Source organism: Cibotium barometz, chromosome 17 (genome assembly GCF_041138505.1).
Source record: "Cibotium barometz isolate CiBa-2024 chromosome 17, ASM4113850v1, whole genome shotgun sequence".
NCBI lineage: Eukaryota > Viridiplantae > Streptophyta > Polypodiopsida > Cyatheales > Cibotiaceae > Cibotium > Cibotium barometz.
In genome coordinates, this window is record NC_141062.1 from 50,046,357 (window position 1) to 50,190,535 (window position 144,179).

Genomic DNA, 144,179 nt, shown 5'->3' on the forward strand with positions numbered 1-144,179 from the left:
GAACTATTTATAATTCTATTGTGACTAGAAAATAATATTTTAAGATATTTTTATGCGAATAAATCAATAAAATAATGTATGCATATTCACAAATGGATTATTGGAAGGAGAGTTATCTTTATAAAATTCCATTATTCTCGAAGAGAACTATTTATAATTCTATTGTGACTAGAAAAGAATAATTTTTCATAATTTTGGATTTTTTCCTTATGATTGGAAATCACCGTTAATTTATCAGATAAATAGAAGAAAAATCCTTAGGAATGAAATCCGAGTAATTTATGGTTAGACCACCACGTGAGATGGTGGGCCAGTAAGATGCTTGCCCATCTCTCGAACCAGAAATTAAGTAAAACCTTGTGACCATTCCCATTTCTTCAGTAAGAAGAATGGATTAATGCCGATTTAGAAAAGTTATCCTTAGATCCGAAATCATTGTCAGAAATTCATTGAAATTGATGGGTGGATTAGCCTGTTAAGAAATTCGTGATGTTTACACTAAGAAAGTCTGGACTTGAGAAAAAGGGTGTTGTGGAATCAAATTCAATGGGAAATTCTCACTTGCATAGAGACTTTGTTTTTTGAAAAGGATTGTCTTACACCAGAATGCTGGAGGAAGCATTTGGCCTATGGTTTAAATTAAGGAGAGTTTCGTTTTGCAACATCTGGCGGGGAGTCATCAAAGGATGTCGCTTATCTTGGCAAAGCTTACCAAGGTCTTGACCAGCCTCGGTATGGTTAAAATGGTGTGCTTTTGGTATGATGGGCGAGGACCGACGAAGCGGTCCCTATGAGTGAAAGTGCTAGGACACCTAAGGAGGATCATAGAGGGTTCTGACCAGGTGATGCACGAGCTCATGGGTTGCTAGGACACCCATGCGTATGTCGAGGAAGATATGGATGGACTGATAAGGAATTATCTATGTGAACTGGAACTTGAATTTGGATCTCGTTGGTTGACTAGTTAGTCTTCACACGGAGAGACCGGATGATATTTTGATTGTAAAACAATGGACTGGATATTTTGGAGGATTATGATTCAAAATACTATGGTTTCATTTTAAGTCTGCTAGACAGCAGAATCTGTAAAAGGCAATTTCATATTGGGTGCGTAAGTGGTGTGTCTAAATTGTATTTTGCACGAGTGCTAGCTAGGGGGCCTGGGAACTCTTTTCCCTGGTACCCGAGACAAAACTCAACCAAATTTTTATATAAAGGGATCCCACCAATACAGTGGTTGGGCGGTTGGCTAACCCATGAGCCGGTAGGCTGGATTGATGGATTCCTATGATACAGTTAGATACGTTCAAGTTGCATTGGTTAGAATAAGCCCCACGAAGATTCTTGTTCTATGGGAAAGAATCAGCGGCGGCTATGCCTCGCTTAAGGGGGAAAAAAGCGATGATTTCTATGAACCAAGTGCAAGTCTCTTCCTTGATTTGGCCATGTGACCTACGGGTTTGGTTGGATTAGAAAGGATAGTTAAGGCCTTGACCCGTTAGACAAATCTTCCCTTAGATGATTTTCCTAGTGGAATCACCCGTGCCTTCCGGGTGAGGAAAGTTTTTACAGTCTCGGTTTCGGAGGAACCCCTGGATTAATCTCTTGTTCGGACATTCGTGGGGGTGAGGCCCCGAGTGGGAATCCTTGCCCCCTGCGCGAGAGGCTACTACTTTCGCTCTGCTAGCGCCCCCTAAGGAGGCCGCACGGAGGGGGTAGGGGTCTCACAGATCCCCCGTTGATTCCCAAACTCATGCACAAGCAAAACTCGCTTCTCTTACCTCTCGAGATGGCACCCAATTTGACAACCACAATTGTGTCCACACGGTACATGAAACCTGCTATGATAAAAATGCTCCCCAAGGCCAAACCACCATCGACCACAGCCTCTGTCTTGCCCAATGACTACTTTTACAGGTGGATTCCTAAGCCTCTGCTCCAAGCTCAGAACTTCTATGAAGGCAATCAACAAATTTGGGTTCCCCAAAAATCGAGGTACACCATTCCGACCCTAGTCATCCCAAATTTACCCACACTTAAATGGAAGCCCAAGATAGCCTCCATCACCACCACCACCACCACCACTACTCTATGGGACAAAGGGAAAGAAAAGCTTCAAGAAGATCCCTTAACCATCCAACCACAATCCACTAGCCCCAATAGTGATATACCCTCGATGTCGGCTACTCTCCCACCACTTATCATCCGGCTCCCTCAGCATACTCCCACTCAACCACTTGCATCTCCAACCCCAACGTCTCCCTCCATGGAAACCTCCACACTTACAATGGAGCTACCAACCTCGCCAAAACCAAATTGGAGCCGCCTTTTCACTCTAGTGAATTGGAAAAGGAGTGAGTACAAAACCTGTAATGGGGTGCTGGCTACATAGCCTTAGGGTACAAAACCTCTTTATAGGGTGCAAAAAAAGACACGGCCGTACCATCATCAAAGACATGTCGTACCCTCCTCAACGACACGGCCGTTCCATTGTGAAGACACAGTCATCCCTTCTTAGTAGCTCAAGCCACACTCATACCCTTCTAAAGCCACTACCATACTCTTCTCCCCCACCAAGACATGGCTGTACTATTGTGAAAACACGGCTGTACCATTGTGAATACACGGTCGTACCGTCTGTGAACACACAGTCGTACCATCCTAAAGCCACGATCGTACCCTTCTTGGAAATCTATAAAAAGGGGGCCAACCACTTCCATTTCCCTCACTCTTTTCTCTCCCTAGCCAAACTCTTACCATTTTTTTCCTTGAGCTCTTACCTTTCCCACAACCAGCCTCCTATTCTTAGTAGTATGGCTGAGCACTCTGACTCCTCTTACAAGGTCCTCAACCATAACCCCCAGAAGAAGAAGCGCCTGACGACGAGGGGCCGCTTCGAGGAGTATGGAAAGCACCCCACCTAGGTATTGTACTTGGGCAAGACTCTTATGCATCAGGTCAGTGGCCACACAGCCCCATAGCCTTATGAAGAATAATCCTAAGGTGGAGCACAAGCTCCTTTATTATATAGGGCCATGCTCCAGAGTCATCACAGATCCAAAAATTGTGGCCCGCCTGGAGCAAATCGGGCTTGGTGGCCTACCCATATTTGAACCATGGGGTCCGAACACCTGATGAATTGACTCTACTTCACAGAGACATATGATGCCAATGCGGCTACAGACAGGTGCTGGACAATGAGGGTCACCCCCAATCCATCTCAGTTTGGACCTTGTCTGGGAGGCACTCTATCTCCCGCGCATGGCGCAACCTTACCAATGTATTGTGCCACATTTGTGGAAATTACCAGGGCTCCACCACCAAGGATGGGGTCAAGTGGCAGAACATCACCCAACAAGAGTTGGTCATGCCCGCATGTGCCCTCTCTTTCCTTCTCACCACTCGTTGGACCAACCGTTTTAGTTAGTGCCATCTCTCTACCCTCGCCCTGTCCAACAAGGAGTGCCCATGAATTGGGCCGAGTACCTTCACAAAGAGCTACACACCATTTGCGCGAACCCATGGGGGAAGCTCGATCGTGGTGGTGGGCAGCCTCACTCCTCACCAAATTCCTTTATCAGGTTGCAGGCTAGACCAGCCTCCCTCGAGCTGTCCAATCAGAGGGTCCTAATGCCATCCCCATCTCTCTCCCTCTGCCTCGCCCCTCTCCAACCTCTCCACCCCCCAAGTGCCATACCCCTGATACTCAGCCCACAAAAGCTAGCTCCCCACCATGCCTCGCCCCTCTCCAACCTCTCCAACCCCCAAGTGCCATACCCCTGATACTTAGCCCACAAAAGCTAGCTCCCCACCATGCCACAGTTAGGAACAGCCTCAACAGCACATAGGATGCTGAAGTCGCAAGGCCACTGAAGAGGAGGAGCAATGCTGCACATAATTTTTTGATCAGAATCTGTATGAGACACCCCCCACCTCATGGCTCCTCTATGCCCCCTCCTCACTTCTTGGAAGCCGGTACCTCCTCCCTTGCCTCCTCCTAGAGCAACACCCTGGACACCCTACGTTGGGCACATACAGGAAACTTCTGCTCACATGAAGCATATTCAGAGGGTATCTGTTCCACCCATGATGCGGTACTTGATTTTGCCCAAGGCTTCTCTTGCTTAGCTTGTGAGCTCATGACACAAATGACTGACTACATGCCCTTGTAGTAGGAGCAAGTCATAGTGGCGCACAGCAGTAGATGTTGCTCTTCGCAAAGGCCACCCCCAAAACCCTACCCAACTCCTAGATCTTGACTTCCAAGCCATCTGCCTTAACCTCCTCCAGCATAATGTCTTCCTCAAAGAACCCATCTCCCCCTCCACATTTTCATACATCCTCACCAAGCTCCCCTCCGCCTCCATCTGCTTTCTCGCCACTCTTTTATTTCAAGGCCAACTTTCCTTCACCCAACCCACCACCCTCTTTGATTTCCCCGTCCACCTCCTCCAAGCTAATCTCCTGAACTGGGCCCACCTACTCTGGTAGTACGGGCAACCCACTGCCCAACTGACGATGCCATCGACCTTGCCATCCCCGATGGGCTCTACCCGTATCCCTACTCCTCCCCCCACACTACCGAACCCCTCCGCTTCTGCCACCACATGGGATGGGAAATCATCTATACAGCATACAAGTCACTCCACCTTATGAACTCCCCCCTTAAACACCCAAAGGACCTCTCATCCTCTACCACTGCCATCTCCAACTCCAAGGAATCCAAGCCACCGAGATCATGCAATTCGATGATTCCCATGTGACCTTTCCCCTGGACTTCTCCCCCCAAGAGGCCAACGATGCGTGTCGATTCTTCCACTCCAAAGGACCTCTCATCCTCTACCACTACCATCTCCAACTCCAAGGAATCCAAGCCACGGGATCATGCAATTCGATGATTCCCATGTGGCCTTTCCCCTGGACTTCTCCCCCCAAGAGGCCAGTGATGCGTGTCGATTCTTCCACTCCAAGGGCCCCCCAACAATACCTCCTCTTTTGATGATGACAACAACGATGATCAAGACGGAGGAGCGACTCCCAACAACCCCCCACTGAGCCACCCCCACCCTCGTCTCCTCCACCACTAAGCCACCTCCTCCACATCAAGCTCCCTCACTCATCCCAACCTAGTACCAGCTCCTCGCCACCACCCCCAGGAACCACCCTTTCTCTCTTTCCCTCACAATCCTCTACACCCCCTCACCTACCTACTCCGCCTCCGCCTCCATCACCAACACCCCCCTCACCCCCCACCCTCCATCTCCACCAATTGGGCCTTCCCCTAAACCTCAAAGGAATTCCCTCGACATTGGCAAGGTTCCCCCCTCTCCTTACTGCAACCCTCACCACAATACCCTCTTCATCAAGCCCCTCCACCCTTGTCACAATCACTCCAAGGGCCCCAACAATACCTCCTCTTGTGACGATGACAACAACGATGATAAAGATGGAGCAGCGGCTCCCAAAACCCCCCCACTGAAGCCACCCCCACCCTCGTCTCCTCGACCATTGAGCCACCTCCTCCACACATCAAACTCCCTCACCCATCCCAACCTAGTACCAGCTCCCAACCGCCACCACTCCCAGGAACCACCCTTTCTCACAATCCTCTACACCCCCCCACCTACCTACTCTGCCTCCATCACCAACACCCCCCTCACCCTCCACCCTCCATCTCCAATTGGGCCTTCCCCTAAATCTCAAAGGCATTCCCTCGACATCGGCAAGGCACCCCCCTCTCCTTACTGCAACCCTCACCACGGTACCCTCTTCATCGACAAGCCCTCCACCCTTGTCACAATCACCACTGACTTTCCTTCCCCCACACCTCTAGGGGAAGGAAAAATTTCCCCACCCCCACCACAAGAGAGTGAAGAGGTGGACCCACCCCTTAACCCCCTCAAGTCGCGTGATCCGCTGGATCACACGGATTTTGAGCAGGCAATCAACATCCTGCTTGGTCGACAACTCCAAGAAGCCCCCATCAATAGGGTGACCGACCGTATGGACATCCATGTGTTGTGGCCCTACTTGGATGCCAAGCACAACACATGGAAGCGCTAGCACACCCCCATTGTCAATGAGGAGGTTACCAGCGACCCCCCTCAACTGCTCGCCCCATCACGTTCCAACTTATGGGTGAGCAGCATGTGGCCCTTTCTCTTCAAGCCTTTTATTTGGGAACAATATTGCAAGGCACCACATCACCTCCAGATTGATCCCGCCTATTTGCCTATTTGCCCATTTGTGGACGTTGGGCTTAGGACCTCGTCCTAAAAGAGCAAGCAACGCTAAACTTTGCTACAACTTTCCATGGTTCGCCCCATCGACATCCCAAAGCCCCTGCACCGAGACTACCATGTTCACAAAGATCCGTGCCTTCATCAGCAAATATGAGCAGGTGCCCGATCCCGCAATTGTGGCTACCATCTTCTTCTTCCACCTCATCATTACCCTTTTAGAATCTTTCCCAGATTGGAAACACTACCACAAGGGCAGCCAAGGCCTCACCTTTGACCTCAACAAAAGCCCCACTCTAAAGCAGTTATTCGGCTACTATAAGTGTATCCAATGGTGGATTCCCTATGGCGCTTGCAGACCTTTGAAGACATGATGGAGATGAGCTACAAGGTCTTCCATTGATCCCCCCTCTCCACATCCTAAGTTGCAGGATTGACTTCATCCACACCTACTCCATCTACTACTGCTGGCTAAGTACTCTTGCCACAGCTCCGAGGATGGATTTGAATTAGGGAGGGGGATATGTTAACCACACTGGTTAACATCATTTTTCAAGCGTGGTTATGCTTCTTGTTATCCATTATTATGTAACCACGCTAAGTACTTAATGAAAAAGATATATGGGATGACTGAGCTTACAACTTGTGTAATGCCAGTCAGAGGAATGAGCCTAGATTTACATAGAGCTAGGAAGTTAGTTTTGGGCCCCCAATTGTAAATGGGCGGTCGACCATTATAAAAAGAGAGCTCATGTATATAAGTGATTTATGAAATATGAAAAGGGACAATCCCATTATCACAATTGAGTCTTGCCTTCTCTTTCTTTGCCTCTCACTCTCTTGTGGCTATGGTGGTAGGCTTGTATTGGTTGATGCATGCTTTCTTGATTGTGGTGTGCGCATGTAGGAGATGATTATTACCTTGTCTTCTCTCCCCCTTCTTCTCTGCTCTTGCTCAAGATCCCTCTTACATACACAAAGGCATGGAGTAGAGGTAGAGCTTTCCATAGATCCCTTCCTCTTTGCTCTCTACCTAGCTTGTGGAAGCTCCATTTGAGTGACACAAGTGGAGGTGGAGTGAGCCCCTAGTAGCCTCACATCGGGGAGTTAACCCTCATTAGGATTGGCTAAGTGCTACTCTCCAAAAGGTAGCATCTTTCTCTTCTTCTCTCCCTCTCTTGTGCAAAAGGTAGCATGTTGATTTGGTTAACACAAACGTAGTAGTATTATAGGGATTGCTGGATGAACCCATGATAATTGAGTTTATTGCCCACTCTATTATTGTAATATAAAGATAAGGGAAGTGTTAAAACCCTAATGATCTCTCTAGCTAATAACCATGCATAAACATGCATGAACCAGGCGTATACTCATCCACCCAACCACCCCTGAGCCCAAGGGTGCACATATAAATACAATGAGATATCACATACCTTACCTTAGTGTCCCATACCACCAAGAGATATGACTTCACTCCAGCCTGAAATGGCAAGAGAGTAGACACAATGCTCTACACAAGAGAATATCCCTTGAGAATTTCCCATGCCCCTATTATATAGGAGGGCCCTCAAGTGACTCTTGACTCTCTATTTCCATGTTTGACCCTTGGTTGCATGACCCTAACCTTAATCTAAGGTTAGACCTAACCCTTGCCCCACTAGAGCATGTTCCCATGCTCCCATGTTCACATGCCTAGGGTGGGTTAGCCTCCTAGTATATGCACATATAATGTGCACATAACATACTTCCCCTCTCTCAAAAATTGCACTCTTGTAAATGAAAAGAAGGAAAACTGCGCTGAATGTTCTCAACTGACTCCCAAGTCGAATCCTCAATTTTCCTATCTTTCCACTTAATTTTAACCTTAGGGATTAGGCGACTATGAAGTTTCCTTTTCTTGAATTCAAGTACCTTTTCAGGTTCATGTGGAACATAAGACAAATCTTTGACTTCAATGAGTTCATGAGGAGTAAATCTGTTATCCTTATCTCCCAGCTTCTCTTTCAGCAGTCTACTGACATGAAAGACTGGATGAACTCTGATATGTGGAGGTAGTTTTAATTCATATGTAACCGTGCTAATTCGATGTATAACTTGGAATGGACCACAATATCTAGGAGATACTTTTGAGCACTTCCTCTTGACAAAGTCTGAGAATCTTTAGGAACTTTCAAACAAACCAATTCTCCTGGCTCAAAAGACCGAGGTGAGCGTCCCCTATCAGCATAAAACTGTGCTCTATCCTGAGCACTCTTGATAGAATCCTGGGCTTGGGTTAGCATTTCCTGCATATCTCACAAGAAATCCCTCGATGCATCAAGCTCAATGTCCTTAAGAGACTGACATCAATAGGTGCCCTGGGTTGATACCCATACATAAGCATGAACGAAATATAACTAGTAGTCGAATGCTTAGAACTATTATAGGCAAATTCCATCATGAGATATTTTTTCCAACCCGATAGTTTTCCAAAGACATATGCACGAAGCATATCCTCAACAATCTGATTCACATGCTCTGTTTTTCCATCAAACTGTGGGTGATTAGAGGAACTCATACTCAAAGTAGTTTCCAATTTCTTAAAAACTTCGTGCCAAAAATGAGCTGTGAACTTAGAGTCTCGATCGCTCTCACAATATTAGAAGGTTACAGTCTAAACAGTTGGTGCTTGACAAATTGGTAAGCCAATTCCAAAGCTTTAACTGTTATCTTTGTGGATAAAAACCTAGCCATCTTTGTCAATCTATCCATGACTACCCAAATGGCATTGTGACCCCCTGCTGGAACGTGGAAGTCCCGTAATGAAATCCATGGAAATACTTTCCCACTTTCGAGACGGAATATCCAAAGGATGTAATAATTGAGTAGATTTAAGGCGCTCTGCCTTATTAATTTGACACTGATGACATTTGACCACATAATTCTGAACAAAATTCTTCATTTTAGGCCAATAAAAAGTCATTCTAACCAAAGCCAAGGTACATTGTATGCCCGGATGTCCTGTCGATGGTGTATCATGACACTCAAATAGGATACTCAGTTTAATTTCTGGCACATCTGGTATGCAAACCGTATCATATTGGAATAAAAGACCATTTCGAATAAAAAAATTGTTGGCTTTTCCTTGATTCACCAGGTTTTGATCTACCTTAGAGTTGGGGACCCTGATTTTGCCAAATTCTAATATTTTTCAAAGAAAATATTTGTACTGCATTTTCCCTTGAGTGAATCGTACAAGTCAGAAGTAATTTCTATGAAGCTAAGTTCATTAACTTCACCAATTTAACTCAATGCATTAGCAATGCTATTCAAGCTACCTTTTCCATATTTAATCATGAAATTAAAGTCCTGCATCAGTTCAGCTCATCTGGCCTTTCTACCTTTCAAGTTTGGTTGATCACAAATGAATTATAAAGACTGATGATCTGTCAAGACCATAAATTGAGACCCGTAGAGATACTGTCTCCATACCTTTAAAGCATAAATAATTGCATACAACTCTTTCTCCTGAACTGGGTATTTAGTTTGTGCATCATTGAGTTTCTTACTCTCGAAGGCCATAGGCTTCCCATCCTAGAACAAAGCTGTGCCTACCGCAAAATCACTAGCATCAGTCTCTACAATATAAGGCCTACTAGGATCTGGTAAGGCTAACATAGGAGCATCTCAATGACTATGTACAAGGTTTATTAGTAAAAAACTATGAGTATTACTAAAAAATGAGATATTTTGGGTATAATGATTCCATTTTGACACGTGTAAGGAAAGGGGATCCCTTCAAGGAGGCGCCTACTTCACAAGGTTTATTACTAAAAAATGAGATATTTTGGGTATAATGATTCCATTTTGACACATGTGTAAGGAAAGGGGATCCCTTCAAGGAGGCGCCTACTTCACATGCTTGAATGAGTTTTAAACTCAAAAATAATGTGATATTTTTATCTCTCCTCTCTCTTGGTTCAAACCGAATAAAAAAGGAACCAAACTAGGTCCAAATCTGGTCCAAATTCAACCAAACTGAAATCTGGAAAATTCTAGAAATCAGTTGGTCTTGGGTAGAGCTTCCCTCTCCTATAAATAGAACCTGAGCCTTTGTAAAAAAATAGGAGAATTTTACTATACCAGAATTATGCTGAAATAATGATAATTTTTACTATTCTCTAAAATTCTCTCCAAATTGAAGAAATTGGAGCTTCCCTCTTTCTTCAATCTCCATTGGTGGCTCCATCAACATACCAAACCAATTGATTGGTTGGGAGCCTCTACCGTGATCAAAGAATCAAGCAATTTGTAAGGTAAAGTGTGAATTTTGATCTTTTTCCATAATTTCTCAACGTTTCTCTCTTCTCAACCCCTCTCAAGCTTGAGAAGCTTAATTGGAATGGCTTTTGAATGCTATTGAAGTTAATTGATGAATGGTAGTAAAGGAATACATAAATTTCTATTTATGCTTAATTTTAATGATTTTTATGTAATTTCTCTCTCTCACTCAAAGAATGGTCATTCCCATGACCGATTCTCAATCCAAATGAAGCTTTTCCCTAATCCAAGAATAAATTCTATGCTTGTTTAATTGGAAGCCAAATTAATGGCTTTTTTATGCTTTTAAGTTAGTTATTTCATGAGAATTTATGATTCAATCCATAATGGATTAATGATCCAATTAGGGATCATTCTAATCATATCTATAATGTTAAAGTTCATTCTTTTAAAATAAATTGAGATTTATCAGTAATAGCAGCGGAGCTATGGCGAAATTTTTGTAAAATTTACACATAAAACATTTTCATTCAAAGTATGAAAAGAGGACTTCCTACCATATTCTAGGAATTATCATCCTAGATTAATTGAAAGATTTCATAGTAATCATGGAGAAATTGATTTTTATGATTATGCATAACTATTGAATTAAGAAAAAGAGAAATTTCTAGTAATTAAATTTTATATTAAAAGAGTAATCCCCATGACCTTGGGAATCCATGTATTCCATTGATTTAGAGAAAAGAATTAGAAGGCTAAGATTATGTATAATTTATGTTTAAAAAAAATTTAAAAAAAGATTTTAGCTAAATTTATCTTTTTGTATAGATAAATTTTTAATGTTAAAAGAGGAATTCCCATTACAATTGGAATTCCATAATTAGATGAGAAAAGAGAATTTCTTATCGTTTTGGAATTATGAGATAATTCATTTAATTTCAATGACAAATTTTTTTAGATAAATTTATTTATCTATGAGAAATAATTAAATGTTAAAAGAGGAATTCCCATTACATTTGGAATTCCATGATTGGATGAGAAAAGAGAAATTCTTATCATATTGGAATTATGGTATAATTTATTTAATTTCAATGATAAAATTTTTAGATAAATTTATTTATCTATGAGAAATAATTAAATGTTAAAAGAGGAATTCCCATTACATTTGGAATTCCATGATTGGATGAGAAAAGAGAAATTCTTATCATATTGGAATTATGGGATAGACTATTTAATTTCAAAGATGAAATTTTTAGATAAATTTACTTACCTATGAGAAATATTTAAATGTCAAAAGAGAAATTCTTATAACAATTGGAATTTCCTCATTTAGTTGGGCAAAGAGAAATTTCTAACATATCAAAATAATGGATATTTTAATTTAGATGATTTTATTATATGAGAAATACTTGTTGGAAAAAGAGGAATTCCCAGAACATTGGAATGTAATTAATTAAATGCAAAAAGAGGAATTTCCTTGGTAATTGGAAACCTAGAAATTAAATGGGAAGAAGAGAAAATTTTAGTATAAATTCGATTTATGGTTATTTTTACCAAATGAAGAAATATGGGTAGAATTGATTTCTATAAATCCCATGAATTCCTTTATTCAAAAGAAGAATATGAAATAAAATTCAATTGAAGAATTGAGAAGCAATATGAAAATAATCGTCAGAAAAGAATCTTTAATTTAAACCAAGCAAGTGACTGAAGATTAGAAAAAAAAATCCTATTATCAGTATCAATCTAGAAAAAAGCTATTAAATAGTAATAACATGTAATAGTGATGTGATAAGATGTATATCGGATGTGATAAGATGTGTATCGGATGTGATAAGATGTGTAACGGATGTGATAAGATGTGTACGGGATGTGATTGGATGAGATGATGCGATAAGATGTGTATGAGATGTGATAGGATGTGATAAGATGCGTATGGGATGTGATAGGACGTGATAAGATGCGTATGGGATGTGATAAGATGTGATAGGATGTGATAAGATGCATATGGGATGTGATAGGATGTGATAAGATGTGATAGGATGTGATAAGATGCGTATGGGATGTGATAGGATGTGATAAGATGTGTATGGGATGAGGTAAAAAGTGTATATGATGTGATAAGATGTGTATGGGCTGTGATAGGATGAGAATGGTTGTGTTATAAAAGAATAGATGTGAAGGTGTATGTGAATGTATGAATGTAAATGTAGAAATGGATGTATGGAATGTGGATGCGGATATGGATGTATGGATGTGGATGTGAATGTGGATGTATGAATGTGAATGTGGATGTGAAAATGGATGTATGGATGTAGATATGGATGTGGATGTATGGATGTGGATGTGGATGTGGATGTGGATGTATGAACGTGGATGTGGATGTGGATGTATGGATGTATGGATGTGGATGTGGATGTATGGATGTATGAATGTGGATGTGGATGTACGAATGTGGATGTGAAAATGGATGTATGGATGTAGATATGGATGTGGATGTATGAATGTGGATGTGGATGTGGATGTATGGATATATGGATGTGGATGTGGATGTATGAATGTGGATGTGAAAATGGATGTATGGATGTAGATATGGATGTGGATGTGGATGTATGGATGTGGATGTGGATGTGGATGTGGATGTATGAATGTGGATGTGGATGTGGATGTATGGATGTATGGATGTGGATGTGGATGTGGATGTATGAATGTGGATGTGAAAATGGATGTATGGATGTAGATATGGATGTGGATGTATGAATGTGGATGTGAAAATGGATGTATGGATGTAGATATGGATGTGGATGTGGATGTGGATGTATGAATGTGGATGTGGATGTGGATGTATGAATGTGGATGTAAAAATGGATGTATGGATGTAGACGTGGATGTGGATGTGGATGTAGATGTATGAATGTGGATGTGAAAATGGATGTATGGATGTAGATATGGATGTAGATGTGATGTGATATGGATGTAGATGTTAATGTGGATGTGGATGTATGAATGTGAATGTGGATGTGGATGTATGAATGTGGATGTGAAAATGGATGTATGGATGTAGATGTGGATGTGGATGTACGAATGTGGAATAATGAATGTGAATATGTATGTGAATGGATATGACGTCGATATGAGCGAATGGATGAGATGTGATGTCATGTGAATCAGAATGTGAATGAATGATATAAGATGTCAATGAATGAGATGTAATGAGAAATGGATGTAATGAGACGTAATGAAATTTAAGAAAGATAGGAAATGATGTTATGTGAAGTGAATGAATCTGATGTGATGGGATGGAAAATGATATACCTGGTTAAGAATGGATACGCATATGAATTGGATTTGGGTTAAGTAATATGGATTGATGTGGAACAATCTGGAAAGAGGAGAGTTCATTATAGAAACTGTACTTGTGAACTGTTCGTAAACTGTTTGTAAATGATTGTTTTATGTCAAGAATGATGGGGAAGCATTTTGACTGTCTTGAGAATGTGGTCGTGGAGACCTACCTGATAGAGTTGCAACAGCTGACGGAGAGTCAACGGAGGACGTCTCACGTAGCAAGGTCTCGGCCGAGGTCTTGACCAGCCTCGGTTCGATTTAAATGGTGAGCTGCTGATACGGTGGATGAGGGACCAAGGAAGCGGCCTATGAGTGAAGCGCTAGATGACCTGGGAAGGATCCTAGAGGGTGCTGACCATACGGTGCTCGGGCTTTGGGTCGCCGAAGATACCCGCACGTGCGTCGTGGAAGATATTGGAACAAGGAGTAAGAGTTGTTTTTGAAATCGAGTATGGATATGGTTGATTGACCTTGCTGGTCCTCAACTGATGAGTCCATAGCTCTCTTATATGGATCTGTTGGTGGTTGATCTTGCAAATCTTCAACGAGGATTCCATCTTGATTTTTATAAGTGATTATATTGTCGGGTATTATTAGCTAGGAACTATTGAAAAGGCCCCTGATGAGTGAACAGGTGGTGAGCGTTCTGGTTGCCAATGATACCATAAGTACACCGATGAATGAATGATTGAAAATAAGGATTCAACCAGAGATTTTGAGGATTGTGATCAGTGATACAATGGTTTTATTAAAGGATTGTTTTAAAGATAGTTGATGCTGAGAAAAAGGCAATTTCATATTGGGTGTGTAAGTGTTGTGACTAGTTTTATGTTTGCATGAACATCTGGCTAGGGGGCCTGGGAACTCTTTTCCCTGGTACCCGGGATAAAACCTAACAAAATTTCTAATTGGATTCCATCACTACAGTGGTTGGGCAATTGGCTAACCCATGGGACTGGATGGGGTTAGGCTGGACTGATGGATTCGTAAAATGAGACTCCTTTCTGTTATTACGATAGATGAAGTAAATCACGGATAATAATTGTTCTATGGATAGGAATCAACAGCTGTGCCTCTTGATGGGGAAAAAAGCATTGATCTCTATGATCCAAGTGCAAGTTTCTTCCTTGATCTGGCCGAGTATCTTTATAGGTGCGGTCGGATCAGTTTGGTCAGTAATGATCTTGACTACGTTAGAGTAAAATTTTATCCTGGAGGAATCGCCTGTGCTTTCCGGGCAAGAGAAGTTTTTCCGAGTTCGGTTTTGGAAGAACCGAGGAATTAGTCACCTGTCCGGATATCCGTGGGAGCGAGGCCCCGAGTGTAAGACCCTGCCCCACGCTAGATGTACTACTTCTGCTGCTAGCACCCCGAATCCGTTGCGCGGTGGGGGACAGGGATCTTACAGCAGCCCTGTTGGGATTCAGTAACATTCATTAGTTCATTTAGTGAACAACAATAACAACATGTATTTGGTCTTGTCTAAAGAAAGACCATCGTACACATGTGGTGGACCTTCTAGACTTAGTTCTCAACTCCCAGGTTACAGTGACAAGGCTAGCAAATTCACTACTCCCAAGCTAATAGAGATATCTAGGGAACATATTCTAAATGGAGAGTAAGATCTCTAACTCTCTCAATACATTAAAATATTTTTTATCCATAGAAACATAACGTTGGTTCACAATGCAGGAATGACATGGCGGGTGGCGAGTTTGCTATGTGGGACACCTAGATTCTGCCATCCGACAGAGCGTTTTTTGTGTGGATATATCATCACATGTACTGGTTCTAATTGACCGAGTACACGACCGAGTACACGCTACAAAACTTTACGTGAAGTTGGAGGCGAGCTCACCCCCCATAGCCGGCATGCATAAGAGAGCCATAGTGGACTTTGGGGTAGATATCACGGATGCCCTCAAAGCTTTCAAGAAGACTCACTTTGAGGAGGTGTTCATAAGGTAGAAAGGGAAAATGCATGCCACCTTGGATCTTGACCAGCAACCACACTTGCCACGCATGACACGATGCCTCTTATATAGGTATGTAGTATCATGCCACAATACTATTATTGTTATTTTATTGCATTAGGTGGTGGAGAAATAGTGTGTATAATCGGGTATATATTCCCAAGCACCCTTTAGACGCATGGGTGCAGTGTGAGACAGAGGAAATGTGATTGTACCCCGAGGAGTGGATCGATGAGCTACAGGGCAAGGACACTTGGATATAGTGTGCCCATGGTGGATAAAGGAGGCTGAGCAATTTTAGAGTACGTTTCATTGTGTAGGGTACCACATTTGTATGAACTATGAAGTTTGTTTTTTTGGGAGTTTAAAGTTCTTATGTTGGCTGTATGAAGGAGCAAAGCAGGGCAGGAACCCTAGCACCAAGCAGCAAGAAGAAGGGGAAGAAATTAGCAAACGAGGAGCCTCCATCATCCACGACCGTGATCGCAACACCCAAGAAGAGGTCACGGGCCAAAGTGGGAAGGGGATGAAATTGATGAGGATGCTGAGGATAGCCACTCTAAGGATGTTGAGAGCATGAGTCCCACACATGGGGTGATGAATATGAGTTCCATGCTCAGGGTGTTGAGCAAGTGAGCCCTCATGGTGGTGAGAGCAAAGAGCAAGGGTCAGAGAGTTCAAAAGAAGACAACACAGCCCTATTGGGATTCAGTAACATTTAGTAGTTCATTTATTGAACAACAATAATAACATGTATTTGGTCTTGTCTAAATAAAGACCATCGTACATATGTGGTGGACCTTCTAGACTTAGTTCTCAACTTCCAGGTTAGGGTGACAAGGCTAGCAAATTCACTACTCCCAAGCTAGCAGAGATATCTAGGGAACATATTCTAAATGGAGAGTAATATCTCTAACTCTCTCAGTACATTAAAATATTTTTTATCCATAGGTAGAAACATAACGTTGGTTCACAATCCAGGAAATGTAGGCTCCTTGACATGGCAGTTTGCTATGTGGGACACCTAGATTTTGCCATCCGATAGAGCGTTTTTCGTGTGGATATATCGTCAAGTTTACTGGTTCTAATTGACCGAGTACACGCTACAAAACTTTACGTGAAGTTGGAGACGAGCTCACCCCCTGTAGTCGGCATGCACAAGAGAGCCATAGTGGACTCTGGGGTAGGTACTCAAAGCTTTCAAGAAGACTCACTTTGAGGAGGTGTTCATAAGGTGGAAAGGGAAAATGTGTGCCACCTTGGATCTTGACCAGCAACCACACTTGCCACGCACGACACGCCGCCTCTTGTACAGGTATGTAGTATCATGCTGCAATACTATTATTGTTATTTTATTGCATTAGGTGGTGGCGAAGTAGTGTGTATAATCGGGTATATATTCCCGAGCACCCTTTAGACGCATGGGTGCAGTACAAGACAGAGGAAATGTGATTGTACCCTGAGTAGTGGATCGATGAGCTACAGGGCAAGGACCCTTGGATAGTGTGTCCATGGTGGATAGACTACCCAAAGGGGGAGTTTCCTCCAAAGGAGGCTGAGCAGTTTTAGAGTACGTTTCATTATTTAGGGTAGAACATTTGTATGAACTATGAAGTTTGTTTTTTGGGAGTTTAAAGTTCTTATGTTGGTTGAATGAAGGAGCAAAGCAACGCAGGAACCCTAGCACCAAGCAGCAATCGGCTCTCAAGAAGATGAAGGGGAAGAAATTAGCAAACGAGGAGCCTCCATCATCCACGACCGTGATCGCAACACCCAAAAAGAGGTCACGGCTAGAGTGGGAAGGGGATGAAATTGATGAGGATGCTGAGGATACTTGTATGTCATGTCAGAAGATGGTCAAGAAGAGGTGAGTGAAGGAGTGGTTTTTATTAAAGTGAAGCTCAATGATTTCCCTAGCATACTTACAAGTGTGTGCATGTAGGTCACTATTTTGGTCATCGCCATCTTTATGCACCCCAGTGAGAGTACATCCAATCGTCCAAAGTATGATAGGCAGGGAGGTGAGTTAGCTATAGATTGTTTAGGTTTCGAGGTGGACGATATCTTCCTAGAGCCAAAATCACAAGAGGGAACCTCTCCATACCATTTGGATGTAGACGAGAATCCCATCCAAGATGTTGTTTAGCATAACGAGCCTTGCAAAGTAATTATAACACTTACTTCATTATAATTCATTTCAATTAGTGTAATCATTATATAGTCATTGTCTTTTATATTGTCATCCATTTGTATATGCCAATTATGAGCTTTTACTATGGCAGGTGGTTACTTGGGATGTTCACCGATCGAGGGGATGTAGTCATAGATTGCTTTGCGGGTATTGGGACCCTTGCTAAGAGCATGCAAGATACTACATGACATTACATCAGCATGGAGAGCGATGAGGTGTACCTTAGTTCGTGTCTATGACCACTTTTGTACATTCTTAATGATTTGAGTCAACAATTTTTCAAGGGTGACATCAGTGAGTATGGTCGACGAGAGCAACAAAGGGACGTGGGGGCATCGTCTCCACATGTTCCTTACCCATATCTTCCACCCACCTTAGTACCCATGAGCCCGACATAGTCAAGTGCCTCATCATGGCCACCTAGTGTTCCAAGGGAGTCCAATATCGACATGTCATGCCACAGATGTCCCCTGTGGGTTCTTTTACAATGCCCTCATCATGGGCACCACAACTCAAACTTGCGAGGCCGCTATACCCACCCTCACCTACACCGTTTGGTAGAGCTCCCTACATGCATCCACCTTTCTTCTTCCACCAACAGCCATGGCGTCCTTACTAAAGTATTTCACTCGCTTTGTAATGAAATAAATATATTGTTTTGGAGCGAATTGATTCGCTATATCATTTTGGTCAAAAGAGGGCAAGTGAAGTGAATTCAAGTGAATCATGACTTTTGAAGAATTTTATTATTACAATGGCTCATATTGACTTCTCAGTCAATATGAGCCATTGTTACAATATTATTACAATGTCATTATTGACTTCTCAGTCAACAATGACAATGTTGATGAGATGAGTGATCATCCCAACTTGGGTAGGAAAGATCTAAAATTTCAAGTTGAAGAAGAGGAGGTTGTTGGAAAGAGTGAATTTTTGGAAGTGACAGAGCGTCTTCAGGCAACTATTGCCAGATGTCATGATGAGATGGAGTCACTAAAGATGCTGATTTTGACTTTGCAAAAAGCTCTTTTGGCGGCACCTCCTACTCCAACCAAAGCGGTCTCTCCTTTGTTTACACCAAAAGTGTACGGCAGTGAGAAAAAGGAGAAGACTCGGGAATGTGTAGATGCCTAGCTCAATAGGTGGACTACACATTTTTCCTTTCATCCATTCACAGATGCATAAAAGCTACAAATGTCGTAGGGTTTATTCAAAGGAAAGGCATTAACTTGGTGGAAGGACCTCAAAGATGATTCCATTCCCACTACTTCGTAAAGTTTTGAGGAAGCTTTGAAGAAAGAGTTTGTCCAACCAGAGGATGAATTTGAAATAATTTCCAAGCTTGTTAAAAATAGCATGAAAAATCAATCTTTTGATAATTTTTACAGAAATTTAGACAATTGGCTGCCAAAGCCAAATCTGATGAGATCCTACCTTGTGTGGGATTTTAGTCAATGGTCTAGCTCATGATTATCAATACGAGGTAAAGAAATGCATGGTCAAAATGACTAAGGATGCTATTCAGGCAGCTCAAGTTTTTCATAAGACTATGGTCGACGCCAACCAACACTTCAAAACCATCGCCTAATGAAAAGAAATCCATGTTCACTTTTTCAAATAGTGGACAAAAAAGAAAGTTGGTTTTCACACCAAAACCAAAAATTCTGACAATGCCAACAAAGAAGCAAAAATTTGTGAGCAAGGATAATATCACATGTTTAAAATGCAAGGAAAAGGGACACACAAACAAATTATGTCCTTTGAATGGAGCTACAGCACCCTTGGCACACCTGGACAAAAGGTGGCATCGAAGAAGTTCATACCAAAGAAATCTGTACACATTAGAGAACTTCAAGGTAAATTTTTAGAAGTCAATATTATGCATCTTGAAGGAAGTCAAGATGTTCAGATTGTACTTTCAGTAAAGACGTTTTTGGTCCAAACGAATTATTTCATGTTTATGCATTAATGAATGGACATTAGATTCATATTTTATTTGATCCTGGTAGTACTCACAATTTTATTAACAACATTGTGGTATAGAGGATGAAACTGGAAACCACACAGAATGATCACATGTACAAGGTCAGGTTGGCTGGAGGACAAGTCCAATTCTGGGGACAAGAAGGTGTCAAAACTACCGTTAGACATCCAATTGTACTCAATTAGACTTGATTTTCATGTCATGAGCTTGGGTCATGTAGACATAATTCTAGGGATGGAATGGTTTCATAACGATTTTTCTGTTGATTGGGTCAAACATTTGATGTCTTTCCACCATCACAATGGAAACCTTGTTACTCTTAAGAGAAACATTGTTGTACCCAAGGAAATTAGATGTGTGAAAATTGGATGCATGTACTGGCCATAATAGATGTCATGGAAAATACTGGAACAAAGTTTATGGAACCAAATTGGGAGGATGAAATGACAGCCACCACCACGGTGCACATAACGAGGCCATATTTGATGGACAAATCAAAGAGCAAGAGTCCGAACCTGATTATGAGAGATTTGGATTTAACTGTAGAGTTACATTCTTAGAAGAATACCCATAGATGCTCAATGGCTAAGATATGTTGAGGCCACAAAGATTCATAAGGAATTCTTTAAGAATTGGGGAGAAGAGTTAAGTTGGATAATGCTACAAACACCTCAAGAACCAATGGTGATCCAAGAAACCCCTAAGCTCACAAGATCGAAAAGAAGGAAAAGAAACAAAGAATTGGATAAAGCCGAATGGGAAGCAAAAAATTCATTGGAAAAAAAGGAGGAGAATGAGGAGGAGCTAAACTTACAAAAGCTTCCCAATCATTTCAAAACCTTTGATGTTAATGAAAGGAAAGTAGTTCACCTTCAGGCACAATTCTCAAAGGGTGAAAAAATAGGAGTCTCATATGATGGACATGTAGAGGTGAAGGAGCTAGATATCACAAATAGCGTGGTGAGGATCCCATGGTCGTAACCCCATAGGAGGAAGACGAATTGGTTACTCTTGTGAAAGAGTTTAAGGATTGCTTCACTTGGAAACTATAAGGCAATGAAGGCATTCTACCTTCAAATTCTGCACCAATAAATAGAGAGCTCCAAAATTTTAAATTTTGCTTTGGTCAAATATGGATATAGAGGGAGTTTCCATCCCATAAATTTCTTCATCCTCGACTCTCCACCAATTTCTAAAATTTGGGACAAAAACAAGTGTTCGGGGCTTCCACTCACAATATTAAAGTTTGCCATCTTGAAGAACCGATTGAAGGGGCTTCTTTAACAAATTTTCCAAGATTCCTTCAAGTTTGAAAATCCACTTACAGATTTACTTGAAACTTGGAGATTGATTCTCACTCGCTTAAGAATTGGTTCGACACTCGACTTCCAACAAATTAAAGCAAGGCCATAAGTATTACTCCGCACATATATTGTTTGCTTTGCTTATCTTAAATACTATAAATTTTTGTAATTTTATTTTGTCTTCTCAATTTTGTAGCATGAATAACCCCCAACAATTATGGAGCAACTTCAATATATTCAAGCTTAACTCAACCAAGAAAGATCTAAAAGAATGGAATTGGAGCAAATAGTCAATAGCAAGAAACGTGAACAAAGTGTTGAGCCTCAACTTGACATCCGTCATACCATCCAAGAGATTTTTTGAGAGCAGGAAGACGAAAACACAAGAAGATTAGTTGAAAAGCATTCACTTTTCAAAATTTTGATAGGTAAGAAGGAACCAAAGATTGTATTGTCATGCCTTAGTCAACTTGATGACTATTTATCTGGGGAAGAATTTTCTGAGAAATACAAAGTCAAATATGCTACCAATCATTTGGTTAAAAGTGCATCTCTATGTTGGAACACCATCAAGAAAGGACGAGATAGACCAAGGACTTGGAAGGAATTTAAAAAACTCATCAAACAAAATTTTCTTCCACCACCTTAATGGAAATCTAGGGCACGTCAACAATGGGATATGCTATGCCAACTTGATAAAGAGACTATGTAGATGTAAGTGGATAAATTTTGGCAAACACTTATTCAACTTCAAGCCATCGAGAGAGTGTAATCAAAGGACCAAAAGCAAAAATTCATTGTTGGATTGAAGCCTACACTTAGGGCAGAGATCAACATGTTTCAACCACACTCTCTATCCACAACTATCTCTTTGGCCCACAATTGTGAGCGAAATAATGGAGCACCAAGGGAGAACAAACCACCACATGAGTCTCATACTAACAAATTTAAAAAATTTGTTCCTTTTCGTAAGTTTGACAAGAATACCAATGTAAATAGAAGCATAGCTTCTAATAATGACAAACAAGGTGCTAAATAACAATAATAAGAAGAGTGAAGATGTGAAGCCAAAGCAAGTTTCCATACCTAAAATTACAAGATGCTATCATTGCGGACAACAAGGACACATTGCAATCATTTGCAATAAAGAATAAGAAGCAATCCACAACTCTAGTCAACATGATCGACGATGGTGAAGACGATGAGGAGGACGATGAATTTTTTCTTGAGCAACAGGCTGATTTTGAACAAGAAGATGAATACGATGATCTAGGTATGCCTAAACTTAATGAAAAGAAAATCTCTCCTCATGCTTCTTAAAATGAAAGGTACAATTAAGGGCAAGGAAGTAAGTATATTGCATGATGATAGTAGTACATACAACTTTATTTCTGAAAAGCTTATGCATGATCTTAAATTAGACGTTGCTCCTTCTAAGTACAAGATTAAAACTACATTTCAAGTGTAGGATTCCTCCCTCCATCTTTTGAGGTGTACAGGTATAAGAACCTCCCCTTCTGATCTTATAATTATTCCCCTCTCTGAAATAAAAGAAAGATCTTGTTTTACTCTATTTTGGCCTGGAGAGAGAAAATGTCTAGAGAGAGGTAATTCAAAATTGAGATATTTTTGGATATAAAAATCCTCCTAGTGCCTAAAATGGTTTTCCCTTAAACAGAATTTCAAAAAGAACTTTCCAATGTGCAATTGGAATGAATTGAAAATAGGTATAAAGGACCTTAGCCTAAGGGTCCAGATTTTTAGAAATTTTTAGATTATGGTCCAATTAAGGTTCCTATGGACCAATAAGGTTAATCCAAATGTAGGGAGGAGATAAATTGAAGAATAAAAGAAACCCCCCCCCAAAAATGAGTAAAGACTCACATAAGATGAAGAAAGGACTAAGGACAAAAGAAAAGAATTAAAAAACTGAATTTTGACACCTCAGAGTGGGGATCTCCTCTCATGAAGTAGGTGCCTTTTTCTCATCATTACCCCCAATTTTTAATCAATAAAATGAGATATTTTCATCTCTCCTCTCTCCTTTTTCAAAACTAGATCCAAAAAGTAAGCTGAACAACTGACCCAAAAATGGTCAAAAATTGACCAAACTAATCTGGAAAATTCTAGAATCACTTTGCTTGGTTAGAGACTCACTTTTTCCTATAAATAGAAGCATCCCCCTTTGTAAAAGCTTAATGGTGTTTTATGCACTGTTACTCTACTCCTGTCCTGAGCCATCTACATTGAATTTTTTAATAATTCAATTGTTTTTGGCCTAATCCTCTCCAAAGTGAATTGGTGGCCACTATTGCTTCAAACAATAGTAGAACCCTCAATCCCTTAAGCCAAAGGAGAGTTTACAAGCTCCATGTAAGCTAATTTTCTTACTTTGTTTACAAATTTTAATAAAAAATCTATGGTTTTCTTGATTTTTATGAATTTTAGATGATTGAATTAAATTCAAATGCTATGCCTTTGATGAAAAGGCCACCCCCTTCTCTTCTTTACATTCCAACCCTTCTTAATCCTAGAAAGATTAACTAAGTGCTAAGATTAACTAAGTGCTTAATTAAACTCTTCTTATTGTTTACTCTCTTGAATTTAAAAAATTGTATAGATTAGAGTTCTATAATTTTAAATTAGATTAATTAAGTTAATTATAGAAAGATAAAAATGAGAAATGGTCAGCCATACAAAGGAGGTTATGGTAAAATTTTCTAGAATTTTGTGAAAAAGAAAGTTTATTTTTATGTTATTCCAAAAGAGTAATTCCCACCATTTTTGCATCTAAAAGAAATATTCTAATTACTCCATGTACATATTCACCTATGAATATGCATGGATATCATTGATATTAATTATTAAAATTGATTTCTATGCATAGAAAGATGCATAAAGGATTTTTTTCTTACAAAAGTGTTATTCTTATTAAATTTGATTTTTATGCATAGAAAGATGCATAAAGGAATTTTTTTTTATTATAAAAGTGTTCTTCTTATATTAAATTTGATTTCTATGCATAGAAAGATGCATAAAGGAAATTTTTTTATTATAAAAGTGTTATTCTTATTAAATTTTATTTCTATGCATAGAAAGATGCATAAATTAAATTTTTTATTACAAAAGTGTTATTCTTATTAAATTTTATTTCTATGCATAGAAAGATGCAGAAAAGATTTTTTTTAAATTACAAAAGTGTTATTCTTATTAAATTTGATTTTTATGCATAGAAAGATGCATAAAAGATTTTTTTATTACAAAAGTGTTATTCTTATTAAAATTGATTTTTATTCATAGAAAGATGCATAAAGGAAAATTTTTTATTACAAAAGTGTTATTCTTATTAAATTTGATTTTTATGCATAGAAAGATGCATAAAGGAATTTGTTTTAATTACAAAAGAGTTATTCTTATTAAAATTGATTTTTATGCATAGAAAGATGCATAAAGGAATTTTTTTACAAAAGTGTTATTCTTATTGAATTTGATTTCTATGCATAGAAAGATGCATAAAGGAATTTTTTATTATAAAAGCATTATTCTTATAATAATTGATTTTTATGCATAAATAGATGCATAAAGAAATTCTTTTTATTTTAGAAGTGTTATTCCTATCAAATTTGATTTTATGCATAAATAGATGCATAAAAGGATTTTTTTAATAAAAGTGTTATTCCCATTGAAGTTGAATTTTATTCATAAATAGATGCATAAAGAATTTTATTCATAAATAGATGCATAAAGAATTTTTATATCAAGATTAGAATTCTCTTAAATTCTATGTTTAAATTCTAGGAGTATTTGATAAATGAATAATTAAATACTCTAAGGGAGAAATTTCTATCGTTTTATATTCACACGGATTGTAAAAAGAAAATTCAGGAAATCTATCGAGATCAAAATATTCAGATAAATGATTAATTTATTCCTCAAGGGAGAAATTTCTATCGTTTTATATTCACACACATTGTAAAAAGAAAATTCAAGAAATCTATCGAGATCAAAATATTCAGATAAATGATTAATTTATTCCTCATTGGAATTCGTAACTAATTTAGAAATCAGTTAAGTGAATATTCAAAGAAAGAAATTCAGTAAAATAGTAACTGAATTATCAAACCTTTTCGAGAAAGATAGTTCAGGAAAAATCTTATCCGACTTTCGAACCTTGAATCAGACAGACTATGACCAAGACCAAACTCTTTCATCAGTTTCGAGGAAAGGTGTGACCAGTTTAGAAAAATACACTCAAAATTTTCACCAAATCTGAAACTAAGTTTGAGACCCTTCGAATTGATATGTGGATCAAGGTTATAGAATTCGAGGAATTATATTATGAAATTCAAAATTTCGATCAAGAAGTTTTGGGGATACTGATTCAAGAAATACTCTTGTACTCAAAAGAAAATCAAACTGAAAACTTGCATAGAAACCCTGTTTTCTTAAAGGACTGTCTTACGCCAGAATGTTGGAGGGAGCATAGATGTGAATGAATGGATGAGATGTAATGTGATGTGAATCGGGATGTGAATGTGTATGTGAAGAATGGATATGGATGTGTATGTGAAGAATGGATGTGAATGTGTATGTGTATGTGAAGAATGGATGTAGATGTGTATGTGAAGAATGGATGTGAATGTGTATGTGTATGTGAAGAATGGATGTGAATGTAGATGAGTATGTGAAAGAATGGATGTGAATGTGTATGTGAATGTGTATGTGAAGAATGGATATGGATGTGGATGTGTATGTGAAGAATGGATGTGAATGTGTATGTGAAGAATGGATATGGATGTGTATGTGAAGAATGGATGTGGACAAGTATGTGAAAGAATGGATGTGGATTTATGTGAAAGAATGGATGTGAATGTGTATGTGAAGAATGGATGTGGATGAGTATGTGAAAGAATGGATGTGGATGTATGTGAAAGAATGGATGTGGATGTGTATGTGAAAGAATGTGATGTGATGTAAAGAGATGTGATGTGACATGAATATATGTGGATGTGAAGTGATAGATATGACTGTATGGATAGATGTGGGTAGTCGTACATGTGAACGATTGGATGAATGTGGATGAATGAGATGAGATGTGTATGAATGAGATATGATGTGGATAGAATGTATGTGATGGGATGGTGATGATAATGAATGTGATGGATATGAATGATGTGATGTGATGGATATGAATGAATGTGATGTGATGGATGTAAATGGATGTGATGTAAATGAATGTGATGGACGTGAATAGATGTGATGTGATGTGAATGAATGTGATGTCATGTGAATCGGGATGTGAGTGAATGAGATGTGATGTAAATTGGGATAGATGTGAATGGATAATATGTGATGTGAATGAATATGATGTGATGAGATGTGGATATGGGTAGATGCGAGTGGATGAGATCTGATGCGGATAAATGAGAAAAGATGTGATGAGATGGAAAATGATGTGATGAGAATGGGAATACATATGAAATAAATGAGGATTGATGTGGAACAATGTGGAAAGACGAGAGTTCGTTATAGAAACTGTATTTATGACATGTTTTTAAATGAATGTTTTATGTCAAGAATGCTGGGGAAGCATTTTGACCATCTTGTGAATGAGGTCGTGGAGACTTAACTGATAAAGTTGCAACAGCTGACAGAGAGTCAACGGAGGACGTCTCGTGTAGCATGGTCGGCCGAGGTCTTGACTAGCCTTGGTTTGATTTAAATGGATGAGGGACCAAAGAAGCGGCCTATGAGTGAAGCACTAGGTGACCTGTGAAGGATCCTAGAGGGTGCTCACCATACGGTGCTCGGGCTCTGGGTCATCGAAGATACCCACACGTGCGTCGTGGAAAATATTTTGGAACAAGGAGTAAGAGTTGTTTTCTGAATTCGGGCATGGATTTGGTTGATTGACCTTGCTGGTCCTCAACGGATGAGTCCATGGCTCTTTTATATGGATCTGTTGGTTGATCTTGCTGATCTTCAATAGAGATTCCATTTTGATTTTTATAAGTGAATATATTGCCGGGTACTATGAGCTAGGAACTATCGAAAAGGCCCCTGAGTGGACAGGTGGTGAGCGTTCTGGTTGCCAATGATGCCATAGGTACACGGATGAAGGAAAATTTGGAAATTAGGATTCAACCAGATATTTTGGAGGATTATGATCAGTGATACTATAGTTTCATTAAAAGATTGTTTTAAAGACAGCTAAATCTATGAGAAAGGCAATTTCATATTGGGTGTGTAAGTGGTGTGACTAGTTTTAAGTTTGCATGAATATCCAGCTAGGGGGCCTGGGAACTCTTTTCCCTGGTACCCGAGACAAAACCTAACCAAATTTTTAAATGGCTCCTATCACTACAGTGGTTGGGTGGTTGGCTAACCCACGGGACTGGATGGGGTTAGGCTGGATTGATGGATCCCTACTAATATGAGACTCAATTCTGTTATGGAACGATAGATGAAGTAAATCCCGGATAAAAATTGTTCTATAGAAAAGAATCAACGACTGTGCCTCTCAATGAGGAAAAAAGCATTGGTCTCTATGATCTAAGTGCAAGTCATTTCCTTGATCTGACTATGGGAACTTACGGGTTTGGTCAGATCAATTTAGTTAGTTAAGACTCCTGACTACGTTAGAGTAAAAATATACTGGAGGAATCGCCCGTGCTTTCCCGATGAGGGAAGTTTTTCCGGGTTCGATTTTGGAAGAACCGAGGGATTAGTCTCTTGTCCGGATATACGTGGGCGAGGCCCCGAGTGAAGGACCTTGCCCCGCGCAAGAAGTGCTACTTCCGCTGCTGTTAGCACCCCAGGATTCATTGCGCGGAGGAGGGGACAGGGATCTTTCAGCTGGTATGAGAGCAAATTGGCTAAAGTGGATCAACCAAGAAACCAGAAATGTCAAAAATTTATGAAGTAGCAGTAAAAGGCTGTAATTGTGTGATGAAATTCATACAAATTGATATTCAGACTGAAATTCATAAATTAGTAATTGGGTCTTCAGATGGAAGTACCGCAATTGCATGGAATCCCTGACTTGCTTGAGGCCTAGACATGATGGTATTTACCTTAAAATTCCAAGGACCGTGACTACTTGTATATACCGAGGGTATAATTGCAGCTCTTTACTGGCAGTATATACGAGTAAATCAAGACCTTGAAATTATAAGCTCTCTAGCTATAATCCGTTTCAGGATGAGAACCATAGATTAGCTTAGATTGTATGGGTCTATGCCTAGGAACTTTAAAACTTTTAGGCAAGTTTACCCCTTATTTTTGCCCCTCCTTGAGTCATGGGATTGTGTCTATCCATGGCATGATGAGGAGAGATTATCGTAGGGCCATTTGGATGAGGGTTGAGGAGAGAATATCTCTCTAGCTATGATCCATTTCAGGATGAGAACCATAGATTAGGCTAGGTTGTATGGGTATATGCCTTTTAATTGATTAGCCAGAGCCTAAGTCTATAAAAGAAGTTCGAGGGTTTCTTGGATTGACAGGATTTTACTATATATTTATTCAGGGATATGCCAAGATTGCCTCCCCTCACACCACTACTCAAGAAGAATGCACCTTCAAATGGACTGTAATTTAACCCAGTGCTAAAATTGCCAAAGTTTTGCAAATCCTTTAAGGGTATTAATGATGCAAGTGGATTTGCAATTGGAGGAATTCTTATTTAGGATGGCCATGTGGCTTATGAAGATCAAAAGTTGAAGCCTCTCATGAGAGGAATTATGCAATTCATGACCTAGAACTTCTAGTCGTTACTCATGCATTGAAATTATGGAGACAATACTTGCTTGGTCAGAGATTCACTCTAGTGATAGACCATAAAAGTCTAAAACGGATATTTACCCAGAAGCCCCATGAGAGGAATTATGCCGTTCATGACCTAGAACTACTTAAGAACTACTTGCTTGGTCAGAGATTCACTCTAGTGATAGACCATAAAAGTTTAAAATGGATATTTACCTAGAAGGATCTCAACATGCATCAAAAGGAGATGGATGTAGACTCTGCAAGAATTTGACGTTCAGATAAAGTATATGTCTAGGAAGGAGAATGTAATTACTAAAACTCTTAGTCAAAAAGTTTTTTTTTGGAAATAACTATGATCTCCAACCCATTGCTTGCTGAGATGAAAGAGGAAATTGGGACAAATGTGCTTTTTGCCCCAATTATCGCTTTGTTGATGCAAGAGAGCAAGACTCCTCAAGAGTTAAGGAAAGTTCAGGGATACAAGGTTAAAGATGGTTGTTTATGTTTTGACAATCATGGGTGTGTCCCTCAAAGGGGTGATTTCAAAAGAAGAATCTAGGTCGAAGCTCATGACAACCCTATTGATGAACATGTTGGATATGTAAAGAGATTCATGGCAGTCAAGAGGAGCTATTTTTGGCCTAGATTGAAAAGGGATGTACTCAATCATGTATACAATAATCCCTTACATGTCATAAGATTAAAGCTAAAAGACTAAAAATGCTTGAAAAGTTTCATCCCCCCGACATTCTACATATGAAGTGGGAATGTATAAGTATGGACTTTATTACTAGACTACCATCAATAAGTGTAGGCTATGATTCTATATTTATAATGGTCAATAGGTTGACGAAAATTGTACATCAGTATACCATAAATAAGTGTGATTATATATTTATAATAGTCAATATGCTAACTAAAATTACACATCTCATTCAGATAAAGAAGACCTTTACAGCATTGGATATTGCCAAAGTACTTCTGCCCCATAGAATCATCAGTGATCGAGATGCCAAATTCACCTCTAGATTTGGACATCTTTCTTTGAGGCAATTGGAACTTCACTTGATCTAAGCATGGCCTATCACCCAAGTCAAACAAAGAGGGTCAATAGATTGTCGAAGTATCTTCATCTAGTGGAATTTGCCAATAATGCTTCTCACCATCGAAGTATTGGTATGATCTTGTTTAAGGCACTATATGGGAAAATATGACTAACAGCTTTAAATTGGTCAGACACATAAATCCGAATGGAGGTCTCAAGCCAAATGTTGGATGAGATGAATCATCAGATGTAGTCCATAAAGAAAGATATCAAGGCTACTTAAAACTGGCAAAAGCAGTATGAAAATCCGAAGAGATCTTCTAGAGAATTTGAAGAAGGGGGCATGGTGTTTCTTTGAGTATGACCCAAGAGAAGTTCCCTCTCCTTAGTAAATTATAAGAAGTTATGTCCAAGATATTGTGGATCATAAGTCATTACTCGGAGGATTGGAGAACAAGCTTATGAACTTCTTCTCCCTCCTCATCTTCAGATCCACAATTTATTCCATGTGAGTTTGTTACAGAAGTATATCCTAGACCCCAATCATGTTTTAGAGGATGATCAAATAACAATGCTAGTTCAAGGATAGATAGAATTGGAACCAGAACAAGTCCTTAACACTAGGGAAAAATTCTAAGAAATAGAATTTTGCGAGAGTATTTAATTAAATGGAAGCTCTTCCCAACATAGAGGATACTACATGGGAGAAAGAAGAAGACTTAGCAAAAGATTACGCTTAATTTGTGAGATGACATCTCAGATCTTCAAGTGGGGGAGATTATATTTTATTAATGCAAAAAAATCATAAAATCTATGTGATGTAGAAAGATAAAATGGGAGTAATGTTGTAATTGTCAGTAATTGAGGTAAAAATTATCTTAATGCTTTAAAAATAAATTATTTATTATATAAAAATAAATTGTAGTGGGTATATCAAGATTTATAAACTCGAAAAAAAGTAAATTGAGCCTTCAAGGGGGCCTATATGCACATGTGTATGCAACCTTGGTAGTAGTAGGTAATAATTATAATATGAGGGATTTTATAGAAATATACCAAAAAATGACTTCAACACATGCCAATTATCCTAGTGTAAATGGCATAAAACATTATGGTTATCTCCAAGAAAATCAATTAAAACCCACCTTAGGCAAGGAGTGTACACATTAATAAATTAAATCTACAAAGGTTAAATAGACTAAGGTTGTAAAACCATGGTACGATGAAAACCAAGGGTGGATTTGTAAGGTGAAAAGTGAAAAACCACATGTAGTAAATAGGAGTGGTAAGTGGTAAATAATTTTCACCACACAAACTTAGGTATCGTGCATATCTCTAATAGTAATTCACTTTAGAAAAAGGGGGCTCATGCATATCTCAAGCCTTAGTCTAGACCATAATTAACTCATGGCTAGCTCATAAGATCTTGACATAAACTCAACCGTGAGGATGAGCCCACAATTCACTCAAGTGCACACAATTAACTTACGTGGTGGGCTAGAGTACCCACTTATCTAGAGTAGTTATGCATGCATGTAGGCCTAGTCAGGGTTGTAAAATGGGGTCATCCCCCTTCATTTTTCCCATGCCTCCTTCACGAGGACCTAGATGCTAGTTTATCATCTTTATACAATAGTACTCCAAACCTTTACAATGTTATAGTACCTTGCAGTGTAGTCATTTTAGCTAGTAGACATCATAATTGGTCATATTTGGGCACTGAATTCAAGGCATAAAGACTTGTGGTTCTCTTAAGCAAGTGGGAGGTCTTCATCTACTCTACATCACTTGTACTATCAATTTCAAGCCTTTATACATGTAAGTTGGCATCCCTTGATTCAAATTTGAATTTTTGAAGGACAAGTTGTACTCTTTCAAGTTTGAATTTGAAAGTTCATTAATTAGTGAGAGAAATAAATTTTCCTTTATTATTTAAATTTATGTAAATAAGTAGAGAGAAGAGGAAATGATTAATTAATTATGATTTTTTATCACTAGACCTTGAGAAGCTCAATTGAATGGTCCGAGATGGATAAACTTTAGCTATCCTATTAAATTAACTTAAATTTGAAAATTTCTTAATGCTGTGAAGTTTTGGGGTATAATTCCCTTAAATTTATCTAGATTTAATAAAATAAAATTTATAAGGATAGAATTATTAACATAAAGTGTGCATGTGCATCCCCCTTTCATGTACACCTAGTGTGCATATGTATAGGGTTCCATTTCATATAAGGGAAAAAATTGTGTAATTCAAGTAGAGCTTTTATTTTACATAGTTATGTTAAATTGTTGGATTCAGACCTTAGAAAATGACCCTAGTAATAGTAAGGAAAAATAACATGAATTCTCGTCGTACTTTTGCGATGGTTTACCAAGACTGTGGACAATGAGTGATATTTGATTGTTTGATCGTGTTTACTTGTTTTCCTTTATATTCATTGTGAATTGGATGTCTATTAAGGTATCACACATGTGCGTAGTTTTTCGTGTAGATATTGCCCAAGTGGTGAGTCTTGTCATCATGAAGATGATTGCCCAAGACCTTGACCCATCTCGGTCGGACATGGGTGTGCTCCTAACACACAGTCGGCATAATGGACAACGGATGGCTCTTGTTATGTTGGGTAAGGCGTGTCTAGGGACTAGATGTGCACGTCAGCTTCATGTGGCTCCTATGGTCTAGTTGGCTAGAGTGTTCCTTCGTTGGGAGTGGTATGGCTAATCAGAAGCGGCTCCTTGGATTTGGCACGACTATTGGATTCAGATGTAAGACTTATAAGCTCCTCTAGTCAGCATAGTGTTCGAGCTTAGTAGTGCATACCTTCCTGGTATGAGGAACATGGTTGTGGTGTGTGGAGACGATGATAGATATTTTATAGAATGCTATAATATTTTAGGATGATGTATTGGACATATTTTTCAATTTTATGTTGAGTTTTTTGAGTAATTTTTATCTTGGAAAGAAATAATTACCGTGGAGTGCGTGCATAAACTCTATTTTTTGCTTGAGTGTGTGTGTGTAATGGAAAAGGAAATTTTGATTATGGGTGTGTGAGTTTACACCGGCTCCATAGGCCAAGTGGAGGGTGGCAGGCTAAACCATGGGATTGGATAAGGTTAGTCTAATTCTATAGAATTGGTCAAAGTTGATAAAGGACTTAAACACTGGAAAGCAAGTGGTTGGGTGGACCCGAATTGCGGGTGCTTTCCAAATCTAGAGACCAAACCTGATTGTAAACTTAGATACTTGGAAAAATATGGAATCAATTTTCAATTGTAGAATCTTTAGCAGATTTAAAGTAGATAATCAAGGAATAAGATGTCATGTTGAGCCCAGGGGAATCACCACTGATGCCTTATATTTGTGAGAATTATGAAGTGTTAATTCATATCGTAAGGTCTATTCTAGTCTAGCTATGTTAAAGAAGTTGTTGGATTGCCGAGTGATATGATATTGATGTATGGAGGGCCCGAATGAGTTTGATGTATGTTTAGTTTAGTCTTCTACTGTGGTTTCTCTTTTAGTAGAGGGTAGGGGTCTCATATAGTGTAAGTCTCTGTATACTTAATTAGTGTTCAAACATACCCTATGTTTGTGAAAGGCTATACTTATTTTTATATTCTTAGTTTGGATATAGGCATAGTCTCTATATACTTAATTAGTGTTCAAACATAGCCTATGTTTGTAAAAGGCTATACTTATTTTTATATTCTTAGTTTGGATATAAACATAGTATATATAGTTTGTGAAAGTTTATACTTATTTGTATATTCTTAGTTTGAATATAGAAATACTATATATAGTTTGTGAAAGTCTATACTTATTTTATTTTCTTAGTTTGGTTATAGACATAGTTTACTCATAATAAGTACTTGGGGATTAGTGTAAATATGTGTGAAGTATAGTTAATATAAGTTCATGTTTATATAAACAGATCTTAGATATGTCACTAAGGCTTTTGATTTTCCAAGTTTATGCATAAGCAGACTAGGATGATTAGGATAAGTCTTTGTATAATTAGTTTGTGAGAAAAAAGCATAGACTTAGTCATACACATTAGTAAACAAAAAATAATATAATATGTGTAAACATAGCTAATATAAGTTTGTGTTTATATAAACATTTATATAAACCGAGCTTATACATGTCACTAAGCCTTTTGAGATTCCAAATCTATGCATAAGCAGTCTAGGATTAAGATCAATATTAGGATAAATGTTTGTATAATGAGTTTGTGAAAAAAAGGCATAGACTTAGTTATACAAATGCTGAGTACAGTTAGTGTAAGACTAGGATTAGAATAAGTCTTTGTATAATGAGTTTGTGGAAAAAAGTATATACTTAATCATCTAATTGCTGAGTACAATTAGTGTAAGTCTATGCATAATTAGTTTACATAACTAACAAAAAAATCTATTTAAAATATTATATATACTTAGACTTAGTCATATAATTGCTAAGTATAGTTGCTGTAAGTCTATGCATACTTAGATTCATAACTAGCAAAAACAAATCTAATTAAAATATTATAGGTACAAATTTACATTTTCAAGGCTAAACATGGTTAATTGAGCTATAGTGTTCATTGTCTCCAAGGCCACGGAGGCCCCTCAAAAGTGAGGCCCCATGAAAGCAAGGGCAGATTGGTGCACCCATGCTTTCATGACTATAGAGCCTATCCTTCAAGCCTAGGCCTCAATGGACTTGGAGAAAATTAGCACAAAGCCCTGAGTACATCCTCTTCATCATCAACTTTGCAGTGGCTATGGAAAATAAACACTTCGCATTGCTTTATGGAAAAAATCAATATTTCTTGCATGCACATATTTGTGGCAAATCTTAAGGGTGGCAAGCATTATTTCATGCCTAGTTTCATGATTTTCTTTATAACCATATATCGATGCATCCAAAATATGCTTCCATGGCAAATCTAGTATAACAAGAAAAACATTTATTTAAACTTCTCAAATCTATTGTGTAATGTGCCTTGCTTATGATGCTACACTTCATCTGAGCTAGCAGAGGTGCTTGCGATGTGATCACGGGTGCTTGCGATGCCTTATGTTGCTTACGGTGCAATGGCAAATCAATGCTATTACAGGTGATGAGGACCAAGCAGTTGTTTGATAATCTAAATCATGTTTATGTGAACCGGGTTAGGATTTCATGCTCTTATTGCATGATGTGGCCAGGGACACAACTGTATTGATTGGTCTATTATTGTTTGCAATCACGAGGCTAATGCATTCTTAGCCATGCTTTCAAATCTTAGCTGTATGCATGCACCATTTTGCATCGATGAAGGCAATTGAGATGCATCTCTATCTTGCCAACCATGGAGAAACCTCTCAGAAAAGTTAATAGTAGCATAAAATTACTTCTTATATATTTTTTATATAGAGGTAAAAATTAATATAAAAACTTATCCTATTTAAGTTATAATTAAAGAATTAAAACTCTTATCATTTAAAATTTTCAGGTAGTATCTTGGATAAAAGATCTAATAGCGGATTTATGTTTTCCTTTGACAGTGGTGTTGTTACTTGGAGTAGCAAGAAGCAGCCAACAGTTGTCTTATCAAGTACAGAGGTAGAGTATAGGGGTGTTGTGATGGTAGTATGTAAGGTAGCATGGTTACACACGCTACTTGGAGATTTGGAACTACATGTGGATAGGAAGCTGTCACTTACTATGACAACCTTAATAGCATACACTTGTCATTTATTATGACAACCTTAGCATACAATTGGCCAAGAGCCCAGTGTTTCATATATGGACCAAACAAATAGAGGTCCAATATCACTTCATTAGAGAGAAGTTCTTTGCAGGAGATATAGATCTCATGTACGTCAACACAGAGGAGCAAGTTGCTGACATTTTCACCAAGGCCTTTGGAGCTGAGAAGCTTCATAGATCACAGCATGCTTGGAGTCTTAGAGATGGAGTTGAGCTTGAGGGGGAGTATTGAGATGTCAAGCTCAACGTGCCTAGTTGAGCATTCCACATTTACACATTGGCGTGTTTGGTAGCTGACACGATAGATCTTTGCCAGTGATTCTACAACTGGACTACACCTACATAGTCCACCTGTAGAGTTATGACATACTTATCTCTCCAGCTCACCTACTTAGCGTGTTCACATTATGGACTGATTGAATATAGTACTCTTGTACTTGTATTGGTTTTCACTTATCTTTTGTAGCCTTCTTTTGAGAGTAAGAAGAAGAAGAAGATTTCAGCCTTCCATCCTTGTGTGTGTGTTATCCATTGTTTTGTGACTCTGTGTGTGTGCTTGTAAGAGCTCAAGCTCTCTCTCTTCCCCCAATCTTTTCACACTCACAACTCAGCCAAATGTCTCCTCATAGTTAATGCCATATGTATATGTATAACCCTTGGTAACCAATCTTATCTTATACCTCCTCACACTAATCCATCTAAGTTATGCTTGACGTTATAAACACACTTACATCCAATTTCCTTCTTTTCCTTAGGTGAAGACACTAACTCCTATGTTGCATTTGCATCCAATGTTGCCTTCTCCTCATTTATGGCATCTTCCAATTTTTTATTTCCAAATGCCTGCTCAAAACAATTGGGCTCCAACTCTTGTACTGCTTTACCCATGTAAGCATAATGATGGGCTCCAACTCTTGTACTTGGGATTTGTTTTTTAAATCTTTCTTGTGCTTTTATGATAGAATTACATGCCTCAGACAAAATATGGCTAAAGTCTACAGTGAATTGGTCAACACTTTTGATTTTATAGAAAAATTTTGTAGGTGGAATTGGCAAGGCTTTATTGGCCAACAGATTTCCCTTAAGACCAAGTAGCAATAGATACGCCAAGATGTGTCATAAATTACGATTGATGCATTTCTTCTAAGATAAGTTTTCAAAAAGAATATGTGATGCATTATCTTCTTTGGAATAAAATGTAATTGTCATTATAGGAATGCTAGCCTTAAGGGATCCAAGCTAAATCTAAATTTAAAAAAATTATGAATCTTACTCGTAAGTGTGTGGATAGGTTCAATAGGATTTCTTTCAATGGAAAAAATATTGTTGATGATGGGTCTTTGACAAAGAATGAGCCACAAGATTTTCCTTTCCGAGTTGATATTGGATCATCATGGATTGAAAACTTTAAATATAGAGGAATCTTACTTAATATGTCAGTCAGTGATGCTTTGCTGATCAATCTTAATTAAGAATTCAAATCCATTAAACAATGGTTCCAAACCCTAAGGGCATGAACTATGGCACAAAGTTCCTTTTTATATGCACTATAGTGCAAAGGTCCTTGTCATATGTAATATAATTCTTTTTGGCTTGTTTGAACTTTCAACTTTCATAGCCATAGGATAGCCATCTTACATAAGTACGGTGCCACACTAATGCCTACTTGTATCAATAATGAAAAAAAATAGTTATTAAAATTTTGGAAGTCAAAGTATTGGTGCATTAGTCAAAGCATTTTTTAAAGCTTGAAAAGATTAATCACGTCATCCAATCCAATTGAAATGTCTAGCCTTTCATACAATATATAAAAATATTCTAAATTTTTTTCTATAATAGCTAGATAATGCAAGGAAGGACCTAAGTTCATGTATGTCAAACAGCTTTGGCCAAGTAACTATACATTTATTCTTTTTTGGGTCTACACAGATTCCCTCGATAGACACAATATGACGAAGGTATTCAATATGATCTTAAAAGATGTGACTCTTTTTAGGATAAAGTTGATTTTCTTTCAAGAGTTGCTCATGTTAAATACAAAGATATCATTGAAACCCACAACAACAAAATTTTGAAATTTAAGAAACATCATATTCACCATTCGATTAAAGGTTGTCGGCGCATTGGTTAAACCAAAGGGCATAACCAAGAACTCATAGAAGTGACCCATCTAAGTTTTGAGAACATTTTTATAGATATCTCCTTTGGCCATACAAACTTGATGGTAACATGATTTGATGTCAATTTTACCAAAACCCTAGCCCCTTTAAGTTTAACAAGTAAGCCATCTCTTCTAAGGATAGGGCATTGTTTTTTAATTGTGATCTTGTTACAAGAATGATAATCAATACACATTCAAAAAGTTTCGTTCTTCTTTTCTATGAGAAGGATTGGAGTTCCAAATGGCGAACTATTGGGTCTAATCAAAAACCCTCTAAACAACTCCTCAACTTGTTATTTCCTTTTATTTCACAATGTTAACTATAAGCTTTACAAGGTGGAGAGTTTCTAGGCATTATCTCAATTTTATGGTCCTCTGGTCTCGTTTTAGGAAGTTGTTGAGGTAGTTCATCCATGAAGCAATTGAAACATTTTGAAATAAATGGATGTTGAGATGGACTAGTTGGTGTATCAAAAGTAGCTGTCAATTGATTGACAAACACCAAAATAATTTTCTCTTTCTTCCTCAAAGCCCTCTTTGCTTGAGTATGGCTTAACAAAGGACTTAGTTCTCCTTTATGTTGACACTTAAGACGGATTTCTTGATCATCTTTCACCACCAACCAGATGGTGTGAGAGTTAGCGTTTGGGCTATGTTGATGCCACCATGGCATCCCCAAAATGATGTCTATCCCTTGAGTGGAGCTTCTAGAAAGTCTCATATGGTTTGATTTTTTAAATCTATGCCTTTCACCTCTTGTGTGCAATTATACTTGGTACTAGTAAATTCAGCTTTTACTTTATAACTAGAAGGTGTAGAACTTAGATTTAAGACCCTTAGTGCCTTTTGTGAAATGAAGTTGTGTGTGCTCCCATCGTCATGTAGTATTGTTACTTTTTTCAATTAATTGTTCCTTGCATCTCAAAGTATGATAATTTTTCTTGCCTCCAAAATAGTGGAGGGATCCAAGTCACCTTCTTGCTTGAAGGATTCGCCCTCTTCCTCATCTTTTGTCGATCATATGTACTCATGCCGCGAAATTTTTATGTCATCATTTGTGTCTCTCTTTGTGGCAATAATAGCGTTGGATTATACAGTGCTTTAGCTTTATGTTGGAGGTTTTTATAGCAGCTTCATTTCTCACATGTTAGTCATCCTAATCTCATCAAAGTTCTTCGGAGAAAGATGTGTCAGACACTCGTGCTTCTCTAGGAATATCAATTTTTCTTTCAGAGTTTAAAGCTAAAAAGATTGCCAAACTAAGAGAGCAAGGACAGAACGTGTTCACATTAGCTCTAATAGTAGGCTTGAATCCTTAGCTCTAATAGAAGTCTTGAGTCCAACAATAAACTTTCATTTTTGCTCTCTCTTGATAACTTTTCAACAACTTGGACTTGAAGCAATAATTGCCAAAACTTGCATACATAAGCAAACATGTTTTTTTTATGCAAGGTATCCCATTATTACCTTCCTTTGACCTTAAAATGAGAAGGCAATAAATTTTTCTTGACTAAACTTATTGTCTCCCTCTAACACGTTTGTAATACACTCTGGAAAATTAGGTTGTCAAATGTACAAGTGAGGCATAGCAAAATGCCCATCTAGCCTTCACCTTGGTGAATTGGATTGAACTTAGCCTTACAGTTCCCTAATTGTTTCAAATTAAGTCCGCTCTATATTTGGTTGATATCTAAAATATTAACATTAAAGTAATATACTTCATAATAGTTTTTCTTAGAAGCATACTAATGATAAACTTGAGGTTCATTCTCATAGAATGCAAACTCTTTCTCAATTGAATATAAAGTCAAAGATAACTTGAATTTTCCCTTAACCTTTATTTGGCTACAGGTTCCTAGCAACTCTCTACAAGTTATTTCCAAGCTAAATTCAAAGCTAAGGTCCATATGATCTTCCACTTACTTTTCAAGCCTTTCTTCTTTATCTACTTATTTATGTTATTTTTTCTCTTTATCTTCTTTTTCTCCTTGGTCTTGAGGCCCTTTTTGACTTTATTGTTTAGTTATTGCTAGATGTCTTCCTCTAATTAAACTTCTTCTTCTTCATTTTGCTAGCCTACTTCATATGGAAATCCTCAACCTACGCTTTAAAATGCATCCCTATGTGGTATGTATTTTCAACTCCAGTGGTCACTATAATTCTTCATCAGATCCTTGGCTACTACCTTCACTAGATCCTTAGTTTTCTATTTTATCTTCTAGGTATTATCATTTCTTCATCCGCCTCCTCTTTGTCTTCGTGTTCTTTTTTCTTCTCTTTGGGGGACACTTCCTCACCTTTATTTTCTATATGTTGCATTTTGAATACGCAATTCCTCTTTCTTCTTGTGGGAGGTTCCTTTTTCTCTTGTGCTTCAAAGAATTAGCATCACCCTCCTTGATAATATTCATCCTAATGGGTGCAAGTTGTCAATTATTTTTCTATTAACTACTATAAGATTTGAAAGGTATAGAATGTATGGCAATTCTTTGGTGTCCCTTAATCCTCAAGGTCAAAATTTCTTAGTCTTCCTACATTACTTCTTTTTCTTATTATCCTTTTTATAATGCCATGTGGATTTTTTTCCATCATCATTGCTTTAAGGTGGGTTTACTCTTCATCCTATCAAAAGGCCTTTATCATGGAAATATCTATTATAACCATCATGACATCGTTCTCTTCTAGGATTTTCTTTTATCAAAACTTTCGCCGCAAGTTGTGATTAGGGGTAATATTTGTGTCAAGGATGCCAAAGTAACAACAAAGAATATTTGACCAAAAAAAAAGAGGACCTTCTTTATGATGTAGGCACATTGCATACTTAACTTGCTATTCAGCAATAATTCCCAAAAAGAGTGTAAGACTATATTGCAAAAATATCTCACCCAAACTTGTAGACTCCATAATTTTGAGTATGTATGCATAGGCATTGTTTGATGACCCTAACTAGCTACCACTAGATCTCCTACATTTCTCTAGGCCTTCCACTTTATATTTGTTGGCTTCTTGTAAGAGATACTCTAATAAGAAACTTCACATTGGAAGAGGTAGAGATAATGATAAATTGCGAACAAAACTTTTTGCACCTTGATCTGACATTATACTGGGTAGACTTTTCATTGTAGCATGTCATAATTTCCTCAATTATGATTAGGGGCAATATTTGTGTCAAGGATGCCAAAGTAACAACAAAGAATATTTGACAAAAAAAAAAGAACCTTTTTTAGGATGTAGTCACATTGAATACTTAACTTGCTATTTAGGCCCTCCACTTGATATTTATTGGCTTATAATAAAAGGGATTAAAATAAGAAACTTCGCATGGGGAGAGAGAATGATAAATTGCGAACAAAACTTTTTGCACATTTATCTTACATTGTGTTGGGTAGACTTTTCAATGTAGTATGTCATAATTTCATCATACTTAATTTACAATTACATTATAATTTATTCATATCCTTATTACGGCAGGGTATCCCGTGGAGCTCAAAAATTACAAGTTGATCATCCTTGGTTACACTATCACCAAAAACTTTAATTTTGTTCTTGAATATTTCGTCAACAATTTTCCACAGGGAGGCATGCTAGTTGGAGACAATTATTTCATTTTGGATCATTTCACTTTAAAGGTTATTAAAAAGGAGGCACAAACAAGGTTTCAAAAGTTGTGTTGTGGATCTTATTGTCCCGTGAAAAAAGTATTGCAACAAAACTAAGTTCCCCTCTAGATCTTAGTTGGATAACAATGACTTTTTGTGAGCAAGCGACTAGAAAAGAAATAGAGATGCATGTCTATCTTGCCAACCATGGAGAAACCTCTCAAAGATGTTAAGATTAGCATAAAATTACTTCTTATATATTTTTTATATAGAAGTAAAAAATTAATATAAAAACTTATCCTATTTAAAAATAATTAAAACTCCTATCATTTAGAAATTTCAGGTAGCATCTTGGATACCAGATCTAATAGCAAATTTATGTTTTCCTTTGAGAGTGGTGTTGTTACTTGGAGCAGCAAGAAGCAGCCCACCACAATTGCCTTGTCAAGTACTACAGAGGTAGAGTATAGGGGTGTTATGATGGTAGCATGGTTACACACACTACTTGGAGATTTGGAACTACATGTGGATAGGAAGCTGTCATTTACTATGACAACCTTAGTAACATATAGTTGTCATTTATTGTGGCAATCTTAGTATACAATTGGCCAGGGACCGAGTGTTTCATATACAAACCAAACACATAGAGGTCCACTATCACTTCATCAGAGAGAAGGTCTTGGCAGGAGATATTGATCTCGTGTACATCATCACAGAGGAGCAAGTTGCTGACATTTTCACCAAGGCCTTGGGAGCTAAGAAGCTTCGTAGATTCCACAGCATGCTTGCAGTCTTGGAGATAGAGTTAAGTTTGAGGTGGAGTACTAAGATGTCAAACTCAACCATAGTTGATTTTCATGACGTGCCTAGTTGAGCATTCCACATTTACACATTGGCGCATTTGGTAGTTGACACGATAGATATTTGCCAGTGATTCTGCAACTGCACTACACCTACATAGTCCACCTGCAAAGTTATGACATACTTATCTTGTCAGCTCACCTACTTAGCATGTTCACATTATGGACCGCTTGAACATACTACTCTTATACTTAAGTTGGTTTTCACTTATATTTCGTAGCCTTCTTTTGAGAGTAAGTAGAAGAAGAAGATTTCAGCCTTCCATCCTTGTGTGTGTATTATCCATTAATGTGCGACTGTGTGTGTGTGTGTGTGTGTGCTTGTAAGAGCTTAAGCTCTTTCTCTTCCCCAATCTTCTCACACTCACAACTCGGCTAAATGTCTCCTCATATTTAATGCCATATGTTTATGCATAATCCTTGGCAACCAATCTTGTCTTATACCTACTCACTGGTTCATCTAAGTTATGCTTGACCTTATACACACACTTATATCCAATTTCCTTCTTTTTCTTAGGTAAAGACACTAACTCCTATGTTGCATTTGTATCCAATGTTTCCTTCTCCTCATTCATGGCATCTCCTAATTTTTTATTTCCAAATGCCTGCTCAAAACAATTGGGCTCCAACTCTTGTATTGCTTTACCCATTTAAGTATAATGAGGGGCTCCAACTCTTATACTTTCGATTTGTTTTTTAAATCTCTCTCGTGCTTTTAAGATATAACTACAGGCCTAAGACAAAATATGGCTAAAGTCCATAGTGAATTGGTCAACACTTTTGATTTTATAGAAAATTCTTGTAGGTGGAATTCTCATTGCTTTAGTGGCCAACTGATTTCCCTTAAGATCAAGTAGCATTAGATATGCCATGATGTGTCATAAATTGCGATTGATGCATTTCTTCTAATATAAGTTGTCAAAAAGAATATGTGATGCATTATCTTTTTTGGAAGAAAATGTAATTGTCATTATAGGAATACTGGCCTCCTTGAGGGATCCAGTTACTATTATGGAGCTAAATCTAAATTTAAACAAATTATGAATCTTACTTGTAAGTGTGTGGATAGGTTTGATAGGTTTGATAGGATTTCTTTCAATGGCAATAATATTGTTGATGATGGGTCTTTGACTCAAAGAATGAACCACAAGATTTTCCTTTCCGAGTTGATATTGGATCATCATGGACTGAAAACTTTGAATATAGAGGAATCTTACTTAATATGTCGGTCAATGATGCTTTGCTGATCAATCTTAATTAAGAATTCAAATCCATTAAACAATGGTTCCAAACCCTACGGGCATGAACTATACCACAAAGCTCCTTTTTATAAGCACTATAGCACAAAGGCCCTTTTCATATGTACTATAATTCTTTTCAGCTCATTTGAACTTTCGACTTTCATAGCTATATGATAGCCTTCTTACATAAGCACGGTGCCACACTCATGCCTACTTGTATCAATAACGACAAAAAAGAATGGTTATTAAATTTTGGAAGTCAAAGTATTGGTGCATTAGTCAAAGCATTTTTTAAAGCTTGAAAAGATTGATCATGTCATCCAATCCAATTGAAATGTCTAGCCTGTAATACAATATATAAAAATATTCTTAAAAAAAACTTTCTGTGAAGGACCTAAGTTCATGTATATCACACAGCTTTGGCCAAGTAATTATATATTTATTCTTTTTTGGGTCTACACAGATCCCTCGATAGACACAATATGACGAAGGTATTCAATATGATCTTAAAAGATGTCTCTTTTTAGGATAAAGTTGATTTTCTTTCAAGTGTTGCTTATGTTTTTGATGATTCTTACTAAATACAAAGATATCATTAAAAACCACAATAACAAAACTTTGAAATTTAAGAAATATCATATTCATCATTCGACTACAGGTTGCCGGAGCATTGGTTAGACCAAAGGGCATAACTAAGAACTCATAGAAGTGACCCGTCCAAGTTCTGAGCACATTTTTCCAGATATCTTCTTTGGCCATACAAACTTGATGGTAACATGACTTGAGGTCAATTTTACCAAAACCCTAGCCCCTTTAAGTTTAACGAGCAAGCCTTCTCCTCTAAGGATAGGCTATTGTTTTTTATTGTGATCTTGTTACAAGAACGATAGTCAATACACATTCAAAAAGTTTCATTCTTCTTTTCTATGAGAAGGATTGAAGTTCCAAATGGGGTCCAAATGGGGTCTAATCAAACCCCATTCAAACAACTCTCCGACTTATTATTTCCTTTTATTTCACAATGTTAACTATAAGCTTTACAAGGTGGAGAGTTTCCAGGCATTATCTCAATTTTATGGTCCTCTGGTCTGGTTTTAGGAAGTTGTTGAGGTAGTTCATTCATGAAGCAATTGAAACGTTTTAAAATAAATGGATGTTGAGATGGACTAGTTGGTGAAGCAAAAGTAGCTGTCGATTGATTGACAAACACCAAAGAATTTTTTCTTTCTTCCTCAAAGCCCTCTTTGCTTGAGTATGGCTCAACAAAGGACTTAGTTCTCCTTTATGTTGACACTTAAGACAGATTTCTTGGTGATCATCTTTTACCACCAACCAGATGGTGTGAGAGTCAACGTTTGGGCTATGTTGATGCTACCATGGCATCCCCAAAATGATGCCTATCCCTTGAGTGGAGCTACTAGAAAGTTTCAAATGGTTTGATTTTTTCAATCTACGCCTTTCACCTATTGTGTGCAATTATACCTGGTACTAGTAAATGTGGCCTTTACTTTATAACTAGAAGGTATAGAACTTAGATTTAAGACCCTTAGTCCTTTTCTGAAATGAAGTTGTATGTGCTCCCATCGTCATGTAGTATTGCTACTTTTTTCCATTCATAGCTTGCATCTCAAAGTATGATCATTTTTCTTACCTCCAAAATAGTCGAGGGATCCAAGTCACCTTCTTGCTTTAAGGATTCGTCCTCTTCCTCATCTTTGTCGATCATATGTACTACTGCCACGGAATTTTTATGTCATTGTATGTGTCTCTCTTTGTGGCAATAATAGTGTTGGATTATACAGTTCTTTAGCTTTATGTTGGAGGTTTTTAAATCATCTTCATTTCTCACATGTTAGTCATCCTAGTCTCATCAAAGTTCTTTGGAGAAAGATGTGTCGTCAGACACTTGTGCTTCTCTAGGAATATCAATTTTTCTTTCAGAGTTTAAAGCTAAAGAGATTGCCAAGCTAAGGGAGCAAGGACGGAACAATGTCGCATCAGCTCTAATAGTAAGCTTGAGTCCTTAGCTCTAATAGAAGGCTTGAGTCTAACAATAAACTTTCATTTTTGCTCTCTTGCTAACTTTTCAACAACTTGGACTTGAAGCAATAATTGCCAAAACTTGTAGACATAAGCAGACATCTTTTTTTATGCAAGGGATCCCATTGTTACCTTCCTTTGACCTTAAAATGACAAGGCAAGAAATTTTTCTTGAGTAAACTTATTGTCTCCCTCTAACACGTTTGTAATACACTCTAGAGAATTAGGTTATCAAATGTACAAGTGAGGCATAGCAAAACGCCCATCTAGCCTTCACCTTGGTGAATTTGCCTTACGCGAACTGAACTTAGCCTTACAATTCCCTAGTGTTTTGTTGCTTTGTTTCAAATTAATGGACCCTTTGATGCCTTTCTTCTGAGCCTTTTGACAAGTCAGCTCTATATTTGGTTGATATCTAAAATATTAATGTTAAAATAATATACTTCATAATAGTTGTTCTTAGAAGCATACTAATGATAAATTTGAGGTTCATTTTCAAAACTTTTAGTAAATGCATCTCTTTTTTCAAATGCTTGCTCAATTGAATATAAAGTCAAAGATAAGTTGAATTTTCCCTTAACCTTTATTTGGCTACAAGTTCCCAGCAACTCTCTACATGTTATTTCCAAACTAAATTCAAAGCTGAGGTCCATATGATCTTCCACGTACTTTTCAAAGCTTTCTTCCTTATCTACTTATTTATGCTATTTTTTCTCTTTATCTTCTTTTTTTCTCCTTAAACTTGAGGCCCTTTTTTACTTTAATGTCTGTGTCAATTATTGTTTTGTTATCGCTAGATGTCTTCCTCTAATTTAAACTTCTTCTTCTGCATTTTTCTAGCCTACTTCATATGGACGTCCTCAACCTACGCTTCCACTTGATATTTGTTGGCTTCTTATAAGAGACTCTAATAAGAAACTTCACATTGCAAGAGGTAGAGATAATGATAAATTGCGAAAAAAACTTTTTGCACATTGATCTGACATTATATTGGGTAGACTTTTCATTGTAGCATGTCAAAATTTCCTCAATTGTGATGAGGCAATATTTGTGTCCAGAATGCCAAAGTAACAACAAAGAATATTTGACAAAAAAAGACAACCTTTTTTAGGATGTAGTGACATTGCATACTTAACTTGCTATTTAGGCCCTCCACTTTTTGATATTTATTGGCTTATAATAAGATGGATTCAAATAAGAAACTTCGCATTGGGAGAGAATGATAAATTGCGAACAAAACTTTTTGCACGTTTTGCATTGTGTTGGGTGGACTTTTCAATGTAGTATGTCATAATTTCATCATACTTAATTTTACAATTCCATTACAATTTATTCATATCCTCACAATAGGGTATCCCATGGAGCTCAAAAACTACAAGTTGATCATCCTTGGTTACACTATCACCAAAAACTTTGATAATTTCCCACAGGGAGCCATGCTAGCTGGAGACAATTATTTCATTTTGGATCATTTCACTATAAAGGTTTATTAAAAAGGAGGCACAAACAAGGTTTCAAAAGTTTACTATTGTGTTGTGGATCTTATTGTCCAGTGCAAAAAGTATTGCAACAAAACTAGGTTTCCCTCTAGATCTTAGTTGGATAAGAATGAATTTTTGTGAGCAAGCGACTAGAAAAGAAATAGTGTAGGAGCAATGTTTGATGATGTGAGGAGGAACTTGAATAAGCGGGGTTGTCCACCTTCCCTTACGCTCCTTCAATTGCACATCAATAAGATGGTTGACATCATTAAAAGCTGGGATTGGTCAATGGCTCTATGCTAAAAGATAAAGGTTGTGGCTTTATGCTGATTAATATCATGTAGCTACATTGGCCTCAGAATTTAAATTAACCACCAATCATTTTACATATTACCTTACGTGGATTTATGTGTTTAAAGGCGGCCTACACCTCAGGTGGATATATTTGGAGGCCCAAGTACTTGCACATACATTTGCTACATGCTTTGCGGATTGTCATTGGCCAGATTATGGGTCTTGCCAAAGGTATGAAACGGAGATTTATGGGGGTCCACAACCATGGCAGGACTGTAATACCTGACATTCTGCAACACAAGGAAATTTGAGACAAAGTATGCTAATGTCTTCGTTGTATGTTGCATTAATGCAAAGAGAAGTGATCAAAAGATAGAAACTATAAGGATAGTCTTTTGAAAACAAAAGGAAATAATATAGGCTTACTACCTTCTTTTACCATGGTAACAGGACTGCAAAAAGGGAGGCACAAAGGCCTCTAGCATAGAAAGGCAGACTAGTCCTAAGATACCTTGGAGGCATGTCAAATGCATTTGTGGGAGACCCTTTTCAATGCAACTACATTCCTTCTTACACGGCCTGACTGATGTATCCACACAGACTAGGCATCCAATGCCTTGCACCATAAGATCTTCATCAGATAACTAGAGATAGATTATGTGCCACAGCCTCTCAATGACCTTAAAATTCATTAACGTATTTATACACGTGCATATATCACGCTTTACTTAATTAGTTGCCTTCTTAGCTAGGCCCCTTACAAAGTAACTTTCACTTAGTTTAACTAGTGTCTTATCTTTTCCCATTCTTTGTGATAGAGATAACTTTGACTTATCTCATTGGTCTCATAAACCCTAATTAAGCCAGAAAAATGGCTCAGTATGTGTTTTTTGTAAAGAATATTTTTATTGATAGCAAACAACTTTAAAACTACTCCAGGGTATGTAAATGGTTGCACCCCTCATGGATGATTTATCATTAATAAATCAACAAGTAAAGTCCTGTCAACATCCCTGAGCGACATCTAATCTGCAGTACTCAAGGGACCCATGGTAGCCTTCTTGATCAAGGACAATACACTTTGACACCATCTCCTATTCAAATGAGCAACTTGCAATAGGGTAGGACATCCAAAAACCTGGCAGATTTAAAAGCCAGGCAGCACTCATACCCTAGTGAACAATGAGACTCCAACTTCCAATGTCCTGTATTGAGACAACAAAAGATCACAAGGATAATTCATTGCCTGGTAGGGCACATTTGCACCCCATTACCTTTTATACAAAATTCAGCAGCTCTCAAAATGATGTGATATGGCCTCTCAAGTCAGTTAACACAAAAAGCTAGCAGGGAGCGATTGGGACTTGCCTCCATCAAACCTACCAAAAGGTAACACACTATCATGGAATGAAAGAGAGAATTTGTAGCCCAAAAGAAGAGGGCTTGCTATGGTGATTTCAGGACAGGAAAAGCGATAACATCTCTTATACTTGCACTGTCTGTGAGTAGCATCACTAGTCTGTCAATGCCTATACCCTGCCACAGAGAATGTGCATATTATGTAACCTTATCAACCACCACAGAAGAAATGAGCAGAGAGGTTTTCGAGCAAAAATGCACAATACCATTCCAGCCGTGGGAGGCATGCCATACTCCAAGGCAGTCAAGAAGTCCTCATCTAACTCAACTTGATATGCATCCTCGTCATCTTCAACATTTGCATTGTTGCCACGGGCACTGGCCTTCTCTGCAGCTAAAGCGACGTACTCATTGTGTGCTCTCACTTGCATTTCTAGCCGTTTTCTCTGATACCAAGAAAAACCCACTCGATCTTTAGCCCACATAACAAGATATAAGACCGAAGCAAGAGGGTCATAAAGCTTCCAATGTAGCATAGCTCCCAATGAAGCTACGGAAATAGAAGCTCATAGAGACATGAATGACAGTTCATAAAAGCTCAGAACATGCTGTATGCAAACCTGATCAACAGGATCAGTCAGTTCTGAAAAAGCGTTTGCAATTTCTCTTCCGTAAATATAAAGCTCAAATCTCTCTGTAAAACCTTGAAGGCTGCTTCTTGGACAGTTAAACACGGTTAGTATTCTACCAATTATATCACTGAAGCCAAATGTGTGCATATTTACCTTGGTCATTCATAAAATATGAAGTCATACGCGCACAACTAGATCTATCCCGTTGGCAGGCCATTGCCCATGTGCCTATCATACCACACTGCCCAGAAGACTGAATTTGAACCCCGACAACTTCATACATACATCCATACATTCATACATACTCACATTTATGCATGCATGCATGTGTACATACCTACATATATACATACACACATACATAAATACATGCAGGCCCTTGCACAGGTGCCTACACCACATTGCCCACAAGACTCTGAGTTCAAACTACATCCATACATACACACACATGTATGCATGCATGCATGTGTACATACCTACATATACATAAGTGCATGCATACATCCATTCATCCATGCATGCATACTAAATGTACATATGTATGTACCCGTGCATGTGTGTGTGTGTGTGTGTGTGTGTGTGTGAGAGAGAGAGAGAGAGAGAGAAAGAGAGAGAGAGAGAGAGAGAGAACTAGAGCTGTAGTTTAGAACAGGCATGTACATATGTATGTACCCGTGCATGTGTGTGTGTGTGTGTGTGTGAGAGAGAGAGAGAGAGAGACAGAGAGAGAGAGAGAGAACTAGAGCTGTAGTTTAGAACAGGCACACCTTTTGTGTGGTTTAGCAAGAGGAGAAACTTCAATGGGATAATCAATGACAAAAGTTGGTTGGGTCAATGTCCTCTCAACATGTGCCTCGAACACCTAGCTTGCATAGTGCGATCAGAAAACGGTTCTGTCTTGTAATGCATTGAAAATCCGATATGATTAGGGAGACAAAATTGTGCCAACCTCATTAAGGACTTGGCCAATAGAGCTGCACGAATGGACCTTGTTACTGAATTTTTGCAACTCATCATGCTCAGAAAGCGCTGACAGAGCAGCCGACTTTGCATCATCCAGATTACCACTCATTCTACTGAAATCTACACCCGTAGCCTCCAGCACTAGCTCAAGCATGCTGGCCCTTCTCCATGGTCTCTTCAAAGATATATCAGTTCCCTGAATGACAAAACATCATGCTCAAAGAGCATTAAAAGCAAGCTACAAAGCTCCAAGGGAACTTACAAGTTACTACCTCTATTCTCTAAAGATGAAGCTCAAGTCATCATCTTGAGCAAGTCTACAAAGACACAACCAGATGACAGCATCCATTAGTCCTTACCTGATAATTAATGTCTTCACTACCCTTGCAGTCTAGCGCACAAGAAGTGATAAGCTCCTCTGCCATGTCCATCATATCATTATAGTCTGCATATGCCTGGTAGATCTGGAATAGAGTAGCGAGAAAGAAGACTAGAATGCTTAAGAACTTGGTATCAGAACCCTTCTCTGCCGGAAAGCAGTTATAAGAGTGGGTACCTCTATACTCGTAAACTCGGGGTTGTGCCGGGTGGAGATCCCTTCATTGCGAAAGATGCGGCCTATTTCATACACTTTCTCGAAACCTCCAACCTTGTATAGCAACACATTTTAGTAAGACTGCTAATATGATGTGTATTGCAAGTCTTTTGAATCCAATGATAGTCTAGTGAGCTTACCACCATCCTCTTCAAGTGGAGCTCTGTTGCAATCCGCAAGTATAAATTTCTGTGCAAAGCATTATGATGTGTCACAAAAGGTCTTGCTTCTGCTCCTCCGGCTGCTCCCTAAATTCAAATAACAGATGAATTGACGAATTTAAAAAAAACCAAAAAAAAAAAAACTTTCAAAGTCTACTTATGTTTCTTCCTTTCATAACCCACATAGCAGCACCATGACTCAACCCAACCCTTCGCATTCCCTGCTCACCTGCTCCCCTCTCCCTTGTTGCATGCCCCTACATGCTTCTCCCCTCTCTGTTTGCTCTTTATCACGACACCCCCCCCTCTCCCCTTCACCAAGCCGCTCTTATCGAGTACAGACACACATTCTGATATCCAGTTCCTTGAAAATGGAAATATCCAGACAGAATTTGACAAGGCCACCTTGGTGGAGAGGGTCCTGCAATTCAGCCCCATCTTGACACCCAGCACACATGCGTTCTTCGCTTGATGGTGACATGGATTCTCACCAGTTCATTTCCCAGGCCTCCCCAGAGAACACCATGGGCTTCTCCCACTGATTGGGCACCCTTTGTGACATGTACTTGAGATCCCTTGGATGATGGCAGAACCTGAGCTGCTAGTCTCCCGTTCCTGTGCTTATCTCTTCTCCGGAGAATGTTCAGTAGCACCTCGACCCCCGTTTTGGATGGTTCACTCTGCATGCAAAACATCAAGTCCTTAGACCTCCTGGCCAACGTTTCGTCTGCCACTAGTTGCATAACTTAGCGTACACTTGTCCTCAGCCATGCCACCCCACTCAAAAAACACTCGGCGCAGGCCCATCGGTCACTGTGTGCCAGCATGTGAAACCCCTTGGCGCTCGCCAAAGACCACTGCCCCCACCATCCACACCCTCAACATGGGTGGTGTCTGTCGTAAGTGGCAGCAGCAGCAGCAGCAGCAGCAAGCTCCCCTCAAGCCAAGTGGAAGGAGACATCTGCGTCATAGTCACCAAAAATGGGAACGGAAATGTTTGAGGAATGAAAACGGGGAAACGAGTTTTTAGGGGTGAAAACAGCCATTTCCTGTGACAATATCACTTGGGAAACGAGAAACGGCCATGGAAACGGATGGGGTCTGGAAACAGAGAAACGTGTTTCTAGGGCTCGAAATGGTCATTTCCTGTGACTATGGTCCGCATCACACCCACAATGGAGGCGCACCCACCACAAGGGGTGTGCCTCCCCAAGAGCGAGACCTGAGGTGACCGTTCGTACCCCGATTGGTTAAGAGAATTTATCTCCAGATCAGCCCTGAAAGTATCCCAAGGATTTGGTAGGCCACCAGCCGCTCTTGCCAGCCCAAATGTGGCCCACAGCATCGTCTTTCCCTCGGCTCAGGATGTGGTCCCACCTTCACAGGCCTCCCATTCAGCTTCCGTTGAGGAAAGGACCCTCCCGCCACCCAAATGGAAACCCATCTTGCTCCCCTCTCCTTGTAGATTCTGTTGGTGTTGGACTCACACACTCACACACAGAATCCTGCAAATTAGGGTTAGGTGCAGGAAGAAGAAGCTCACACAGAAATGAGAGAGAGAGAGAGAGAGAGAGAGAGAGAGTTGTATTAACATCTACTAGAGGCCGAACGCGACCTATGAGACAAATCAATGTACAACTGTCGATGTCCTCTAGATGTTCAGAAAAAAAGGACAAAATGAACATGAAATAAACTATGAAAGTACTGAGCTAGTGGGGGGGTGTGATGGATGGAGCACTACTGCTAGAGGCTCAGTATGCAACCTATATGCGTAGGGTATACAAGAATGCAATGCAGATCTGTCTAGCTCCAACCAGTACCATAATGGGGGTGTAATATGTGATACATAGGCGATGGCGAGGCAAAAATCCATCGGAGCATGATCTCCGGTGTGAGTGTAAGTGAGCGAGCCGCTCCTGGATATGGTGCTGATGTCGAGCTTGTATCTCTGTGATCTCCCTTTGATGTAGTCTGGGAGTCTGGTAGCTTGGTGCTCTCGGTCTCCGTCTAGCTCGGAGGTCCGCAGCACGCTGAAGTGTAACCCCCTTCTCGGAGAGAGAGAGCCAAAAGTGTAGTAGCCACAAAATGCAAGTCAACCCTTGCATGTGTCACATCCATATAATGTGGAAGTACAAAATATTATATGGATAGAGTGTCCTTTCACACTTGATATCCAAGGGGAAAAACCACATGGGAAAAAGTGTCCTTGGTGAAGCCCTGTTCACACATAGCACTACCATAAGTGAGCATATGTCTACAAATCCCCCCTGTAGTGAAAGTGTGAACCTGTACAAGGTAGCAGATCACTCTCTGTATGAGTGTAAGCCCAAAGCTTTGCGGAAAGCTTCAAACTTTTCTCGAGGTAAAGCCTTTGTGAATAGATCTGCAACATTATCCTGTGTAGGGCTGTAAGACAAACTGATCTCCCCTGCATGTAACCTCTCTCTGACGTAGTGATAATGAATCTCAATGTGCTTGGTACGTGCATGAAATACGGGATTTCATGCCATGGCACTCTAGCTATCAGTGAGAATGGTGGTGGGTGTCTGTTGACACTTACGAAGATCAGCCAATAATCTCCTCAACCATACACAATCTACTATAGCTGTGAAGACTGCCCTGTACTTAGCCTCACAACAAGTAGATGCGGCAACAGTGGGTTCATTTTGCTCAACCAAGATATGCATGAACTGCCAAGGAAAAAACAATTCCCACTGGTGGATTGCCTGGTATCATAATCACCAACCCACTCTGAATCACTGTATGCATAAAGCTGCAAGCTGCCCCCCCGGGATAGAACAAACCAAGATTCAAGGTACCCTGAAGATAACGAAAAATGCGTTTGACTGCTTGCCAATGCTTTCTGCCTGGGCTGTGCATGAATTTGCTCAACAAAGACACCCCAAAAGATATGTCAAGCCTCGTGTTACACAAGTAAATGAGACATCCCAATGCATAGTCACAAGGAACGGGGGACGGTAACGGGGGACGGGGACGGGGACGGGGACGGGGGACGGCCATAAGTAGGGAACGGGGACGGGGGAGGGAACGGCACTCAAAAAATACTTTTTTTTTAAGTTTTTCCACCCTCAGGTAACTACGCAGGCACCGGCTAACTCTACTTTGTGAGTCCCCCATATATGAGGAGAAGGCATTTATGAGTAGCACGGGTCACCTGATAGGTCCCGGTTTAAACACCGGATGGTGGCCGATTGTGGCCAGATAGCATGAGACGATTCTGGAGAAGGTTGGCACATTGCCAACCAGGCTACATGCATATGCGGTGAGTTATTATACACCTACTGCATATGGGCTGTAAATTTTGGGTCCGTTGCGGCGCGCAGTTTCACACCAGCCTACTTGGGGGAAGGTGCGGAGGGGGACGTGAGCCCCTCTCTGCAGGCCGTTTACGCTAAACTCCATGTTTGTAGCCTTGCAGCCTTATTCTTACATAGATATTAGATAGGCAAGAGAGAGGCAAGGGCAAGTGAGAGAGAAAGAGGCAAGGGCCAAGCCTCAAGGGCCAAGGCCGAAGGCCCCAAAGCTCAAGCCTAAATGCCAAACCTCAAGGCAAGAGAGTGGCAAGGGCCAAGGCAAAAAACGGTAGGCGCAACGGCAAAAAAAGGCGAGCAACAGCTCTCTGCCGTCCCCGACCGGCGTCCCCGTCCCTACGTCGTCCCCGTCGCCGTTCCCTGTGAGAAACGTGCCGTGGGGGACGTCCGTCCGTCCCCGTTGCTAATCCGTCCCGAATCGCCGTCCCCGCGTTCCAAGCTGCCATCCCCTCCGTCCCCTGTGATTATGTCCCACTGCCTGGCTGTAAATGCCGGCCTCAAAAGGCTCTCCAATATCATGCATAGTAAGCCGTACACCTGGTTCTACTGGAGTAGAAACGGGCTTACATTCATCCATGTGAAGCCCTTTTTAGCAAACGTTTTATGTACTTAGTTTGCTGCATAACAATGCCATCATCTGTATGCATAAACTGTATGCCGAGATAGTAGTGTAAAGGTCCCAAATCTGACATATCAAATTCAGCTTTCAAATCAGCTTTGAAATCTAAAATTTGTGCTTTGCTAGTCCCTATAATAAGCATGTTATCTACATCCAAGATGACTGAGAATATCGGCACCGGTTTTCTTCACATACAATGTGCTTTCAGCTGGACTATTCACATAACCTTGGCTAGTTAGATGAGCATGTATTTTATCATACCAAGCTCTTGGAGCTTGCTTTAACCCATACAATGCTTTGTGTAGCCTGCATACTTTATGTTCCTCACCAGGAACTACAAAACCAATGGGCTGATTTACATATACTTCCTCTTGTAAATCCCCATTTACGAATGTAGTTTTGATGTCCAATTGATGCACTTTCCATCCTTTATGTGCAGCCAATGCAATCACTGATCTTATCGTAGTCATTCTCGAAGTAGGAGCAAAAGTCTCCTCATAATCTATTTCCTTTTTCTCGGAGTCGCCTTAGCCACAAGTCTTGCTTTGTACCTGTCAATAGTACCATCAGACTTCATTTTGACTTTGTACACCCACTTTGTTCCAATGACATGCTTGCCTTTCGGCAAGTCCACAAGATCCCAAGTATTGTTCTTCATGATAGAAGAGATTTCATCTTGCATAGCTTGCACCCAGTGCTCATTCTCATGTGCTTCTTCATAAGAAGAAGTCTCTTCTGAATCAAAGAGACCACCCATGGCTAATGCAGACTCCCCATGATGCATATTCAATGCATGGCTGGAACTAGCCCTTGTTCTACCTGTGAGTGGAGCTGTAAGTTTGCTTTCTTGCAAAGTTTTCAGCAACCATCTTGGCACCGACTTGGCTATGTCTATGGTTGTTTGCCCTTCCCTGACAAGATCTTCTACTTCTTCCATAGAAGGGGGCTGAATGGTTGGCTGTTCCACATGTTCTACATGAGGATTTTCTTGTGTAGGGGCTAGCTGAACTGAATCCCCCCTAATTGCAATGGGTAGTAGTCCATCAAACATGTCATGTATGCCTCTATCATTACTTTTATACAAGTTGTACATGGGCTGTACTGAATTTGCAGCAAAAACCACATCTCTACTGACAAAAATCCTGCGTGTTGTTGGATTATAAAGACGGTATCCTTTGCTCTCATTGCTGTAGCCCACAAAAATGCACTTCATTGCTTTATCATCTAGCTTTGTTCGGAGTTGTTCTGGCACATGTGCATATGCCAAACACCCAAATGTACGCATATAATCCACTTTTGGCTTTCGGCTATACCAAGCCTCAAATGGTGCTATGGTTTTCAAAGCTGTTGTTGGACACCTGTTCAACACGTAAGTTGCAGTGTGCACACATTATAGCTTCCATCCAAAAATTGTGAGGCAACTTTTTTGCTTTCACCATGCATCTTGCCATCTCCATGAGAGATCTATTTTTCCCCTCAGCTACACCATTCTGCTGCGGTGTATAAGGCACAGTACACTGGTGTTTAATGCCCTTTTGAAGCATATAATCCTTAAATGCATTTGACATGTATTCTCCACCTCTATCTGAGCGGAGTGTTTGGACTTTACATCCACACATATTTTCAGCCATTGCTACAAAGTGTCGAAAGCATGTAAACACCTCTACTTTCGCTTTCAAGGGGTAAACCCAAGTAAACCTGGAGTAGTCATCAATGAATGTGACGAAATAAAGATGCCCCCCTATGGATGGTGTCCTCATTGGACCACATACATCATTGTGTATGAGCTGTAATTTACTTTCAGCTCTAACAGCTCCATCCTTGGGGAATGGTTTTCGATGCATCTTTCCCAAAATACACCCCTCACATACATGTCTTGTTGGAGACTCAAGAGGCAGCATATTATCAACCATATGATGCTTCTGCAAAAGCATCAAACTCCGAAAATTTACATGCCCAAAACGAGCATGCCATAGCTCTACATCATGCATAGCAGGAGTGTGGACAGCCACTGTATTTGCATCATAAGTACGCTTGTCATAGCTATCCAGCTTATACAAGCCTTTGTATCATGTTCCAGAAGTGACTATTTCATAACCCTTTGATGGGTCTTTTACGAAACACTTCCCATCTTTAAATTCAACCTTTAAACCTTGGTCGTTTATGGCTGAGACAGAGAGCAGATTTTTCCTTATCCCTAGAACATACAACACATTTTTCATACATATATTGGCACCATTGGCTGCAATAAGTATGACATTGCCAATTCCCTTTACTGGATATGTGGTATGATCTGCACATGATATAATGCGGCCATTTGAAGCATAAACCAATTGCTGAAATACATCTTTGCATGAAGTGATGTGGCTCGAAGCACCACTATCAAAATACCATGATACATCCTATCTGTCAGATGCAATGCAAGACATATCATTGTTTGAAGCACTTGGTGTGTCACTAGTGCATGTGACCAAAAAAGTGTACTCTTCCTGAATTACATTAGCTGATTGATGTGCTTTGTCATCAGAAGAGTCTGCTACTGCATTGCCTGCGTCTTTCTTTTTCTCTTTTGCAATCCGCTTTCTACATTCATTGATGTAGTGTCCAGGCATATGGCAGTAGTGACATGTGCCCTTCTTTTTAGGCTTGTTTGCATCCCCTTTGTCAGACTTTTCACCACCAGAAGAGGGCTGTCCATGACCAGCCTTACTAGACTGTTGTCCCCCATGCCTAAAGCTCTTTGCTTTACCCTTATCCTTGGCTGTAAATGCCTTGTCTCCACCATGGTTGCTAGATAAGTTTGCTCTTGTTTGCTCTTCTTGCAAGAGTAAACCCACCAGCTCTTCAAAAGTTACGAGATCACCACCTCCTCTCATAGAGAGGTTGAGAGAGGTGTGAAAGCCCAAGTAGGAAGGTGGTAAAGAATGAAGAGTATTGGTGACTAGCTGTCTGTCTGGGATAACCTATCAATGTTGAGCAACTGTTCCTGCAAATCTTTCACTTTGGTGAGATGATCTGCCATGGAGTCACCCTCATCCATAGAAAGAAGATCCAATTGCCTCTTCAAGTAGGCAACTCTTGCCTCGTTGCATACCTAATACATTGCTTCCAATGTATCCCATGCAAGCTTCGATGTCTTGCAAGACCGAATGAGTGGAATAATAGTCCTTTTCACTGAAAGGGCTATCAAGGACATGACATGTGCACCCCTAGAGTCCCATCTCTTTTGCTCGTGTGGGAGCAGGTTCTACCTCAAGAGCTCTTTGGGCACCTCCCCTTTGAGGCGTTGCTCGCTGTATGGTAAGTGGGCGTGTGTCATCACCACATACAATGCCCCAAAGCCCTTTCACTACCAGCAAATTACGGATCATGAAACTCCAGAGGGAGTAGTTTGATCCATCCAACTTGTCCTCCTGGGTGAGCACACCAAATACATCTGTAGCATTTTGAGCCATGTCAATAAAATACACCTGCAAGCAAACCAAGCACCAATGTGCACTGCCAGGCAACCAAATGTCCTATGCAAATTTTTGCTTGCAACCTGAAGCAAGTATAAACCTACACCAAATTATCCAATTACACACAATGTGTATACATATGCAACAAATCACCATTTTAATCCCCAATTACATGCTCCAATCTGAAAAGCCCCGATTTTTATGCACTGCAATTGCTTCAATGTGCAGTCACTTGCCCAATTTTCACAAAAGCCCCACATTGTTACAATTGAAAGAGGCTCAATTTGTTGAATTTGACCTCAATTTGAAAAACCCCCAAATTCTAAGCAAAGCAGCATGTTCAATTTTTTGGCAATTCTGCAACAATTACTATCCATGCAATTCTGCCTCCTGCAATTTTCCATGCAAAGGGGGGATTTTTCCCAAACCCCCAAAATTTTGTTGAACCAGCACTAGAATGGCTGCAAATATTTGTTATTTCTTGTTTTTTTTTTTTGAAATAAAAGTACCTTTGGCTGAGATGACCAGGTACGGACGAGCAGGTGTCAGACGAGCAAGTACAAGTACAGACGGTGGGTGACAGAGCAGGAGGTACAAGCGAGCAGGCACAGAGGGGCAAGCGCCAGACAACAGAACTGTACGCCGGACGACGCGGCCGGAACCGCGCGCATTGGACGGAGGGCCCTGTGAGCACAGATGGAGCAGCGCAGCCAATGGGCGAGGCGTTGGTGGAGCTGCCCGCACTAGGTCCGCCGCGATCGGAGGCGGAATGTGGCTGCAGTAGTGAAGCGATGGGCAGTAGCAACGCCAGATTGGGAGGGCAAGCCGAGCGGCGGCAGATCCCTCAGCACTAGCGCCGCCGGCTGAGAGGCGAACGTGGGCGTCGACGGAGCTAACGGACGGATTGTACCAAGGCCGACGGACGGACGGACGGACTGTTCCAAAGCCGCCGGACGGACTGTTTTCTGCCGGAAATCCTCTAGCGACGGAAAGAAGACAGCTACAGCGTCGGAATTCTGATCGGCCAGGACTGAACTTCCAGAGGGAGCTCTGATACCAATTGTTGGTGTTGGACTCTCTCACACACACACACACACAAAATCCTGCAAATTAGGGTTAGGTGCAGGAAGAAGCTCATAGAAATGAGAGGGAGAGAGGGAGAGAGAGAGAGAGAGCCAAAAGTGTGGTAGCCACAAAATGCAAGTCAACCCTTGCATAGGAGGTGCTTGACCATCAAAAATTTGGCAGGAAAAGAAAGCCTCATTAATGCAGGGCTGCTAGGACCAGCAGTGACATGCCTTGGGCAGATAGCCTAGGTTGGGCGCACGCTTTGTGGGTAGCAGACAGGCACACATGAGCAGCATGCAGCTTCAAGTGGGCAGCAGGGTGAAGGTGACTGGTCGGCGGGCAGCCATTTCTGCAGCCCAACAGCAAGCTGACCACACGTCCTGCTGTAGGGGACCTATGTAAGGGGCCCATCAACCTCATTTCCAATCTTCAGCATTGCAGCAGCCACTACCTCCAACACTGTATTGCAGCCCAGCAATTCAGCCCATGACCAGCATTCATTTAAGGAACAGCCTCACCGTGACTTGGGTTGTGCCCAGGTGCTTCTAATAGATCTTTCACCTCAGCCTTGGCCACATTTTGGCATGCTTGTACATAGAGTTTTTGCTCCCAGAGTAATGCAATGCAGTGGTAGAACTAGGTATCCGTTTTTGCAAATGTCATCTCTAAGTCTTCCATTGCTATCTTCTCTCTGTTTTCCACTTTCAAAAGAGATCTAGCCAATGCAGGAGTGGCAAAAGACCAAAAAGACCAACATGAGGTAATGTACCACATCATGGCAAGGAGAATCTCCTTGACCACCACCATGCAGCCAACCAAGGATGAACGAGGTGTGATCCAATGCCTGAACTGTGAATATTAGGCTATCTGCTGCTTTGCTGATACATCCACTCCCGAAGGGCAACCAAGATATTGGACCGGAATGCCCCTGATGGTCCACTCAGTACCTACCCAGCTCCCAAGGCTGGTAGCTGAGCCTTGGTCATCCAGACTCCACAGGACACATCCCAATTAATCCTCCTGCCCAAGGCAAACACGAGATCTAAATGGCCACTGCAAATTTCCACATGCTATCACAATACTTAGCTGTATCAGTGTTTTTACATTTTATCAACTTTTCAAGACAAATATAAACATGTTGTTGTATCCTCACACAATCAACAACTAGAAAAGGTGAAGAAAATACCTGGAGCACAGGAGTTTCAACTTCAATAAAGCCTTTCTCTTCCACAAGTCTTCGTATTTTAGATAGTATCTACAGCATATGCCAGTTAAAGATTAGAACACATGACCTATTATTTTAACAAAAAGTTTTATGCAACATTTCAAGTGACTATCTTGCACATACAAGGGTGGATGTAGTGCAATAAATTAAATAGATTGTTGAGACACATCTCACTTCTTTCCGGAAACTAGCCAGCACCAGGAGCATACAAGCAGATTATGTTAACCTTCGAGCCCCCTCAGTTAGTGCTCTAACATGAACCCATCTACAAAGCAATCATCTTGAGCCATAGTCCTCCATGTTTTCCGTTCAACGCTCTATAGGCCTAAGGTTCAAACTATGTAACCACTTGAAGTACAAACACGGTATGTAACATGAGGAACCATGAGTATATTAATTTACATGAAATGATTTCTTTGAGATGTTGCAACTTGAAATAATAAAGTTGGAAATTCAGATGCAAGAGATTACATCTTAGTTATATGCACTTTGGGACACATATACGCACATGAGTGCATATTTAAACTTCACATACACCTACATACATAAATACACAAATACGCTTACATAAATACATACAAGTATGTACATATAAAAACATGTATACACGTATGTACATACACACACACGCATACATAAATAACACACAAGCATACTCATACATGCATACAAACATACAGTTTGTATGTATGTATGCATGTGTCACATGCACCTATGCACTGAGGTGCTATGTGACACACTAGCTCATCATCAGTGCTACATTTGTACATCAATAGAACCACTTTAGGGATTATTTATCGTATGCCATGACCCCATTGTGAGCCCTAGAGCACGGACATGTCAAGCACATCTACATAGGTCATATCTGAAGCCCTAGGTGTCAGTATGTGTCACTTAACCCACTTGGAGAACAAATCATTTAGGTCGTCTTAGGATAGATGCATGGAGCAAGCATGTAGGTATCATAGGCTTTAAGCTAGCCTTATGGCCAGCCATAGGTGGGCTCTGTCAGAATGCACAGCGGAAATGAAGGCAACTGCAGTAGAGAGCAATACACAGATGAAAGAGAAAGAGAAGCTTGTGTAACTCTGCCATATACACCAATAAAATCCCGGAAAAATACACGAAGGAGTGTGGGGGCAATAAAATGGCCCCTGGCTGCTGGTCGGCCAGCCCAGAATCAGCCAACAGCAGCTCTAGTAACCCACGACCAGCAGATGTCCAGTAGGGCAGAAGAGAAGCAGTCAGCCAGCACTGATAAAAAGGGTTGGGCAGCACCACATCAATCGGGCATCACAGATACAGTCGGCCAGTCATCTGGAGGCAGCCAACAGCCCATACACAGCTCCAGAAAAATAGGGAAAAAATACGGGGAGTGAGGAAAATGGGAAGACACTAAATACGGGTGGGCACACCCACAACAAAGCACCTGACATAGTGTCCAGACAGGAGATGACTTCTAACACCCCCTCTCGGCTCATGTCTGTGAAATCAACCCCAGTGAGCTGGAGTGCCGCCTGAGCGTAGCCTGAGGTAGAGACTTCGTGAAGAGGTCCACCACATTGTCCTCCGTGGAACAATAAAGAAGCAAGATGTCACCATCCAAGATCTTCCCACGAACAAAGTGATATTATATCTGTATGTGCTTGGTCCGGGCATGGAAGACCGGGTTCCGAGCAACAGCGATACAGCTCTGGTTATCGCACTGGATGACCGTGGGCTCCTTCTGTGGAAACCCAATCTCGCCAAGCAACCTCCACAGCCACACAACCTCGCAAGCAGCAACACAAGCAGCCTGGTACTCTGCCTTTGTCGACGACAAGGCAATAGTTGGCTGCCTCTTGTTGCTCCATGAAACCGCTCCTGAGCCGAGGGAAAAACTATAGCCTGATGTGAATCTCCTCGTGTCTGGATCTCCTCCCCAATCTGAGTCACTCCATTCTTGGAGTCGAACTCATTCCTTCGTGTCACCTCTAGCGGTGTAGAGGAGTTCGAGATCCTTCGTACCTTTTGCAGATACCACAAGATCCACAATCCTGCGTCCCAATGAGACTTTAACGACGTCTGCATGAATGAGCTCAACAGCCCCACAGGAAAGCTCAAGTCCAATCTGGTGTTCAGCAACCAGATTAATGAACCAACCAGCTTCCGGTACAAAGAGGCATCAACAGGCTCACAAGGATCATTCACTATAAGCTTCGTGTTCGGGTCCATCGGCAACATGATAGGCTTACAGTTCTCCATCCCAAAGGCCTCAAGCAACTCATGAACATACCACTGTTGAGAGACAAAAAACCCCCTCTCGGTCTGCCAGATCTCCAATCCCAAGAAGAAGAGGAGTAGGCCTAAATCGGTCATCTCAAACTCCTTTGACAAGGCAGCCTTCGTTACTGCAATGTGCTCCATATGACCGCCAGTGAGAATGAGGTCAGCCACATAAAGGATGATCAATGTGACCATGCCGCGTTCACGAGGGAGATATAGGTTAGGATCAACAACCGATCTCTGAAATCTAGTCCGTAGAAAGAAGAAATCAATCTTCTAATTCCAAGCCCTGGGAGCCCGCTTAAGACCATACAAGACCTTCCGCAACCTATAAACCATTCCCTTTGATCCTGGAACCTCAAAGCCCGGAGGCTGCTCAATATACACCTCCTCCTGCACGTCACCATTAAGGAACGCAGATTTCACATCCATCTGAAATACGGGCCACCGTTGAGAAGAAGCAAGGGCAAGAACGGTCCGAATCGTGGCCATCGTCGCTATTGGTGCAAAGGTATCCTCATATTCGATGCCTAGCCGATAAGCGTAACCCTTAGCCACAAGTCTGGCTTTGTGTTTCTCCACTGACCCATCTAACGTATACTTGGTCTTAAAGACCCACTTGACACCAATGACAGACCGTTTTGACGGCCTCGGAACCAACTCCGAAGTGTTATTCTTCTCTATGGCATCCAGTTCCACCTGCATGGCTTTCCTCCAAGTATCCTGTGCAAGGACTTCCTTGACGGAAGTGGGCTCTTTGTCCCGCATGATACAAGACATTAAAGCATAGTTTACATGTAAAAGCTCCGCTGAATGACTTTTGTCACGAACTCTATGTGATCTTCGAGGTCCGTCCTCTGTGGTCCATTCGAAGGGAAGCTCCATAACACCTAATTCCCGAAGGATGTCAACCAACCACCTGGGTACTCGAACAGAACGCAGAGCCTCCTGCGGGCGAGGGCTCATCTCCAGTTGCGGGCTCAACCTCCTCAACTGACTGAGGCTGTCCAGCTGAAACAATCGACTGGGAATCATCATCAGAATCATCAAGGTCTCCAAGAAGTGGTGGCTCATCAACAATGGAAACTGGAACATGCTCATCAAAAACCACATCCCTACTAACGATGACCTCGTTCCTTTCTGGATCATACAACCTGTATCCCTTGAAAAGAGAGTTATATCCCACAAATACAAGCTTTTGGGACTTTGAGTCGAGCTTCCCCCTCTGCTTTTTTGGAATGTGAACATATGCATCACTCCCAAACAAACGGAAATGGGAGACATCTGGTTTCCTGCCAAAATACGCCTCAAAGGGAGTCATGTTTGGTACTGATGTCGTTGGAGAACGGTTGAGGATATGGACAGCCGTAGCCACAACCTCTCACCAAAGTGAACGAGGAAGATCACAATGCTCCAGCATCGTCCTCACCATCTCCACCACAGTCCTGTTCTTATGCTCAACTACTCCATTCTCAGATGGCAAACCTGTATTGGCCAACTCCCGCTTGATGCCATGTTCCACACAAAACCAAACGAATGCATTGGAAGAAAACTCTCCTCCTTTGTCAACCCTAAGAGTCTTTATCTACAAGCCAAACTCTTTCTCCACCATCACATGCCACTCCTTGAACCGACCAAAAGCTCGGTCCTCCTGTGAAAGAAAATAAACCCAAGTGAATCTGCTACAATCATCAACAAGCACCATGAAATACAGAGAACCTCCCAAGGATGGCATCTGCATAGGTAGGTCCACACAAGTCAATGTGTACCAACTCCAAAGGTTTCGAAGCCCGCCTCGAAGCTTGCTTCGGAAAAGATTCCATGTGCTGCTTACCACGAATGCAAGAACTACAGCGTCTCTCCCTGTTGCCAACATCTGGCAAGCCAACCACCATCTAGTCCCAGAAAGCTCACCGTAGCGCATCCACATTCAAGTGGCCAAACCGAAAGTGATACAAATCACCAATCTAAGAACTTGTCAAAGAGGAGAGTGCGGAGAGTTTGTACATACCATTCTCCACTCCACCTTTCCAAACAACCTGGCCAGTCTCGCGGTCCCATAGAGCAACAGAATGCTCCTCAAACTCCACTCGGAAGCCAATCTTGCACACCTCATGCACTGACAACATATGAAAACCAAGTGCGGGGACGTAAAGAACACGAGAGGAATGCTTCCCCCCTCTGCCATCAAGAATGATCTCCATCCGGTCCTCACTGTGAATCGGTATGGTGGAATTGTCGTCAATGAAAATGTGACCTGACTGCCGTTTCAGATCCTGAAAGAAGTCACAGAAAGAAGTCATGTCCTTGGAAGCACCACTATAAAGAATCCATTCCCGAGTATCCTTGGCGGTGAAGCCAAATGTCTCCTCGCTCGAAGAAGATGAAGCATCGGTGTTCAACATCTCCAAGTGCACAAAGGCCGGAGTCTTTGCAGCTAAAGCTGAAGAATCAGCACTCTTCCCAGTCCGCTTGGGACACTTTCTCCAATAGTGGCCTTTCTCGCCACAATCATTACAGGTCCTCTCGACCTTCAGTTTCTCTCGGTTTGAATCGGACTTCAGCTCAAAAGACTTCTCCGAGACGTCCCTTTGCTCTTCTTTGTTACGGCCTTTCGACCGTTAGCCAATCAAGGCCTCAACACCTCCGCCTTGTGGAGGGTTCGTGAATCGCTCTTCTTGGTCCAAGACCATGGGCACAAGCTCCTCCCATGTGATGGTGCTAAGCCTGCCACCACTGGTGATCAAAGAGTAAAATGCTAAGTACTGAGAAAGCAAGTGTGACAACAACGTTATGGCCATATCCTCTGATGATATCTCTTTCCTGGCCTCAAGAACCTCCTACTGAAGAGCCTGCAACTTGTTGATGTGCTCCCACATCGTCGACGACTTTGCAGGATTCATCACCCGCATCTGAACTTCCAAGGAGATCCTCTTCATGGGTGATACCCTGTTAAAGAGCGAAGCCAAATGTTGCCAAATCCCTCTGGACAGCGTCATATGCTTTATATGATTGATCACATGTGGTGTGCAATTGAGGAAGATGAAAGAACGGACTCGGGCATTAACACGATCCCATAACTAGGCCTATGCCTCCCGTTCCTTCCGTATAGAGGGTAACTCCCCATCTTCCAACTCCAGCCATGGAACCCCAACAACAATGAAATCAACCAAGTCATAGGACTCCAAATCAAATTCCATCATTACCTTCCATATGCCGTAGTTGTTCCCGTCCAACTGTCGGTCTACCAGGAACGTGAGGAGTGTCGGGATCTTCACGTGCTTCTCAGCCATCTCAAGAGTTCACAAAGTCTTGTGAAGGGAGGGTGGGTGGGAAAAAAGAAGAAGAAGAGGCTACAAATAGAATGCAAGGTGGCTGTCCAATGGTGATGGCCGCCTTCTACCCGATCTCCAAGTCCCGTATAGCCCAAACACTCTCCAATCAGCACCTCAATCAGCAAACCCTCGACGTCCCACTGTCTCCAAGCTTTGAGCCACTTGGGGCTTTGATACCATGTCAAAATGCACAGCGGAAATGAAGACAACTGTTGTAGAAAGCAATACACAGATGAAAGAGAGAGAGAAGCTTGTGTAACTCTACTATATACACCAATACAATCCCGGAAAAATACACGAAGGAGTGTGCGGGCAACCTAGAATCAGCCGACAACAGCTCTGGTAGCCCACGACCAGCAGATGTCCAATCGGCCAGAAGAGAAGCAGTCGACTAGCACTGAGAAAAGGGTCAGGCATCACAGATACAATCGGCAGTCATCTAGGGGCAACCGACAGCCCATACACAGCTCCAGAAAAATAGGGAAAAAATACGGAGAGTGAGGAAAAATGGGAAGACACTAAATACGGGCGGGCACACCCACAACAGAGGCCCTGAGTCCTGACATAGTGTACAGACAAGAGATGACTGCTAACAGGCTCCCATAAAGGATCACAAAAGGGGCCAGCCATGAGCCCTTGGCATAGTGGCCAGCCCTTGGCACAGCATAAATGTCATTTTCAGCAAGTCGTGGGCATTTGTCAACAGGCCGACAGTATGCACAGCAGCTGACAGCATGTAGGGTGGTCATATATAAGGCGCCCCTCAGTCCATCCAAAAATTATCTCATTCTTACAGAGTTCAGCAGTGAAACAAAGCAATTTCAATGTCTGCTTGATTGTGCATACACCTTTAAGCAGAGCACTCCAGTGTGCTTCAGTCCCAGGCACCCAGAAGTCATCTTCAGCATTCAGCATTCAGCCATCAGTCCTGCATTCCCTCAGCAGATGGGTGTGCATATTGGCTTCCAAAGTGGCTTCCAAAGTGGCTTCTAAGTTGTCTACATGCCGTATGATGGTTCAGCCAACGTTTGGTCTACTTCGTACTTGCATTTGGCATTTCACAGTCAACCATCATCAATAAGTTTCTTGGTTAAGTCTGCATTGTAAGTAGTTCTCCAAAATAATAAAAGTAAATGCTCCTGCTTGTAGCAGGGGGGCCTTAAGTGGGTAGTTGGGACCTAATCTCGTGTCGACTCTCCATCTTCTCTCTCTACCGCTCTATCTCCTTGTTCAAGAATTAAAGTGGATTGCTTAAACTCACTCCAACATAAAGGTATGAAGAAGGCCTTGCTATGTATTGCACAATCATGCCGGTTGCATGTTACATTGGTATCAAAGCTTCTAGTTGTGACCCAGCTTAGGTACCTAAAGTGAGAGCATCCTATGGATGGTAAAACTAAGATCGGGAAAAACCACCCAGCCGTCTACCATCTCGGGAGAAGAAAAAGAAAGCTTCAAAGAAGACACCGCTGAAAAAAATAGTGTCAAAAAAGACTACCAAAGAAGAAACAACGCTTCCACAACGCAAAGATTTCATCCAAGAGCTGATGGAGCAAACAGACCGCTAAAGAGCACGGTCCCATGGAATTTGAACACATGCTTCTCCTGATGGAGAAACAAAGATGCCAGGAACTTGCTGAAGAACGGAAGGCCAAGGAAGCCAAACGGAAGGTTGAAGAAGACTAGCGCCGTGCAAAACTCGTGGCTCTGGAACATCAACACAGGCTAGATCCGGAAGCCATGCAACTCCAGCATCAGTAGACATTGACCCTTATAGGCCAGTCTGATAGCAGCACTTCCCCAACTTGCACCTAGCCTCAATTCCTCCACCACCATCATCCGTGCTCAACCAAACTTTAGTAAGTATGATGGTAAGTGTGATCCTTCTGCAATTACTCAATTCATTCATTAGTTTATTGCATATTTTCCATTGGCTAAGATTTCAAATCCACAAGACAAAGTCCACCTAGCGGCACATCTCACTGGGTAGCTGGTGGCAGCATTGATCGAGCCTTCATGTAGATCCGGCTACAGGGGCACCAAATTATGTATGAGACACCTCTATGTCTAATCTCAAAACCAGATTCCTTCCATCCCTATACATGACCAATCTTGAGGACGAGTTTTACCGACTATCCCAAAATGGGTCACTCGTATTGACGTACTCCAACAAAGTCATCACCATGACATAGGGAAATCCGAGGAAGAAAAGTTAAAGCAACTCCTCGGGGGATTGGATTCTAACATCCAGTTTACCGTACGGAATTCCAAGCCTCAATCTTATGAACATGCTTTGACTCTCGCTCAGAATCAGGAGATGATGTTGGACAAAGGCAAGCCCAAGCAAGACTAGTCAAGCTCCAAACCCCAACTGCAGTAGCAGTCATCATCCCAGCAAGACACGCAAGCATAGAACAGCAAGGATAGTAAGAAAGAGTCTCCAAGAAACTCAGACAGCTCAGAAGAAGGCCAAGGAGGGCATAATAGGAGGTTATCTCTAGCCAGAAGAGAAAAGCGGTACCAAGCAAAGAACCGATGTTTTTTCTGCCATCATGAGGGGCATAGTAAGAGGGATTGTACCAAGTGGCAAGCTAAGAAGGTCGTTGTGGATAGTTAGAGTTAGCAGAGCAGGAGCTATGGAGGCTTAAACAAATACATGGTGATAAGTGTAGTAAAGAGAGAGTGATGTGACAAACTGAACGAGAGAGGCACAGTGATTGCGCGACTCAAAGATACTTTGATTAATGATGTTAAAAGTTTCAGCAAATCTGCGTGCGCATATTGGATCCCGAAGTGGCTTCTAAGTTGTCTACACGCCGTATGATGGTTCAACTGCGTTTGGTCTACCTCGTCCTTGCGTTTGGCATTCCATAGTCAACCGTCGTCACTAAGTTTCTTGGTAAAGTCTTCATTGTAAGAAGTTCTCCAAAGTAATAAAAGCAAATACTCATGCTTGTGGTAGTTTGGACCCACTCTGGTGTCAACTCTTCTCTCTACAGCTACGGCGTGTGAGTATGTACGTATGCATGTATGGAGTATGTATATATGTATATATGTATGCATAAAGTCTGCAGTATGCAATATGAATGTATGTAGGTCTGTAGTATGTATACATGTGTGCAGTATGTATGTATATATGTGTGTATGTATGTATGTATGTATACATACTCCATACATGCACGCAAGCACGATACACTTATCGGTTAATCATCACATATAAAAGAAAATTATAGAGGAGCCCAACTCTTCAAAGTAAGTGAAATACCTGTGCTCTTGCACGGAAAATGTTTGCTACTTCAAGATTCATAATCATGTCCAAGTACCTAGAAACAAAAAACTCCCTAATGTAAGTGGCTAGGAGAGACTTCAAGCAGATCAACTAAGTTGATAGGAATAAAACTAAGAGAACAAAAAATCCTTAAAATTTTAGCAAAATATGCAAGAAGTTTTGATCCTGCCTACTCATGTTCCCATTACAATCTCAACTAAATTCTACTTGCTCAGCTCTATAACCGCCGCTTATGTAACCCTATCATTTTGACACACAGAGTTTGCAGCTTTATTAGAGAAGCATTAGTACAAATCTCACTAACTCCTTAGGATACTGTACTTGTATTTGCAAGAGTTTATCATGTTTCATCACATTGATGTTTTCTTACTGCAACAAGCTATCTCAATATATAAAAAGATCATCTCTCGCACCAAAGAATCAACATTAGATCTACCACTTGAACTATTAAGACATGGAACAGACCCTGACTTTACCGCTGGCGATATCTCTTCTCAATATCAGTAAGCCCGTGCCATTTGTCAGGTAAAGGTAGGAGCGACTTTGTAAGAATGGAAAACTCCTTTACCTTCACAGAAAGCTCTCCTGAAGCCACAAGAAAGCAGCTCACTAGTGAGGCATGCAAATCCATGATCAAAGTGCAACAATACTGCCTGCAAACAGCTCAAAAATGAAAAGGGAAATGCAAAATTTATCGATTTATTGCATGATCATGTTCCTCATATGAGCACAAAAAGATCTTCCTCCACAATGATGACAAGCATGAAGCCTTTTCTTTTATAAAGTGAATGTAAGGTCATCTAGTGGAAGCGGTTCATCCTTGACAATGTTTTTTGTAGCTCTGAATCCTTTCAACAGTTACTTATGCACCTAAACTTAAAGAGATAAATTCACACAAAATGATGTCTAGCATAGGTTGTTCCCTGAAATAAAAGCCCTCAAGTTGTCCCCCTTAGCTACAGATTACTGGACAGCATCTGGGGCTGAATCTGCTGCTGAGGGTCTAGAGAAGCGGGGATGAACCCCTTATACTCTGTGTGAGGAGTCCGCATTGGTCACCATGTCTATACTGCAACTCAACCACAACCCAACCATACAATATTTGAAAACCAACACCCAAATTTTTTTCACAGGAGAAAATATTTTAGCCTAAAAGTTGTTTTCTAGGACTTTCTCTTGTAAGCAGTAAGAGACAAGCTTCCATTCATCTGAGTGGAAATGGTTCACTCCTTGAGATCTTAATAGTAGAGCTTGATTGAACAGATGATTGCAGAAAATATAGTAGAGCTAAGACTCTTATAACGCCCGTTGGTTTCACAATCCAAGATGCCCCAATTGATAAATGGAAAGGCTGATCCAGATTATCATAGCACGTGATGAAGAGAGAAAAAAAATGCCAAGTTGCTTTTGAGAAGCATGCGGGGATGGCCAGCACCTGCCAACATTGCTTTGTCATATTTGTTTTCTAAAGAGCTGTTGAGCAGGGATGAGACTAGAGTGGTCTGTGCCAGTATCAGTGATGGGAAATGAAGCAAAATAATATGTCGCCACCAAAAGCAAAACCCAAGTTCACAGTGGGAAAACAAGATGTGAACACTGCTTCATCTTGATCGGATATTCAAGTGGTTGCTTCAACAAAAGCCCCTTTGAAAGCTTTTAGCGTACAGGTGAAAGTTGAAAATAAAGATTATGCATGCCAGCCTGATGATCAACACAAGATAGGCAAGGATTGGGGAGAGCTGCAATATCAGTTTGCTTTAACCATGTTTTATGATAATGCATCTTATAATCTTTTATGCAAAGAGAGGGTAACCACCATCGGACTATATACATCTTGGATGGACAATCTTACGGAAGCTAGTTTAGCTTTCAAGAACAAAGAAGACAATATAGTGCCGGTGATTGAAAAGCTTCGTATTCACATTCAAGGATATTTGGATCCTGAAGACTTTCGGATTGCAGTAATAAGGGAGTCTTATGTAATTCTTGATGTGAGTGCATTGACCCAAATAAGGATTATAACCACTCTCATGCAGAAAGGAAAGAACGATGCTATTCATGCAAGTCTCCCACCACAGATACTATTCCCTTGCAAGTCACATTCAGATTTCCAAAGCAATAAACAAGTCGGTATTTTCTTACTTGGTATTCAGGAGAGATCAGGAAGAAAAAAAGTCTGGTCTCAATGTGTTAATTGAAGAAAAGGATGGAACAAGTCTCCTCTCAATGTGTCAACTGAAGAAAAGTGGACTTCTTGAAGCGGTATCAAGATTGTCTTTGCCAGGTGAGCTACTTTTGAAAGACTTGAACTTCATTGCATTGATGTGGTGCGTCAGAGTTTCTACTAACTGGCTTACAGAGTCACTGCTGCCAACCCGCAAAAAGAGATCGTGTTGAAGGTGAATAGAAGAGCCTTTGTTGCCCCAGCATATGAGCATTTGATTGTTCCTTAGCTTTTTGGAGAAGAGACTTTGTTGCCCTAGCATACACGCATTTGATTGTTCCCATTGGCTTACACAATGCCCCAACCACATTCAATCGACTAATGGATTATATTTTCGAAGATCATACACAGCTCACAGGGACTTTCTTTAAATACATGCACCCCACAAAGGAAATTGGGTATTCAATACATGTGAGAAGGCTAGACTCACAAAGCGTTCCAGAAGAGAGGCGGTGTACCCAAAGTTGTTGAACATGATTGCATGTCTTCTTAATACTGGAGGATTCAAAATATCTTTTATGTGCACTTTTGAGTAAGTATATTGGTTTAGAGTTGACACAAACAGATTTTCGACAGAGGTTAGCTGTTTGTAAGCCAACGGACATCACCAGCCTGTGACATGAAACCACACATTTTTACAACCTTGCAAGCATAAGGAAGGCTTTTCTAGACAAACAATATTTTTTTGAAAACCTTGCAAGCAAAAGGAAGGCTTGTTCAAACATGTTACATGTGAAACCTATTGGAAAAGCATTTGGTCAATGCTCCACCCTCATGTTGTTTCTATGTGCTCTATTTTGTAAGGCCCCCTTTACGAGGAGTAGCCGTTGTGGTGAGCACCCGGGCACCCGGCAGTTCCCAGTTTAGACATTGAATGGTAGCCAAGTGTGGCCAAACAGTTAGGAGACAACTTACGTAGACTAGGCACTCTCATGGTTGTTTCTCGTACCGATACGAACCTATTCGTATCGTACGGTGTTCGTACGATATCATTTGGTACGAGTTCCCTCCCCCCCCCCCCAAAAAAAAAAAAAAAAAACTTCCAAGTGCTCAAAATAAAATAGAAATCTTGCTCAACAAAGATCCCAAATGCCCACAATACTTTGCAACTTTCGTGTCCACTCAGAATTCCATATGGGATTGCTAAGAGACCTATAAAATTTAGCAAGGTAGACTGGTAGTGTACACTTGATTGGTAGGATGAGAGAATCTTGCTACATCACTTAGAGATCCCGGATATAGGTATGATAGACAATCAGATCCTCAAGTTATGTACGAGGGAGAAGATTTGGACAAGGCCATTTTGATCTATAGAGGAGTCCCTACACCTATCACCTAGATGCACTGCCCGTAACTGTGCAAGGACGGTCCCTTAGTCATAAACACTACACTGGGAGACCTTTGGTATCACATTACCCCTGTAGGCTCTTTTTTGGAGACAACTGGGAGATCCAACTGGGAGAGACACATCTCCATGTTCTAGTTCCTCAAGCACTGTGTACTCCTCCCCCCCAACATTCCCTCACATTCAAGCTTGAAGCTCCATAGTTTGTAAGTGTTTTAAAAAAAAACCGTATTTTATCATACGGTATCCCAAAATTTCATATCGCACCAAAAATTCCCGTACGGTATCGTATTTTTGTACCGTGACAACTATGGACACTCTACCAATTAGAATGCATGTTTGTGTGCGCTAAGTGATCCCATTAGTGAGTTTTGGACACTAAACAGAGAACATATTGTTCTCGAGTTGCGGGACCCGTTTGAGAGTCCTAATTGTCTCAAATGGTCGTGGGCATTGCGCTAAGTCTCTCTAGGACTTTGTTGTAGTCTAATATGGTCCCAATCGGATGATATGGTCAGTTGGTCATTTTGGACTAATTGGCTGACGTGGCCGACCTACGTCCATCCCGACCTTGGGTACTGTATATAGACCAATTTGACAGCCTTAGTTCATCATCGAGTTCATTGTGTTCAAGCACTCTCGTAAGCAAGACATCCTTCGTCTAGAGTTTGTCTAGATCACCATCAAATCTCCTTACCTCGAGCACACGGGTGGGCGGATGCCATCAGTTTGTAATCAAGTTTGCAAGGAGTAATATTCTTTGCTGTCCACTTCTTTCTACAATTCAATGCTTTGTATTGTGTTGATCTTGCTTCCACTATTGTGTATTCTTACAAAACCGTCTAGCAACCTGTAGTAGACACATGAAACCCTACTTATTGTATTCTACCACCTAACAGGCAAAGTCACATGTGTTTTCACGTGTTACTTGTTTTCTACAATAAGGCTAACATAATAAAGAAAAAGCAATCTATTTCTATTATTTTTGCCAACAAAATAGCCTATGGCCTTTAAAGTGTTTTGCTTTTTACAGATTGGTAAGAAGAGGGAGGGGGTGGGTTTGCAGGGGGATACCTTAGTAATAGGCCCTTAGTAACAAGTTAGCTTAAGGAGAAAGCATGGACTCCTCCCCATCACGCACATGCACGGGAAGAAGCAGAGTAATCACCTTACCATTGCCACAACTGCTATGGCGGACAAATAGGCTGGAACTATGCACTGTGTGCGTGGAGTTGTATGCACTGCTAAAACTCGCACACCCTGGCTGAGCACTGCTGTACTGGTTGTACTAGAGGTGAGAGCTGCCCTACGGCTGAACAGATCTGTATGGGGCTGCTTCTCTGCTGTTTGAAGAGGTTGTAATTGCAGCCAACAAAGAGTGCAACTACGGCAGTTCCAGAAAAGAGCCACATGTGCAAGGACTTGTATTTTTTAGCGTAGGGAGAAAACTGAGATCAGGGCTGTTTTGTATTGCTTTACCACAAGTTTTTGTTATAGAAGTCTGAAGTCAAGCATAAGAATGTCAGACTCACACAAAGCATTAAATCCAAATATTTGGAACAAAAGAATATCCAGGGGGACTGGCCATTTTTCGGTCCCCAATACTATGTATAAATTGTTAAGATCTTACTGGCCAAGCCTTTTACACATCAATCCCATATAGCATAGAAAACATTTCGTTACATTGAGATGAGAGGTATGTCAAATATTTAGAAAACAAATTTCATTTTCTTCCTTAGACTGGTCCCTCCTTTAGTAGATCCTTCTATAGTCGCAATTTACCCGCCCAGAGGCGGCTTGGTCTTCCCGTCCAAAGATGTTACAACTTGTGGCCACAATACCAACCGGGGCTGCCGGACTCTGAACTTGGGACCTCCCCTCCCCAAGTCACAAGCCCACACCACTATGCTACATGCCCATTGGCCTTCCTTGACTTGGTTTACTGGATGCCTAAAAGAAATTCCTTCCCCAGATAGAAACATTTCGTAATCTTCAACTCTGCTAGTTTGAAATTTTGTGCACAGTACCTGCTCATATCTCCCACAAAAAAAAAGCCAATGCAACTCCAAATTTGTGAGCAAATAGAACTTGATGTCCTCTACAACTTTGCAGAAGACAGCTCAGTCAAATTTTGCACCATTTGGAACTGCAAAGTGATCTTTAGAGAGTATTTTTACATGCATTACTAATAATGTTTTTTCTCCCCAAACACTAAGGATCTTGAAGTAAAATTTTGTGAGGGGCTTAGCAATAGCATGGGAAAGTTGATCTAAAAGGCTTCTGGAAGATGTTAAATAGATGAAGAGAACCAAGCTTTCTACTACACGGTGGTTTAAGACTGCTCAATTACAACCAAAAACTGAGGAGGGAAATTTAAAAAATCCAGAAACTCATCCCTGATACCAAATGTTAGAGATTTGGACCTTATTAACTAAGCTAACCCTAATTTACACACAAGAATTGAAAGAACTACATCTTGACAGAGTACAGAGAGACAAAATTGAGAAAGATTGCTAGGCTGATTTCCATTAAACAACATGCCTCTTTAATAGGCAGTTACAATTGCATGCATGTAAAACCAATTTACATGTTTAGGTAACACCTACACCTTGCATGTTAGATCATATCTACTTTTGCATGTGTCCACACTTATCTGTATGTCTATATAAAACAATGAATTGGACTATGGTATAAACCATATAATATCCAACAGTTGTCCAATTGCTATTTTTTCATTCAATCTTTAGAGTAAAGGAACTAAACATTTACAAAGTAGTGAAATAGTTTCACGTAGCTCTGTGCAACTAAGGATGGAGGTTTAAAAATGCACACCACGCTATTTTTTCATTCAATCTTTAGAGTAAAGGAACAAAACATTTACAAAGTAGTGAAATAGTTTCACGTAGCTCTGTGCAACTAAGGATGGAGGTTTAAAAATGCACACCAAACATATTCATCCTTTTCTTTAAGGTTCACTAATAGACTACTAAAAGAAGGAAAACATACCTTTCTCTGTCCGCTTGATCGTGCCAGATGCACCAATGATGTCACCGATATCTAGAAAACTCTTCAATTGCTCATACTTGTCTTTGGGAAGCACATTTTTCTCACAATAGAGCTGACAAAATCACAAGAAATTTCAACAAGGTGATCACTAACCTAATTCTATTCACTTGATATCCAAAAGAATCAGCCACTAAGACATTAAAACAAAGGTGACTATGGATGCTGCGTGCTGAAAGAAAGAGCACAGGTTGTAGGCCCAAAGCACAAACTGTAGAAGCCTGGAAACAGTTGATTATTGCTGAAACTGAGAACGAGGGAAGCTCGTAGGTGCTTACAAGCATAAGAGACTGTTGCTACAACCAATGACCTCCAGCAGATATGCAAGAATGAGATGAGAAGTGAGGGGAAGGGTGAGAACCCTTATATATCCCTCCAGAGAGCTGGTCGGCCAGCTGTAGCAGGCCAACAGCTGTCCAGTAGCATAAAATGCTATAAAATGCCTTAAAAATGGTAGAAAAATCCCAAATAATATATGCTAAATATGCCAATGCAGGGTCTCATAACATGACCAGTACAAGCATGAAAAAAGGTGATGTAGACCCTCTGGAGATGATATATTCCAACACGTGTGCGTGTTTGTGCGCATGCAGGGCGTCCATGCAAGTGTTACAATTTTCAACTTCTAAAGGGCAGCACATATAGCCTTCTCTTGCCTCACATGTGAGCTCTTCTCCAACTGAGGCAATTATCTACTGCTACTGCACGTGGCAGACAGCATGGGCATGAACCATTTACCTTCTCATGCACATCTCCTATCTGAGCATCTAGTGGCCTTCCTGGTGGCATTTTCCAGCTAGAAAGCTACTCCTGATCTTCTCGCATAGAACTCTTGTGCTCTTTGTTCAGGGTGAGCCCCTTCCTTGCTTTTAGGTTGTGGATTTTCCGAAATGCAACTTCAAGTCCACAGAACTACAAGATTAAAGATAAATTGGTGGCTTTTTATCTCCTGGTAGATATGTGCATACATGACTTCTTGTGACAAAATGGGAATTGATAAAAAGGCTGAATCCCGCATACAAGATTATAGGCGTCCCCCCCTCTCCCCACCCATCCCTCCTACACACATGCATGCGCACACAATATTGAAGCAAGCCAGCTAAAATATGCCCTATCGTAAGCCCTATGAGGTCTGCCTTTGCATGCCATTTTTTCATGTACCTGAATGGAACCCAAATCATCCCTTAGAGTCAAGAATGTGAGTTTCCCAAATGCACGGCGTGCAATGACCCTTCCTGCCACAGACACAACATCTGTCGCCTCATTTGCTTCTTCTCCACTCATCAGCTCTCTATAAAGGTTTTGAAGCTGCAAAGCAGTATGGGTCCTTTTCCATGAATATGCATAGGGCTCATGTCCACTGGCTCTCAAGTCTTCAGCCTGCATGCATAAAAAGCATCATAGTCCATAATACCTGGGAGCTTTCTCCTAAAAAGATCATGAATTGTCAAAAAGATGGCAAGCATATACAATAGATGGATCAAAGTTATCTGAAACCCAAGAGCTCACAAAAGATTGAAACATTTTGATGTGGGAGAAACATCCTCCCTGAATATTTGAGTTAAATCTGAAAATATTCATGGCATCTAGCACTTACGCTGTACTTCAGAGGTACTAGATTCTAGAAAAAATGCAAATAAGGTGGATAAGGTAACACAGCACATTTACATGAGAAACACCCAAGTTTCTTTAAATAACAAAAATTCACTTGATAATTGAAAACTCAAAACATTAGGCAATCAGCTTCCACATATAAATTTATAGACCTTTATCATATGCTGAAGAATAACAATAAGGTTCCCTACAAGCTCAATATGCTGCCCAGGATAAAAAATCAACCAGTCTTCCATGGTTGCATTCAGTACCTGTACTCATCCGTTGAATAACTTCAGTGCCTTCCGTTCCGTTCTGTACTTTCAGTACTCGTACGGATAACATCTTCGAAGCACTTATGGGAGAAGACATACGGTGTTGTTTTGACCCAATTTTCCCAATCAATACTTGCCCCAATTTCCCCAATTTCCCTCCAATTTTACCCAATTTCCTATAATTTTTTATATTTTTTATGTGAATGTACTTAAAAGTATTTATCTTAATGCATACTTTACGTATCCGTATGATACACGTATCGTACCGCATCATACTCAACCACTATGCAGTCTTCTACATCCATGTCTTGAAAAAAGCTCCTATGACTGGACATATATTGACAATGTCTTGAGGAAATTACGAACATGAGGTGTGCCTGGCGCACACAATTGCATGAAACTGAAATGGAAATGCAAAATTGCAAAATTTCATGAAAAAAAGTTGAGAGAAATTGCAGAGAAACATGGGGTGGATCATAATTGGGAAGGAGATGGTGAGGAAATTTGGGAAAAATCAAAACTTTAAAGGAAAATTTGCTGGGGGGGAATCTTCAAAGGGAAACAAGAAACGGAAATGCAAATAGAAATGAGAAAAGCAATGTTATTGCACTTTTGGCTAGGAAATGACCAAAAAAACTGTTACTATATTCCAAGAGTTTCAATTTTCATGGTACCATTGACACACACATTCAGCTCCAACACATAGATGCATCTGTCATGTTACGACAACTTAAATTTTAGGGTTTAGCAAACCGAGTGGTGAGCCTTGATTTATAGAGGGACAAAAGACGCGATAAGAGTGTATGCAAGGGTGCCAAACGTGAGCACATGTATGCTAACTATCGTAATAGGAAAATTGTGAATGCAAACCACCTGACCAACACAAAATGGAAGTAAGCGTATACTTTGAAAACACCACCACTCGCGAGGTCTAGACCATCCCCTATTAGCTCTACAACATTCTCCAGTGCAATAGAGCAGCACCGCCCCAGCCTGTAAAAATTGACACCTTGCATACTCTATTAGGGGAGGATGGCACATGATGAGCCTCATTTTTATATTGTATATGTGAGGCTCATGTAGTACTTCACATTTTCTTTCCTTAAGGCACTGTTGTTTTCATTTTTATAATACACATGTAACATACGCAATACTTTATAGAGCTATTGGGTTTTTAGTAGCTGTTGATAAAATCTTTTTAAAACCCCACTTTTAAATCACATAGACCCATTGGATTTTTAGCAAACATTAATAAAATCTTTCTTTCATTGCCACATGTTTTTAGCATAGGTAGCTAGTGTACTTTCCAGTTACTTGGTACTTCTTATAGTACCGTTTGATCTCTTAGACCCTTTGGTTCTTTTGAGGATGTATAATATAACTTTCTTTCTTTCTTCTCTCTTTGCACTTTATACCATCAAGAAGAGGATGGCATCTGATGAGCTTTGTATACACAGGTCCACATGGTACATGGGCATGTTTTCTCTGGTGTACGCTTCTTGTTTATTTTCATGTATTTGACATCCAGTTATTCATGGATCATATTTACTCATTTGCAATCTTATATATCTTTTGGGTCTTTTGTAGTTCTTTAATATAATCTTTCTTTCTTTCTCTCTCTCATCCACTTAGACCTGGCTCATTTGCACACGAGCCAGACATGGTTGTCCTCAATCGAGACATCAATGTGTGCGAACACCGAGCTGGTCATAATTTATAAGTGAGTTTTGGTCACCCAAAACTTAATGAAGTGCGTACACACTCACTTATAAATTAGTACTAATTCCTAAAGCTAGGTTTATGACCAATACTTACCACCTGTCACATACCACATAACCATATCAGCAGACAGTTTCACACGCACGGTTCACAGACGGATGTCCCCTTACCTGAAACTACACATTGGTCAAGCAAGCATGAAAACAACATGCAATTTCAATTGCAAGCAAGCATATAAAGATGCTATGCAATGCAGCATTAGTATGAACAATCCCCGTTCGTGAGACTATACCAAAATAGACGTGCTCCAGGCAAGTACACGAGGTACCAGACCCAATGGAACACCAATCCACCAAGGATTCAACCACGTGTCCAAGAGATAAAAATATAAAGAGAGAGAGGGGGGAGAGAGAAAAGGGAATGGAGATCTTGCACAGTACACCACATTGAGCGAGGAACAAGCCCCGCCCCCTTTCAGAAATTTATTCAAGAACAATCCACAGGCATGCTGGCCAGGATCAATACAATCAATGAATACAAAACAAACAAATATACCGATGTAGGATATCCACGTCGATGTCGATGTCGATGTCGACGCACAAGATCTCTGATGTCGAGCACACCACGAGGATGACCCACAAGTATCTCTCACCGGGCTAGTACCAGATCCAATATCCAAATCCAATGGATCCCAAGTCCAATGAATCCAAATCCAAATCCAAGTCCAAGTCCAAGTCCAAAATCCAAGCTCCGTATCTAAGCTTTGTGTTTCATTTTCATGTCCAAGCTTCATGCCCAACCTATATATATATACCTAGATGAATCCAAGAACATGCCCAAATTCACCTTTTAAGAACGTGCATGTTATATACTCATGGTAGTCTGTCACCAATTGGCCGACCATTTGGTCCATCTCCAGTTTTTGCGTCTCGTTCACTTGAGGCCAGGCCGGTGTCTCATGTGAAGAGGCCAGTATTTTGCTGACATGGACGGGAGCCAGACTGGTGCCACCCGTGTGTTAGCAGGATGGTGTCATATGGATGGGAGCCAGATCAGTGCCACCCGTGTATGACCTGGACTGTGTTCGATCCATGGGACTGTCACGCCATGGAAGAGCCAGTATTCGTGCCGTGTTTTACCTATGGGACTGTCACACCTAGGGAAACTCGTGCCTGGAACTGTGTCTTACCTATGGGACTGTCACTCCATAGGAAGACCAGGTTTTTATGTTTTATGTCGTGCCAGTTCTGTGCCGACAGATATTTTGTACATGTTCCATGAACGGGAGATATGTCCATGTTACTTTTTGCACATGCACACATGATTTGCATGCTTGTAACTGTTTTCGCATGACATGTATTTGTGTGTTTGCCTGCCTGACGTGTTACTTACTGAGCGGGGACGCCTGCCAGTGAGTCGTGAAGTCTGCCCTGTATTCTGACGAGTTTCAATGCATGTGAACAGGTGGTAAGTATATGGTACACGTTGTTTTAATGTTTTAAATTCTAACCCTTTCATTTATAAGGTTAGGGGTTCACACTTATTTAAAAGTGGGCACCCCCTTTGGGCACCCACTTTGGGGCCAAGGTGGGGAGCCTCACTTTTAAGTGAGTGTGGGGGTGGGCATGGTCACCAACCCCCACTAATCCCCCACATGCATGCGTGGGTATTATCAATAGTTAACTCCACCTTAATTTATTAAAAGAAATCTCTCCCTTCAAGCGTAGAAAAAAACCATCGCTTCTCTTTGGCGTGGATTTTTTCACCAACCGGCGACTCTCCCCCTGTACGCTGGCGCATGTTCTCCCCAAGGCGGCTGCTGAATTTGCTGTGCTTAGGCGGCTACTGGTTGCAGCCGGCTGCCACCACTTGAAGGTTACTTGCCACTGTGCTCCAACAGGCTGCGCTGCTTCCTCTACGCCATCTCCTACAGGCTGTTTCCCCCAGGCGGCTGCCATATTCTCTACTGCTGCGCCTACTACCCCAGGCGACTGCTGAACCTGCATCTTCACCAGGCACTGCTGCGCCTACTTCCCCAGGCGACTGTTGAAATCTACAGAACAGGCTGCGCTTACCACTCCTTCAGGCGGCTGCTATTGCTCTCAGACGTGGGCCAGCCATCTTCACAGGGCATTGCTACGTATGTGCTGCTACAGGTGCCCTTCTTCCCACAGGCGGCTAAACCCTTTATTTGGTGGTTGTTTACCCACTGGCTGCGTTGCCTTGTCTCTTTGCAAGCAAGCGTGGGCCAACTTCTCTCCACACTACAGCCAGGCTTCTCCACCAAGCAGGTTCTCCTTCTTTCACAGCAGGTGGCTGTGATCTCTTGCGGTGACTCTTGTCTTGGTGGTTCACCACGAGGCAACTGCTTCTTCATCAAGGGTGGTTTTCATCTTCTTCATACTTCGAGTATGGGTTTTCTATCAACCATCTACAAGTAAGTGATTTTCAGATTTGAGTAAAGCATTTAATGTTTAAATCTGATAAGGGATTCATCCCTCTACGGCCACACCCGTTCAGTGCCGGGTTGTCCAAGCTCTATTGGAGAACCACGGTCCAAAGGTGCTGAGATCGGGAGAGCCAGGCGTTAGTACGAGAGCGCCTGTTTGTGCGTGGTCTCGGAACACCAGTGAGGCGCTCTCCGCGGAGTCCAGTGAAAGCACAGGACCGTAGCGATTGGGCCACATTAGTGGTCGTTCTGCTTCGAGTTTCTTCATCGAAATCCGAGCCTATTTGTTTGGTACTGTTTTCATATGTACATGGACATTATCTGGTTCTCAGAACCCATGGAGCATTGTATTCATTAAATACTCCCAATAAATATATCATATATTGAGGGGGGGGTCGGCCCGTTCCGGCCCCAGTGCTGGTGTCCATCTTTCCATTTCTGTTCATTTAAATTCAAGTTGTTTTAAAGTTGTCCATTTCAAATTTGTGGTTTTAAAGTTGTGCTATTAAGCGTGTGGGTGTCCAGCGGAGTCTTTCCCACTTGACGGGATCGGTTTCATTGGTATCAGAGCACGGTTATTTCCCTCTTCCTAGTGGGGAAACGAACCTGTGTACTGGACATCCCGCTTTTAGCAAACTTTGAACACAATGGACAGCCAAGGCAACCCTTTGGAAGTGCCAAATTCGAGGGGTCCTTCTAGTGCTTCTCGTGGGTCTGATGCCCTGCGTGGTAGGCACAAGCCCCTTGAAAAGGTTCTTGATAGTGAATCCAAGGGTCAACTGTCTCCAGGAAAGACAGTTATGCTTGAACAAGACCCTGATGCTATGAAAGCTGAAATGGAACATATGAGAAAACTTTTGCAGGCTCAAGAGCAAGAATTGAAGTTTTTGCATGAAGATCCTCATCTACAAAGTGCTATTGAAGCCAGGAAGGCTGATGCTATGGTTGATGTAACCTTTGAATCAATGGCTCGTGAAGTGGGCAAGAAACCAAGGGAGTTAGCACTTGCCTATCTCCTTCGCAAAGGTGATATCAAAGAGGGGAATGACGGGGAGCTGATTTTCAGAAATCCACCTCGTTTGAAGCATGGAGATCCCGCATCTCAGAGGCTGAAATCTTTTATGCAAAAGGAAGAGGTGACTGTCACCTCTCGACATGCATCCTCTCCCCAAGGCACTAAGCCTGACAGATATATGTATGCCAGTGCTCATGGAGGGCACGAAAGTCACATGCATGCAAGATATGTATCTCATGGTGACAGGTCTGCTTCCAGAAAAATTTTGCCTTCTGAGTTGTCTCATGGAGAGACTATGCCATATGCAGGTAAGTCACATGCATCTGAGCTTCGAGTTCGTGGAGCACATGCCACCGTGCCCCATGAAGCTTCTTTGACGGCCCATGGAGCCCATGCAGATAGGGCTACCCCGTTGGATAAGGGGAAAAGAAAACGAGAGGACCATGAGCCTCATGCCAGGAAGCTCAAGGAGTTCAAAGCAGGTGATAAATCTGTCAAATTTGATGTCTTTCATGGTGAACATGATGCTTCTAAGGTGTTAGCGTTTGTGGCACAGTTCAACATTGCTTTTAGCGATGAGGACTTTACAGAAAAGTCGAAGGTGCGCCATGCTAGCATGTTTCTGAAAGGCACTGCCGCCCATTGGTGGATCACCGAAAAGATCACCAAGGATCCCATCTCTACTTGAAAGGAATTCAAAGACAGATTTTATGCTCAGTTCTTGCCACCCAACGCGGAGCAAACCCTCACTCAAAAGTGGGACAGGCTGGAACAAAAAGATAATGAGAGTGTGCAACAGTATGTGAACAAATTTTGGAAAGTGTTGCTGGAAGTGACTCCCTTCATGCTAATATCTGAGGATGAAAGAAAGAGGAAGTTTCGTTCTGGATTGCAACCTGCATATAGATCGGGTATTGAATTGCACCCAAAACATACGTTGCAACAACTCACAGCTTCTGCCCTTGCTACAGAGCAATTGGTGCTCAAGATCAAGCAGGATCAAGGAGGTTCCAAGGCGAAGGACAAGGCTGCCCCAAATCAGCAAAAGGGCGGACAGCCATCTAAAAAGAATTTCCGGGAGCCTTACAAGGGTGGTAAAGCTGAAAATAACACTTCAAAAGAACAGGGCCCAAGAAAGAACAAATTTGGATTAACCCCGGAGCAAAGAGAGCAATATGCTAAGGATGGAAAATGCTTTTCTTGTGGTAGCAAAGACCACATGTTTCGGCAATGCCCAGATCGCAAACCAAAGCACGAGGACAAGCACACCAAAGCAAATGTTCATGCAGTTCCTGATGTGCAAGGTAATACACGTCATGATGCAAAAGAGCGTATGGTTTGCAAGGCTTGGGGGCAAATCAAGGATCAGCCCGCACTCTTCATGTTTGATGACTCTGCAACTGACAATTTCATCTCTATGCAAATGGCAGCTGCATTGGGAATTGAGGTTGAAAACATGGGACCTCAGATTGAAGCCGAAGCTGCATTTATTGGTAAAGAGGTGCAGGTTACCCCTTTGATTGGGAAGTTGCGTATTCATATACAGGGCTATCTTGATAATGAGCATTTCCTAGTTGCTCCTTTGAATGGATGTGATGTATTGTTGGGCAAGCCGTGGCACCATAGGCTTGAGCCCCGCAAAGACTACAAGTCCAATATGATTTCTTTTATGCATAAAGGCCGCATGCACTTTATTGATGCTGGCAAAGAAGGGGATTCTATCCCAGTTGTATCACACATCCAAATTAATAAAGCAATGAAAAAGAGTCTTTCAGCGTACTTGGTTTTTGTGCGTGATAGTCTTGTGCCAAATCAACAAAATGTGGATGCTATGTCTAATGATAGGCTGAATTTTCTTAATGCATTCAAAGACTGTTTTGCTGACTCATTGCCAGGTGAATTACCTCCCCAAAGGCCCGAAGATCACCGCATAGATCTTGTGCCAGGTAGTTCTCTACCTAACAAACCCGCATACCGAGTGAGTGCCGCACAACAAGAAGAAATTATGAAGCAGGTAAACGAGCTTTTAGAGAAAGGTTTGGTTCAGCCCAGTTCCTCACCTTACTGCTCTCCTGTGCTTCTAGTTCAAAAGAAGGACGGATCATTCCGTATGTGTGTGGACTATAGAGCTTTGAACAAGCTTACCATCAAGAACAGATTCCCAATTCCACGTATTGATGATATCTTGGATAAGCTTGATGGTTCGGCTTGCTTTAGCAGACTTGATTTGAAGAGTGGTTATCACCAGATACGCGTGGTGCCACAAGATGTCCATAAGACTGCATTCAGGACAGCCTTCGGATTATATGAATTCTTGGTAATGCCTTTTGGTCTCACCAATGCTCCTGCTACTTTTAATCGTATGATGGATAGGATATTCCGATCCCATCGCAAGTTTACAGGAGTCTTCTTTGATGATATCTTGGTTTTCTCCAAGAATGAGCAGGAACACAGAACTCATTTGGTCACAGTGTTCGAAGAGCTACGGAAGCATAAACTTTTCGTCAATGCCAAGAAAAGTGAGTTTTTCCTTTCAGAGATTCATTATCTGGGACATATTGTATCCAAGGATGGAGTTACAATGGATCCTGCAAAGATAGAGACTATTCGGAATTGGCCCGAATTGCAAAACGTACATCAAGTACGTAGTTTTCTGGGATTATGTTCGTACTACAGGCGTTTCATAAGGCATTTTGCTATGATTGCCACTCCTCTACATGATCTCACGAAGAAGAAAACTGCTTTCAAATGGACTTCAAAGGAACAGGATGCTTTCTTGCAGCTCAAGCAAGCGATCATATGTGGTCCAGTATTGATTGTTCCTGACTTGCACAAGTCATTCGTGGTTGAATGTGATGCTTGTGGTGATTGCATAGGAGCTGTCCTAAATCAAGAAGGGCATGCAGTTGCATACGAGAGCCGTCGTTTGCATGATGCTGAGCTTCATATGGATATCTATGAGAAAGAGCTCTTGGCTGTAATTCACGCCTTAAAGATTTGGAAACACTACCTTCTTGGGGCTGAATTCGTAGTCAAGACAGATCATCAAAGCTTGAGATACTTTCTATCTCAAACCAAGCTTTCAGAAAAGCAAATGAGAATGGCAAATTTTCTTTCCATGTTTCATTTTCAGATTGTGCATACTCCAGGAAAGAAAAATGTGGTGGCCGATGCACTATCTAGGAGGCCTTATATTGCTGCAGTCTCAGTGGCCTCTCATGGAGATCTATCTGCTATGTAATCAATGAGGGTTATCTCATGAAGGATAATTGTCTATGTGTGGTGAAGGATTTGCGTCCAAAGGTTATGGATGAATGTCACGCTCCACCTTATGCTGGTCATAGAGGTATTATGCCTACTACTCGCATGATTGAGAGGTATTTCTTTTGGCCAAGCATGCGTAAAGACATTGAGGCTTATGTGCGTGCATGTATCACTTGCCAAAAGGTGAAATTTGACAGGCAAAAGCCTCCAGGTTTGCTTCAGCCATTGCCTATTCCCTCGCAACCTTGGGAAAGTATCACGATGGATTTTATTATGGATTTGCCTAGATCCCAGCATGGGAATGATGCTGTTTGGACTATTGTGGACAGGTTTAGCAAGCAAGCTCATTTCTTGCCCGTCAAGAAAACCATTAAAGCTGATCATATGGTAAAGCTTTTTCTTGCTAATATTTTCAAGCATCATGGTATGCCTAAATCCATTGTTGGGGATAGAGATCCCAGGACTACAAGCCTATTTTGGAGGGCTTTGTTTGATAATATGGGTACTAAGCTTGAGTTTTCATCAGCTTATCATCCCCAAACGGATGGCCAAAGTGAAGCTGCAAATTCAGCCGTGTTGGATTTGTTGAAGTGTTATGTGGCAGATCAAAAGAGTGCATGGGAGAAGTATCTTCCACTTGTTGAGTTTGCCTACAACAATACAATCCATGCTTCCACAGGAAAGGCCCCGTTTGAGATTATTTATGGCAGAGTGGTCTTGCCACCCATCCTTCGTACCAAGGATGAGATTTTTGCAGCTGATGAATATGTTCATGACTTGGATGTTGCCTTTGGTCAGGTGCGGACAGCCATTGCTAGATCTCAGGATAAGCATAAAAAGGCTGCTGACAAGCATAGAAGGGACATGGAAGTCAAAGAAGGTGATTGGGTATTGCTCAAATTTGAGAAGGCTAGGCTTCGGAAGAGGCCAGGACGAGAAGGATCATATCCTAAGCTTTCTCCTCGCTATTATGGACCCTTCAAGGTGATTCACAAGATCAATGAAGTGTCCTACAGGCTTGCTCTACCTAGTCATTGGAAGATTCACAATGCTTTTCATGTGAGTCTATTTCGGAAATATGTGGGGCCAGATCCTGATGAGCCTGTCACAGAAGATCCGCCAGAAATTGAAGAGCTTGAGGAGATCCTCCAGCCAGAACAGATTGTTTTTCACAAGGAGAGAAAGCTACCTGCAGGAAAGCTTTCCAGGAGATACCTTGTGAAGTTTAAGAATTATTTGCCTATTGATGCCAAGTGGGTAAATGAGGATTATTTTGCAGATTATCCGCAATTGTTGCAGGCATATCTTGAGGCTTTTAAGTTGAGGTCAACTCTTTAGAAGCCCGGGGGGATGTCACCAATTGGCCGACCATTTGGTCCATCTCCAGTTTTTGCGTCTCGTTCACTTGAGGCCAGGCCGGTGTCTCATGTGAAGAGGCCAGTATTTTGCTGACATGGACGGGAGCCAGACTGGTGCCACCCGTGTGTTAGCAGGATGGTGTCATATGGATGGGAGCCAGATCAGTGCCACCCGTGTATGACCTGGACTGTGTTCGATCCATGGGACTGTCACGCCATGGAAGAGCCAGTATTCGTGCCGTGTTTTACCTATGGGACTGTCACACCTAGGGAAACTCGTGCCTGGAACTGTGTCTTACCTATGGGACTGTCACTCCATAGGAAGACCAGGTTTTTATGTTTTATGTCGTGCCAGTTCTGTGCCGACAGATATTTTGTACATGTTCCATGAACGGGAGATATGTCCATGTTACTTTTTGCACATGCACACATGATTTGCATGCTTGTAACTGTTTTCGCATGACATGTATTTGTGTGTTTGCCTGCCTGACGTGTTACTTACTGAGCGGGGACGCCTGCCAGTGAGTCGTGAAGTCTGCCCTGTATTCTGACGAGTTTCAATGCATGTGAACAGGTGGTAAGTATATGGTACACGTTGTTTTAATGTTTTAAATTCTAACCCTTTCATTTATAAGGTTAGGGGTTCACACTTATTTAAAAGTGGGCACCCCCTTTGGGCACCCACTTTGGGGCCAAGGTGGGGAGCCTCACTTTTAAGTGTGTGTGGGGGTGGGCATGGTCACCAACCCCCACTAATCCCCCACATGCATGCGTGGGTATTATCAATAGTTAACTCCACCTTAATTTATTAAAAGAAATCTCTCCCTTCAAGCGTAGAAAAAAACCATCGCTTCTCTTTGGCGTGGATTTTTTCACCAACCGGCGACTCTCCCCCTGTACGCTGGCGCATGTTCTCCCCAAGGCGGCTGCTGAATTTGCTGTGCTTAGGCGGCTACTGGTTGCAGCCGGCTGCCACCACTTGAAGGTTACTTGCCACTGTGCTCCAACAGGCTGCGCTGCTTCCTCTACGCCATCTCCTACAGGCTGTTTCCCCCAGGCGGCTGCCATATTCTCTACTGCTGCGCCTACTACCCCAGGCGACTGCTGAACCTGCATCTTCACCAGGCACTGCTGCGCCTACTTCCCCAGGCGACTGTTGAAATCTACAGAACAGGCTGCGCTTACCACTCCTTCAGGCGGCTGCTATTGCTCTCAGACGTGGGCCAGCCATCTTCACAGGGCATTGCTACGTATGTGCTGCTACAGGTGCCCTTCTTCCCACAGGCGGCTAAACCCTTTATTTGGTGGTTGTTTACCCACTGGCTGCGTTGCCTTGTCTCTTTGCAAGCAAGCGTGGGCCAACTTCTCTCCACACTACAGCCAGGCTTCTCCACCAAGCAGGTTCTCCTTCTTTCACAGCAGGTGGCTGTGATCTCTTGCGGTGACTCTTGTCTTGGTGGTTCACCACGAGGCAACTGCTTCTTCATCAAGGGTGGTTTTCATCTTCTTCATACTTCGAGTATGGGTTTTCTATCAACCATCTACAAGTAAGTGATTTTCAGATTTGAGTAAAGCATTTAATGTTTAAATCTGATAAGGGATTCATCCCTCTACGGCCACACCCGTTCAGTGCCGGGTTGTCCAAGCTCTATTGGAGAACCACGGTCCAAAGGTGCTGAGATCGGGAGAGCCAGGCGTTAGTACGAGAGCGCCTGTTTGTGCGTGGTCTCGGAACACCAGTGAGGCGCTCTCCGCGGAGTCCAGTGAAAGCACAGGACCGTAGCGATTGGGCCACATTAGTGGTCGTTCTGCTTCGAGTTTCTTCATCGAAATCCGAGCCTATTTGTTTGGTACTGTTTTCATATGTACATGGACATTATCTGGTTCTCAGAACCCATGGAGCATTGTATTCATTAAATACTCCCAATAAATATATCATATATTGAGGGGGGGGTCGGCCCGTTCCGGCCCCAGTGCTGGTGTCCATCTTTCCATTTCTGTTCATTTAAATTCAAGTTGTTTTAAAGTTGTCCATTTCAAATTTGTGGTTTTAAAGTTGTGCTATTAAGCGTGTGGGTGTCCAGCGGAGTCTTTCCCACTTGACGGGATCGGTTTCATTGGTATCAGAGCACGGTTATTTCCCTCTTCCTAGTGGGGAAACGAACCTGTGTACTGGACATCCCGCTTTTAGCAAACTTTGAACACAATGGACAGCCAAGGCAACCCTTTGGAAGTGCCAAATTCGAGGGGTCCTTCTAGTGCTTCTCGTGGGTCTGATGCCCTGCGTGGTAGGCACAAGCCCCTTGAAAAGGTTCTTGATAGTGAATCCAAGGGTCAACTGTCTCCAGGAAAGACAGTTATGCTTGAACAAGACCCTGATGCTATGAAAGCTGAAATGGAACATATGAGAAAACTTTTGCAGGCTCAAGAGCAAGAATTGAAGTTTTTGCATGAAGATCCTCATCTACAAAGTGCTATTGAAGCCAGGAAGGCTGATGCTATGGTTGATGTAACCTTTGAATCAATGGCTCGTGAAGTGGGCAAGAAACCAAGGGAGTTAGCACTTGCCTATCTCCTTCGCAAAGGTGATATCAAAGAGGGGGATGACGGGGAGCTGATTTTCAGAAATCCACCTCGTTTGAAGCATGGAGATCCCGCATCTCAGAGGCTGAAATCTTTTATGCAAAAGGAAGAGGTGACTGTCACCTCTCGACATGCATCCTCTCCCCAAGGCACTAAGCCTGACAGATATATGTATGCCAGTGCTCATGGAGGGCACGAAAGTCACATGCATGCAAGATATGTATCTCATGGTGACAGGTCTGCTTCCAGAAAAATTTTGCCTTCTGAGTTGTCTCATGGAGAGACTATGCCATATGCAGGTAAGTCACATGCATCTGAGCTTCGAGTTCGTGGAGCACATGCCACCGTGCCCCATGAAGCTTCTTTGACGGCCCATGGAGCCCATGCAGATAGGGCTACCCCGTTGGATAAGGGGAAAAGAAAACGAGAGGACCATGAGCCTCATGCCAGGAAGCTCAAGGAGTTCAAAGCAGGTGATAAATCTGTCAAATTTGATGTCTTTCATGGTGAACATGATGCTTCTAAGGTGTTAGCGTTTGTGGCACAGTTCAACATTGCTTTTAGCGATGAGGACTTTACAGAAAAGTCGAAGGTGCGCCATGCTAGCATGTTTCTGAAAGGCACTGCCGCCCATTGGTGGATCACCGAAAAGATCACCAAGGATCCCATCTCTACTTGAAAGGAATTCAAAGACAGATTTTATGCTCAGTTCTTGCCACCCAACGCGGAGCAAACCCTCACTCAAAAGTGGGACAGGCTGGAACAAAAAGATAATGAGAGTGTGCAACAGTATGTGAACAAATTTTGGAAAGTGTTGCTGGAAGTGACTCCCTTCATGCTAATATCTGAGGATGAAAGAAAGAGGAAGTTTCGTTCTGGATTGCAACCTGCATATAGATCGGGTATTGAATTGCACCCAAAACATACGTTGCAACAACTCACAGCTTCTGCCCTTGCTACAGAGCAATTGGTGCTCAAGATCAAGCAGGATCAAGGAGGTTCCAAGGCGAAGGACAAGGCTGCCCCAAATCAGCAAAAGGGCGGACAGCCATCTAAAAAGAATTTCCGGGAGCCTTACAAGGGTGGTAAAGCTGAAAATAACACTTCAAAAGAACAGGGCCCAAGAAAGAACAAATTTGGATTAACCCCGGAGCAAAGAGAGCAATATGCTAAGGATGGAAAATGCTTTTCTTGTGGTAGCAAAGACCACATGTTTCGGCAATGCCCAGATCGCAAACCAAAGCACGAGGACAAGCACACCAAAGCAAATGTTCATGCAGTTCCTGATGTGCAAGGTAATACACGTCATGATGCAAAAGAGCGTATGGTTTGCAAGGCTTGGGGGCAAATCAAGGATCAGCCCGCACTCTTCATGTTTGATGACTCTGCAACTGACAATTTCATCTCTATGCAAATGGCAGCTGCATTGGGAATTGAGGTTGAAAACATGGGACCTCAGATTGAAGCCGAAGCTGCATTTATTGGTAAAGAGGTGCAGGTTACCCCTTTGATTGGGAAGTTGCGTATTCATATACAGGGCTATCTTGATAATGAGCATTTCCTAGTTGCTCCTTTGAATGGATGTGATGTATTGTTGGGCAAGCCGTGGCACCATAGGCTTGAGCCCCGCAAAGACTACAAGTCCAATATGATTTCTTTTATGCATAAAGGCCGCATGCACTTTATTGATGCTGGCAAAGAAGGGGATTCTATCCCAGTTGTATCACACATCCAAATTAATAAAGCAATGAAAAAGAGTCTTTCAGCGTACTTGGTTTTTGTGCGTGATAGTCTTGTGCCAAATCAACAAAATGTGGATGCTATGTCTAATGATAGGCTGAATTTTCTTAATGCATTCAAAGACTGTTTTGCTGACTCATTGCCAGGTGAATTACCTCCCCAAAGGCCCGAAGATCACCGCATAGATCTTGTGCCAGGTAGTTCTCTACCTAACAAACCCGCATACCGAGTGAGTGCCGCACAACAAGAAGAAATTATGAAGCAGGTAAACGAGCTTTTAGAGAAAGGTTTGGTTCAGCCCAGTTCCTCACCTTACTGCTCTCCTGTGCTTCTAGTTCAAAAGAAGGACGGATCATTCCGTATGTGTGTGGACTATAGAGCTTTGAACAAGCTTACCATCAAGAACAGATTCCCAATTCCACGTATTGATGATATCTTGGATAAGCTTGATGGTTCGGCTTGCTTTAGCAGACTTGATTTGAAGAGTGGTTATCACCAGATACGCGTGGTGCCACAAGATGTCCATAAGACTGCATTCAGGACAGCCTTCGGATTATATGAATTCTTGGTAATGCCTTTTGGTCTCACCAATGCTCCTGCTACTTTTAATCGTATGATGGATAGGATATTCCGATCCCATCGCAAGTTTACAGGAGTCTTCTTTGATGATATCTTGGTTTTCTCCAAGAATGAGCAGGAACACAGAACTCATTTGGTCACAGTGTTCGAAGAGCTACGGAAGCATAAACTTTTCGTCAATGCCAAGAAAAGTGAGTTTTTCCTTTCAGAGATTCATTATCTGGGACATATTGTATCCAAGGATGGAGTTACAATGGATCCTGCAAAGATAGAGACTATTCGGAATTGGCCCGAATTGCAAAACGTACATCAAGTACGTAGTTTTCTGGGATTATGTTCGTACTACAGGCGTTTCATAAGGCATTTTGCTATGATTGCCACTCCTCTACATGATCTCACGAAGAAGAAAACTGCTTTCAAATGGACTTCAAAGGAACAGGATGCTTTCTTGCAGCTCAAGCAAGCGATCATATGTGGTCCAGTATTGATTGTTCCTGACTTGCACAAGTCATTCGTGGTTGAATGTGATGCTTGTGGTGATTGCATAGGAGCTGTCCTAAATCAAGAAGGGCATGCAGTTGCATACGAGAGCCGTCGTTTGCATGATGCTGAGCTTCATATGGATATCTATGAGAAAGAGCTCTTGGCTGTAATTCACGCCTTAAAGATTTGGAAACACTACCTTCTTGGGGCTGAATTCGTAGTCAAGACAGATCATCAAAGCTTGAGATACTTTCTATCTCAAACCAAGCTTTCAGAAAAGCAAATGAGAATGGCAAATTTTCTTTCCATGTTTCATTTTCAGATTGTGCATACTCCAGGAAAGAAAAATGTGGTGGCCGATGCACTATCTAGGAGGCCTTATATTGCTGCAGTCTCAGTGGCCTCTCATGGAGATCTATCTGCTATGTAATCAATGAGGGTTATCTCATGAAGGATAATTGTCTATGTGTGGTGAAGGATTTGCGTCCAAAGGTTATGGATGAATGTCACGCTCCACCTTATGCTGGTCATAGAGGTATTATGCCTACTACTCGCATGATTGAGAGGTATTTCTTTTGGCCAAGCATGCGTAAAGACATTGAGGCTTATGTGCGTGCATGTATCACTTGCCAAAAGGTGAAATTTGACAGGCAAAAGCCTCCAGGTTTGCTTCAGCCATTGCCTATTCCCTCGCAACCTTGGGAAAGTATCACGATGGATTTTATTATGGATTTGCCTAGATCCCAGCATGGGAATGATGCTGTTTGGACTATTGTGGACAGGTTTAGCAAGCAAGCTCATTTCTTGCCCGTCAAGAAAACCATTAAAGCTGATCATATGGTAAAGCTTTTTCTTGCTAATATTTTCAAGCATCATGGTATGCCTAAATCCATTGTTGGGGATAGAGATCCCAGGACTACAAGCCTATTTTGGAGGGCTTTGTTTGATAATATGGGTACTAAGCTTGAGTTTTCATCAGCTTATCATCCCCAAACGGATGGCCAAAGTGAAGCTGCAAATTCAGCCGTGTTGGATTTGTTGAAGTGTTATGTGGCAGATCAAAAGAGTGCATGGGAGAAGTATCTTCCACTTGTTGAGTTTGCCTACAACAATACAATCCATGCTTCCACAGGAAAGGCCCCGTTTGAGATTATTTATGGCAGAGTGGTCTTGCCACCCATCCTTCGTACCAAGGATGAGATTTTTGCAGCTGATGAATATGTTCATGACTTGGATGTTGCCTTTGGTCAGGTGCGGACAGCCATTGCTAGATCTCAGGATAAGCATAAAAAGGCTGCTGACAAGCATAGAAGGGACATGGAAGTCAAAGAAGGTGATTGGGTATTGCTCAAATTTGAGAAGGCTAGGCTTCGGAAGAGGCCAGGACGAGAAGGATCATATCCTAAGCTTTCTCCTCGCTATTATGGACCCTTCAAGGTGATTCACAAGATCAATGAAGTGTCCTACAGGCTTGCTCTACCTAGTCATTGGAAGATTCACAATGCTTTTCATGTGAGTCTATTTCGGAAATATGTGGGGCCAGATCCTGATGAGCCTGTCACAGAAGATCCGCCAGAAATTGAAGAGCTTGAGGAGATCCTCCAGCCAGAACAGATTGTTTTTCACAAGGAGAGAAAGCTACCTGCAGGAAAGCTTTCCAGGAGATACCTTGTGAAGTTTAAGAATTATTTGCCTATTGATGCCAAGTGGGTAAATGAGGATTATTTTGCAGATTATCCGCAATTGTTGCAGGCATATCTTGAGGCTTTTAAGTTGAGGTCAACTCTTTAGAAGCCCGGGGGGATGTCACCAATTGGCCGACCATTTGGTCCATCTCCAGTTTTTGCGTCTCGTTCACTTGAGGCCAGGCCGGTGTCTCATGTGAAGAGGCCAGTATTTTGCTGACATGGACGGGAGCCAGACTGGTGCCACCCGTGTGTTAGCAGGATGGTGTCATATGGATGGGAGCCAGATCAGTGCCACCCGTGTATGACCTGGACTGTGTTCGATCCATGGGACTGTCACGCCATGGAAGAGCCAGTATTCGTGCCGTGTTTTACCTATGGGACTGTCACACCTAGGGAAACTCGTGCCTGGAACTGTGTCTTACCTATGGGACTGTCACTCCATAGGAAGACCAGGTTTTTATGTTTTATGTCGTGCCAGTTCTGTGCCGACAGATATTTTGTACATGTTCCATGAACGGGAGATATGTCCATGTTACTTTTTGCACATGCACACATGATTTGCATGCTTGTAACTGTTTTCGCATGACATGTATTTGTGTGTTTGCCTGCCTGACGTGTTACTTACTGAGCGGGGACGCCTGCCAGTGAGTCGTGAAGTCTGCCCTGTATTCTGACGAGTTTCAATGCATGTGAACAGGTGGTAAGTATATGGTACACGTTGTTTTAATGTTTTAAATTCTAACCCTTTCATTTATAAGGTTAGGGGTTCACACTTATTTAAAAGTGGGCACCCCCTTTGGGCACCCACTTTGGGGCCAAGGTGGGGAGCCTCACTTTTAAGTGTGTGTGGGGGTGGGCATGGTCACCAACCCCCACTAATCCCCCACATGCATGCGTGGGTATTATCAATAGTTAACTCCACCTTAATTTATTAAAAGAAATCTCTCCCTTCAAGCGTAGAAAAAAACCATCGCTTCTCTTTGGCGTGGATTTTTTCACCAACCGGCGACTCTCCCCCTGTACGCTGGCGCATGTTCTCCCCAAGGCGGCTGCTGAATTTGCTGTGCTTAGGCGGCTACTGGTTGCAGCCGGCTGCCACCACTTGAAGGTTACTTGCCACTGTGCTCCAACAGGCTGCGCTGCTTCCTCTACGCCATCTCCTACAGGCTGTTTCCCCCAGGCGGCTGCCATATTCTCTACTGCTGCGCCTACTACCCCAGGCGACTGCTGAACCTGCATCTTCACCAGGCACTGCTGCGCCTACTTCCCCAGGCGACTGTTGAAATCTACAGAACAGGCTGCGCTTACCACTCCTTCAGGCGGCTGCTATTGCTCTCAGACGTGGGCCAGCCATCTTCACAGGGCATTGCTACGTATGTGCTGCTACAGGTGCCCTTCTTCCCACAGGCGGCTAAACCCTTTATTTGGTGGTTGTTTACCCACTGGCTGCGTTGCCTTGTCTCTTTGCAAGCAAGCGTGGGCCAACTTCTCTCCACACTACAGCCAGGCTTCTCCACCAAGCAGGTTCTCCTTCTTTCACAGCAGGTGGCTGTGATCTCTTGCGGTGACTCTTGTCTTGGTGGTTCACCACGAGGCAACTGCTTCTTCATCAAGGGTGGTTTTCATCTTCTTCATACTTCGAGTATGGGTTTTCTATCAACCATCTACAAGTAAGTGATTTTCAGATTTGAGTAAAGCATTTAATGTTTAAATCTGATAAGGGATTCATCCCTCTACGGCCACACCCGTTCGGTGCCGGGTTGTCCAAGCTCTATTGGAGAACCACGGTCCAAAGGTGCTGAGATCGGGAGAGCCAGGCGTTAGTACGAGAGCGCCTGTTTGTGCGTGGTCTCGGAACACCAGTGAGGCGCTCTCCGCGGAGTCCAGTGAAAGCACAGGACCGTAGCGATTGGGCCACATTAGTGGTCGTTCTGCTTTGTTTCTTCATCGAAATCCGAGCCTATTTGTTTGGTACTGTTTTCATATGTACATGGACATTATCTGGTTCTCAGAACCCATGGAGCATTGTATTCATTAAATACTCCCAATAAATATATCATATATTGAGGGGGGGGTCGGCCCGTTCCGGCCCCAGTGCTGGTGTCCATCTTTCCATTTCTGTTCATTTAAATTCAAGTTGTTTTAAAGTTGTCCATTTCAAATTTGTGGTTTTAAAGTTGTGCTATTAAGCGTGTGGGTGTCCAGCGGAGTCTTTCCCACTTGACGGGATCGGTTTCATAGTCAACCCACAAGACTATATAACTATCAACACCATTATGCATAGTATGGACTAGATAGTATGACATCCCCACTAACGTCATCAGTGCCCAATAGTGGGTGTAGAACTCTGTATCAAGATATACTCTCACACATGCACTCCACACACACACACACACACACACACACACACACACACACACAAGAGTATATACTTTGTTAGATTACGGTGGAAAGATATTGCTACCATTCATGATGAGAGAGAGAGAGAGAGACACGCTAACAATCTTCTTCTATTATTTGTGAAAGAAGTACATGACTTTATATAGGAGTTTGAGGTGGTTACAAGATGACATAATCGATGTTATTTTGGCAAGATATGCACCTCCTTTGATTTTTCCACGTTTCCACACTTGTAGGGAACCTTTCCACCTCATATACACATGACTTATGGCATGCCCCATACATGCTACATACCTTAGGCTTTAAACTTAGGCTTAGGGAGACAAGTTTAGAGCCCCCCCTTTGTTACAATGAGATAGAGCCCCCCCTTTTAACATTGGGTATGTGTACTCTTCTCGACAACTACAAGAGTGTGGATAGACAAGTGGGTGTACACAACAACAATGGTAGGACTCATTTTTTACAAAGTCCTCCATACAACTAGTGTTCCCACGAAGCTTGGGCCAACATAGAGTAGTAGACACTGGCAAACAACATTTATGCACTACATTGGGTAGGTCTTACCTTTTGACATTTTTGTTCCAGGGCAGTGTCTATACCCTTACAATATTTATGGCACAACATAGATTTTTATTTCACGACTTTTGAAGAGGTGGTAGTTCTTGCACATAGCATTGCCATTGACAACAACTTGCATAACTTTTTTTTTTTGGCTTGGTGGAAACAGCTTCTTAATTCTAGGAAACTAGATGCAAAGAAAACGGTTGTGGGAACAAGTGTTTGATGAGATCAAATCTGCAGTGGGAAGAGTTGCCCAACTTGGAGAAACAAAGTGGACAGATCAGTGGGAACATGCCCTTAGCCGACTAGTTTGTGAAGGGCGTCGCGCAAAGATCAAGCTTAGGACCTCATCGCCCCAAATAGAGGCTATTGAGATAAACCGTGCTGCTAATCTTAGGCTGATGTCACTGGAAGCCGTCAAACTACACATAACCTGTGTTGCAGAGCAATAATGAAGCAAAAGTGGTTCTACTAAAGTAACCAGTAGCGCACCGTCAGAAAAACAAACCCACCACCGCCTATTCTGCATAGTAGAGATTGAAGCTATGGAGCACTTCTTTGTTGATGATGATATGCCACGGCGTTTGATCCTTCTCCTACTTCTTCTGCAGATTTGGGACAACTCCACAACGCAGAAAATCAATATCTAATTAGACTAATACGATTTATTAAAGACAATAATGATAGCTTAATTAGCTTACACTAATGAAGACCCTAACGACCTAAATGGTCTAATACCACTGTTAGATTATGGTGGAAAGATATTGCTACCATTCATGATGAGAGAGAGAGAGAGAGACACGCTAACAATCTTCTTCTATTATTTGTGAAAGGAGTACATGACTTTATATAGGAGTTTGAGGCGGTTACAAGATGACATAGTCGATGATGTTTTGACAAGATATGCACCTCCTTTGATTTTTCCACGTTTCCACACTTGTAGGGAACCTTTCCACCCACATGACTTACGACATGCCCTATACATGCTACATACCTTAGGGTTTAGACTTAGGCTTAGGGAGACAAGTTTAGGCTTACATTTCTAACAATTCACACAAAGCCCTTCGTACTGAGTTTCTGTCAAACCTCCGGAGATGCAGGGCAGACTCAGCCATAATGAACATGCCCAACCTATATGTCCAAGTTCCATGTTTATGTCCAAGCTTCATGTTCACTGTCCAAGCTCTATGCCCAAGTTCTCCATGTCCAAGTTATATGTCCAAGTCCAAGAAACACTCGCTCATCCCATGAGTAATCTCCACAACTCCTATAGCCTTGTCCATGAAGAAAACCATGGAAAAGCTCTTTCTCGCAAGAAAACTGATATAAAACCTGTTTTAATGGTTTTTGGGCGATAAAAACATCCAAAAAACAGTTTTTAGGGTTTTTGGAGCAGTTTTAGGGTTTTTGAAATTTCTGACCGTATAGTTCCGTATCGCCCATGCATATGCCCACACAAGTCTAGGACTGACCGTACATCTGAAAAGCAAGTTGAAGAAGGTGTTGATGGCGAAGAAGAAACTCTTCATGATCATAATGATGTCCACACACACTCCACGATCTCCTTCAATCTTCAATGACCTTGTTTATGGTACTACAAGAGAAGTCCAATCCTTTTTTATACTTGTAAAGAGACCCTGCTGCCTTCATGCTTTTGCTTTGCCTTTTTAAGCTTTGCTTTTGTCTTTTTACTTTTATTAATAAAATATTACTCAACTTTTGGTGCTTTGCTTTTCTGGCTTTAAGGCCTTGCTTTTTGGCCTTAGAGCTGCTTTTTGAGAAAGCGCCTTTTCGCTCAGTCTCCTCTTTCCAATGGTGCCCTTGGCTCGCAGTCAACCCTGTTGACTTTTTGCATTTTCTTGCTTTTTGACCTTATGGACCTTGTCCCCATGTCTTCTTCCACTTGTCTGGTGTCTGGGCATGGATTTCATCACGTGAAATAGAGCTAGGAGGACCAAATAGTTACAGGCCAAATGGTGACACATTCGGCTGGGACTTGATGTGTTCATGCCTGGAATACCTTGTGGACTTGGCTTTCCATTGGGACTTGTGCCTATCTGTACATGCCTGGAAACACCTAGAGGAATGGCTTTCCGCTAGGACTTGTGCATGTGCATGTGCCTGTGCCTACGTGCCCACAAACACCTTGAGGATTGGCTATATATATATACCTAGATGAATCCAAAAACATGCCCCAATTCACCTTATAAGAAAGTGCAATTTATAACCTCATGGTAGTCATCCACAAGATTGGCTTTCCACTAGGTCCGGTACCTTGTGTACTTGCCTAGAAACTGTCAGAATGCACAGCGGAAATGAAGACAACTGCTGTAGAGAGCAAAACACATATGCAAGAGAGAGAAGATAGTGTAACTCTGCTATATATACACCAAGGAATCCCAGAGTGCTCAATGACAACTGTGGGGGACAAGGGGCCATTTTATATGGCCCCAGGCTGCTGGTTGGCCAGCACTAAAACAACAGACAGCAGCCCCACGACCTGATCCAGCCCAGTCGGCCAGCAAATGGGCAGTCGGCCATCAAATCAACAGTCGGCCAGGGCAGAGCAACAGGTCAGGGATGCAACCTTCAGTCGGCCAGCAAATGGAACAGCCGACAGGTAGCAAACAACCTCCCATACGTAGCAAAAAAATGGGAAAAATACAAGTAAGTGAGGAAAAATGGAAACACCAAAACTGTCAAAATACGCAGCGGAGATGATAACAAAATCTGAGATCACAAGAGCAAGTAGAGTGCAGAAAATAGACGGCACAAGAGAAGGAGAGAGATAGGCGTGTAACTCTTCTCTATACACAAGATCCCGCAATGAAAACTCAATACAACAATGTGGGGGCAATGGGGCCTATTTATATGGCCCCAAACTGCAGTCGGCCAGTGCTGAGATGCGCCACCAGCCCACACGACTGGGTACTTCCAATTGGCCAGCATAGAAATCACCCATGACGGAGCAGGTCAGCCAGCTCCATGTGCAAAAGAGTGCAGTAGGCCAGCTCCAATTGCTCCTGCCAGCATGTGGCAACCACCCACACCATGGAAAAATGGGGGAAAATGGGGAAAAAATACGGGGAGTGAGGAAAAATGAGAAAACACCTATACAGGGCAGGCACACCCACAACAGAGGCCCTGGTGTCTAATAAAGGCAGGAGATGACTTCTAACACCCCCTCTCAGCTCCTGTCTGTGAAATCAACCCCAGGGAGCTGGAGTGCCGCCTAAGCGTAGCCTGAGGTAGAGACTTCGTGAAGAGGTCCGCCGCATTGTCCTCCGTCGAACAATAAAGTGGCAAGATGTCACCAGCCAAGATCTTCTCACGGACAAAGTGATATTGTATCTCTATGTGCTTGGTCCGGGCATGGAAGACCGCGTTCCAAGCAATAGCTATACAACTCTGGTTATCGCACTGGATGACTGTGAGCTCCTTCTGTGGTAACCCAATCTCGCCTAGCAGCCTCAGAGCCACACAACCTCACAAGCAGCACCACAAGCAGCCCGGTACTCTGCCTCTGTCGAAGAGAGGGCAATAGTTGGTTGCCTCTTACTGCTCCAAGAAACTGCTCCTAAGTCGAGGGTAAAACTGTAACCTGAAGTAGATCTCCTCGTGTCTGGATCTCCTCCCCAATCTGAGTCACTCCATCCTTGGAGTCTGACTCCATCCCCTCCTGTGTAAAAGAGTCCTAGATCCTTCGTACTCTGCAGATACCGCAAGATCCGCAATCCTGCGTCCCAATGAGACTTCAATGGCGTCTGCATAAAAGAGCTCAACAGCCCCACGGAGAAGCTCAAGTCCAATCTGGTGTTCAGCAACCAGATCAATGAACCAACCAACTTCCGATACTGTGAGGCATCAACTGGCTCACAAGGATCATTAACGGTTAACTTTGTGTTTGGGTCCATCGGCGAAGTAATAGGCTTGCAGTTCTCCATCCCAAAGGCCTCAAGCAACTCATGAACATACCGCTGCTGAGAGACAAAAAACCCCCTCTGGGTCTGCCAGATCTCCAATCCCAAAAAGAAGTTGAGTAACCCTAAGTCGGTCATCTCAAACTCCTTTGACAAGGCAGCCTTCGTCAAGCCAATGTGCTCCACATGACCGCCGGTGAGAATGAGATCATCCACATAAAGGATGATAATCGTAACCATGCCACGTTCCCGAAAAGAGATACAGGTTAGGATCTGCAACCGATCTCTGAAAACCAATCCGAACAAAGAGGAATCAATCTTCTGATTCCAAGCCCTTGGAGCCTGCTTAAGACCATACAAGGCCTTACGTAACTTGTAAACTATCCCTTCTGATCCTGGAACAACAGAGCCTGGAGGCTGCTCAACATACACCTCCTCCTGCAGGTCACCATTAAGGAACGCAGATTTTACATCCATTTGATACACGGGCCACCTCTAAGAAGAAGCAAGGGCAAGAACGGTCCGAATCGTGGTCATCCGTGCTGTAGGTGCAAAGGTATCCTCGTAGTCGATGCCTGGCCGCTGAGCATAACCTTTAGCCACAAGTCTGGCTTTGTGTTTGTCCACCGACCCATCTGACGCATATTGGTCTTAAAGACCCATTTGGCACCAATGACTGGCCGTTTCAACGGCCTCGGTAGTACCAACTCCCATGTTTTGTTCTTCTCGACGGCATCAAGTTCCACCTGCATGGCTTTCCTCCAAGTATCCTGTGAAAGGGCTTCCTTCACGGAAGTGGCCTCCTTGTCCCGCATAATACGAGACATCAAAGCATAGTTTACCTGAAGAAGCTCCGCTGTATTGCTTTTGTCGCGGACTCTGTGCGATCTTCGAGGGCCGTCCTCTGTGGTCCACTCGGAGGGTAACTCCATGACACCTGACTCCCGAAGGGTGTCCAACAACCACCTGGGTACTCGAACAGATCATGGAGCCTCCTGCTGTTGCGGGGGCTCTACTCCAACTGCGGGCTCAACCTCCTGTACTGACTGAGGTGGATTAACTGGAACAATAGTCTAGGAATCATCATCAGACTCTTCTGGATCTCCAAGAAGTGGCGGCTCCTCGACAGTGGATACTAGAACATGCTCATCAAAAACCACATCCCGGCTGACAACAATCTCATATCTGGATCATACAATCTGTATCCCTTGGAAAGAGAATTATACCCCACAAATATAAGCTTGCGGGATTTGGAGTCAAGCTTCCCCCTCTGCTTCTTCGGAACATGTACATACACATCACTCCCAAAAACACGGAAGTGCGAGACATCAGGTTTCCTGCCAAAGTAAGCCTCAAACGGAGTCATATGAGGTACTGAAGCCGTTGGAGACCGGTTGAGGGTATGGACAGCCGTTGCCACAGCCTCTCCCCAAAGTGGACGAGGAAGATCACGATGCTCCATCATGGTCCTCGCCATCTCCACCACAGTCCTATTTTTGCGTTCTACAACTCCATTCTCTGAAGGCAATCCTGTATTGGCCAGTTCCCTCTTGATGCCATGATCTGCACAAAATCTGAGAAATATATTCGAGGAGAATTCACCTCCTTTGTCAGCCCTGAGAGTCTTTACCTGCAATCCAGACTCTTTTTCCACCATCACGTGCTAATCCTTGAACCGTGCAAAAGCTTGGTCCTTCTGTGAAAGAAAGTAGACCCACGTGAATCTGGTACAATCATCAACAAGCAGCATAAAATAGAGAGATCCTCCCATTGATAGTGTCTGCTGAGGTCCACACAAGTCAATGTGAATCAACTCCAATGGTTTTGAAGCCCGCCTGGAAGCCTGCTTCGGAAAGGATTCCCTGTGCTGCTTACCACGTATGCAAGAACTGCAACGTCCTTGCCTGCTACCAACATCTGGCAAGCCAACCACCATCTGGTCCCGGAAAGCTCGCCGCAGTGCATCCACATTTAAGTGGCCAAAACAAAAGTGCCACAGATCTCCGACCTGAGAACCTGTCAATGAGGAGAGTGCAGAGAGCTTGTAGATACCATTCTCCACACCGCCTTTCCAAACAACTTGGCCAATCTTACGGTCCCGTAGAGCAACTGAATGCTCCTCAAATTCCACCTGAAAGCCAGTCTTGCATACTTCATGCACTGACAGAAGATGAAAACCAAGAGCAGGGACATAAAGAACACGGGAGGCATGCTTGCCCCCCTTGCCGTCGGGAATAATCTCCATCCGGCCCTCACAGTGTATCGGAATGGTGGAGTTGTCGCCAATGAAAATGCGACCCTATTGCCGTTTCAGATCCAGAAAGAAGTCACGGGACAGATCATGTGCCTGGAAGCACCACTGTCAAGAATCCATTCTCGGGTATCCTTTGCGGTGAAGCCAACTGCCTCCTCGCTCGAAGACGATGAATCATCGGAGTCCATCATCTCTAAGTGCACAAATGCAGGAGTCTTTGCAGCTGAGGCTGAAGAATCAGCACTCTTCCCAGGACGCTTAGGACACTTCCTCCAGTAGTGGCCTTTCTCGCCACAATCCTTGCACGACCGCTCGGCCTTCAATTTCTCTCATTCTGAGTCAGGCTTCTTCTTAGAAGACTTCTCCGGTGAAGCCTTCCCTTTGCCCTTGTTGTTATTCCAACCTTTCAACCGTTGGCCAGTTAAGGCCTCCGAACCTCCGCTGTGAGGAGGGTTCGTGAAACGTTCCTCTTGGTCCAAGACCATGGGCACAAGCTCCTCCCAAGTAATGGTGCTGAGCCTGCCACTCGTAATCAAAGAGGAGTAGAAAGCGGAATACTGAGCAGGCAAGTGGGACAGCAAAGTAGTGGCCATGTCTTCTGATGATATCTCCTTTCCAGCCTGGAGGACTTCCTGCTGAAGGGCCTGCAGCTTGTTAATGTGCTCCCGCATCGTTGACGACTTTGCAGGGTTCATAACCCACATCTGCACTTCCAAGGAGATCCTCTTCATGGGTGATACCCTGTTATAAAGAGAAGCCAAGTGCTGCCATATGCCTCTGGCCAGCATCATATGCTTTACGTGATTGATTACTTGTGGTGTGCAATTGAGGAAAATAAATGACCAGACCCTGGCGTTGACACGATCCCACATCTGTGCTTGTGCCTCACGATCCTTCTTCATTGACTGTAACTCCCCTTCTTCTACTTCCGGCCGTGGAACCCCGATAACGATGAAATCAGCAAGGTCATATGACTCTAGCACAGACTGCATCATAACCTTCCAGATCCCGTAATTGTTCCCGTCCAAGTGACGGTCCATTGGGAACGTGGGGAGAGTTGGGATCTTCACATGCTTCTCAGCCATCTCTAACAAATCTGCCATCACGGGGATGTAACTGAAAAGGGTAGGTGGGTGGGAAAAAAAAAACTCTAAACCTGCAAGTGGCTGTCCAGCTACTTAGCCCGCCTTCCTCTTGCTACTTCTCTTCCCGAACAGTCCAAAACAATCCACCAATCAGCAATGCAACAATCCCCCTCTTGCTCAGAAAAACTCCCAAGATCTTTCAAGAGCCTAGGGGTCTGATACCATGTCAAAATACGCAGCGGAGATGATAACAAAATCTGAGATCACAAGAGCAAGTAGAGTGCAGAAAATAGACAGCACAAGAGAAGGAGAGAGATAGGCGTGTAACTCTTCTCTATACACAAGATCCCGCAATGAAAACTGAATACAACAATGTGGGGGCAATGGGGCCTATTTATATGGCCCCAAACTGCAGTCAGCCAATGTCGAGATGCGCCACCAGCCCACACGACTGGGTACTTCTAGTCGGCCAGCATAGAAATCACCCACGACCCCTACTGAGCAGGTTGGCCAGCTCCATGTGCAAAAGAGTGCAATCGGCCAGCTCCAGTTGCTCCTGCCAGCATGTGGCAACCACCCACACCATGGAAAAATGGGGAAAAATGGGGAAAAAATACGGGGAGTGAGGAAAAATGAGAAAACACCTATACAGGGCGGGCACACCCACAACAGAGGCCCTGGTGTCTAATAAAGACAGGAGATGACTTCTAGCAACTGGGCGGGCACACCAACAACAAAGCCCTGACATAGTGTACAGACAGGAGATGACTACTAACACCCCCTCTCAGCTCCTGGATGTGGAACTAAGCCCAGTGAGCTAGAGTGCCGCCAGTGTTAGAAGTCATCTCCTGACTATACCTATATACCAGGGCCTTTGTTGTGGGTGTGCCCGCCCTTATTAGGTGTTTTCTCATTTTTCCCCACTGTCCGTATTTTTTTCCCCATTTTTTCCTATTTTCTTGGCTTGGGTGGTTGCCCTGTGTTGGCAGGAGGGCCCATGAGCTGGCCGACTGATTCTTTAGGTCCACGACCTCTCACAGTTGCTGGCCGACTTGATACAGCTGGCTGACTGGTGCACTTTGCTCGTCGTGGAGTTTTCAGTCCCTGTTGGCTGCCTTTCTACAGGCTGACTGCTTGTTTGGGGCCATATAAAATGGCCCCATAGCCCCTTGCCATTGTATCTTGTATTGTATTCGGGATCTTCTTGTGTATATAGAGCAGAGTTACACACCTCTCTCTCTTCTTCTCTTGTGCTATCTATTTTCTGCACTATGCTTGCTCTTGTATTCTGAGATTTGGTCATCATCTCCACTGCATATTCTGACATGGTATCAGAGCCCAAGCGTGTGTGGTCCTGGGCGGCTCAGGCGTGTGTGGCCCTAGGGGCGACCCCCTCGCGCCTCGGTGGCTTGCGGAGCTCGAATCGAGGGAGGGTGTTAGAAGGTTGGCAATTTCGAGCGTGTGATCTATGGCTAGAATGTGCCTTGGATTATCCCATAAGTGGAAGCATGGGAAGTTAAAGAGCCATATGTAGGCTAGAGTGGCACCTTGTCATAATCATCTCCTCCGGCCAGTGTTTTGGGAGGCAGCTCACCGGGAGATGGGAGCCCGGTGGAGGGATGCTGCAGTGCCCGTTGGGGGTGTTCGTGGTGCTCGATGGTGATGCGTCTCCTACGTGCGTTAGTCTTCCGCTGCGCATTCTGACATGGTATCAGAGCCCTAGGCTCATGATAGTTCTTGGGATTTGTGTGAGCAAGAAGGGGACTGTTGTGTTGCTGATTAGTGGACTGTACGGGACTGTTCAGGAAGAGGAGAAGCAAGAGAACGGCGGGCTGATTTGCTGGACAGCCACTTGCAGGTGTAAGTTCTTCTTTGTTCCCACCCACCCACCCCTTTTTCATAGTACATCCCCACAATGGCAGACGGCATATGGAAGGTTATGATGGAATCTGTTCTGGAGTCTTACAACCTTGCTGATTTCATCGTTGTTGGGGTTCCACAGCTGGAAGTAGAGGAAGGGGAGTTACCGTCGATTCGTAAGGACCGGGAGGCACAGGCACAGTTGTCGGATCGTGTCAACGCCAGGGTCCGTTCGTTTATCTTCCTCAACTGCACACCGCAGGTAATCAATCATGTAAAGCATATGACGTTGGCCAAAGGTATATGGCAGCATTTGGCTTCTCTTTACAACAGGGTATCGCCCATGAAGAGGATTTCCTTGGAAGTACAGATGCGGGTTTTGAGCCCTACAAAGTCGTCGGCGATGCGGGAGCATATTAACAAGCTGCAGGCTCTTTAGCAAGAAGTTCTTCAGGCTGGGAAGGAGATATCGTTAGAGGACATTGCCATAACGTTGCTGTCGCACTTGCCCTCTCAGTTTACTCGTCTTTGATTACCGATGGCAGGCTCAGCACCATCACGTGGGAGGAGCTTGTGCCCATGGTCTTGGACCAGGAGGAACGATTCACGAACCCTCCACAGGGCGGAGGTTCAGAGGCCTTAACTGGCCAACGGTCGAAAGGCCATAACAAGGGCAAAGGGAAGGCTTCACCAGAGAAGTCTTCTGAGAAGAAGTCTGACGCTGACCACGAGAAACTAAAGGCAAAGAGAACCTGTAATGATTGTGGCGAGAAAGGCCACTATTGGAGGCAGTGTCCCAAGCGGAACACCGAGAAGGGTGAAGATTCCTCAGCAACAACCATGAAGACTCCAGCTTTTGAGCACTTGGAGGTGATGGACACCGATGTTTCATTTTCTTCAGGCAGGGAGAGGGTTGGAGGACTCTCCGCAACGGATACTCGGGAGTGGATTCTAGACAGTGGTGCTTCCAGGCACATGACTCCTTCCCGTTCAGCTTTACAGGCTCTCTGCAGGTATTCTGGTCACATTCTTGCTGGGGATACATCCACTATCCCAGTTCACAGTGAGGGCAGGTTGGAGATAGTTCCATGTTCCCACACTTGGTTTTCATCTGTTGTCAGTGCATCAAGTTTGCAAGACTGGCATACGGGTGGAGTTTGATGAGCATTTTGTTGCTCTCCGGGACAAGGCAACAGGCCAGGTAGTTTGGGAAGGTGGAGTGGAGAATGGAGTTTACAAACTTTCAGCACTCTCTCTCCCAGGTCCTCAGTTTTGTGATGGGTGGCAGTCTGGTAATGGACACTTAAGTGTGGATACGCTGCAGGTGCAGGCTTTCCCGGACCAGATGGTGGATAGCTTGCCAGATGATGGCAGCAGTTGGCAAGAACTTTCCAGTACAGATGTTGGTAGTTCTTGTGTTCGTCAACCAGAGGAAACTTCACACGTAACCTATGCTTTGATGTCTCGTAGTATTCGGGACAAATAAATTCTTGTAGTTGAGGAAGCTCTTTCCACGAGGACCTCTTGGAAAGCCAGGCAGGTGGCAAATGATTACTTGCAGAAGGAGGTGGATGTTGCACATTCTCCAGGCTTTGTGGTTCCGGATTCAAAGGGGGTGAAGGCCTCGAAGATGATGAAGCATCTGAGTCCATCATCTCTAAGTGCACAAATGCTAGAGTCTTTGCAGCTGAGGCTGAAGAATCAGCACTCTTCCCAGTCTGCTTAGGAAACTTCCGTTAATACTGGCCTTTCTCGCCACAATCATTGCAGGACCTCTTGGCCTTCAGTTTCTCTCGATCTGTGTCAAGCTTCTTCTAAAAAGACTTCTCCGGTGAAGCCTTCCCTTTGCCCTTGTTGTTATTCCGGCCTTTCGGCCGTTGGCCAGTTAAGGCCTCCGAACCTCCGCTGTGAGGAGGGTTCGTGAATCGTTCCTCCTGATCCAAGACCATGGGCACAAGCTCCTCCCATGTAATGATGTTGAGCCTGCCACTAATAATCAAAGAGGAGTAAAAAGCGGAATACTCAGAAGGCAAGTGGGACAGCAGAGTAATGGCCATATCTTCTGATGATATCTCCTTCCCAGCCTGGAGGACTTCCTGCTGAAGGGCCTGCAGCTTGTTAATGTGCTCCCGCATCGTCGACGACTTTGCAGGGTTCATAACCCGCATCTGTACTTCCAAGGAAATACTCTTCATGGGCGATACCCTGTTATAAAGAGAAGCCAAGTGCTGCCATATGCCTCGGGCCAGCGTCATATACTTTACGTGATTGATTACTTGCGGTGTGCAGTTGAGGAAGATAATTGAACGGACCCTGGCGTTGACACGATCCCACATTTGTGCCTGTGCCTCGTGGTCCTTTCTGGTTGACTGTAACTCCCCTTCCTCTGCTTCCGGCCGTGGAACCCCGACAACGATGAAATCAGCAAGGTCATATGACTCCAGCACAGACTCCATCATAACCTTCCATATGCCGTAATTGTTCCCGTCCAACTGATGGTCCACCGGGAACGTGGGGAGTGTTGGGATCTTCACATGCTTCTCACCCATCTCTAACAAATCTGCCATCGCGGGGATGTAACTGAAAAGGGTGGGTGGGTGGGAAAAAAAACTTACACCTGCAAGGGGCTGTCCAGCAACTCAGCCCGCCGTCCTCTTGCTTCTTCTCTTCCCGAACAGTCCCAAACAATCCACCAATCAGCAACGCAACAGTCCCCCTCCTGCTCAGAAAACTCCCAAGATCTATCAAGAGCCTAGGGCTCTGATACCATGTCAAAATACACAGCGGAGATGATAACCAAATCTGAGACCACAAGAGCAAGTAGATTGCAGAAAATAGACATCACAAGAGAAGGAGAGAGATGCGTGTAACTCTGCTCTATATACACAAGATCCCGAAGTGATACAAGATACAATGGCAAGGGGCTATGGGGCCAACAAGCAGTTAGCCTGTAGAAAGGCAGCCGACAGGGACTAAAAACTCCACGACCAGCAGCAAAGTGCACCAATCGGCCAGCTGTATCAAGTCGACCAGCAACTGTGAGAGGTCATGGACCTGAAGAATTAGTCGGCCAGCTCATGGGCCCTCCTACCAACACAGGGCAACCACCCAAGCCAAGAAAATAGGAAAAAATGGGAAAAAAATACGGGGAGTGAGGAAAAATGAGAAAACACCTACAAAGGGCGGGCACACCCACAACAGAGGCCTTAGTGTCTGGTAAAGACAGGAGGACTTCTACAGTATGATGCCTCTTTGGCTCGGAAGCAGAATGGTTCATTGATTTGGTTGATGGATACCAGATTGGACGGGAGCTTCCTGATGAGGCTGTTGAGCTCATGTTTGCAAATGACTCTTTGGGAGGCAGGATTGCGTATCTTGCATTGACAACAGATGAAAACCAAGTGCAGGGACATAAAGAACAAGAGAGGAATGCTTCCCCCCTCTGCCCTCGGGAATGATCTCCATCCGACCCTCACTGTGTATCGGTATGGTGGAATTGTCGCCAATGAAAATGCGACCTAACTGCCGTTTCAGATCCTGAAAGAAGTCACGGGAAGGAGTCGTGTGCCTGGAAGCACCACTATCAAGGATCCATTCCCGAGTATCCTTTACGGTGAAGCCAACTGCCTCCTCACTCGAAGAAGATGAAGCGTCAGTGTCCAAAATCTCCAAGTGCACAAAGGCTGGAGTCTTTGCAGCTGAAGCTGAAGAATCAACACTCTTCCCAGTCCGCTTGGGACACTTTCTCCAATAGTGGCCTTTCTCGCCACAATCATTACAGGTCCTCTCGGCCTTCAGTTTCTCTCGATCTGAATCCGGCTTCTTCTCAGAAGACTTCTCTCTTGATGAAGCCTTCCCTTTGCCCTTGTTGTTATTACGGCTTTTCGACCATTGGCCAGTTACGGCCTCAGAATCTCTACCCTATGGAGGGTTCGTGAATCGCTTTTCCTGGTCCAAGACCATGGGCACAAGCTCCTCCCATGTGATGGTGCTGAGCCTGCCACTGGTGATCAACAAGAGGGCAAATGTGACAACAATATTATGCCCATATCCTCTAATGATATTTCTTTCCCTGCTTGGAGAACTTCCCTGCAGAAGAGCCTGCAACTTGTTGATGTGCTCCCGCATCGTCGACGACTTTGCACGATTCATCACCCGCATCTGAACTTCCAAAGAGATTCTCTTCATGGGTGATACCATGTTGTAGAGAGAAGCCAAATGCTGCCAAATACCTCTGGCCAACGTCATATGCTTTACATGATTGATCACCTGTGGTGTGCAATCGAGGAAGATGAAAGAACAGACTCTGGCATTAACATGATCCCATAACTGTGCCTGTACCTCCCGTTCCTTCCGAATAGAAGGTAACTCCCCTTCCTCTAACTCCGACCCTGGAACCCCAACAACAATGAAATCAGCCAAGTCATAGGACTCCAAAACAAATTCCATCATTACCTTCCATATACCGTAGTTGTTTCCGTCCAACTGGCGGTCCACCAGGAACGTGGGGAGTGTCGGGATCTTCACGTGCTTCTCAGCCATCTCAAGCAAATCTGTCATCTCAAGGGTTCACAAGGTCTTGTGAAGGGAGGGTGGGTGGGAAAAAAGAAGAAGAGGCTACAAATAGAATGCAAGGTGGTTGTCCAACGGTGATGGCCGCCTTCTACCCGATCTCCAAGTCTCGTACAACCCAAAACAGTCTCCAATCAGCACCTAAATCAGCAAACCCTCCACGTCCCACTGTCTCCAAGCTTCAAGCCACCTGGGGCTCTGATACCATGTCAGAACGCACAGTGGAAATGAAGACAACGGCTGTAGAGAGCAATACACAGATGCAAGAGAGAGAAGACAGTGTAACTCTGCTATATATACACCAAGAAATACCGGAGTGCTCAATGACAAGTGTGGGGGGCAAGGGGCCATTTTATATGGCCCCAAGCTGCTGGTCGGCCAGCACTAAAACAGCCAACAGCAGCCCCACGACCTGATCCAGCCCAGTCGGCCATCAAATCAGCAGTCGGCCAGGGCAAAGCAACAGGTCGAGGATGCAACCTTCTGTCGGCCAGCAAATGGAACAGCCAACAGGTAGCAGACAACCTCCCACAAGTAGCAAAAAAATGGAAAAAATATAGGGAAGTGAGGAAAAATGGGGAAACACCAAAGCTGGGCGGGGACACCCACAACAGAGGCCCTGACATAATGTACAGACGAGATGACTGCTAACAGAAATGTCGACGCCTGGAGAATTGGCTTTCCACTGGGTCCGGTACCTTGTGTACTTGCCTAGAAATGTCAACGCCTGGAGAATCGGCTTTCCACTGGGTCTAGTACTTCGTGTACTTGCTTGGAAACATCCTTTGGTAAGCTTCATGAACGGGACTTGGTTGGTTAAGTACATGCGTGTATTCCTGTAAGGCCAATTGGCAAGGGATACCATGTCACCTAGCCCATGATATGTGCTAGAGGAAGGGTTTGGATATGGAGTTTCCTTGTGGATATCCTTTGGTTATGGTCATCCATTGGTTATGGAGCTTCTTTATGAACAAATCAACTTCCTTATGGAAGTATGGTATAAAGGTCTACAGGTTTATCATATGCAGATCTATGGATTCCTAGAGTTCTTTTCTAGGGATTTGGATCCATCCTCAGGTTTATGGATTATTCTTTTTGGCTCCCTTTATTTGGTACGCATTGGACTTATGGAACTCATGGTTATCTCATGGATCGAGGATTTCTCTCTCGATTTCTAATGGTGGCTGAAATGCCTATAACTATGTGTAGCGGAAATGTTTATGGAGCACCTAGATAACTATGCTTGTAAGTGATTCTAATCTAATGTTTCACACTTAAGTCCACATCTCATCCAAGGTGTGTGGTCAGGGTACCAACACAGAGTGCAAGTGGTAGAGTGGACATGACGCTGCCTCAGCAAGGGGGGGTGTGGGGGTGTGCTGTGGCTGAGGCCTCTCCAAAAATCCAAAACGAGTGTTGGCTGTTTCCATTTCCAAAACAACACATCTTCCCAACAACACTCGCTATTTCCCCTACAAAACCACCCCAATTTCAGGCCAATAATAGCTTCTCTTTTGTTCTCTCTTCTCACCAATCTCCTTTTCCCTAGTCTCCAACGATATGCTCTCCTAACTTCCCCGCTCCCCATTATTTGCATCCCCCTAGTTAACATGGCATTTCCCATTTGAATCTCCTGAAAATTGTCGTTTCCATTTCCATATCTGTTTCTGCATCCCACAGCCATGTTGGACAAATTCAAATCACATGTTTTTCAGAAGTTCTGTACAACCTTGCACTACACTCGTCGCCTCCATCCATCTTATCAACAAAGGTTGCCATGGCCTCTAGTATTCCACAGTACGTGAGTATAAACTACCCTTGCAAACCATGGATAACGTGAGCACACGCATTTGGCAGTACATGAGTATAGAACCACCCCCGCACACCACGGATAACAAAAGCACATGGATTGCAAACCTCAACTCACAGCAAATTGAGGACTTTGATTATGAGCAGGTGGTTTGCCTATAATGTTTTTAAAGTACCACCTATGTTTGGAGTGCCTCACCTTCAGGGGGATCCCTGCACAAATACCTTAGGTTTGTTTTGTCAGATACAAGGCTCATACATTAATCAAGAATAAGAAATTACTTAATAACGCAAGCATGATTCATATAATGCTCAGCCTTTGTGAAAGAGCTTATCTTTCTTTGGTGGGCCAGGCCTGCTCATGGTTGACAGTGATGAATGCCTGTTGCAAAACAAAGGAATGTTCCGCATTCTACATAGCAAATTTTGCTGCTTTGCAACCATGTAGCAGTCCTCTTCTGCAGCACTAGCACACCTTGAGGCAGCCCATCATGCTGGTCCACAAATGCCTTTTTACATGCTTTTAACTGCTCCGCTTATGATTTATGCTGCACTGCTTCTTTGTCGCCCCATCTTTGTTCATTGCTGATCTAAGTCTGCTGTGAACATTGATTTCTCCTCCCTACGATGGCAGCCTTTTCTTCCATGGATAGCATTACAACGTTGTCCATAGGCAAAACAATCAGTCCCCATCAAATGCACCAAGTGTTGCAATATTGCCACATGATCCATGAATGGCATGCCATCAACCATTATTGATGGCCCCAAAGCCTGCCGAAACTGCTAGCTCCAAAGAGTTTATTCTACTCCTGTAAGACTTTCGTCTGCTCAAAGGAGCATCAAACAGTGTATGGAAGGTTCCACTTATGCACTCAATATGGGGCATAGAGGAATGATCATGCTCGATGATTCCACGCAAAACACGTTAAACATCACTGAAGACCAGAAGCACCAGGATGACTCTTGTCGAAATCACAATTGACACAGTCTTAACCATGTTGACATCACAACTAATGTTTATACACTCATAACAAAGGGCCAGTTTGAGGGTAGGTAAAGAAAGTAGAAAAGCAAAATGTGTGGGGATTGTAGGGGCATCACCTTCTTCCAGCGGAGGCGCCGGATTTCTTCGATGTCGGAGGTGGGAAGCCGTGGGCTGCTGCGCTTGCGGGGGTCCTCAAGTTCTGTTGCCGATGCCGGAGGATCTTCCACCGCAGCAGAGGCGTTGTCGACGGCGCAGCAGAGAGGTCGCTTGTTGTGGAAGCCAAATCGTCGGGAGGCGAGGCGAGGCACCTGGACTAAACCCCTGCTGGCTACGGCATGGGTGAGACATAAAGCGCTACCCAAGTGCAGCGGATGATGGTACATGTTCCTGCAGGTGTTCGCGCAACACAACGCCTGCCACATTTCTTAGGCTAGCCTAAAAACATGCTAGAGCGATTGATACACTCCCATGCTGGGTTGTAGCGATAGCAAAAGCAGAATAGTCGTTGCTATCCAAGTGTGGATTCACAAGCACAGGTGCATTGCAAAAGAGGTCCTCTCAAGGTAAGACCTGTCTCTCTAAGTTGAGGACAAGATAAGGCCTGTATCGCACGACAACGTTAGGCTTGTTTTTCTTAGTTGATAGAAGAGTCTTGTAGTTTCTTTTTCTTTGTTCTTTTTGGGATATATATACATATATTACACATACATATATGTGTACATGTATGTATATATATACATATATTACAAATATACACATACACATATATGTGTGTACATGTATATGTATATATATATACATAATGTATGCATACATACATACATACATACATACATACATACATACATACATACATACATACATATATATATATATATATATATATATATATATACACCTATACTCATAAATATGTATATATATGGACAAGATACATCATCGGTCACCTCCTAGTAGAGAGAGTTACAAATTAATCCAAACAACCATGGCGAGATTTATCAGTCTTCTCCCCATCTATAGTTAAAACCTAGATGTGCACATACTGTATGAAGGGAAGAGAAGGCTACTCTCCTCTCCTGCAGTAGAGGAACCCAAACCTATTTGTTAGGTAGCTGTACCCAATATCCCATCTCAATGAAACCATCAAAAAAGGGTACTCCTATACCCTAGCTTTTTACGATGTGCTAAAAGGCCCCTACATGACCCCCATCCAACACTGAAGCCCCTACAATGTGCTGGAAGGCCTCCTCCTACAAGCCACCATATCTTGATCATCACTGATGGATTGTTCTCCTATACTGTGCACTTCTTGTTTCACATATATGTAAAGAAACCATGATAATAGCATCAGTTGTGAGGTACATGCATCCTTGCTCAAGACAAAGTGAGAAGCAACAAGTTGGGATCACCCAAATTGTTCATCTAAATTAGCAATCGACAATTTATCTTACTTTTTGCTTTAACATGTATAATGTCTATACATTAACCACCCTATCACCCTATCCTATATACAACAACTCATTCCTAAAATATTCCATCAAATAGTAAATATAATCATTCCCAAAATAAGAATATGATCTTTGCATGCCCAATAACTTTGCCAAATAACTAGTAAGACCATGTGACTCTAGCTCCCAAAATCTACATAGCCCACCCTACCTAGACTAGTCCACATGGCCCTAAGTGTAGGGAAGCTCCAAAACAAGTGCCAAGAGTTGTCCTTGGTAGATTTCCTAAAGGCATTCTTCTCTATAACAACCCACCTGTTACACCAAGTCTCAAGAGTCCACCTTAGGTTCCATTCCTTGTTAATGTGATTTACATTTAAGTTAGTTATTATCAACACCACATATAAGATTTTTTTTTGAAGGCATTCTTCTCTATAACAACCCACCTGTTACACCAAGTCTCAAGAGTCCACCTTAGGTTCCATTCCTTGTTAATGTGATTTACATTTAAGTTAGTTATTATCAACACCACATATAAGATTTTTTTTTGGTCTAAGTAAAGGGGCTTTGCCCATCCAAGACTAGTCCTTGGGCCATGATAACATATTTATAAAAGTGGAAACCTGGATTTGATCCAGCTTACCTTCCTGAATTCTCTTGTATTCCTAATAATTAGGCCAAATATGGAAACTACTTGGTATTTATCCTTCCACCAAAGGAGCTGGTTGTTTATCCTACCACCTTCCTGAATTCTCTTATATTCTTGGTTAGGCCAAATATGGAAACTAGTTGGTATTTATCCTTCCACCAAAGGAGCTAGTTGTTTATCCTACCATCCCATAGGTCAATGAGGCAAACAATCCCTTTGTTGTTAAACCTCTCATAGTTTTTGGGGCCTAGGTAATCAAGGGGAGGTATGAATATATGGGAATAGCAGATGTGGTTAGATAGCAGAGAGTTATCATATACCTTTGTAATCTATTCTAAGTTAAGGTACCCGATAAAGTCTTGTAACTATTGATAAAAAAGGAGACAAAAGGGGCATCTTTACATTTAACTTGGGTGAGGGAGCTAGTTGTTTATCCTACCATCCCATAGGTCAATGAGGCAAACAATCCCTTTGTTGTTAAACCTCTCATAGTTTTTGGGGCCTAGGTAAGCAAGGGGAGGTATGAATATATGGGAATAGTAGATGTGGTTAGATAGCAGAGAGTTATCATATACCTTTGTAATCTATTCTAAGTTAAGGTACCCAATAAAGTCTTGTAACTATTGATCAAAAAGGAGACAAAAGGGGCATCTTTACATTTAACTTGGGTGAGGGAGAAGAGCTTGTCTACTTAAGGAAGCCCATTCCACTTGCCATGAAGCATCACAACAATTTCTTTGATGACATCCACCAACATTAGGGACCGTAATTGCTCTTGGTGTATACACTTAGCAAGTAGGTGACCCATCTTGCCTTAGCATGAATCTAAATGTGAATAATCCCGAGGCCTCCAACTTTCTTAGGAAGATAGATCTTGTCCCAGGCCAACCGCTTTTGGGTTGACAATATTCCTTTATGGGAGATAAGACCTTGAGCCAATGACATTTTTAAAGTCTAATATAGGGAGAAGAAGTGCAAGTAAGCTAGAAAGATAGAGTTGATGACTTATAATATTATAGCATGAAAGGGGAGCAGAATAGTATCCCATCACCTAATTTTGAGCTCACTTTCAATAAGACCTACTACATCAATTTCTTTTTGGACACCCCCACACCTATGGGGTGTTGGATAAATGTAATCCCAACTCCTTAGTCCAATTTATTATGTGGTTGTTAGGCTAGTGGTCAGTGGGTTGGTGTGTAAAGCCTACAAATGGTTGGTGCATGTTGTTGTTCATGCAACTCATGCAACTAAAAATAGGGTAGAGGAGTCTCTAAATAAGGTACAAGTCGTGATCAAGTGATTATGTAAGTTTGGTTCATGTCTAATCACAATTAGTGTCTTCTTGTGTTAATCTCATATCAATTTTCTGCACATACCAATTTTTGTCCCTCATATTCATGATGTCTTGTACAATCTTTGATCCACCTTGAGTATGTTTTGATCAATCTTCTTAGTTGAATTATCATATCCAAGGTATCAGAGCTTGACCCAATTAGGTTTAGTTTATTAGCAAAAATCCTAATCAATTTCTTAATCACCATAGCCAGTTTTCTCTGTTTGAACCACATACTGTCGTTTGCTTCCGTGCTTGCACCTGAGGTGATGATACCTTGAAATTATGATATAGCCTTCTTGCCTTAGTCCCACGCATACCCTAATTCGAAGCTCAACGGCCAATTTCAACGCAGCTCAGCGAATTCGTCATCGCCATCAGCGCAGGTCGTTTTCTGTTCATCGCAACAATTCGCCGTGGTCTCTTCAAATTGGGCCAATTCCTCTGAGGTGAATCAAGTCCATCAAGTGAGGATTCAGCATATAAAATCTTGGAGCATATGGTCCATTGTAGCTGCTGTACGGAGCTGATTTCCAGTCTCCTATTTTCTGCCTTTTCTGCTCCAACAACATGGTGATACCTATTTTGATTTATTGATGATATTTTTATTATTTGGGCTTAAATCATCTATACAAGCAAGATTTCAACATAAAGTATCATATTTCATCATCATGAGTTCCAAATTTTTCGACAAATTCAACAAAACTGGGTTTCATACCTGGCAAATCAAGGTGAAGGGCTACCTCATGAAGAAAAATTTGTGGAGTACGGTCAAGCCACTTTCTGATGATGAAGAAGGTATTTTTGCTGCAATTACAAGAGCTACAACAGCTGCACTTCAAGCAAAAGATGAGCAAGCACTTGGTATTATCATTACTGCTTTAGAAGATGATTTTATTCATTATACTGATGATGTTGAGTCAGCTATGGAAGCTTGGGAATTACTAGAACGTACTTTTGGTGCAAAGGCAAAGCATTCCAAGATTAGTTTGAAGATGCAACTCTTTGATCTAACCATGGAGAGTAATGAAAATTTGGCAGCTTTTATTAACAGGTTGAAGAGCTTAATGACACAATTGGTTTATGTTAAATCTCCTGTTCCTGAAGAAGATGCTATTGCTATCCTACTTAAAAGCTTACCTTCAAGCTTTAGACAAATTGTGACGGTACTTAAAGAGAAGGAGCCAGTCCCTTCTTTTTGGAAAGTATCATAAATTCTTTGCAGGAAGAAGACAAGAAGATTACAAAGGATGTGATAGATCCTTATGCATATACTGTTACTACGACATTGGCAAAGAAGAAGTGTACTATTTGTGGTCGTACAAATCATCTTACTAAGGATTGTTTCTCCAAACATCCTTGTGAGTATTGTGGAAAGACAAATCATCAAAAGCTAGCAAAGGCACATATGGTTGAAGAAGTCAACCAACATGAAGAAACAAATCTTTATTCTAGTCTTAGTATAAAAGATGTAGATGATGAGTATGTTTTTTAGATTATGTCATGTATGTGGTTGAGTCAAGACTTATGTTGTTCCAACTTGACGAGTTGTAGAGGAGAGTACACTACCCTATGTTGTTGTTAAGGGGGGACTCTTACTCATTGTGTCAAGGAGGTTTGTTAGACTTGATTCATGTTTTGTAAGAAGTTGGTCTTAAGGGGGGATTGTTGGATAAATGTAATCCCAACTCCTTAGTCTAATTTATTATGTGGTTGTTAGGCTAGTGGTCGAAAAGGCATTCCCAAAATCATGTCAATATCGAGCCTACAAATGGTTGGTGCATGTTGTTCATGCAACTCATGTAACTAAAAATAGGGTAGAGGAGTCTCTAAATAAGGTACAAGTCGTGATCAAGTGATTATGTAAGTTTGGTTCATGTCTAATCACAATTAGTGTCTTCTTGTGTTAATCTCATATCAATTTTCTGCATATACCAATTTTTGTCCCTCATATTCATGATGTCTTGTACAATCTTTGATCCACCTTGAGTATGTTTTGATCAATCTTCTTAGTTGAATTATCATATCCAACATGGGGCAGCCAAGATGTTTGAAGATATTACCTTTGTTAAAATCATTCACATATACAAGAAGCAAAGTAATATGATCTACTTGATGAAGTGTATATAAATTGGATCATGTTTACTTCGGCTGAAGTGACTTTGCTATAAAAAGTCATCAATCCGAGAGTACCAAGCTCTTGGAGCTTGCTTGATGTTGGAATTAGGGTTGCAGGAAAGCATACAAAGCTTGGAGAAGAAGAAGCAAGAATGCACACAACACAAAGTGTATTAGATTGTGTCAATGTACAAAAGATAAGTTAGCCCTAGAATGATGGGCGTATATACAAGCCGGGGGAAAAAACCTCCTAAAGATAATGAAGCAAGAATGCACACAACACAAAGTGTATTAGATTGTGTCAATGTACAAAAGATAAGTTAGCCCTAGAATGATGGGCGTATATACAAGCCGAGCGAAAAAACCTCCTAAAGAGAGAAAAAGTGCCCCGGCGGTCCTAAGTGTGTTCACACACATCACTGCCTATATATATGGCAACAAATCCCCCCTGGGAGTGATGGTGTGAACGAGAGCTGGCACTCATGTATAGGGGAGTGCCATGCCCGAAGTAGATCAATCCACAAAGGGGAGCAAGCCCAAAGCTTTGCGGAAAGCTTCAAACTTCTCACGAGGAAGCGCCTTTGTGAAAGGATCGACGAGGTTGTCCTGTGTTGGCACATAGGCCAAGCTGATCTCGCAACTGCCAATGCGCTCTGACTGTCAGTGAAGATAGAGGTAGCAGACTCCTGTCCAACACCCAAGTCAGCCATAAGCCGTCTGAGCCACACACACTCAACCGTAGCTGTGAAAGCTGCCCTCTGTACTCAGCTTCACAACTCGAAGTGGCCACAGTAGGTTGCTTCTTGCTCAACCAAGATATGCATGAGCTACCGAGCATGAAACAAAAACCACTTGTGGACACTCTTGTGTCATAGCAACCAGCCGAATCTGAGTCCGAAAAAGCATGCAAATCTGGCGGCAACGATCTCCCCTTGGGATAAAACAACCCAAGATGTGTGGTGCCACTCAAGTAGCGAAAGATGTGTTTAACTGCCTTCCAATGCTGAGACCCTGGGCTATGCATAAACCTGCTCACCTGTGAGACTGCAAATTGAATGTCCGGCCTCGTAATGCATACATAAATGAGGCAACCAACAGCTGTCTGATAGAGTGTGACATCAAAGTGATCTCCAGCATCATGTAGACTCAACTTCAAACCTGTCTCCATTGGAGTGGCAATAGGCTTGCAGTCTTCAAGGCCAAATCTCCGCAACAATGTCTCAATATACTTTGTCTAACACAAAGCAATACCTCCATCACACTGCTTAAACTGTATCCCCAAATAATGATGCAAATGCCCCAAATCTGACATCTCAAAAGAGGCATTCAAATCAGCCTTAAAATCAGCAATATGACTCTCATTTGGTCCTGTGAGCAGCATGTCATCGACATAGAGAGCAATGATTAGATGTACATCATCCACACGTTTAGCATACAAAGTGCTTTCTGTTGGACTATTCTGAAAACTGTCCTAAATTTTCTGAGGAAAAATAACACTCTTCTTTTCTTCAAAAATGACATCACGGCTGATAATAACCTTCTTATCAATTGGATCATACAACTAGTATGCCTTCTCATTTGAAGAATACCCAATAAAGATGCATTTATTTGACTTTACATCAGTCTTTCTCCTCCTCTCATGATCCAGTACATGAACATATGCACCACAACCAAAAACTTTCAAAATATCTTATATATAATAGGAAGCTTCTGGAGGACCTTCCAAAGCCCTTGTTCCCTTTTCTTGGTTATCCTCATCCTCAAACCAAGAGGATGTGTTGCTGTCCTAAATTTTCTGAGGAAAAATAACACTCTTCTTTTCTTCAAAAATGACATCACGGCTGATAATAACCTTCTTATCAATTGGATCATACAATTAGTATGCCTTCTCATTTGAAGAATACCCAATAAAGATGCATTTATTTGACTTTACATCAGTCTTTCTCCTCCTCTCATGATCCAATACATGAACATATGCACCACAACCAAAAACTTTCAAAATATCTTATATATAATAGGAAGCTTCTGGAGGACCTTCCAAAGCCCTTGTTGATGATCTATTTTGCAAGTATACAACTATTTGGATAGCTTTGGCCAAAAATCCATCCCTTAATGTACTTGCCTTCAACATGCTTCTCGCACACTCAAGTAGAGTACGATTCTTTCTCTCCGCTACTCCATTTTGTTGAGGAGGATAAGCTATTATAAGTTGATGCTCTTTGCAAAAATCATTAAATGCTTTTGAGTTGTATTCTTCACCTCGATTGGTTCTCAATGCCTTGAGTTAGTGATGTATCCCATGCTATTTGCAAAACTTTGCTTGTTGCTTGATTTGGAATTCTCTCTCGATATACCCATCTTTGTCACAATAATAGCATGGGCCTTTGCTTTAATTTGCACTATTATTGGATGACTTGAAGTTTTCTCTACCTCTTAAAGCTGAAATTTTATTTAAACCTCTAATTTTGTGGCTATCTAAATGAGGTATTCTCACCTTAACTTTGCATGGGACGGTTGGAAGCAAATCTAAAATTGCTTCCTCCACGACCTCGTCCACCACCTTTTCCTCTTTGGAAGGTTGATCCCATGTTATATGCCTCTTCACTCCCCCTTGAACTCTTTGGGGTCTTGCCTTTCTTAGTCATCTCCTCTTGACGTAAGATGCCGAAAAGCTCTTCAAATAATGGAGTAGTTTCCCAAACCATAAAAGCTATATGCAAAAAAACTTTGATATCTTGAGGAAGAGCCTTGAACATGTCCTTATCATACCCACATCATCCACATGATCACCAATTCCACACAGCTTGTCACACACCTCTTTGAGGCTTATCAAGAAGGATGCCATTGACTCGTGCTCCTTAAACTGCAAGTCATGAAGCTTTTGCTTCAAGTAAGGCAATCTAGTTGTGTTTGTTGCTTCGTCCATATTGCAGAGGGTCTCCCACGCCTCTAACAGGGAACTCGAAGTAATTATTAGAGAATGCATAGGCGGAAACATAAACAAAACTAGAGAGCATAGAGAGATCTTGTGGACAAGTTCACCTTTTATAAAAGCTTGAAGCTTTACAACGGCGATAGCCAATAAGAGAATGTTGAACTTGTACAAAGAATGGATGAAATACAAGTGAATATAAGAGACCCTTATATAGTGAGGATAGAAGAAACATTTTAATTTTTGGTCATCATTGGCACCTATTGAGGTCTTTAAGAGAATACATTTAGATGGTGAAAATAATAGCTTAGGGGAGGTGTATATTGGAACCTTTTAGTATGTAGATTTTTAATAGGAGATATACATGTACTTGAGAGTGTGTTCATGTTTGTGTGGATATGCTTACCCATGTGTGTTTGTTACAATACGCATACAATTAGGTGAATGTTTATGGATACAAGTTTGTATATGCTTGTAGGTGCATGTAAAAGCAATATAGCACACATATATTAGTTGCATATAATGCATTACCGTATGAATGCACGCATGTGCACACATAAATACAAAAATTAATAAAGGACTAATAAAATATTTTTTTAAAGAATTTATAGATTAATATTTAATATATAGTTTTTTTAATGTATTTATAGATTAATATTTAGTGTAGATGAATATTAATATTAATAGTATACGTAAATATTTAGTGTATAAATAGTTTAATTTCAATTACTAATACATATTACTAAATATATTAGTATACGTATATTTGTTTGTAAATATTTGGGTGGTTGTACAATAAGGGTCCTCAGTTTGGGACCGTGTTGTGTGGATGGGACACCATTGATATAGCTTGATCTAGATGTTTGGGAGATTACTCGACGAGTTATGTGATGGTGGTGGACATCCACAAAGGAAGCACCCTTATGTTGTAGTTTTATATTTTTTCATATGTATTATTCTCTTATATTATACATCATCCCATTTTAGTTCCGTAGAAGTGTATTGCTTTGGCGTATTGCTTGTTAGCTGCTTGATCAATTAGCAAGTCTAGCCTATTCGCTTTACCAATTCCAGCCGGCTCGGCTTTGATACCATGTTGAGAAACATGGATCAAGACTAGGCTTAAGCTAAGGTGGATTAAAGCAAATGCTAAATATGATTAACATAACATGAGCAAGAGTAAATAATAATTAAAAAAAGATGAATAAGATATGCAACCAAATGGACTTACTTGATATTTCTTGAGATGAGTTGGTTGTGTTTACATTGCTTGGAGGTGCCCCTTTTATATGAGGTGGCTACTAAGTTGCTTGAGAGCTCATGTGGGATAAATTATCCTTGATGATGTGATAACTTGCTAGATGGCCTTGTACCTTACTCACTCCCAACCTTTTCTTTGTGCACAACGGGACCACATTTCTTTGCACTCTCTTAAAGCTCAATTAAATAAAGAACGAGCAAAGAGGATAGAATTGGAAGAGCTACTTTCTAACTAGAAAAGGTCAAGAAGTGTTGACTCTAATTTTGACATTAGATGCACCATCAAAAAACTTTTCATAAACAAGAGAAGCAAAAAGGAAAGAAAATTAGTCGTAAAGCTTTTACATTTCAACATTTTGATGGTAAAAAGGATGCAAAAATGATGGTCACAGATAAGTCAACTTGATAATTATTTTTTTGGGGAAGAATTTTATGAGAAAGATAAAGTCAAGTGTGCTACAAATCATTTGGTTGAAACGGCATCATTATGGTGGAATGCAATCAAGCAAGGACATAAAAGACCTAGGACTTGGAAAGAATTTCAAACGCATATCAAAAAGAATTTCTTACCACCTCAATATAAAGCAAGAGCACATCAACAATGGGATATGCTTTGTCAACTTGACAAAGAAACTGTACAACTTTATATGGATAAATTTTTGGGGGAAGTTCTCATTTAACTCCAAGCCATTTAATTTAGAAAGTTTGTTCCTTTTTGTAAGTTTGATAGGTACACTAATAATACCAAGGGTGTTGCTTCAAAAAATAATAACAAATGTGGTGTTAACAACAATAACAAGAAGAATGATGATGCAAAGAAGAAACAAGTGGTTACATGTTACAATTGTTGACAAAAAGGACACATTGCACCCAATTGCATGGAGGAGAAGAAGCAGTCAACCACACAAGTCAACATGATTGATGGTGAAGAAGATGTAGAAGACGACGACGACTTCTCTCTTGAGCAAGAGGGTGATTCCAAAAACAAAGATGTAGAAGACGACGACGATGACTTCTCTCCCAAGAAAGAGGGTGATTCCGAAAATGAAGATCTCTTAGATGATCCAGGAATGCCTAAACCTATTGAAAAGCAAGTTTCGCCTCTTATACTTTTAAAAACAAAAGGACAAGGAAGTAAATATATTGCATGATTATGGTAGTACACATGATTTTATTTTTGAAAAGCTTGTGCATGCTCTTAAGTTGAATGCTACTCCTTCAAAGTATAAAACCAAAATTTCTTTTTAAGGAACAAAGTATGATTTCACAAAGGAAGTGAAAGATATTGTTTTATCCATAGCACCATATTCTCAACCTTATTTTTTTCTAGTTGCACCTTTGCATTCATATGATGTTATTCTTGGAATGCCATGGAGACATGAGCATAACCCTCCCATTGATTATGGTTCACATGTCATATATTTTGTATTCAATAGATGAGAATGTATATCTAAAAGGATTACGGAAATCTAGTGAATGTGCACTCCTTATCTATACCCAAGCTAAGTGAGCCATGAAAAAAAAGAAAAAGACTTATCTAGTCATGGTTAATGAGGTTTCTGCCTCTAAACCAATTTCCAAGGACACCTCATATACCAAACATTCATTTCATAATTTTTAGATTGTTTTATGAATGAGTTACCTCGTGGATTACCTAATTCTAGACTAGAAGACCATAGGATAGACATTATCCCTGGTAGTATTCCTCCTTGTAGGGCTCCTTATAGAGTAAATTTTCTAGAGAAAAAAGAGGTCCAATATCAAATTGATAATCTACTTAATAGGAAACTTATTAGGCCTAGTAGTTCACCATATGGAGCACTTAATAGGAAACTTATTAGGCCTAGTAGTTCACCATATGGAGCACTTGTTCTTCTCATCAAAAAGAATATTGAAATCTTTCGCATATGTATTGACTATCGAGATTTAAATAAGAATATTCTCAAGCATAGATATCTTATTCCATGTGTGGATGATCTCTTAGATAAGTTAAGAGGAGCTAAAGTATTTTCAAGGATTAACCTTAAGTTAGGGTATCATGCACCGGCTACATTTAGTCGCATGATGAATTGTATATTCTTGAAGCACCAAAATTTTGTAGTTGTTTTCTTTGATGACATCTTAGTTTTTAGCAAAGACAAAGATGAGCATTAGAAAAATCTAGAGATAGTATTCAATATTTTGAAAGAAAATAAACTCTATGCTAATCTAGACAAGACTAAATTCTCTCAAAAAGAAATTGAATACCTTGGACATATTGTGTTTGCCGAAGGAATTCATGTCCATCCCAAAAAGACAGAGACTGTTAGATCATGGCCTAGACCAAAGGATATTCATGAGTTGAGCTTTCCATTGCCAAGGTGGTGTTCTATTTTGAATGCAAATAAATGTGGTACTCCATTCATGAGTGTAACCCTTTCTTGCAAGGAGCCTCACTCCCTCTCTCTTTTGGAGGATGGAATTGCACAGTTGCTCAAGCTTCCATATGATACATATCAAAGGAGTAAATGTTTGCTTGTACCCACATATGGAAGCAATTTCCTAGACTAACTAAGTGTGGAGGAGAGAAGCACATGAAATTGCATCTAGAGGGGAGGGTGGAGGTTTTGAATTGCTTAAGCTGAACTCAAATAGTACGAGAGGCACATTGGTGTTATAAGCTGGACGTGAAGAAGCTTGGAGAATGTAAGGTAACAACCTTATTAATAAGGTTATAAGGTGGACATGGAGACACTTGGAGAACGCAAGGTAATAACCTTATTAATAAAAGGTTGTAACCTTAGGTAATTTATCTTCGAGCTAGTGCGAATTAATTAATTGTTCATATGTAGCATTTGAGTGAATAGTGTATACTTTATTAAAATGTTCAAATTATTAGTTTTTAATTCATTATAATTTTTTTCTCAATTGATTAAATAACAACCTAATTTAGGAAAAGGTTTCTTACTGTTATATAATGTTATCATCAACTTAGTGTGAAAGCTAGCCATTTGTACATAAGTCATTGTGTGACATTAAGCAACAGACATGCATTTATTTGTAATAGAATACTTGTGAGCTCTCCCTCTTCTCCCTACCCTCTTACTTGTGTTCCACTGAATCATCCTTGCTTGATGTATGCTTGCTTAGAAAGATCTCTTATGTGATTGATCCATAGTGCAGGCAACCTTCTTCTTACCTCCATCAAGGTGATTAAAGATTTACCTCCACACTCCATGGCTATGGAAGCATTTGTGTGTGACAATGGAGTGAGGATACAATGAACAGGCTAATACACCCACATTCAGAAGTTGCATTTCTAGCTTTACGAAAAAGTATCAAACGATACTTTTTTCGGGATATGTTGAGGTAAGCTCTTGTCTTGTACTTAGTACCATCGACGACGGGGAAATGCCAAGGGCTTAGCTTCAAATTCTATTCGTTTGTGCCTATTGGGTCTATCCAATATTGCTTGTTGTTGTTGATTAATCATACCCAAAAAGATAATTGATTTTGGAGTCATTGCTTGCTACTTTAAATTTTGGAGTTAATGTATGTTTCAGGGTCACACCCCAAAAGCCAAAGGTTTTCAAATTCCATTCGTTTATGGCTATTGGGTCTAACCAATATTGCTTGTTATTAATTAGGGGGAACACCTCGAAAGACAATCAATTTTGGAGTCATTGAATGCTTTTGAGGTCACACCCCAAAAGATAATCAATTATGGAGTCATTGTATTTTGTTGTTTTGAGCTTACTTTGAAATCCATCTATTGCTATGAGGTGTTCCCAATATCTCTTGTTATCGATTAAGGGTACCCAATATCACTTGTTAGGGGGGCACACCCCGAAGGGTAATCAATTTTGGAGTCATTGTATAACTTGTTTTGTTTTTAGATTAATATTCTATTTGTAAAATTGGAAGGGGAAACCCCACTTCTATTTGTGATTTGCACTAGATTTGAGTCTAAGATGCTTAGATTGATTGTTAAAATTGGCAGCATAGACATCTCAAATCAATAAAAATCAACCCAAAAATACTTAATTACTTGCATAATTGACCATAAGTAGGATTAGGAACCTTAAGACTGTTATGGAAATGTGAATTATGGAATTATTTGATATTTTATGTGGTATTTATGGTATGCTCATTTGTCGCATGGTCGTGACTGGCTACGCGTGAGTGCGTGGAGCAGTGGTCGCATTGTGATGGGCGGATAAGAAAGATTTAACGTGCCTTGTATTTTTGGTGAGTAGATTAGTGCATGGAGTAGCGTGGGTGCGATGGATTTTGGCCTGTGTGCAGTCGTTGGGTTTTGGTGTGCACCGATGGTCACCCGCCCATAGTTTCATTTAATTAAATTGCTACAATTTGAATGTAAATAGCCAAGCTTGGAGACCAAGTTACTTTTTGATATTTGTAGCCCAAAGTGGAATGTATCAAGCTATTCTTGAGCACTTGCTTTTTGCTAATACAAAAATACATGCATGAGGAAGGGTGCTCACTCATGCATGGGGGGAGATTGAATCCACTCTTTTGTCGTGCATATCTTGCATTTTATTTTGCCAAGTTTATACTATGGCTATGGAGGTTAATTAATAGCAGCGGTATCATAGCTTTGGATTAATTCAAGCTTCTTGAAGCCAGTCACAAAGACTTGTAGACAAAGAGGTGAAAGAGACAAAGGTAAAGGTGATTTTTGGTAATTTTAATTTGAACAAGAATAGGTTTATGCTTATGTATGGTTGAAAGAAGGCCTGTTGTTAACCATTGGACATCAAATACCCATCAATCTTTTGGAAGTGTCTGATTTCTATAATGGAGGGATCTGAGAGCCTCCCAATGTCAATATATAATGTCAATATATGGTTTAAAAACCAAATACCTTTTCCTCTCACAGTAATTGAAGAATTAAATTAACTAAATTCCCTTCCCTGCCCACCAAAGCGGGCAGCAAGAATTTCCCCTCTCTCTCTTTTCTTCTTCTCCCTGGCGGCGATGGGCGACTGCAGAAGACCGTGGGCGATTATCAAAGCTTTATATTAAAGCTTTAACCAGCTTTTATTTTTTATTTTTATGTTTTTTTTAAAAAAAGAGAGGAGATTAAAGTCATAGATATATATTTTCCTCCTCCAATTTTTCTCTCCTCTTCCTATAAATTCGACCGGAAGCACTGCTTCTTTTCATTTTTCTTTATGAAGCATGCAACGCTGTGGGGAGACTTTTTTTAAAGCTTAATACTATACTATACATACATATATATATATACATACATACATACATATATATATATATATATATCCTACACTATTGACCTTCTTAGATCCTACACTATTGACCGACCTTCTTAATTGGGATCTTCTTAGATCCTACACTATTGACCGACCTTTTAATTGGGATCTTCTTAGATCCTACACTATTGACCGACCTTTTAATTGGGATCAATATCTACCTCTACTTTAATTTTCTTACAACAATACCCCCCATTCGGCTACTAGTCAAGCTCCCTTTGAAATTGTCTATGGCAAGAAACTTCCCTTTCCTGTCTCTACCATAACTAGTGATGTTCCAGCTGTTGACACTTTAGCTCATGACCATGCTACTATTCTAGCTGAAGTCACTGAATCTAAGCACACAATTTAAATACACTGCTCAAGCCAACAAGAAACGACAACCAATGAAATTCAAAGAAAATGATCTAGTTTGGCTTTGCAGAGAGAAAAGATGCTTAAAGAATATTGCCAAGCATCCTAAGATCAAGTTGGCTCCTAGATTTTATGGACCATTCACAATTATCCAACAAATCAATGAAAATGCATTCCGCTTGGACATTCCCACTCACTGGAAGATACATAACTCATTTCACATTAGTTTATTTAAGACTCTTTAAAGGCCCCACTCCAATCAACCCTGTTATTGATGACCCTCATGTCCTCAAGGATGACTTGGTAGTTCTAGTACCTGAAAGTATTATTGACCCCATGACCAAACAACCACCCATATTGGCACTGTGTATCATCGTTACTTTTGGGGGTGAAGTATAAGAATCATTCTATTGAGGAATCACAATGGATTCCTAAAACATCACTTACCTCGCATTACCGACACTTGATTCTAGCATACTACTCACATTCACACTGATTCTTTTATGGACACTAATTCACTGACTAAAGTAGCACTATAGAATGAGGTTGGCCACCCTTGCTTTTGTTTATTTCACACAACTAAGGACAATTGCTTTTTTAACCCCATGGTATATTATGGAAATGTGAATTGTGGAATTAATTATGGATTTATTTGATATTTTATGTGGTATTTTTGGTGCACTCATTTGTCGCATGGTCGTGCTTGGCTACGTGCGAGAGCGTGGAGCAATGGTCGCACGTGATGGGCCGATAAGCGAGATGCGATGGATTTTGGCCGGTGCATGGCCGTCGGGTTTTGGTGTGCGTCGATGGTCGCCTACCCATAGTTTCATTTAATTAAATTGCTACAATTTGAATGTAAATAGCCAAGCTTGGAGACCAAGTTACTTTTTGATATTAATAGCCCAAAGTGGAATGTATCAAGCTATTCTTGAGCACTCGCGTTTTGCTAATACAAAAATACATGCATGAGGAAGCATGCTCACTCATGCATGGGGGGAGATTGAACCCACTCTTTTGTCATGCATATCTTGCTTTTATGCTCTTCTTGTTTATTTTGCCAAGTTTATACTATGGTTGTGGAGGTTAATTCATAGTAAAAACACCATGTACAAGTCCAAGGAACTTTGAAAAAACTCAAAAACCATGCAAAAACCCCTCTCGGGTAAGGGGAATGAGTCCACAATCATGTGCAAAGAGTAAGTGTCTGGAGTTATAGCAAACAACATAAGCTATCTTTAATATATTATTAGGGAGGTGTGGCAACTCCCTTGCTTGGCCATGTGGAAGCTCCCCATAAAGCATGAAGCGTATAGCAAGCCCACCAATGTGTAAAAAGATAAGAGAGCGTGAGACCTAGATGAGACTGTCAAGAAAGAATGCCAAACCAGATTGCCAACTCGAGACAAAACATCACTAGTATGATCACAAAATTGAGAAAACAAGCTCGATGCAAAACATCACTAGTGTGTGCACACCAGCAAGTTCATTAACACGAGGTTAGGAGAGAGAGAGAGAGAGAGAGAGAGAGAGAGAGAGAGAGAGAGAGAGAGAGATTAAACGGCCAAAGAGAGAGGGAATATTGAATGTGTGTTTGGTTGTTAAGGTATTGCAAGCTTGGACTTAGTGTTGAGGAGGTACCAAAATTGTGTGTGATAGTAGTGCTACTAGTATACTTTCCATGTGCATATATAACATAAAATAGTTGCTTACATTCTTTTAATTTTTATGTGTGTTTGTTTTACGTTTTATGTGTGTATTAGAATATTTCCTTTTTTATGAAACATATTTTTTTTTTTTGTAATAAACACAAACATTCACATACACACATACACAAACTTATCCAAACAACTCTTTTTCTTTCACTAATGTTTTGTCTCTTTTAGTAGCTATTTGTTTGGTGGCACTTTGGCCTACACATTGCAACTAAATGTGATCTGATTGTGACTAAACTTTGCAAGAGTGAGGATGGGGTCCACATATACACACTTGCAAAGTTTGGTCACCACCATCAAAGCACATTTGGTTACAATGTGCATGCCTGATGCCTTGTTTTCAATGTGTTTGTGGCCTTAGAGAGCCCCCTCAAAATTGGGCCTTTGGCTCGCACATTGCAACCAAATGTGTTCCAATGGTGACTAAAATTTGTAAGAGTGAGGGTGTCCACATATAAGTTTGGTCACCGTCGAAGTACATTTTGTTGCAATGTGTCAGATGCTTAGTTCTTAATGTGTTGTAGCCTTAGGGAGCCCCCTCGAAATTGGGTCTTTGGTAGTACATTGCCACAAAATGTGCTTCGATGGTGACCAAACTTTGCAAGAGTGAGGGTGGGGTCCACATACGCTTACAAAGTTTGGTCACCCCCATCAAAGGGGGGGTTTTTTTGGTGGCATTTTTGAGCAAGCACTTTTTTGGAATCGAGTGAGTGGACTCCCAAAAAGATGCCCCCTCCCCCAAGACAGAGAGGGCTGAAGTAAGTTGGAGAGAGCAACATGACATAATTATTTGACACATCCTACAATTGAGGTTATTGGTTTGAACTGAGAATAAAACCAAGTTTTTTCACGTACATCTTCTAATTATAGAAATTCAAAGCCCCCTCCATGAAGAGAGAGGGGTGAAGCAAGTTGGAGAGAGCAACATGACATAATTACTTCGGTAGGAGTGAACACATAAACACATGTCAACATCACATCCTCTACATTGGGGTTATTCGTTCAAACTGAAAACAAAACCAAGTTCATTCATGTTCACCTTCCAAATACAGAAATGTGAAAACCATCATCTGTACTACGCTGGGCCTCGCTTGCTCTCTAGGGTGTAGGCACAAAGTAAGCGAATGATGTTCGTACCCTTCCACACTTCCTCTAGCAAGACACGCTTAGACGATTCATCTATAAAACCATGGACTCGCCAAATTGCAATTAGGCCCACCACTTTGTCCTTAACTTGAGTAGTAGCGTCATCATTTCTAGGAAGTGGAAAGGATGTGAGACCTTTCCATGCTTGTGCACCATCTATGGTCTTTTGCAATCTCCACATTGGTGGCCTCCCTTTGGATACGCACAGCAACAACTTCAATGCTAACATTTGATGAGTCCATCACAAACAAAAAGAAGGAGGGTGTAGGTTGTTTTACTCTACTAACAAGGCTTGGTGTGGCAATGGTGTATAATAAATTGCTTTGGAGCTTGCCTTTATATTTATAGTAGTGGGAGAGGTTCAACACTCAAAATAAAAATCATCCATGGTTTTTATTTTGCTTGATCTCCACATTGGTGGCCTCCCTCTGGATATGTGCAGCAACAACTTCACTGCTAACATTTGATGAGGCCATCACAAACAAAAAGGAGGAGGGTGTAGGTTGTTTTACTCTACTAACAAGGCTTGGTGGGGCAATGGTGTATAGCAAATTGCTTTGGAGCTTGCCTCTATATTTATACTAGTGGGAGAGGTTCAACACTCAGAATAAAAAACAATATTTATCTTTTTCAATGTTATTAATAAAGGTAGCTTTCCTCAAATTTCGGAACTACAATAAAAAATGCATCTTTTGAACTTTTTTGGGAAAGAGCGAGTATGTATTTGAAGGAGATAGACATTGCACAATAGAACCCTCTACAATGAGGTGACATCCACAAAGGTTATCCCAAAAAATCGAAGGTCAACTGATTATCCTTGCATTCAAATGTCTAAATTAGGGTATGTTCTCCTACGAGACAAGGCATTGTAAAGCTCAAGGTCAGATAGGATAGGTTGGTGGATGAACATATTCTCGCTCTGGCTTAAGCCTAGCACACGTAAATAAATGAAGTAGAAGTGCTTGCATGTAAGGTACGGCTTCTTCTTGGCGTCTCTATCTACAAAATCTGGACATGTATAAGACAATTTGTCTTTCATATGCATATCATATTTTCCCATGTGTGCATCATCTCCGTGCGATTCGATCTTGAAAACTTCATACTTGTGCTCCACTCTCTGCACTTCTTCTACCACCATAGCTTTCATTTTCAAAGCAGCCTTTATTTTCTTGGCTGCTTCCTCTAATATTGACGTGCGGTACTTGACTCTTATGCCATTTTGCATGCTTGACCCACCAGCCTCTATGTTAGTAGTGGACCCACATGGCGGATCTTTTGATGTTGCAGTTGTAAAGAACCTTGAAGCTCTACTGCTACGCGATGGGGTGGGCACAACAGCTTATGCATTCTTGCTCTCCACTTGGTATCCACCTTCCCACAATGAATATACCTCCTTGTTTGTGAGGTTCGTTCCTATAGAAACTGGCCATATCTTGGGTGGTGGGCTGAGCTTTGGGTCTATGTTGTTGTCCATAATATAGCAATGAAGCACGTGGTCAGGGCATAACCACATCCATTGTCTAATGAGACCATTAGGGTGCTTGCGATAGCCTTCAAAGGAAGGCTATCGCACACCCTTAGCAAATCCGACTATGTGTTGCCCACACCTTTTACCCCCACGCGGCATTCTGCTGCATGTGACCCAACTGCCAATGCATGTCCTTTACATTGCCCACACAGCGGCTTCATTTACCTTGCGCTCAATGACATTGCGTTCTATGACTTCTGTAGTTCTTTTTGGAGTTCTGCTTGTATCATGTTCCAAGAAATTGATCTTTCGTGGCCTCCCAAATTACTTGCAATCTCCTACATGTGTGTTGTACTCTGGTTAATGCATGGCTTCATCATCAATATCAATTACCACCCTTGATGGTCTCTTTGACGTGCACTTTCTTTGTCACCAGTGAGAGGGGTAGGCGCCCTGTGTACATGGGTGTTCCTTCAGTTGCATGATTAACTGTTTAGACCACTTGGGCAGGGCTTATAGAGCACCGGTCTCTGTGCTTGTTTGGGCCTCTCCCTATGTGCTTGTGTAAGAGACTGCCTTTGTGCTTTACAAAATTGCATTCACCATATCAATAGTACATGCATCATAAAGAGAAATCTTGCGTATATATCCTTCCCCTGCCAGTCAACTTCCATGCTTGCTTTCTGCTAGGCTTATTCTTGGGGTATTTGGACCATCATTACTCCTCTCTATCGTTGTCATTATTGAATCCCAATGTGCTATGCACACTTCCCACCAGCTCAACCAAGAGTCCATTGCTGACATATTCTTGTCCATCACATGACCACTGCGCCACCATTGACATATCAATCGAGCCTCCACTGATGCAGCTTCATTCTGGTAGGAGCCATGCACCACTTCTCACACATTGCTCTGTGCTCTCCTTGAGACGTAACACACACATACTTTGTTGTGTGGGCAACCATGCTTTGCTCCCTATGAAATAGGCAAGACCTCTCCCTATCTGTCAAGACGTTTTTCCCACCACCATTGAACACATGTCAAACTGCATTCTAGTTTGTCTTCCATGACACCATAGAAATTTGTCGTCTCACAACCATGGTTGGCCATCACTTCATTAATGCATTCCCAGAACAGACATTAGGCCTCCATATCCTCCTCTTTCATTTCACATGTCGCAATGGTGAGAAGATCCTGCATGCTGCGTGAAAAGGATAGTCATTTAAGACGATGTACAATTAGCTTGTTCTAACCAACTAAATACTCTACATTGGTAGTTTTCTACCTTGGATCATATACATGATAAGCCATGGCCACCGAATCTGATGTTCATTGAGTGTGGTCGAACTGTATCCATGCATGTCATAGGTCGCGAGAGTCAGTGGTCCGTCGCATTCGATTCACTAAATCCAACCTTGAAGTGGGTCCAATGGTGGAAATCTTGAAAACATAGCACTTCTCACCTAAGGACCCTTGACCTGGGAACCTGCTTCTTCCTGGAAGAAGTTATAAGTGCACTCTTGCTTCAGTTGTAGAAGTACATCCAAGACAAAACTCTCCTTTGAATGCCCTTGCCGGGTTGCAGTGACTAGCCTTCGAAACCTAAAAAATAAATTGTTCTAGATTTTAATAACTATTTTACATAAACCTATTTTCCCAACCAGATTAGCCTACTAGTTGTCTTCCACTAGTGGTGCCATGTCCTTTGTAATGTTGATGAACTCTTGAAATGTGAGGAACCACCTTCTTGCACTAGTGCTGCCATGATGATTTCTTTTGCCACACACATTTGAACCTTTGTTTTCTCAGCATTGCGATCCACCCCTAGCACCTTGGACACCATTTGCCTGGTCCTATCAGTTAGTGTCTTTGATGTGCCTACATGTACATTATGTTGATGGGTGCCAATGTGTATCATTAATCTGCTCATCGTTGCGTCAAAGGGCATCACATTATAGATGTAGAAATTGCATGTAGCAATGCACATCACTGGAACTGAGCAGTAATGGCAAAGGAGCTTCCTAAATGCATTGCTACACTTCTGTCCAATGGTTGGTGCCTTTAGCATTCTTCTAGGAAAATGTGATGTATTTGACACCTGTGGTTCTTTAAATGCAGGCAAAGTTCATTAACACACTTAAAACTACCTAGACAATAGCTTCGCTGACATACTCCAGGAAAGGCAATGTTAGAGGTTTATGGCTTTGACCACTAGTGGGGATCATATTTATGCTCCATGCAATCCATTCCTGAGCATGTTCTCATGCTCTGTGGGAACTTAAATGCAATATCACCATTGTATTGTCTAGGAATCTTCACGGCCTTGATAAAGTCTTTGACATTTAATAAAATCTTTGTTAATGTGTTTCCCTTCTTCATGCTGAAAAGGTATTCTAAAATGCTCTTACCTTGTCCTCTTGCAACACTGGATGAGCTTGATGCATTGGTATCCTTGTTATCAAAAGGGACTGCATAAATCTATTACATTCTTCAGAGTTGGAAGACCTCTGGGGGGGCTGTCTAAGATGGCTATTGGTTTTGGGTTTGACTTCAATGAAGAATCAACTATTGCCGAGTGATAGAGTCCTCAAGTATGTAGAACTCCCCCTCACGATTAGAGGTTGCCTTGAGAGGGATGTGCAACTCTTTGGTCCCAATACTTACTATGGCTTGCAATCCACAAAATGAGTGGGGAGCTACTCTTTGGTCCCAATACTTACTATGGCTTGCAATCCACAAAATGAGTGGGGAGCTACTTGCTCATGTAAAAACTTTGCACTCACCACAACCCGTCCATTGTTGAAACTCAGCTCTTTCTTGTAAGATGGGAATGTGTTTGTGCAACTTATTGTAAAGAGGAGCAAAAATGAAGCACACAAGAATAAAAAAGAATAGTACAATAGGTAGGAAGTACAAAAGTACTGAATGATGATTAACACCCTTAAAAACGTTGGCCATTTTTAATTCGATTGTTATAATTTAATTATATTTTTTATTATTTAAAAAAATCTAAAAAATAAATCTAAAAATAAATAAATATTAAATATTTTTATTATTTTCAAAATTAGCATCCGACATCTCTCTCTCTCATCTCTCTTCTATTTCTCTCCTCTCTCTCCTTGACCATAGTTTTCAAGATGAACATCAAAAAATATAACCATTTAAAAAGCTGGACAAATACATTTAAAAAGCTGGACAAATACATTAAAGAAGTTGGCACTATGAAGTAGTGTCAACATTATTACTACATCAAAGAAGTCAGCATTATAAAGTAGTGCCAACATTATTTCTACATCAAAGAAGTTGCATTATGAAGTAATGACAACATTATTACAAACCTCAATACTTAAGGAAACACACTCACATAAGGTTATATGATGTGCAACCATTAATTGAGCTGTATTCCTAATTAATTGCTCATTCTATGACTCTATATGTCCTCCAATAAGCAATTGCACTTGATATTCTGAGCTCAAACATATCTATCGTTGCCAGGTTGTTCTCCTTTCCTTTGATTATTTAATTCATTTCCAATAATAAACTCCCTAAAATCTCTCTAGCTTGGTACAAGTCTGGATTGATTGAGTCATTCTTGTACATCTCATCAGCGCGCGTGCCATGTATCCTTGCAAGATGATACACTCCATGGTAAGCTTCTCTAACGATGGCATGGCCATGACGTGTAAAAAAACACAGAAGTGGGTGTCTGCACACACTGATGGAGAATAAAGAGAAATTCCGTGTTGATTACTTGCACACCGATAGGAGAGGGGATGCTTTGATGGAGAAAATAGGGAAATTCGACCTAAAATATTTGTAGTGATAGGAGAGGGGGAGCTTGTAGAGGACGATAGGAGGAGGGTGCGTCTACACGTTTGGGAGAGAATGCTTGGGAGAGAGGGCGCTTGGGAGGAGGTGGAGGGGGCCCTTGGGAAGGGGCGCTTGGGAGGAGCTGAGGAGGTGCTTGAGGAGGTGCTTGGGAGGTGCTTGAGGAGGTGCTTGAGGAAGGCGTGGGAGGAGGAGGAGCTTGAGGAAGAGCTTGAGGAGGAAGTGCTTGAGGAGGAGGCATGAGGTGGAGTGGGCCGGTGGCATGCGCGCATGCATAGACATGCATGGCGTGACCGCGTGCCACGTGTGATTCCCACAGTGGGCCGGTGGCATGCACGCATGCATAGACATGCATGGTGTGACCGCGTGTGCCACGTGGCCATGCCACGTGTGATTCCCACAATGGGCATCACACGTGGTTGCCACGTGTAATGCCCAAGTGCGGGCATTACACGTGGCCACCACCTGAAGTGCGTAGTGCATGTGGCGCCAGGTGCACTGCGCACTACTACACATGGTGCCTATGTGGACTATATAGTGGTGCAGTCCATGTGTGTAGCATGTGAAGCACACATGGTGCCAAATAGATAGTTCCACGTGTGTTTTAAGGCCACGTGGTACGCCATAGCGTGCCATGTGGTCTAGCTAGTCCACGTGGCGAGCTAATAGTTGGCCACATGGACTAGCATTTCCATGTGGGTATGCCACGTGGACTATTTAGTCCATGTGGCATGGCCACCTGTAATGCACGAGGTCGGGCATTATACATGACACTGCCACATGGACTAAACATTCCACGTGAACTGTTTAGTCCACGTGGCATAGCCACGTAGACTATATAGTTTACGTGGTGATCCACGTGGCCACACCACGTGGACTAAATTATCCATGTGGCGTGTTTAGTCCACATGGCATAGCCAAGTGGACTAAACAGTCCACGTGGCCTTGCCACGTGTAATGCCCGAGTTTCGACATTACACATGGCAAGTCCACGTGGCCATGCCGCGTGTAATGCCAACGCATGGGCATTACACGCGGCGTGTCCACCTACGCCGCATGGCCTTTGCCACATGCATGGCACGTGGTGAAGGCCACAGGCCACGTGGCCATGCAACGTGGTCACGTTGTTGGCTCTGCAATAGCTATTAAGCTATTGCACAATTGCTATTGATGAGGGCTCACAAAAGAGCCCTCAACAGTCGCCCGCCCTCTCTCTCTCTCAACAGTCGCCCTCTCTCTCTCTCTCTCTCTCTCTCTCTCAACCCCTCAATAGCCACCCTCTCGTAAAATCCTAGCTTCTCTCTCTCTCTCTATCCATGTGGCGTGTTCAGTCCACATGGCACAGCCAAGTGGACTAAACAGTCCACGTGGCCTTGCCACGTGTAATACTCGAGTTTCGACATTACACATGGCAAGTCCACGTGGCCATGCCGCGTGTAATGCCAACGCATGGGCATTACACGCAGCGTGTCCACCTACGCCGCATGGCCTTTGCCACATGCATGGCACGTGGCGAAGGCCACAGGCCACGTGGCCACGCAACGTGGTCACGTTGTTGGCTCTGCAATAGCTATTAAGCTATTACACAATTGCTATTGATGAGGGCTCACAAAAGAGCCCTCAACATTCGCCTGCCCTCTCTCTCTCTCAATCCCTCAACAGTCGCCCTCTCTCTCTCTCTCTCTCTCTCTCTCTCTCTCAACCCCTCAATAGCTGCCCTCTCGTAAAATCCTAGCTTCTCTCTCTCTCTCTCTCTCTCTCTCTCTCTCTCTCTCTCTCTCTCTCTCTCTCTCTCTCTCTCTCTCTCTCTCTCTCTCTCTCTCTCTCTCTCGCGCGCGCTCAAAAGCCCGCCCTCAACAGTCGCACTCGCTCTCTTTCTCTCTTTCTCTCTCGCTCAACCACTCAACTGACGCCCTCCCTCTCTCAACCCCTCAACAGCCCCCCCCCCCTCTCTCTCTCTCTCTCTCTCTCTCTCTCAACCCCTCCCACAAAGAGTCGAACTCTCTCTCCCACAAAGAGTCGTCATTTCTCTCCGCGCCTCAACGATTGGAACGCCCTCAAGCGATAGCAATCCTCACTTGCCCTCAATGCCGAAAAGAGTCGAACTCTCTCTCCCACAAAGAGTCATCATTTCTCTCTCAAACAAGCGCACCTCAACGGTTGGAACACCCTCAAGCGATAGCGATCCTCACTTGCCCTCAATGCCGAAAAGGAAGAGTTCTCAATCATCCAACTTCTCTAGGTCAACTTCATATGGATAGCATAACAATTTCTAAAATTTTAAAGAGAGTGCATCACATGTAACTAGAATAAAACATTAATGAAATTTAAATACTAATTTAAGATAATTGCATCACATCTTAATGACAAAAGACTAATTTAAAAACTATTCATGGTAATATGGATGCATATTCAAGACAAAATTCCTCCACGCACTCGTTCACTAGATCACAAGATGAGATCATTCTGTCACAAGATGTGGCCATATCACAAGTGGCCACATCAAGAGAGGTGACAAACACCTCACAATTGGAGTTGACTATGGAAGTTGGTTCTTCAACGGCCACCTTTGGCCAAGTGGTTGATCGACACATATCTACGAATTGGGTGGAGGACCACGGTCGACAACCAAAACCGCCTTCTTAGAGTGCTGCTTTGTTTCCTCGCAAACCCAATAATTTGCATGAACGAGGATTCTATCAAGGGGATGATCAAAAGCAACAAGGAGAGCAAATACCAATTGACAATGGCGACATTCATTGTCTGAGAGGGATTCCCAAGCAACAAAGCCCCCATTCCTTTTGACCGTCGGAGCCGGCCATGATTTATCATTGTCAGGTGAATTTGACACGATATTAGAGAAGACGAAAGAAACACATGGTTGGGAAGATGTATGTTTTGATTTTGAATTATATTTCTTAATGTTTTCATTTTGAAGTATGTTTCTTAAATAAATATAAACGCATTGCAGTCAGACTTCGATGCCACATTCTAGGCCCAAGGTCACTGGCTTGTGCCTGAGTGAGGGAGCAGAGAATACATGATGATGGATGCAGAAATGTTCAACAAGAACTATAGGGATGCGCTAAAGGAGATGGAGGCACTTTTCACTAAAAAGGGACATAAGCTAGCATAAATTGCCAACCCTGATTGTGGGAAAGAGTTCTTTAAAAAAGTGATCTCGTACCAAGGGTGGGGTGAAAAGGCTAGCAAATTCACTACGCCAAAGCTAGCCGAGATTGCTCGAGCACATGTTTCAAATGAAGAGTAAGATCTCCAGCTCTCTTGATGCATTACTTTTTAAAAAAAAGTAATTAGAAACCTAATGCTTGTTTACAATGCTGGAAATCTAGGCTGCTTGACATATTGGTTGGTGGGCGAGTTTGCTATGAGGGATGTGCAGATTCCACCATCCGATAGAGCCTTATTTATGTGGATCCATCATCATGTGTATTGGTTCCAATTCACTGAGTATACCCAGAGCAGCCATACAATTGGTTCCATTGTCATGTGTATTGGTTCCAATTAACTGAGTATACCCATAGCAGCCATACATGGAAGTACGCCAAAGATGCATCTTATAGGTTTTAGGCCAGACATTGGACACCTCAAAGTGTTTGGTTGCATAGCTTATGTGCATGTGCCAGACGAGAGAAGGAAAAAGTTGGATCCTAAGGCAAAAAAGTGCATTTTTGTTGGGTATGCACAGGATTGCAAGGTATATAAATGTTACAATCCACAAATTAGGCAAGTGTTTATCTCACGAGATATGGTGTTTGATGAACTTGCTAGTTGGTACAAGGCAAAGGATGAGGGTGTCATTGATTCCGTATGCTGATGTGCATGTGAACTTGCCACAAGCAAGTTCTATTTCTATGTCTGGGCCAACAGAGTCTAAGAGTAGCACTATACATCCATGGTCAGGATGCTTGAGACATAAGAGTGTGAGCACTGGGAGTAGTACTGTGGATAAAGGAAAAAAGAAGGTTGAAGGAATTGGCATTACCGGTTATGAGTCGTTCAGAAAGTTTGGATGAGGAACTTGGCATACCAGTTTTACGCACACCAGGTGCAAAGGCAGGATAGATATGTGCCTCCACACGCTAGAGTGACAGGTGTTCAGAGTGATCCGCATGCATTGCGGAGATCCCAAAGGGTCAGGTATCCAGTACGCATATATGACCTCTTTGGTGAAACATGTGGAACCTACATGCTATACACAAGCTATTGGAAAGCATGTATGGGAGAAGGCAATGGATGTTGAGATGGACGCATTGGTTCAAAATGAAACTTGGGATTTGGTTGCCTTACCCCACAAGACAAAAATGTCATTGGTTGCAAATGGGTTTATAAGGTGAAATGCAAATCAAATGGTTCCATTGAGCGCAATAAGGCACAATTGGTAGCTAAGGGTTATGCACCAACCCAAGGCTTGGACTATGATGAAACATTTAGTCCAGTTGCAAAGATGGAAACAGTAAGAGCAGTCATTGCTATGGCTGCAAATGGTTGGGAAATGTATCAAATGGATGTGAAAAATGCATTTCTAAATGGTGATTTACAAGAGGAAGTTTATATGGCATAGCTAGAAGGATATGTACACCCAAGGCACCCCACTCATGTATGCAAATTAAGGAAAGCATTATATATTTGAAGTAAGCACCTCGTGCTTGGAGTGATAAGATAAGCCGATATCTTATCTCCCTTGGATTTCAGGTTTCTTCAGCAGATTCTTCACTCTATGTGAAGAAAACAGATCATGGGATTGTCTTACTTGTCATCTGTATGGATGACTTGATTGTCACATGAGATCATGCTACAGATGTTATGCATGTCAAGAAGGCATTGAGTGGGAAGTTTGACATGAAAGACTTGGGTGAATTGAGATATTTTCTTGGGATTGAAGTGATCAAAGACCATGCAGGGACATGGTTAGTGCAATGCCAATATGCATTGGATATGTTGGCAAAATATGGGATGACAGGGTGTAAGCCAATGAGTACACCTTTGGAGCAGAATGTGAAGCTGCGGGCTGGTTTTGGTGAAGAGTTGGATGATCCATCTATGTATAGAAAGATGGTTGGCAGTCTTATTTACATGACTATCACATGCCTGGACCTTAGTTACGCTATGGGGCTAGTAAGCCAATTTATGCAAAGCTCCAGAAAACCTCATTTGGATGCAATGAGACACATTATGCACTATGTAAAGACCACTGCACATTATGGTCTTCTTTATGAGCATGGTAAAGGCTTGGATGTACACAGCTACACAGACGCAGATTGGGCAAGTAGCTCGTGACAGGAGGTCTACTAGTGGTTATGCCTTTACATTTGGAAGTGCAGTGGTGAGTTGGAGCAGCAAGAAGCAACCTACTGTTGCTTTATCTAGTACAAAGGCTAAATACAGGGGTGCAGCCATTGCTGAATGTGAAGGAGTATGGTTAAAGAGTCTCTTGGCTGATTTGGGTGAGCCTATTGATGGCAAGATTGTCATTCATTGTGACAACATGAGCAGCATACAGTTTGCCAAGAATCTAGTTTTTCATGTGCGGACCAAATACATAGAGGTCCACTATCATTTTGTCAGAGAGAAAGTGTTGGATGGTACAGTGGATTTGCAGTATGTGAAGACTAAAGAGCAGGTGGCCGACATCTTTACAAAGCCACTTAGTAGGGAGAAGTTTGAGTACTTCCGTACTATGTTGGGAGTACATGGGATGAGCTTGAGGGGGAGTGTTGAGAGCTTTGATAGCCCAAGCTCATCTACATCATCTATGGCAGTACATCATGAGCTTGAGAGGGGCTGTTGAGATTCAAGCTCGATGTCAGCTTGTGCTAGTTGCACTATGTGCTGGCATGTTAGGTAGTAACATGTGTGAGACATAAATGACCACGTCCAGCTGGTCATAGTGTGTGGACATTAGCTAGGGTTAGCTGTGTGTGGACACAACACAAGTAGTGTGTTGAAGATTATGGATTATGGCTTTATGCATGGTGTGAG

General features: G+C 41.9%; 1 protein-coding gene across 4 annotated transcripts; it reads right to left on the minus strand.

Moving 5' to 3' along the window:
• Nucleotides 1-48,468: 48,468 nt before the first annotated feature.
• LOC147630138 (lysine--tRNA ligase, chloroplastic/mitochondrial-like) lies at nt 48,469-115,281 on the minus strand. 4 transcript variants are annotated; one of them, XM_086811755.1, is made up of 14 exons: nt 114,769-115,281; nt 77,622-77,840; nt 76,404-76,515; nt 70,305-70,413; nt 69,805-69,862; nt 60,901-60,969; nt 51,217-51,324; nt 51,038-51,130; nt 50,841-50,945; nt 50,468-50,677; nt 50,286-50,380; nt 49,507-49,597; nt 49,153-49,332; nt 48,469-49,063 (listed from the first exon to the last, which is right to left on the minus strand). In XM_086811755.1, the coding sequence occupies exons 1-14, from the start codon at nt 115,072-115,074 to the stop codon at nt 48,974-48,976; spliced, it is 1,845 nt and encodes a 614-aa protein (XP_086667881.1). In that variant the 5' UTR covers nt 115,075-115,281; the 3' UTR covers nt 48,469-48,973. The 4 variants fall into 4 exon arrangements, with proteins under 4 accessions (XP_086667881.1, XP_086667882.1, XP_086667884.1 ...); XM_086811756.1 differs by lacking the exon at nt 77,622-77,840 and having other exon boundaries at nt 114,769-115,279; XM_086811758.1 differs by lacking the exons at nt 77,622-77,840; nt 114,769-115,281 and adding an exon at nt 77,199-77,405.
• Nucleotides 115,282-144,179: the final 28,898 nt, after the last annotated feature.

Coding starts and splice junctions, on each gene's coding strand:
- LOC147630138 (XM_086811755.1), bottom strand. CDS start 115,074: ATGTGGCAGGCGTTGTGTTGCGCGAACACCTGCAGGAACATGTACCAT. Junction 77,841..114,768: donor GGCGCCTCCGCTGGAAGAAG/GTGATGCCCCTA, acceptor TTATGCATGCAG/GCTGAAGACTTGAGAGCCAG. Junction 50,381..50,467: donor TTGGCCAAGTCCTTAATGAG/GTTGGCACAATT, acceptor TATGCAAGCTAG/GTGTTCGAGGCACATGTTGA.